At 42.1% G+C, this 144,179-nt stretch overlaps 1 non-coding gene across 1 annotated transcript; it reads right to left on the bottom strand.

The window, feature by feature from the left end:
- Nucleotides 1–88,522: 88,522 nt before the first annotated feature.
- TRNAV-UAC (transfer RNA valine (anticodon UAC)) lies at nucleotides 88,523–88,591 on the bottom strand. Its single transcript has one exon. It is a non-coding gene; the product is annotated as a tRNA-Val (tRNA).
- Nucleotides 88,592–144,179: the final 55,588 nt, after the last annotated feature.

Here is a 144,179-nt window from a genome sequence, read left to right as displayed (position 1 = left end):
TGGCCAACACCAAGTGGAAGATATTACTCATTCCTTGCTAATCTGCCTTCTCAAAAGAGACCCGAGAAAGAGATTCTTGAAACCCTTGCTAACTTACTGATGTAGGAATGCCCTTGCAGAAATAGTTCATTTTCTTCTGAGTGACACCAATGGCTATGTGGCATATAAAGTGGTTCTCCTTGCCTTGGCAGCAAAAAAGGTTAGGAAGAGAGAATTAGACATAATTGCCACAAACTGTCTTGAAGATTCAGAGTTTTCAGTTGAAGTAAGTTTGCCTATGGTAATTTACCTGTATTACTCTGCAATGTTTGAATTATTACTTTCTGTATCTGTGTACATTTTGGTGTATTTGTCATGCCCTTTGGCTGGTACAATAAATTTATTATTAAAAAAATATATAAGTAAAGAATCCAAGCTTTATTCTAGCAGACTGTGTAGACCTAGCAACAGGAGAACGGAAATTAGGCCAGATGCCCTTAGGTGAAAGTGATAAGACAAGGTTCAAACCAACTCAGGAGTGGAGCTCCCTAAACACAGTTCAGGGTCAAGGCCAGGGGTCAGGATTCCAAGATATGCAGCTGAAATCTGAGACTGTACAGGATCCTAGGGTTGCCAAGCTCAGGGCCTGACAATGATTCTGTATCTTTAAGAGAAGAGAAAATTCAGCCAAGTGCAGATTTTCTTGCAACACTGTAACAACTTTTAAAGATACAGAAGACCTCTTGGTTGTGGGGGAAGGGAGAATTTCACCTTGTGGTTTTTCCCATTACAGTGCTGCAAGAAAACCTGTACTTGGCTGAATTTTCTCTTGTCTTAAAGATACAGAATCATTCTCAGGCCCTGAGCCTGGTAAGCCTATTCCTCCTCTAGGTAGACCCTTGTCTGTTGTGAGGTGGGTGGCTGGCTCTGGGGGGGATAGGGTTAGGGGTTAAGCAACCCACTCATAGAAGAGTCTCCCCAGGGAGGCTTGCTTGGCACCTAACCTGTGTCTTTTTGACACCAGGTAAAGACATTATTTTTGGAGGTCTTTTCATTTTTTCTGAGAAAGTTCTAATGTTTATACCTACTGTTTTGTTTGGTGCTGTTGTGTTGGTTTTTTATAATATGCTGATATAATTAAAATATGGTAATAATTACTATATGCTAATAGCCACCTCAATTCTTTGACTGCCAGTCTTAAATAGATAGGGATGGAATTTTCTGGAAATCTCAATGTTGAGATTATCTATTCAGTGTTTTTCTAATTCCCATCTTGCTCCTTGATCATGACAGAAAACAAGCTGTGTGTTTTTTCTGGTTCCACTAAAATGTAAACAATTATTGCATATTATATGCATTATGGTATTTATTTATTAAATGTATGTCCCACCCTTCCTCCCAGAAGGAGCCCAGGGTGGCAAACAAAACACTAAAAACACTCTAAAACATCTTAAAAACAGACTTTAAAATATATTTAAAAAACATCCTTAAAAACATATTAAAACAAAATTTCTTTAAAAACATTTTTTTAAAAAGCTTTAAAAACATCTTTAAAAGCATTTCTAGCACAGACACGGACTGCAATAAGGCCTCAACTTAAAAGGCTTGTTGAAAGAGAAAGGTCTTCAGTAGGTCACCGAAAACTAACAGAGATGGTGCCTGTCTAATATTTAAGTGGAGGGAATTCCAAAGGTAGATGCCACAACACTAAAGGTCCGCTTCCTATGTTGTGTGGAAATGACCTCCTGATAAGGTGGTATCTGCAGGAGGCCCTCATCTGCAAAGCGCAGTGATCAACTGGTTATATAAGGGGTATCCTGGACCCAAGCTGTATAGTTGTACACTAAAACCAGAACCTTGAACTTGGCCTGGTAGCTAATGGCCAGCAGGTGCAATCTTCTCAGCAGCAGGGTGATGTGTTGGTGATACCCTACTGCAATGAGCAGTCATGCCACATTTTGCACCAGCTGCAGCTTCCAGACCAACCTCAAGAGCAGCCCCACATAGTGACAAAGATGGATGCAGGAGCTCCCCAGGCTATGAACCTGCTCTTTCAGAGGCAGTACAACCCCATACAAAGCAGACAACTGACCAATTATCCAAATTCAAGAACCACCAATCCACAACACCTCCATCTTGCTAGGATTCAAACTCAGTTTATTGGCCCTCATCCAACCCACTACTGAGTCCATCCAGCAGTCCAGGGCTTGCATGATTCAGATGTTACAGAGAAATAGAGCTGTGTATCATCAGTGTACTGTTGACACCTTGCCCCAAATCACCTGATGACTGGTCCCAAGGCTTGATATAGATGTTAAACAGCATGGGGGACAAGATGGTACCCTGTGGCATCCCAGAGCACAACTGCCAGGGGGCTGAAAGACAATCGCCCAATGCTATTCTCTGAAAACAACCCTGGAGACGGGATCAGAACACTGTAAAACAGTGCCTCCCCTACCCATCTCACCAAGTCGGCTCAGAAGGATACTATGGTCAATAGCATCAAAAGCTGCCAAGAGATCAAGTAAGAATAACAGGGTTGCACTCCCCCTGTCCTTCTCCTGATAAAGATTATCCATCAGGGTGACCAAGGCCAATTCAGTCCCATAACCAGGCCGGATCCCAGATTGGAATGGGTCAAGATAATGTTTCATCCAAGAGTATTTGCAATTGCTGCACCACAATGCTCTCAATCACTTTCCCTAAAAAGTGGGTATTTGTGACCAGGCGGTAGTTTTTTGCAAACCAGAGTGGGCTTTTTCAGAAGCATTTAAATATCACCTCTTTCAGGGCAGCTGGGATCACTCCCTGCTGCAACAATACGTTGACCATACCGTGAATCCACTCACTCATACCTCATCAGCAAGCTTGAATAAGCCAATATATGAGCATGTTATATGCATATACACTCCAGGGTCATGTCCACACCATACTTTTAAAACTCATACCCTGGTTCAGCTTTCATGGGAGGGTGAGGGGCCAGGGTCCTATGATGTGGTTCAAGGTGGGCATCCTGCACCTCAGGCAAGTTCAGTCTCTGTCATTCTGGCTGAACAGTCCTTGAGCCCAAAGGAGAGGCATTGCTTCCGATGGCAGATGGAGACCTGGCCCATCCACAGGAATGCCAAATACAGACCTGGACTCCTTGGGAGTGAAGGACTCCTCAAGAGTAAAGGTTGTTTAGAGACTACTTGGCTTCTCAGCCTGGATGTGCTCTCACCCTGGTTCCTGCCTGACCCCCTTAGTTTTGAGATAGACTCTGGACTCTGACTTTGGACTGACCCCGGATACTGCCCTTGTGCTGCCCTCGCTTGTGCTGCTGTGGGGAAGTCTGTTGCCTTCCCAGGAAGCCCAGTGAGGACAGGTCTCTGGGGTTGGTGAGTGTTGGAGCCCAACAACAGCTGGAGGGCCTCAGGGTCCCCATCCATTTCTTAAGCGAACAGGGATAAAGGGTCTATGGGCCAATTATATGGCATAGGCATTCCATGACCGGAACTCCTGATGCCTTTCTGTTTTACAAAAAGCTACAGGTCCTAGCATGATTTTGTACTGATCTGTATTTAAAAGAGCAGAGATCTGACTTAATACTGCATCCTTCTTTCTTTAGAAGTTTTCTTGGCTTACTCTTGTGCAGGATGCTTTGCTATCTGGCCAACTTGCAATTGTGCTGGGATATTGTCCATACTGCATTAGCGTCCTCACTATGTCACGGGGATCACAATATTTGTAATAACAACTCATTGCATGGGGAGGGGGTAATGCCCCAAAGATGTCCGTTTTGGAAGCCTGTGGCTATGTCCAGAACATTTACTTGCACCTACAACAATGCTATTTTTTGCTAATCACAGATGTTTGCTGAATTCCTAGTGTGAGCCAGTGTAATATATAGACTGCTGCATGATATAAAGTCAAGGGCAAATCTCACTCCCAGATCTCTTTCCAGCACAGAATATGCTTACACTCAAGACTGAAGGATCTCCATAAACAGGGAAGAAATCCGATAGCAATGGATCCCCTGCTGCGTAGATAACATGCAAGTGCTATTGCCATGATCTATATAGTAGGATGACTGGAACTCTAAGGGGAAAGACAAGTTCCGGGAGGGACCCGCTTGGCAGTGCAGCTAGGAAGCTGAGGAAGGAAGTCAAGGCTGAACTTCTTGGTTACTTCCTAACATGCAACAGAGAGTTCATTGTCTGAATGATAAAGGTCTCTTTCCCACACCCCTGCTTTCCTGCTGTTCCATTTCTATCTAATGAAACAACTCCACTCCCATTCAGAGAGTAGGATCCTTTTCACTGACCCTAATGAAGTTTGTACTCAGTCTCCATAAAGGGATTCTTCATCGCCTAAATCAGCTCAGGCTAACACCCATCCACTCACAAACTTTTTTATAAGTAACTGTACATGAAAAAGTATGAGAGGTATTTGAATTATTATTTATTAAATCACTTTAATAAAAACAAACTGGTTTGTAAAGATAGGCACAAACCTGCTAGAATTAAGCACCTTGAACTCCCATTTGTCTCAATGGAAGATTTAAGCAAATTCCTATTGTAGTGAAATGTGTCTTCAGGTTAGATGCACAGATCCACCTAGCTGCCGACACTGCTAAATTGACTACATTCATCACTCCATTTGGGAGATACTTCTTCAATAGATTGCCATTTGGAATTTCAAGTGCACCTGAGCTGTTTCAGTGAGAAATGTCGGAGCTGTTACAACACCTGGAAGGCGTTTCTGTGTTCATAGATGATGTGTTGGTTTATGGTGCCACAATGGCAGAACATGATGAAAGACTGGCCAAAGTCTTAGCAACAGTAAAGGCAGCAGGGTTAAGATTCAACAACAGCAAATGCATCTTATGCCAGAAAGACTTTACATATCTTGGACACTGCATAAATAAGCATAGTGTGAATCCAGATCATAAGAAAGTAGAAGCCATTTCCTCAATCAAACCTCCAGACTTCCTCACAGGACTGAAAAGGTTTTTGGGCATGGTACATTATTTAGGACGCTTCTTGCCAAATTTGGCAGAGAAACTACAACCATTAAATACACATTTAAAAGCAGACAGCACATGGTGGTAGGGTCCAAGCCAAGAAAAGGCCTTCTCAACAGTGAAAAAACAAAGGGTCCAGTACTTGCTTACTATGAAGTTAACCAGCAGACTGTAGTGAGTGCTGATGCCAGCAGTTATGGCCTGGGAGGAGTACTATTCCAAAATCATGATGGAGAGTTGAAGCCAGTGGCCTATTGCTCAAGAACTCTAACAGAAGCTGAGACCCAATACACTTAGATAGAAAAGGAATGTCTAGCTGCTGTTTGGGCTTATGAAAAATTATCAAAATATCTCTATGGGCTAGAATCATTTCATTCATCATCATAGGCGATCACTCGTGGCTGAGCAAGATTGTCTTCCAGGGTAAGGTCTTTAACAGTGGGTCCGTAAGTGACTGTAGAGGCCAATTCTGGATTCACACAGCCTCCCACAGTGAGGACATAGGTTTCCAGATGGAAGATGGTGACAATGAGGATTTGCTTGACATGCCTTCCGCTTAGCTCTTTTGTCCATTTCACCCTGCACCTTTGATAATGGCTGACCTCCAATTGGGATGCTCATGGGCCAAGGCTTCCCAGTTTTGTACAGACCATAAACCCTTGGTACCGCTGATAAATTGCAAAGACCTGGATCGAGTACCAATACAATGTTAGTGACTCCTTTTATGCATGATGAGGTACAGTCCCACCAACTAAAACAGCTAGGCTGGTGGGGACTAGAGAGAGGGCCTTCTCAGTGGTGGTCCCCACTCTCTGGAACTCCCTCCCATATGATCTTCGACATGCCCCTTCCCTGAATGTATTCCGCCAGGCCTTGAAGACCTGGCTTTTCAGACAGGCCTTCGGGACTCCCGGGGAGGGTTAATCTTTTTGACTAATTGCCTGCTACTCTGAACTGTCACTGTTTTACTGTTTTATTGTTGTACTGTATTTATTATGATGTATTTTAATTGAGTTGTACATCGCCTAGAGTGGCCATTGGCCAGATAGGCGACTTATAAATTAAAATTATTATTATTATTATTATTACAATCCTCAAGTGGAATACAGACAAGGCAAGACTCTTGTTGTAGCAGACACACTGTCAAGAAATCCACTGGAAACTACAGACCCTGAAACAACCCAGTTAGTTGAGGAAATCAAAGTCTATGTAAATCTTCTACAAGCTTCTAAACCAATATCTACCACACTCCTTCAACACATTCAAGCAGCTACCAGCACTGACCCAGACCTTTCAACGGTGCTGAAATTTGTCAGAACTGGTTGGCCATTGTACTCATCTGAAGTGACAACTAACCTTAAACCTTTCTTTGCAGAAAAAAAGAAGCCTTACAGAGTTGGAAGTAACAGTCCTATTTGGTGATAGAATTGTCATTCCTGCTACAATGTGACAGGAAATATTAGGAAAACTCCATGAAGGTCATCAAGGAATCACTAAGTGCAGAGAACGTGCAAGAATGACTGTTTGGTGGCCATGAATAGGGCAAGACCTCAAGGCAATAATAGAAAACTGTGAATTTTGCCAGACAAATAAACCTTCACAATGGAAGGAACCACTCATTACCACTCCATTGCCAGATAGACCATAGAAGAGAGTGGGAACAGATATCTATGAGTTACAAGGACAAAAGTACTTAGTCACAATAGACTATTTCTCCAGATACATAGAGATTGCATACATGCCTGATTCAACAAGCTCTACTGTTATCAGTTGTCTGAAGAATATCTTTGCCAGATGGGGATGCCCAAATGAACTAGTAACAGATAATGGACCGCAATTTGCAAGGAAAGAGTTTACTTTATTCACAAAAAAATATGACTTTTGTCACATTACAGCCAATCCCCATTACCCACAAGCCAATGGGGAAGCAGAGAGAGCAGTACAAACAGCAAAGCAAATCTTATGTCAGGAAGGTCCCTTCCTAGCACTACTAAACTACAGAGTAACACCTATCAATGCAATGAAGTGCAGTCCTGCACAACTAATAATGGGAAGACAAGTAAGAACACCAATTCCAACCTTAGAAGCAAATTTGTATCCTAAGTGGCCTGATTTGGGAAACGTCTGTGTCACAGACAACATGGCTAAAAGAAACTACAAATATTACTATGACAGATGTTATGGAGTGAAGACACTTCCAAAATTACAACCTAGTTCACAAGTAAGACTGAAACTGGATGATCAGAAAGGATGGTTTGAACCAGTAACAGTCCAGAGCCAAAGTCAAACTCCAAGATCTTTTGTTGTCACTACCAACGATGGAACATTCCAAAGGAACAGGAGACATCTACAGTTGGCTCCCAAACCACAACCAATTTCACAACAAAGTGAGAATTCAGAGGCAGAAATACCAGAAGAGCAAAATTTATTGTCGGAACAATCTCCAAAGACCTTGTCGTTTTATATTAATAGCTGAAGGAAACTTCTGTCTTCTATATCTTTGATTCCTGAGCTTCCATATTGACGGGGATGACTGATTTGCTGTCATGCAGTCAGCAGGATATTGTTTCAATATGTTGGCAATGGAGAGTTTGTTTTCTTTTACAAAGACAGAGAGAAATCCAGGTCAAAATGCAAGGTCCAAGTGCCCCATCTTCAGATGCCAGAGGAACACAAAGGTTCAGGAAAAGGTGCTTCCTATTGCTGAAAAAAAAAATCCATTTTCCCCCAAAGGATTCAAAGATTACTGCTTTTAAAAGGATGGGAAGTCAGAAGCAATAGCAATTAATTTATCTGTCTGAGGAGCCGAAGGGAGCTATAGAGCTAAGGGGAAGTGGTAGAGCATTTGCTCTGCATGCAGACGTTCCCAAGTTCAATTCCTGGCATCTCCAGTTAGGGTTGGGAATGTCCCTTGTCTGAATCCCTGGTGAAGTGTTGCCAGTCAGTGTACGAAATATTGATTTTGATGGAGTATTCACTAATAGGCAAAAAACCTTGCGGTTTAAGAATTTACCTATAGCCCACAGATATTTCTATCAAACTTTAAAAAGCAGGGAAATTAGGCAGCTATAGTGAATGCACCAAGGGAGCAGGAGACCTGACCTCCTCTCTAAGATATTGTACTGACCTACAAATTTGGCAAAATGCAAACACAATTTGGGTTGGTCTTTCAAAGTCCAATCCACTTCCTGTGTAGCTTGGAAGAATTTGGTAACATGTGCCTCTGAGCATATGGTGAGTGGTGGCAACACCTGCAATCAGCCTAAATAATAGAAAGAAGACATGTGCTGTGATTATCTTCTTTTAGCAGGAAGGATGCAACATTATTAAGGAGAGGAGAGGGGAAGGAGCAGATTGGAGGGGTGCAAAGGAAGGGGGAGGGGAGGGCAGGTTTGATCATTTGCATGCTTATAGAGTTCAATGGTATTTACTCCGGTGCAATCATGCTTAAGATAGGTAAAACTGACCATGGGGAGGAGGAAGGGGAGGGGGGAGGGGGAAAGGGAAGGAGGTGATTGGAAGGGGATGGGGATGGGTAGGAAGGGGCAAAGGAAGGGGGAGGTAAGGGGCAAGAGGGAGGGGATAAGAGGGAGGGGATAGGAGGGAGGAGAAGAGAGGATGGGTTTGATCATTTGCATATTTTTTGAGTTCAATGGGATTTATTTCTGTGCAATCATGTTTGAAAATGGAAATGGACTGCCTTCAAGTCGATTCCAACTTATGGTAAATGGTATTCAGAGGTGGTTTTACCATTGCCTTCCTCTGAGTGTGAGAGGCAGTGACTTGCCCAAGGCCACCCAGTGAGCTTCATGGCTGTGTGAGGATTAAAACCCTGGTCACCCAGGTTATAGTCCAACACTGACCAGGGGGAGGGGCAGGGAGTGTAGGAGGAGGGGGAGGGGAGGAGTTTGGGTGGGTGGGCACTGGGAAGAGGGGAAGCCCCTTTCCTTTCCAAAAGGAAAACACTGTGAACAGTATCATTGGTTTTCAGCGTTTACCCAACCTTTTTATTCTACAGCAGGAACATGTAGCCTCCCACCCAAATTTAAAACAAAGCTGTCCCTGGCCACATCCGCACCAGGCCTTTATTTCACTTTGGACAGTCATGGCTTCTCTCAAAGAATCCTGGGAAGTGTAGTTAGTGAAGGGTGCTGAGAGTTGCATCCCTCTCACAGACCTTTGATCAAAGAGGCTGACTGTTAAACCCCTCTGTCTACTGAAGCTCTGCCAGGGGAATAGGAGTCTCCTCTCAGCACCCTTCACAAACTACACTTCCCAGGATTCCTTGAGGAAACCATGACTGTCTCAAGTGAAATCAAAGTCTGGTGTGGCAGCTGGGAGTCTAGCTTTTAGAACACTGACAGTTGGTTCTTACTGAGCATGCCTGACACTGTCATTCAATTCAATGCAAAATTTCTTAAATTAATTAAAAATCAGCCAGGCATTTTTTAAACTTTTAAACTGCAGAAGATGAAGGTCAGAGTATGGGGCAAGTTCAGTAATAGGATTACAGGTACTCTGTGAACATGGCTGATTTTTAATGAATTTCAACAGATTATGAGAACTCTGACAGAAAAAAGTCCAGAAGACTTTGAACTCTCTATTCTCTCTGTCTGTTTTGCGCATCACCATGAAAATTTAGAGAGTTGTTAAGCAAGCATATTTGAGTTCAGGACTATATGTTTTGTAAGGTTTTGTTTTGAAATGAGCTTATGGGAAGCATCAGAATGGCATGGGGGTATTTTCAATTTAACATTGCGGAATGTGAAAAATCCAAGTGTGGCTATAGTATACAGCCACTATTGTGGCTGTATAATACACCGCTGCCTATGGTCTGACTCAGTATATGGCAGCTATCTATGTTTCACTGACCTGTCAATGAGAACAAGGAAACTTTCTCTTCTTTTGTCCTGCTGCTGTAGACACTGACAATATCCAATTAAATCCACAAATTTTGATGAAGGTTTTTCCCCATTGGGGTGCTGCCAAAAGGGACAGAGTAATCTGCATATTTAAAAAAAATCCTAATGAAAATTAATATAATGCAATTTTGTTTCTTGTTTTCACTCATATATTTATTTTTATGCACACTTTTCCCCTAATACATGCATTTTTTGTAAACATTGTTTGTTTGGAGAACTGCATCACAATATTTGGATAAGTGGATACGTGAAAAATTCTACACCTAGGAAAAAGAAACAAAAGGCACAGTTATAAGATGGGGGATACTTAGGCTGCATTAACAGAAGTATAGTTTCCAAATTGCATGAAGTATTAGTTCCCCTCTATTTGGCACTGGTTAGGCCTTGTCTTACGTACTGGGTCCAGTTCTGGACACCACACTTTAAGAAGGATGCAAACAAACTGGAACAGATCCAGAGGAGGGCAACAAGGATGATCAGGGGACTAGAAACAAAGCCCTATGAAGACAGACTGAAATAAATGGGCAAGTTTAGCCTTCAGAAGAGAAGACTGAGGGGAGATATGATTGCTCTCTTCAAGAACTTGAAAGGTTGCCACACAGAGGAGGGCCAGGATCTCTTCTCAATTGTCCCAGAGTGCAGGACATGGAATAATGGGCTCAAGTTGCAGGAAGCCAAATTTCAACTGAACATTTGGAAAAACTTCCTAACTGTTACAGCAGTATGACAATGGAACTAATGACCTAGGGAGCTGGTGGGCTCTCCAACACTGGAAGCATTCAAGCAGCAGATGGACAGCTACTTGTTGGGTATGCTTCAACTTGGATTCCTGCATTGAGCAGGGAGTTGGACTTCCAGCTCTTCTATTCTATGATTCTATGATTCAGCAGAGTTCTTCTTACTTCTTAAACAGATCTTGCAAAACTGGGACGAGCCTCTAGTGTTCCCTCTCTTTCCTAAGAAGGAAGCAGATCCTATAGGTGCAGCCTCTAGAATCTCTTACCTCTTGGGACATTGGAGAGCTGTATCAGGGAAACATGATGTGTGTGCTAGAATTCTGCCCAGTTCAGAGTTGGTACTGAATCTCCATTAACTTGCGTAAAAAGCCAAATGTGAACTGAACTGGGTGTACTTTATGAAAATCCTGTAGGTGATCACTGCTCAGTTCTAAGCCATTGTAGACTGGATTTTTATGTAGCGATATTTTGCAGCTATTTTCGAAAACACAGCTTTTTTTTAAAAAAAAGCCTCAAGTATTGATATTAAGAATAACTTTATTGACATTTCCTTTCATTTATCAACATTTCCTTTCAAAATGTTGGTATTTCCTTTCAAAATGTTGGTATTTCCTTTCAAAATATTGATATTAATATCAGTAATTTTTGCAAGGGGAAAAAAACCAGACTGGTAGAAGCAGCAGATTGCGGATTAAGAATGAGCTTGAACTGATACCAGCCAGCTAGAACAACAGAATGCTTTTGAACTGGCGCTAGCCAGTGGATCCCATCCCTAGTGTGTATGTACATGCAGTTGAAATACAGGATTTCATTCAATTACCTCTGTGTTGACTTAAGGGCACTTGGGTGTTTCTGCATAGGATGTCTTTCCATTTTCTAATAAGCAGGCTACATATTTTATTTTGCAGCACAGGACCATTTTAATTCTATCTATAATCAGTGAAATGCAGTTCTTTTGGAGGTCAATAATCATGAGGTTTATAAATTGCTCTCCTGAGCCTTGTACTGCAATTAATTACATGCAAGAGGGTTTACTCTCTCTGCTTTTGAAACTCAAGATATATTATTCACCATTGACACTCTATCTGTCCATCTGGCTTTAAGAAAAAATACAGAGGTTTATTAAGTTGGTTGTGTTTTCAAAAGCAATATTGTATGGCTGATAGGTGAATCTGTACATTTGGATTCTCTCAGTTTCAAATCTTCATATTTCCAGATCAGCTTGAGAAGTTTTTTTTATTTAAAAAAGTCCTCATGAAAATTCATCAGCATTTTATTGATAATTTCTCCAAATATACACGTTTGTATGCAATTTTGCCTAATATACACATTTTTGCCATGACTTTTCCTAATGCATATTGTTTTCTGTTTTCAGTAATATATGCATATTTATGCACACTTTACTCCAGGATATGCATTTTGTATACATTATTTGCCTGGAGAGCTGCAGTGCAACATTTGGAGAATTGTGACTTTTGATGGCTGTGTTTTGCTTCTCAAACTGTGCGCATCAGGTAGGTTCACTTTTAAATGCAAACCATTGAATTTCTCCCCCACCCCAATGATTGTTTAAAAAGCCAAATGTGAACTGAACTAGGTGTACTTTATGGAAATCCTGTAGGTGATCACTGCTCAGTTCTAAGCCAGCTACTCCTAAACACTGTGCCATGAGATAACTAGTAAACCTGTCAGGCAGGGATCCCTGAAAGATACTTGCAAAACATGGCAGAAGAGCAAGCCAGTTGCAGAAGTTGGGGAAATTCCTCTCCCAACATTGGAGTCACATCTTAGGGACCAGTTAGGACCAGGCTCATGTCCTACTCAGACATGAAGCCCAAGGAGGCACTTTGAGCCAGTTGATAACCCTCAGTGCAACCTACCTCACAGGGTTATTTTAAAGATACAATGGGGGAAAGTACCATGCATTATTTATTATTATTTATTTCATTTATGAATCGCGTCCTACAGAGCACCTCAAAGTGATTTCACTGTACAATAAAAATATATCTGAAACAATTGCATACATAATTTTTTTTTACAGATACTGACTGGGATAAACATCTCCACTTAGAAGGCTGTTGAAAGAGGAAACCGCTACTGTATGATGTATTCCATACAGTGTTCAATGGCTGTGTATCAAATGTGGAGAAGGACCACAGCTCAGTGGTAGCGCATCTGCTTTGCACGAAGAAGATCCCAGGTTCAGTCAATCCCTGGCATCTCCAGAGAGAACCCTATCTGAACCCCTGGAAAGCCACTGTTTGTTGAAAGAGGAAAGTCTTCAACGGGTGCCAAACAGACAATTGAGATCATCCTGAGCTCCTCGGAGTGAGGAAAGATGGGCTAAAAATGTCATAAATAAATAAGAAAAGAGGGAAATTAATAAAATGGACAAAAGCTATCATGGGTGGGGAAAATTAACAGCAGTGACAATTGTTCTCACTCAGATCCCTAGCTTTCCACCCTTGAACTACAAAGTATTGTCGAAGAAACTTAATTCAACCCAACCCTGTATAAACTATTTCATCTGGAACAAAAAAGTTCCAAGTTTAAAAAGTAATGTAACACGGCAAAAAATGAAGGAAGGAGGTTTAGCACTTCCAACCATCGCAAAATATTACCACATTGCAATATTATGTTGGGAGGGGAAAACAGTAATCTTTGTTGGCATATATAACACTATGATAGTCTTACTCCTCTGAGGGAACAAGTTCTGGCAGATAAAAAAGATAGAATGATGTCAAGGAAGTCTGTTGTAATTCATGATCTGGGCTGCTGCCTGATAAATAGATAAGTTGACCAGATTTGATGGCTTGCATAGAGGTGAATGTTTCAGGACGCAATTAAATACATAATAACACACAAGGTCTTCCCCCACCCTATCAACTGAGTTCAGTACCTGCAGATAAAGAATTTAATGACCAATAGTGCAATCCTAACCATGTCAGAAGTAGAGATGGAAGGATCTGTCAATTTTAGTGCAAATTTTGCCTATTAAACACATTTATACATGCATATTTATTTATTTATTAAATGTATATCCTGCCCCTTATCCCAGAAGGAGCCTGGGTGGCAAATAAAAAGACTAAAAGCACTCTAAATCATCTTAAAAACAAAAGACTTTAAAACATATTAAAACAAAACATCTTAAAAACATTTTTTTAAAAAAAAAAGCTTTAAAAATAAAAAGCAATTCCAACACAGATGCAGACTGGGATAAAGTCTCTACTTAAAAGGCTTGTTGAAAGAGGAAGGTCTTCACCAAGTGCCGAAAAGATAACAGAGATGGAGACTGACTAATATTTAAGGGGAGGGAATTCCAAAGGGTAGGTGCCACTACACTAAAGATCCGCTTCCTATGTTGGGCAGCATGAACACCCTGATAAGATGGTATCTGCAGGAGGCCCTCATCTGCAGAGTACAGAGATCAACGGTACAGAAGGGATAAGATGATCTATCAGTATTATGACTAATGTACACATTTTTGCAAGCAATTTCTCATAATGTAATGCATTTTATGTTATTTTCACTAACATATTCATTTTTATCCACACTTCCCCCTAATATATACATTTTTGTAAACATTGGTTGGTTGGAGAACTACATCACAAAATTCACATAACTGCAAATTTCAAAGGATGGCTATGTTTCAGTTCTCATATTGTTTTGGAAAGTGTGAATTTGATATACTAGGCTTTAAATGAGACATGAATTGATTTTTCCCTTGTTCCTACTCAGAAGTAAATCCTACTGAATTCAATAGAGCTTACTCTCAGGGAGGTGGGGTTACCATACATTTCAAGTACTCTTATACCACTTTGGTAGTCATGGCTTCCCCCAAAGAATCCTTGGAATAGTAATTTGCTGAGGATGTTGACTTCACAGACCTACAATTCTCAGCACTCTTATCAAACTACAGTTCCCAGCATTCTTACATTACTATTAAAATAATATAAGAGCACTTTAAACATATGGGGTGGATGTGACTTAAGGTTCATTGACTTCAGAGGGACTTCCTTTTGAGTAAAAATGTATGGACTTGCACCGTAAGGTACAAAGGGACTTTAATATGATTGGTGTTGCAAAATTTGTGAAGCCCTTCTGTTTCAAAAGCGGCTTGCTATATTTTCTGTGGGTGGGAGGGTGTTACTGTCTGAGAAACATAAGAACACTGCACATGATCATACATGGGTACATTCAACATGTGTGCAGCAGCACATTTTAGGCTGCATTCACATTGTAAATTTATTCCACTATTATTCCTCTTGAAACAGTCATGGCTTCCCCCAATGAATCCTGGAAAGGGTAGTTTGTGAAGAGTACTGAGAGGAGACCCTTGTTCCCCTCATAGAGCTACAATTCTCAGAGTTCCTAGGGGAGTGGGTTTGTTTATTAAATTACTCAGGGGACTGTAGGGTCTCCTAACAACTCTCAACACCTTTCATAAACAACTCTTCCCAGGATTCTTTGGGTGAAGCCATGATTGTTTCAAGTGGAATAATAGTGGAATAAATGTATGGTGTGAATGTGGCCATAGTCTCTACAGTCTTATACATCTTAGAGGAGTGCAGTTCATGTGTGGACTTTTACATTCACCACCTGTACAGTCATTTGCACAAAAATCTGTATGTGTGTGTGGACTCCTTGCACATGTGTACAGCATAATGTGTGAATAGCCCTATAACAACCCCATGGGTGTACAAAACTAGTTGTTCAGTTCAGAACTGCTTGTTTCCTGGCCTTTGTCTTGATGACTGTGAAATGCTATGACAACGTATTGCAAGCGACAGGAGAAAGAATTACAGAGCGATATCCAGCTTCATTGAACATCCATGAGTTCTAGGTTATATTCAGACAGCACTTTATTCCCTTTTCCTGACATTTCCTTACCAGTTCATTTTCACATTTTATGTGGTATTTCTCATGATGTAAAAGCCACTTCTGCAAATCTAATGAAATCAAGGGGAAGTTTAGTGTTCTCTCTCTCTCTCTCTCTCTGATTGCAACCCTGTTAACCTGGAAAATTGCAGGAGTTCGGTGTTTTATTTCTTTTGCAGTTTTCTTGGGATCCGCAGCTCACATATCAAAATTTGGGGCAGTATTCCAGCATACAAAAGTGTCCATGTGTATAAAGGGTGAAGGAGAATGACATGTCCATGATGTCTGCTGCTGTTGTGTCACACCACGCCCAGTGGTGTGAATGAACTTTAGGGTGACATGGTGGTATATGGATGAAAAAAAACCACAGTTCCATAACACAACAGATACTGCAGTGTGAAATGAACATGAGAAATCTGGACAGAAGAGCTAACATTATAATCAGGGGAAAAAATAACATAATAAACCTCACATCTGAGTGCAGCCCTAGTATGATTAAACTCTGAATGATTGCTTGGGGTCCTACTGGGAGAAAGGGTGGGATATAAATCTAATAAATAATAATGATGGTGATGATTAGAGAGGGAGAAAAACTTTTTCTCTATCTGCTCTCTCCAAGCCATGCAAACTTATAAATTTCACATCCGATACAGATGCACACAGGGGTAAAGATTCCCACTTAAAAAGGAGTGTTGCAAAAGGAAGATCTTCAATAGGTGCCAGAAAGACAATAGAGATGGCACCTGTCTGGTGTGTAACAGAGGGAGTTCCAAATGGTAGGTGCCACCACACTAATGGCTCGATGCCTGCATGTTATGGAAAACACCTCCCGATGAAATGGTATCTGCAGGAGGCATTGTCTCTGCCAATTCTATTTCTATTTAAAAGATTTAAAATGTAAGGGAAAGAGTATATTCTTAAATAAAAATATACAGTAACTTTCATGCAGTCTTATTGGACTTTTCTGAAGCCCTTGTTGACATCTGTAAGCAAACATTGTTCTTTTCCTGTGTATATCTATTGCAGCAACTGAACAATGACCTAATCGTCACAGCATATCCCCTCAATAGCTGCCTGTGCATGACATTTCCAAATGCTTGGACATAATTCTCCCACTGGAGAATGCAGCTTGATTATGACAAACTCAGTCACTTTTATTAGGAGCACAGATGTTATGGATATATGGGGGATTTAGCCATAATTCTTGTAGTTGCGTGTGTGGCGGAGTTCCAGAAACACTCGTTCCCTTCCCTGCTCTGAGTCTGATGTTATTTTGGCATAGATGTTTCATCAAATGGTACCTCATGACCACAAATGTTTGGGAGTATTCTTTGATCAAGGACAGTTTGTGTGGGTGTGATCCATCCCATCCTGGGGATGGGGAGCCACAACTGAAAATACTCTCTCCTTTGTCATCATCCTCCAAAGCTCCCTCAGAGGGGGGACCTGGAGAAGGGCCTCAGAAGAAGATCTAAGGTAGGTTCATATTGGGAGAGATGTTCCAGAAGATATTGAGGTCCTGAGCTGTAAAGAGGTGAGGAACCCCTTGTTGGTTTAAAATAACCAACCAGATCTTTGAATGAAGGCCTCTAATAAACCCTGAACTCATAATCTGAGAGAAAAGGTGTATTCACGTATTACATTCAATGAGTGTACTATCTGTGTATCTGGGCAGAGAAATAGTTGAACAGTACAAATCAATAAGTCTTCGATACAAACACTTGTACATGTATAAAGCCAGCTTGTTCCTGTGTTCATTGTAATGTGTGCGAAGAAGCCTAATGTAAATGTAAAAGGATACCTCTTTGTAAAATGTGAGCTAAAATTTAAATGGGATTTTGATGTGTTGCTGTGTAAACCCAATATATTCAATCACTGGGTTTGCTCAGAAGGTTCATTATTCCTCCCCCAGCTTGCTACCAGTTATTGCCCACTGCTGTCTTTCTAAGGAAACAATGAAACATCCTCATTGCTATCTACAGAAAAATAGAGTTGGCTATAGTTGCAGGATGATATTTACCATGATGCAAAGGGTTGGCGAAATCAACCTCCACCATAACCCCTAAAGAAAATCACTTCCATTCACATGAATAACATCTGTCTGTGGGAAACAGTCAGAATCTGAATGTCCTTTTATCCCATTAGCTGTATTTTTGTTTAATAGTCTTTACCCAGTTCCTGTTATAATACATCTAACCTAAATGAACAACCCCCTCAGTGTTCATTCCCCGACATTCTCCAAATATCCACATTCTCTAAATACCATCTTCTTCCTTATTTTCTCAATTCTTCATTTGTTTACTCTCAAAGGCATCTTTGTGGCCGCCCACATTGAGTTGGGTAATATATATATATATATATATATATATATATATCATTTCTTTCTTTCTTTCTTTCTTTCTTAACACTTTAATGTGTTCTTTTTCAGCTACTAGAAAAATTGTGCTTGAGGAGAAATCTATACACCCAAAAAAATTGTGTTGCCAAAATGTTCCCTAAAGAACATAATATTTGTCAAATGAATTGGGTTTCGAGGGGCATTTTCTCCATCACAAATGTGTTGATATTAGAAATACAGAACTGCCATTTGCATTCCGGTACATTAACAAATTTAAATCCTTGAGTATTTAGAGAAGAAAAATGTCCATACGTATTTAAAATACGGCATACTGCATTAAGCCAGGCTCCACGTTTATGGTGGCCTATTACATGTAATTTTCTCCCAGATTTGAAAAGATAAAATGTGTCACAGAACTAATGGTTAAAGAAGCACATTCCTATCACTAATTAAATGACAGTAGCCTCTGTATCTTCACTGAAATGCATCAATAAAACCCTGCATTAGAGGTTTTGCTATGCTTTATAAGAACAGACCTCTGCTCTTGGGACCATTCAAGAAACAGAAGTACAGCAAAAACAAAGCAACATTCCCTGCCTTTTGATAAATGAAATATTTCCACTTTATCCCCTATGATGAATAGAACCATTTCAATGCAATATAGATGCATGAATTTATTGCATTCAGCAGCAGTGTGTGAGTGGGGGCAGAGTGGCAGAAGCGATCTCTCAGCATCACTTGTCGGACAGGGAGAGGGAAGGATGAGGTGGTGGAAGCTCCAGGGTGGCAGTGAGAGAGCATGTACACTCACTTGCAGGGCTGCTACTGCCAACCCAGAACACCCCAACCTAGCTGTCACCTTACCTTGCCCCTTTCTCATGCTGGCAAGTGGCCATGACACTGAGAGGACACCACTGCCATTCCACCACCACCCCTCCCATGCCACAACTGATACCTATTTTATATTAAATTTCCACTAAGGAGCTCAAGGAAGGACACACACTTCCCATCCAGGCCCCGACCATAACCAGACTTGCTCAGCATCAGCAGGTATTCTGCCTCATATGCTTTCAGACCATACTCTGTTATTAGGGACGGAAGGATCTGTCAGTTTCAGTTCTCCCCATTTCTCATTTTTCCAGTCTTCAATTCAGTTCTCCACAATTCTGCAGCAATTCGCTATTTTTTTTAAAAAAAATTCTCATGAAAATTCTCCAGCATTTTTGGTGCTCTTTTCTTCTAATACACATAGTTTTGAAGCCAGTTCTAATACAGACATTTTTGCAAACAGTTTCTCTTAATATAATTTATTTGTGCATGTTATTTTCACTAATATGTTGATTTTTATTCACGGTTTTACATTTTTGTAAACATTGATTGGAGAAATGCATTGCAGAATTCAGGCAAAGATGCTGTATGTTGGTTCTCATTTTCTCCCCAAAAAGTGTTAATTTGAAAGTTCTACCTCTAAATGTGAACTGAATCAAATTCTTCCCCATACCTTACCTGTTATATAACTAGTTCAATTATGCATCATTAGGAAGAAATGGCTTGAAGCCAGATTATGTAAAGCATATGTCAGAACCTGTCCAGACCTTCAAATTAGCCTTAGAGACCCTGCTTGTGGGCCCACCTTTAGGATAATTTAGACTGATAGGTTCTAGAGGCAGGGCCCTTTTTGTGGCCCCATATAAGTGGAACTCTCACCCAAAGGACTTACAGTTGGACCCATCAGTGCTTTTTTTAAAAAAAAAAAAATCGGACTTTGAAAGCCCATTTATTCTGAGCTGCTTTTAATTAAAATGCAGTGCTGGGTGTTTTAAATGACTCTTATTGATGCTGTTTTTAAATTTTATTTATTTATTTATTATTTAATTTATATCCTGCCCTTCCTACCAGCAGGATCCCAGGGCAGCAACCAAAAGCATTAAAAACACTTTAAAACATCATAAAAACAGATTTTAAAATACATGAAAACAAAACATCTTTAAAACCATTTTTAAAAGCTATGAAGACATCTTAAAAAAGAAAAAAGTTAAAAACATTTTAAAAAACAACAACGCAGACTGGGATAAGGCGTTGGTGTTACATTGCTCTTTTCAGTTTGTGTTAATGTTATAGGAGCATGGTGCTGGCCTTTGGAATGTTTCAACTACAAGTGTTTTTGTTTGTTTGCTTTTTTAAATTATGTGTAAGTAGACAACATCTACAATATAAAGAACACTTTCAACAATATATCTTCCAAATAAACAAAATTATAAACTCTTTGAAGCAAAGATATACTTTTGTAATCTAGATCACAAAACATTCAGAGCAAAGACAACTATCGGCATAAAATAACCACTGGGGAATAAAAGAACCCAATATATCCAAAAAGGCTGATGTAATCAACATCCTCAGATCACACCTCTCCAAAATGGCCTATGGGGTGAAGGAGGTCTGGGATAATTGGGACTGGCGTTAATATATGAAAGAAACAGAAACCATTCATCGTACAAATTGTCTTTTTTACTTTCCCCTCTAGCCTCTTGACATTGCTGAGTGAGTTTTTCTGTAAGAGGCACTTGCCATGTTCTGTCAAACCACCTTGGAATGGTGGGTGAACGATCACTCTTCCATAAAAATGCTACCTCCATTTTGGCTGCAGTAAGAAAATGCATCGTTAGTGGTTTGTACAAAATACCCTTGTTTGTTTTAGTTTTAATATGATTCTGTCTTTTTTTTTGTTTTTGTTTTGTTTTTAAAGGGCAGGAATCATAGGTTAAACAATTGGGTGTCAGAAATCCTTGATCTATGACAGGGGTTCCCAAGCTGTGATCAGTGGACCACCACTGATCCACAAACTTCAATTAGGTGGCCCACAACATGTCTGTGAAGAATGCCAGAAGGAGCAGATGTGAACAATTCTTAGGAGCTGGCCATCCAGTTCACTCAGAACAGGGACAGATAGGAAGTGATGGAGGGGGTCAGCATTTGAAAGAAGTGGAGAAAGTTAACAGTGCAAAAGTCACAGTGAAGGGGACAAGAGGAGATGACTTGAAAGGAGTGGAAATGATTCTATAAAGGGATGGAAGGATCTGCCCATGTTGGCATTCTTCATTTCTCATTTTTTCCAATATTAAATTCAGTTCCCCACATTTCTGCAGCAATTCACAAAATTGTTTTTCTTTTTTTAAAAAAACAATCCTCAAGAAAATTCTTCAGCATTTTAGTGTGAATTTCTCCTAATAAATACATTTTATACACTTTGGTTAGTGTACACATTTTTGCAAGCAATTTCTCCTAATATAATGCATTTTTATGTTATTCTCGTTAATATTCCCAGTTTCATGCACATTTACCCCTAACATATACATTTTTGTAAACCTGGTTTGGTTGAAGAACTGCATCACAAAATTTGGATAAGTGTGAATTTTAAAGGATGGCTGTGTTTCAGTTCCCATGTTGTTTTGGAAAGGATTAATTTGATAGATTTCACTTTAAATGTGAACTGAATCAAATTTCTCCCTCATACCTAAGTCAGTGGAATTCAAACTGTAATACAATAAAATACAATGTTAAAAGAAATGAAAGGAACATTAAAAACATCATTACAAAACATACAGCATCTAGCACAGCACATTATAATTGCTAGAACAGGAAGAAAAAGCACTGTGGTCTGCAATTTTCAAGTAATTTGTTGAAAAAACGTTTTGGTAATTACTGGTCTACAGCAAATTACCCAGACATGTACTAGTAGATCCAGATCTACTTTATGTCCACCACCGATCTAAACTAGTGGCCATCATTGCATCTTGTGGCAGCAAGTTCCATGAACTAAAATGCAAGCATGTGCATGTGTACTTTCAATTTGTGTGTGTGCTTGCATGTGCAACCCCGTGTTGTTACCAGGGCAATTTCCCCAGGTACAGAAGCAGAGCTTGGAAAAGTTACTTTTTTTGAACTACAACTCCCATCAGCCCAATCCAGTGGCCATGCTGGCTGGGGCTGATGGGAGTTGTAGTTCAAAAAAGTAACTTTTCCAAGCTCTGGAATTCTGTATCCAACCATCAGAAACCATCTCAGAGAGGACTTCCCGGAAGATTGCTCCGCCTGTGGCTGCCTCTGAGAGGGCTCTGTCTCAGAGGAAGCTTTTTTCAGTTTAAAATCAGTCAAAAGGGAACTTTGACTGGTGTAAATGTTCTCCCAGGCAAGGGTGAACCGAATAGATTATCCACAGAAACTTCGTTGGGCTGTCGGTGGCTGGAATTGATCAGGAATTCCCTGGGAAAGGAAGGCATACCTAGCAGCCGAGGATGGAGTTAGGACTTCCAGCAAGCTGGGCTGAAAAAAAGCGAGACATTTTTTCTTTTAAACGATCCACAACGGGCGAGCTTTCTTCTATCTAATCTTATCATTTGGCTTAAATTACTACAGTAAAAGGGATTTGTTTAAGAATCAGCAATTAAGATACCTGGGTGAGTTACACTTCTCTCTTTTATACAAGGAATTAAGGAGGAGGAAAGAAAATTTAAAAAGCTTATCATATTTTCTATGGCAAAAAGCAGGCCTGAATTTGGAAACTATAAAGATTAAAACGGATGAGGGGCAATTTATCCGAAGAGAAAATCTGATTTAGATGATTATTTGATTGATATATGTCTGGGACTACTTTTTCTTGGACTACTTTCTTTAGACGAATCTGCTGTTCATGTATGTTACTAATTGTTCGGCGCTGTGAACCAAATTTGTTTTGCATTCTTGGACGTGCGAGAGATAAGAACTGTGCTGGCCAGATGTCAACAGGCCTGGAATATTAACTCCCTTATTGCTGGAAAAAGAAGCAAATTACTCTTTGCTTGGGAATTGTGGCTATATTGGAAATTTGAAGGGTTTTTTTTCCTGCTTTAAGAATGACAATCAAAGAAGTGGCAGAGACCCTGGATGTACCCCTGGAAGGGTTTTCTCCTCTGGATATGTTTCAGAAGATAATGGATGAGATTAAGATAACGAAACAAGAACTGGGACAGAGTAGACAAGAGATGGCAACTGAATTTGGTAAAGTGAAACAGGAGTTGAAAGAAATAAAGGATTATATGAGAAAAGAAGCAGATGGACAAGCAATAGAATATGAAAAAGAAAATAAAGGGAAGGAGCAAATTCTGGAGATTAGATCAGATATATCAAATGTGGAATTGGAAAAAGATTTGGACTTTATGGCAAAAATTGAAGGGAGGATGCAAGTCCTGGAGATTGGAACAGATTTATCAAGTGTGGAACTGGAAAAATATTTGGAGTTTGTGGATCCTGGAGATAAAGATTACTGTTTGGAATTCGGCGTTGTCCCTGGAGAAATTGATGAAGATATCAGAGATAAAGCTATCAATGTTTCAATGGAATTTCTGGACTGGAATGATTTGATGGAACTTGAAATAGAGAAAATTTATAGAATTAATTCCAGATATGTGACAATGGAAAAACTCTCAAGAGATGTGCTAGTGCATTTCATAAAAAAGAGGAACAGAGATATGACTTTACAACAATATTTCAGCAACACATTCAGAATTGGCAAGGAAATATTTGTGATGAAGGAAATTCCCATCAGACTCTTACTATATGACTATGACAGCAAGATTATTATGGGTGCAAGGATGGAAGTTGGAAGATGGAATTAACACTGATAATGGAAAAATGGCTATTGAAATTATTGGTCCTAGTAGACTTGATGAGATGGATTAATTGACATGTTTATTTGAAGAAAAATCGAGGGATATATTTCTCAAGGAGTGGAAACCTCTCTTTGACTTTTTGCGGAAATAATAAAGTGATGTTAATGAGATTTGATGATTAATTAAGATAACTACTGGAGGAAAGTGATTTTGTAATATATTAAGAGACAGGTTTGTTATATATCATAGACCTATAACTGATCTGCGACAAATCGGAAGTCAACATTTTATTTTATTGTTTAATTTGTTTTGTTTTGTTTTGTTTTGTTTTGTTGGAAAATTTGAATAAAATTAATGATAGAAGAAACCATCTCAGAGAAACAATATGCAATGCATTATTATGACTTTCCTGCAGCCTTAGAGAGATGGGTGAGGCAATGCTGGGAATGTGGAAGGCATAGGCTGAGGCCTAGCTGAACGGGGAACATGGAAAATTATAGGCTCTTTGTGTATCTTCTTTTTGGTTTGGTATGGAGGTCCTACAATAAAGTTGTATAATGATAGAGTAAGCTTCTGCTCCTACAAGAATCAGACCACTAACAGCAGAGATGGCACTCGGATAAAGAGGAATGAGATCTGCAGCCAAACTGGTTAGAACATTTGACTGAATTGCTTGATTACACCACCAAGACCCCAAAAACGTATTTCTGTGTTTCTCAAACCTTTTGAACTCCCTCCCCCTTCTAAACTTACTTCCAAGCTCTCCAAGTCCCAGTAGTGAGAATCCTCACACAGCTTCAAAAGGACAAAACTGTCTATTTGAGTTCTTTCAGACCCCATCTGCACTATACTTTTAAAGCACTATTATACCACTTTAAACAGTCATGCTTTCTCTCAAAGAATCCTGGGAAGTGTAATTTGTTGAGGGTGCTGAGTGGTGTTAGGAGCCTCCAGTTCCCCTCACAGAGCTATATCTCTCTTCTGAGGGAACTCTGGGAATTCCAGCTCTGTGAGGGAGGTTTCTAACAACTCTCAGCACCCTTCACAAACTACAGATCCAGGATGCTTTGGGAGCAGCCATGACTGTTTCAAGTGACATGATACGGCTTTAAATGCATAGTGCAGATAGGTCCTCAGATTCTCATTTTTCTGAGTCTCCTTCACATTTTCACTTCACATTATGATTTAATGAAAAAAAAATCCCCACAAAAAAAATCCCCACAAGAATTCATTAGCATCTTAGTGGACATGTTTGTCTATTCCATTGTGTTTTGGATTTTTCCTTGGAGGAAACAGAACTCCTACCATTTTGAAATAGAAGATTTCAGTTCAGTTTGTCCTTGAGTTTTTAAAATTCCAATATAGTTCCACGCCTGCACCAAAGCATGCTTTTGCAAATAATAAAAAGGGAAGGGAGGGAACAAAAGAAACTGTTCTTTCAAAATACTTTTCATTTAAAATTCTATGAAAAACCAGTCCCACCAAACAAAATATCTCCCAACCCCAAAAATAGTATGACAAAAGTCCAAATGATGAAGAGGCAGACAGCTACATAGGGTGACATCCAGTGCTAGTCCTACTCAGGACTGAAGTTAATGTACACGATGGGGAGAGCAATCCAATTCATGGGAGGCCGGCAGAAGCGAAGCCGGCAGGAAAGTCCGTGGCATCCAATTGTCATTCTGCAGCCTCCAGCCTGGCTGAACATGGGCTCAGCCAGAAACTGTACAGAGGGACCAGAAAGTAATAGCCAGTTCTCACGAATAAGTCTACCGGGAAATAAGTGCTCCCTATTGAGTTCCATTATAATAATTTTCTTAGACGGACCTTTCTCTTGGCATAACTTTGGCCTGGATTGGGACCTGCAGGAGCACTCCAAACGCAAGTAGGATGTTTCTTAAGTCTTCCCCCGGCTCCTCCTCCAACACCCCCCCAGAACCCCCCTTTTGGGGGCCTTAATGCAGGCTTCCACCAGCTCCCCTTCAGCTGGGCTGGGCTTCCCCAGTGGACCCCTGGTTGAGCCAGGACCCTGGCAGCTCAGACAGGTGTGCACCATATCTAATTTCACTCAACCTGGTGTAAATTGCAGTTGAATTGGGCCCTATACAGTAGGGCCCCACTTTGCGGCACTCTGCTTTGCACCGTTCCACCAACACGGCGGTTGCCAATTGCAGAAAGGCCCCTCTCCTACGGCGCTTGTTCCTCTTTTATGGCATTTTTCAAGCATTGAGTGCCATTTTAGACATTAGTCAATGCGTTCCGCTTTATGGCGGATTTCGCTTGGCGGCAGCGGTCCGCAATGGAACCTGTTGTATGAGCGGGGCCCTGCTGTATTAGGTTCATTAATTTCAGTGGGTTTACTGTGAATAGGACTTAGTTGAATACCACCCATAATTTCACCACTGTACAACTAGGTAACATTTTTAACAAAAAAAAATATCAAAATTTTATATAGATGATGCAAAATTCCCAAAGCTACATTCTGGATCAGACTTTTCAGCTGGAATTAAACAAGAATTGAACTAAGTGGGTTTCAGGATCTTGGGACAATTTCAGAACTGAACTGCTCTATACTCAGGGGCTGTAGCTCAGCAACAGAAGAACTGCTCTGCATGCAAAAGGTCCCAGGTTCAATCCACTGGCATCTCCAGGTAAGGACAGAGAACGTCCCTTGTATGAAACCCAGGAAGGCCACTGCCAGAAAGGCCACTGTCAGTCAGTGTGGACAATACTAAGTTAGATAGACCAATGGCCTGACTTTGTGGAAGGCAGCTTCCTCTGTTCTGCTTATCCCTAGCTGTGATTCAATATAGGGCCTTTTCTGTTATGGCACCCTGCCATAGGAACTCTCTTTCCTAAGAAGTTCACTTGGCACTGTTCTCTTTTCAAAGAAAGTGAAGACTTTTTTTTTTAATCTACTGAGGATTTCCAAGACAGGCTGCTGCAATCTTTTTCTGTTAGGTGGTTTAAATGTTTATTTAAGTAGTGTATCATTTAAATTTTATTTTATACCCTCTCCTGGCCCCATGCAACAATTTGTAAATTTCTTTCGAGAGACTGTATACCCCAAAAGCTGTATATAAATGTTTAAAATGCATAAAATAAATATGTGACACAAATGGAAAACAATGAAAATGTGCTGTACTACAAAAAGCTTTCCCAAAAGATTGCCTTCCTCTTACAAAACAACAACCTTCCAGTCATAAATCAGACACTGTCAGGATTATAAAGGAAATCTGTTATTTCCATATGGTTCCCAATCCCATTTATCGCAGATGTGCACTCATTAACACTGCAGGATTTTTTTTATGGGGCCAAGAACAGAATAGAAAGGGTTAAAAAGGCAAGGAGTCTTTAAACACTGTCCTTCTATGTTATTCTATAGAAAGAACATAGCTTTTTTTCCCCTCTTAAAAAAAGTGATGTATTTTGTACACACCATAATGCAATTCTGATCCTGAAAAGTAATGTTCAAACAATCAAGATGTTGCTTGTGATAGCTTATGGTTTAATGATGATGTTATTGGACATGTAAATTAGATCCATGTCAGATGTGGACTTGAAGAAGGTACCTGGAGCATGAAATGGTTTTCAAAGGCTTTTTTTCCTTGCTAAAAATGGCCAAGTTCTCATGTGTTTCTCTTTAGAAGTATCTTAAAAACACATTAAGTGTTCCCACTTTCTGTTCTGGGCCTGAGAAATGCTGTTTATCTCTTTTTAAGAGCTCTGCAACAGAAAAAAAAGGGGGGACATAAATTAATGTGTGTGCACTAGGGAGAGTTAGATTTAGGCTTATACTATACTTAAACTGTTAAATGCATTTATAAGAGAGATAACATTGCAATGTGTTTGCAAGGACTGGCTTATTTAACAAAGCTCCTATTTGCTTAACATCTTAATCTTGAAATAATATTTGGCATTATCATTTTCTAAATGTCAGTCATAGATCCCTTTTAAAGAGTAAAAGGATAAATAAGCTTTGCTTGTAAGAACCATCAGTCCAGACAATGGGCTCTATCCAATGTTGATGGACCTAAGTTAATCATGTCCATTCATTTCAATGGATCTACTGTGAGTAGAACTAGCTTTGGGACCAACATTAGGACAAAGGTAGATGCTTTCCTTTGGATTCTATTGGGAAGCTCTGTTCAAGTGTCATTGAAATTAATGGGTTGTATCCACTTGAGGGTCCGCTGCCCACTTTTTAAAATTTATTTACTGGAAGGGGGAACTTGTATAGGAATTTCCCCAGCTAATTCCCATCTTAAATATTAGACAGGCACCATCTCTGTTATCTTTTCGGCGCCTATTGAAGACCTTCCTCTTTCAACAAGACTTTTAAGTTGAGACCTATCCCAGTCTGCATCTGTGTTGGAATTGCTTTTTTAATATGTTCTTAAACCTTATTTTTAAAAAATGTTTTTAATCTTAGATGATGTTTTGAAAGCTTTTTTTTAAGAAACGTTTTAAAGATGTTTTGCTTTAATGTGTTTTAAAGTTTGTTTTTATGATGTTTTAAATTTTTTAGTGCTTTTGTTTGCTGCCCTGGGCTCCTGAGGAAGGACGGGATATAAATCAAATAATAAATAAATAAAAATAAATAATTCTGCCCCAATGAAACTTCCTGGGTGGTGTTCAATCTTAGTCCTACTCAGAGTAGACCCATTGGAGTTAATAAACATGACAAATTTATGTTAAGTAATTTCAGTGGGTCAGCTCTGAGTAGGCCTTAGTTAAATTACAACCTCATGCTAGGCCAGACCATCTAACTCACCATCTTCTACAGGTGGTTGCCATTCAAGCCAGTATAGCAAAATGGCAATATCCATCTCCAGTAGGGATGGATTAATCTGTTAATTCCAGTTACTTTCAGTGTCTTCCTTTCCCCCCTATTTTCACCACATTTCTGTATCAGTCTGTGAGCATTTGACAGCATTTTAGTGCGTAATTTTCCTATTATGCAAAATTTTGTAGGTAATTGTGCATAATATACACATTTTAGCAAGCAATTTTCCCTAGTATAATGCATTTTTCTATGTTATTTTCACCAATATCTGCATTTTTATACACATTTTCTTCCAAATATACACATTTTTGTACATATTTCATGGTTAGGGAGCTACATCATAACATTTGGAGAAGTGTGAACATTGAAGGACAGCTGTATTTCAGTTTGTATATTGTTTCAGGATGTGTGATTTAGGCAGGTTTGTTTTAAAACAGAAACCTAACCAAATTTCTCCATCATCTCTAAACACCGCTTATTGATATACAGCATTTCTAAGTCCTATTCAGAGATCTGTTGAAATTAATGAAGTTAGTCGTGTTCATCAACTTCAGTGGATCATCTCTGAGTAGGACTAGCATTGAATACCACACAAAAAACCTATAAATGCTAATAATGTTCAGTAATGATGAAGCATGGTTTCTTCATAAACTTTATTGCAGCCAAACCATCTTGCCTTCCTATTTTTATAAGCCAGTTTCCAATGTAAACAGATTTTTAAAAATGAAACAAATCCTGAAGTCACTAAAGGTTATTTCTTGTGGTCGTGACAACTTTGGCAGGATTACAGGTTGTTGGTGGTGAGGAACATTTCACTAAATCGGTTTTTTTAAAAAAATGATTAAGTGCTCTCAGAAGGCCAAGAGCATATCTTCCTATTTAGAATTTCATGTCACTTAATAAAAAACAGTAGAATTTCCCAAGAAGTCAGCCAAAGGAGGGCATCAGACTAGGGTTCTTATCCATGTATCCTGTCATGCATTTCCTCCTTCTCACTTTCAAAAACACAATGTAAAAGAGGACATAGGAACTACTTTAGACCAAGATAAAAAGAAACATGCAGTTTGGAAAATAAATTATTTCAATCTGTCACCTGGCCTTCTCCAAAGATCTCAGGACAGGTTACAACAATTTAATATATAATATTAAAAACAGTTTGAAACAAATTACAGTACATATATAGGACCCATCCTATTCTTGTGACTGTAATTTTATAGATGCCGGATGCACCTCTGTGGGGAAGCAATTCCATAGCTTAGGGACTACCATGGAGAAAGCCCTCTCCTGGGCTGCCACCTTGACCTTCTGAGGGCCCTGGAACTACCAAGAGTGCTTCCTCTGCTGATCTTAAAACCCAAGAGGGTCTGTAGTGAAGGATATTTGTATAATATTTGTAAGATATTTGGGGCCTAGGTCGTTTAGGGCATTACACTAATGTGAGCCAACAAATCCCATCGCTAGCACGCATACACACATTCACACACATTCCCATGACTATTTTGGTGCCTTGTGAGTGGTGTCCCCTGAAAATAATAGCTAAAAATGGTGACTGCTTGCCACAGAGGTAAAAAATGTTGATGAGCCACGCCCCTCCCTCCAGGCCACCCCTTCCGGGCTCTGCTCTGTGCCCTCAGTACTTTTGCCTAGCTAGAATATGTCCTTGCATTATGGTAATGCCTCTTGCTTGCCTGAATGGAGATATATGTGCATAAAACACTGGGTTTTACAGGGCAGGAAGGCAGCCTACTGTATAAAGCTCATAGTCATAATGTGTTGCCTCACCTAATTTTGACTTTGACCACACCCACCATTGGCATGCAGCCCCTGGAAGGTTGTCCATGTGAAAATGCACCCTCCGTCTTTGGTGGATAACTTCCGGGGATAGTCTCGAGACCTTTTTTTGGATAATGCAGCTGTAAATAGGTACACTTAAAGGAAGTCTAAGAGGCACACCAGCAGTTATGGGATAGATGGCAAACCAATTGATGAGCTTGCCACATCCATCACACTACTGGAGTAACAGAGTGCTGTTGTCAGAAGAGAAAACAAACAGAACTGGCATAACACAAAGACACATAAAAGCCCCCAGAGCAACATTAAATCACCTCAAGACATCTCCATTAAACAGAATTACTGTTCCCATTAAGAAGCAGTCATTGCCATTTACTGTCACTGACTATTTAGTTGGTTGCCTGGGAGACATCTAGGTTAAGCAGATGTCACACTTGAGTTTCTCCTCAAGAAAGGCCTTGTTCAGGAAAATCTTTGTTCCAAGGATTGGTTTTTATTGAACCAATGGGTTCAAGCTGATCCAAGTACCAGGTCAAGTTCAAGGTTCTAGTTTTGGTATACAAAGCCCTACACATCTTGGGGCCAGGATACCTGAAGACTGTCTTACCACTTATATGCCCAGTCGATCACTGTGCTCTGCAGGTGAGGGCCTCTTGTAAATACCATCTTATCAAGAGGTCTGCTCCACACAATATAGGAAGGGGACCTTTACTGTTGTAGCACCAACACTTTGGAATTCCCGCCCCTTAAATATTAGACAGGAGCCATCTCTGTTATCTTTTCAGCACCTACTGAAGACCTTCCTCTTTCAACAAGCCTTTTAAGTAGAGACCTCATCCCATTCTGCGTCTGTGTTGGAATTACTTTTTAAGATGATTTTAAAGCTTGTTTAAAAATATGTTTTTTTAATTGTTTTGTTTTAATATGTTTTTAAAGATGTTTTGTTTTAATATATTTTAAAGCCTGTTTTTAATATCTTTTAGAGTGTTTTGTTTTTGTTTGCCACCCTGAGCTCCTACTGGGAGGAACTGTAGGATATAAATTTAATTAATTGTTGTTGTTGTTTACTGAAGGCTTCAAGACAGCAAAATCCAAAGTGGTCTACAAGGTAAGATGAAAAACTCTCCAACTAGATGAGAACAGAACAGTAGCTGAAACTTAGTAAATACAGTCAGTGGAGGCTAGTCTATTAGGACAAGTGGGATAGTGCCCCACCAAACTCAGTCTACTCCCAGCCAGCCCCCACCTGCCTTCTTACTTACATCTTACTTACAGTCTGACAGCTTCCTCCTCCTTCATTTCAATATTACCCTTGTTCAGCAAGGAGGAGGAGAAGAAAACTAGAATTACTGTAGCTGGCTCTGCCTCTTATTGCTTCTGGCTCTGTCCATCATTGGCTCTGGCACCACTTAATGTTGGGCTCCCTGCTTTCTGCCCTACCTGTTCCAATGGGCTCCAGCCACACAGGATAATGTTAGTCCTGTTCACACAACAGCCCCATGTACACAATCATGGGAAAGGGGAGTAGACTGCAAATGTTCCTACGTCTGATTTCTGTGCATTCAAGCTGAAGGTCTGAAAAGAGTCTACTGTCAGAGCTGGGGCATAAGGAGCTCTCTAAGGTGGGGATGGGGATCTGGATCAGCTGATAGGTAGTGTTTGCAAAACCCACTTCAGCAGGGAGCCATATCATTCTATGCCCCACATCTGCCATCAAATGACCTCACGGGCCCAATAGGCAGGCTTAATTAGGCCCACAAGCCAGAGGTTCCCCACTGCTGTTCTAAGGTGAGCCAGGAGTTGGGAATCAGGAGTTGGGGGATGAGCCAGTAGTGAAGACCAAAGAATAAGTCAGAACCAAAGGACATGAGGAACACATTAAGGGGAGCGAGGAATTAGGAACCAGGGACACATTGGTAGTGAACACCGAAGATAAATTCAGAACCAAATGACAAACCAGGGGTTGAAATGCAAGCCAAAGGACAATCAAAAGATATAGGGACAGACCATCACTTAGGAAGACAAAGTTGCTTGAGAAAGGCTCATGTCAAGGATCCTGTGAAGGACTCCTAGTGGAGGGATCAGGAGGAGGAGAAATGGGACCCTGGGGAGGGACCCAGTGGAATGCTCAGCAGTTTAGACAGTGACAGTTCCAGTTCCCCTTAGTTCCAGTTACAACTGAAGAAGCGCTGTTTGACAATGAGCTGGTCCTTGTCCCACCTCTCGAGCCACCACTTGCACCTCCTCCCAAGGAGGCTCCTCCCAACCAGAGACAGTGTCAGAGGAGGGTCTGGATGAAGTGCCACTACCACTCTCTTCCAGGATGCACCAGCAGATGAGGAGGCACTCACATTTATCTCCAACCTTTTCAACCTCTTTGTAGGAGTGCTTGTTTGCTCATGCAAGTCATGTTCAGAGAAACCTTCCCCATGCAAGTAGAAAGCCTGCCCCAAGCCTACTTAAAGGTTATCACGGGGTATGTCCAATTGTCACACTGACTTAGCTTGAGCAGTCTTACCTAGTTATGCTGTGTAGAGACACAGAAACCTGTATAAACTGTAAATTGATCTATGAAATGCTCTAAGCTGAGTTTTCACATTAAACACAACAGAGAAAAACACAAATGGATCTGAATCCAACTGGGTCCTTTTCTGGTCCTTCCTGTTCAGGAAGATCCATCAGTCATCCTGAGTGGATGGAGTTGTTAAGGGTTTGTATAGCAGGGATTAAAGATCTGTGCAACAGTGCTTTTGGAAACAGCTCTGGTATTCAAGCTATTACAAAGGTACTTTTGCAGAGGCTTTAAGACAGCTCCTGTGCTCCTGTTTTCTGAAATGGAAGAGTGGGGGCTGTCTTAAAGCCTTTTACAAGTCTCCCCAAGTTTTCATTTTCATTTTCCTAGATTGGGAGATTTAAAGGGGGAGGGGGAGACTTGAAATAGGCTTTTCCAAGTCTTCCCCTCCCCCTTTAAGTCCCCGATTGTGGAGACTTAAGAGAAGCACAAGGGATTTTTGGCAGATAGGCACCCCTGCCCACCTGCCAATCCTGTGAACTCATAATGATGTCATGTTTTTGACAGGTGGGAAACCCTATCTACCTATCAAATTTGGTCCATGAGGCAGATCCTGATAAGAATCTGACCCAATGAGGCAAAAAGGTCCCTCACCCCTGCTGTCTAGATATGAGAGGTACCCACTATCTGTATCTTCCAAAATCAATTGAAGACATTTTTGTTTTGACAAAGGTTTTTCCAGATGGATGGAAAGGTCTCTGCCTTAGGTTGAAACCTATCTTTAGGTATGTTTTTGGTACCATTTACAAAACTATTTTTTAGCTATTTTTATGGCATGTTGGTAAATATTACAAATATAAGAAGTGATTCATATAAGTAAATAAATAAAAAAGCCATTTTTCACAAGATAACTAACCCTTAAAAAGTGGCCCCTAGAGCTTCTGACCACATAAGAAAGGGGTGAGATAAAGATATAAAAAGGCAGATTGGGTGACACTTTGTCTGATCTCTCCATATATATGGTGGGAACCAAGTGTGAGGTGGCTGCCTCACTCTGCCTAATGGTAGGGCCTGCTCTAGATTTTATCTGGGAAGTCAGCCATGTGAGAAATGGGCACCTAGGCAACACATCTTTCTTACCTCTGATGCCTCACAATGGGGCCTACCTTAGCACCATGCAATGTACATAGGGCTCAGATCAGATGATTGCTTCCTACATGGCCGGCCCAAGTCATTTTCCTGCCTGAGGAAAAGGGCAAGATGGTGCCTCCCTCTTTCCATATACAAATGTCAACCAGACTGGCAGCTGAATCTTACTTCAGTACTCCTGATGGGACAGATCACCGCACCTGAGGACAGAAGGCTAGCTGAGGGGGTGCAGAACACACTCTGTTACTCACGCAGCTCTGTCCATTCTCTGCCCTTCTCCAGCTGCCATGTGAGGTGGCTGGCTCACTCTGCCTAATGGTAGGGCCAGCCCTAGATTTTATCCGGGAAGTCAGCCATGTGAAAGGTGGGCCTCTGCATGCAGGAAAGTCCATGTATATTTCCCATTTCAATGTTATTCCCCTCTGTGGCCAGCAAATGGTTCCAGATGTGGAGCAGACATGCTGCCTGAGGGCAGAGGATAGACACACTCCCTCACACACTCCACTCCTCACCATGCCTAGGAAAGTGATGGGACAAAGTATTGCTTTGGTCCAATATTTTTCTTTGGAATCAAGCCCATTTCTCAGACTCTTTTGCTGTCATCTAGAGACCAGTCCGTTTCAGTATCTTTTGGTTTTCCCAGTCTTGGACTCTTGTCCACATTTTCAGTTTGTGACTTTTTTAAAAAAAAAAGGAGCTCATGAAAATTCATCAGTGTTTTAGTACGGATTTATCCCAATATGCTCATTTTTATGCAGTTTGTCTAATGTATTTCCATAATATTTTCACAAATATATGCATTTTTATGCTCACGTTGCCCCAGTATATGTATTTTTGTGCACTTACTTGGCTGGAGAATTGTTTTGCAAAATTCAGAGAATTGCAAATGTAAAGAATGGCTGTTTTGGGGTTCATGTATTGTTTGTGAATGTGCAACTTAAGTAGGTTCGCCTGTAAATGATAATGGAATTGAATTTCTCCCCCATTCCTGCAGTCATCTGAATCCTCTGATAAGGAAGACATTGATTTTGTATTTTATTTTTTTTAGCTTTGTCTATCTTAGTTTTATTTATGGTGTTTTCAGCTTTAGTGTATTGTTATTTTGTGACATTTATGGCATTTTAATGATTACTTTATGCTTTCATTAGCTGCATAGAATGTCTCCATTTGAAGAGGAAAATGCTGGTTATCAAATGTATTATAATACAAATAAATGAATGCTATACCTCTTTTAGAATGGCAAGTTACGTGCTCCATAGAAAAATGGGGGAATCATGCTGTTCCCTGGTTTTAAATATTTGCTACCTCTTCAACCACAAAAGGCTTGTATCGGTGTGTTTTCCTTATGTTTTAATAGCTTACCTTACCTTTATTGTTGATATAAATGAGTGGGATGCATTCAATCCGCAGCACTTTGCTCTTTTCCCCCTATGAAGGTTCTCAAGAAATTACTGGCCAGGATAAACTAATTGTCCATTCTAGATTTTTTTTTCTTTTAAAATGTGTGTGTGTGTGTGTGTGTGTGTGTGTGTGTGTGTGTGTGTGTGAGAGAGAGAGAGAGAGAGAGAGAGAGAGAGAGAGAGAGAGAGAGAGAGATCATTGGATTAGGAAATAAATCTGTATCCATGACTTGCTTCTTGGGACACTAAGAGCCTTATCCATTTCAGTTTCTTTCCAAGTCTCTTGCTAATGATAAAAACTGCATATCCTTTGGATTTAGAGAACGTCAGCCTGAAGCTAGAATCTGCTCTTCACATTTCCAGGTCTGGGCGTCATAACTTTTAGATATATGTCATTCTTTATATCTGAAACACCAATATTTAGTAGGCTGAGAACACATTGCTCTGTCTATGGGCTCAACCCAGCTCGTATTTATGCTCAGATTGGGGAAGCTGGATATGGTGGACCCCTAGTTGAGCTGGCAGGGTCCTGGCTCTGCCTGGCTCTACCAGCAGAAGCCTCTCTGATGCAGTGGAGCTGGGACCCTGCCGACTCAGCTGGGGAAGCTCAGTCCAGCGGAAGGGGAGCCAGTGTAAGCAGGTGTAAGGCCCCAAAAGGGGGTGTTCCAGGGGTGTGTCAGAGAAGGGGCCAAGGGGGGGTTATGCCACATCAGACTCCCATTTGGAGTGCTCTTATGGGTCCGATCCAGGCCAAGGTTACACCAGGAAAATGATCAGTCTAAGAAAATAATTTTAATGGAAGTCAGTGGGGAGTGCTTACTTGCCAGTAGGGGTATTTGTGAGAGCCGGCTTTTTCTTTTTCATTCGTGCACACAGCTCTTGGCGGAGATGATGTCCCACTGCTCTGGCAGCTCCCAAATGGGAAATGGATGCCCCAGAGCTTCCTACCTCCACCAGTGCCCCTTCCGATGGCTTTCCATGAGTTGGATTGCTCTGTCAGTTTGATTTTCACCCTGCCCTCTGATTTTTTTCAGCACACCCGTGCTTCAATTGATGCAGGCAGCATGACTGAAAATATATCCTAGGTGGAGAAGACAGTAGATGGAAGGATAGGAGAGCTATATTTATTTGTAAATAAATGTATTTATTTAAGATACTGCTTTTCACTTTATGATGAATTATCAGAGATGTTTACATATAAAACACAATACAATGGGTTGTATTCAACTTAATCCTATTCAGAGTTGACCCACTGAAATTAAACAAACTAATTTAGGCTGAAATCCAATACACACTTACCTGGGAATTGAGCCCAATGGAGCTTACTTCTGAGTAGACATGCATTGGATTGCAGTCATGTCTGTTAACTTCAATGGGTCTACTCTGAGTAGGACTAACATTGAATACCACCCAATCAGTAAAATCAATCAAGTCCAATTATTAAGACACTCAAACCCTAAAATACCAAAAGCAGGGGCGGGGGATGGTCACAAATACTAAACAGGAAAATGCGTGCATGAACAACTCCATTTTTATGTTCTGGCAGAAGCCATCCAACATCAGCCTACCTGCTCTCTGCCAGAAGATCAATCCACATATACTGCCTTTGGGGTGAATCTCACAAAGCCATTTTTATATAGTTATTAAAACTAGGGCTGTGCCAAGCCATGCCTGCTAATTTTGGGCAGCTCTTGGTTGCATGTGCATGAAGCAGTAATTCTTCTGCCTATTTTGTCAGAGTTCTTTTTAAAAAAGAATTTCTTCAAAGCTTTGGGAGTTAGTGCTTAATTTGATAATGTGATGAGGTGGCCAAAGGGTGTTGTTGTTCTTTCTTGAAACTTAAAAAGCAAAAACAAAAATACCTTCTCACAAGAGGACCTGAAGGCAACACTATCTATGGAATGCCTGAGATATGGGTGATCCTTCCCCCAAATTAAAATGGCATCCTTTAGGGGGGAAATGTGCACCTCTTAGGCACCCTGTAGGCCACGGCTCGCCAACCATTGTGGGGCCAGTGACCACTTTTGTAATTTTGAGATAGTGTCATGGGTACCAGGCACGACATGGTTATCATAGTATGTGTGACATAATAAAAAATGGCTGCTGTGGAGGGCATGGCATAATGACACAAAATGACTACCACATTCAAGTGAACAGAACAAGAGGTGGGACCCTAAAATGGAGTGGACGTATGTCCACATCAGCTGTCCCATCAATGGGGAAAGGGCCTTCCTCTGTGCTGTTCTCTGTTCAGAATGGATGGGAGGATGGGTGTCCAATCCTGACATCCAATGACCAGAGGACATGGTCAATGCAGGAAAGGCGGAGATGGTACAGACAGGGGCTGAGAAGTCTATTGCTTCTGCTGGAAGCTGTGTGCAGAATGGCTAGAAAGATTAATGTATGCCATGATGCATTTGGCTCAGGGCTGGATTTATTAGCAGGTGCCCAAGGGAATTGCTTAGGGCACCATGTGTGTGCGTGTGCATCGGAGGGGGAAACTGGCATGATCTGTTTGATGTCTCACAGTGCATTCTGAGTCTAGCAATTTGTTTTCAGTTCCAGAACTGACCTAAGCTCACCTTTCACTTAAAGTCTGTTCCTGGTTAGCTTTTTTCAATTCGGCAGCCTGATTTAGGTGAAAAAGTCAGAAACCCTTGCCAGTGTACTGCAGATCACCCAGTAAAAATCACTATCTGTCTTCTGACCTCCCCTGCTGTTCATCTGTGCAGCCTTCTTGCCATAGGACAGGGCTGGACAAAGTCAGCCAGGTGGCCAGGGAGCAGGACTGGATAAAGGCATGCTGGTCTAGGACAAACAACAGGAACTCCATACCAGGAACCTTCATCCTCTCCAGCCTGGCTTGCCCTCCCTCTGACTTGAAACCCAGATGGGTTCTCATTTAAAAGGTGATGCTCTATAACTTTTTTTAATTTTTTTTTTCCCCTTATGCAGTAATTGTATCTGTGCAGGGAAACAACGGAAATCTAAAAACGAGGGCTGAACTGAAATGTTGGCTAGTTTTTTTGAGTTTTACACAGATCGTTGCCTTTTCAGTGAGGTAGAACAGCATGGGTAGCCAGCATGGCACCCGTCAGATTTCCTTGGACTGCAAATATTTGTTTATTTATTTATTTAGTTAGTTAGTAGCTTTATATCCCATCCTTCCTCCCAGTAGGAGCTCAGTGTGGCAACTACCATTACCTTTGACTGTTGACCATGCTGGTCAGTAGTATACAACCTCTGGAGAGCACCACATTGGCTACCCCTGACTATTCACTAAAAAAAGTAAGCAACCTTGATATTTTAAGGTTGTTTTGTGGGAAGCATCAACTTGATGAAAATGGATGATATGGATAGGTGTGAGGTACTCCAGGCAGATGGGAACGCCTCACGTCGGGAGGACACAGAGAGCACCAAGGAGCTGTTAAAAGGTTTGTGTGTGGGAAGGCCGAAGCCAGGTCTTGGTGGAGAGAAGGAGGAAGAGGAGTCTGAAGTGACAAAGGAGAAACACAGACGAGGCAGATAAACCAGGATGGAGGGCGAGGGGAATAGGAGGTAGAGGGGAAAGAGGTGAGCTACAAACAGATTTTTTTTCCTGCCTCACTGAGGACAGCAAGGAGGGGAAAGAGGAAGCGTAATAGACTGGAAGGATCCTGGGCTATCATGCCTAGTGGCAAGCAGGAAAGAGGGAGAAAGGCGACAAGGCAGGCAGAAGAAAAAATTGTATAAGGGAAGACTGAGGAGGAAATATATACAAGAAAAGACACTACAAAAAGAGAGGAGAAAAGCCAGCTCAGACAGAATACCAAAACGTTTTGGCTTCCGCCTTCATCAGCTGCTAACATACAAATGCTGTTACCAAGGCGGCAGTTATAGCGCTTTGAGGATGGAAAGATCAGAGGGGCTTCATTTGCAGAAGCTAAGTGATGCTGGTACTGTCCTCCAGGTTATCGTATAGATATGTGTATATATATGTAGTGTGTGGGTGAAAATACAACCCTTACAAAACCTAACTTGTCCATTCTCTATAATGTAAGATGGGTCTCTGCAATCACCATGTTATCTAAATCCCTTTTTTAAAGCCTAGAGGGCTTTGTGGCATGGAGTGCAACCCCATCCACTCGTTGGCTTTTCATGAGAAATTGTAGGAACTTAAACTACAAATGAATCTGCATATGGGATTGGTGTGTTGACTATCCCATTGCATCCCACGTCCGCCTCTCCCATCCCCTTCCTTGAAGAAGTATATGCTATCATTAGCTGCTATCTGGCATTGACAGTAGAGTAATTTGAACTTTGCCTCCCAGGGGCCTTCTCCTTTAGTTCCTGCTCTAGGAATAAGGTGTGTATTGATTAGATATCAGGCTGTAATTGGGCTCCGGTCTCTCGGGCTCAAGATCTATGATGGAGATGACAGGAAACAGATACCCTGTTGCTTCTTGTAAATAGTCTGGTTGAACAAAATGGTTTGTAACCTCTTCAGCGCCGTCGTCTTTTCTCTTATTGCCAAATGATGATTGCTTTTGCTGGCTTTCTTGGGGGCAAAAAGAGGAAAGGGGGAAATCATCTCTAAGGAGATGAAATATTTTTAAAATGAATCCCAACTGCTCTACTGAGGACCAGGAATAATTATCAAACGGTCCACAGCTTGGAGTAATTTCATCACCAAGCATGTCAAAGACATAACATTACAAAGTTTGCCAGCTACAAATCAATGCCTGGGGAAGGACCACAGCTCAGTGGCAGAGCATCTACTTTACGTGTAGAAGATCCCAAGTTCAAAAACCCCAGCATCTCTAGGTAAGGCTGGGAATGCCATCTGCCTGAAGCGCTCTCCAGGTTGTTGCCACTCACTGTAGACAATACGAAGCTAGGTGGAGCAAAGGTCTGACTCAGTAGAAGGCAGATGTTGCTATGTCCATTGACAAAGAGGTCCTCTGGAGTTGTTGGAAATAAAGGCTTCCCTGGATCGGGGGGGGGCAGGAATTCATACTGGGGGTATTTATATGAAGAGATTGTTGAAGAGAAAAATAAGGAGATTCAGTGCTAGCCTCTTTCTCCCCCTCCAGAATTCAAAATTACTACCTTTGACAGCCGGTCATGACTTTGTCTAATCCTCTTTTAAAGCCATGCAAGCTGGTGGCCATCATTACTTCTCATGGCAGTAAACCCCATAGTTTATCTGGGCAGAGAGTGGCAATGGCAGCCTGACAGTGAGGTAACCTACCTGTATCTCCCTCCTCGTACGGCAGCCTTTCCCAACTAGTGTCCCTCCAGATGTTGTTGGACCACAACTCCCATCTTTCCTGACCATTGGCTATGCTGGCTGAGGCTGATGGGAGTTGTGGTCCAACAACATCTGGAGGCACACTGGTTGGGAAAGGCTGTCGTATGGTGACCAGAGCTTGGAAAAGTTACTTTTTTGAACTACAACTCTCATCAGCCCAATCCAGTGGCCATGCTGACTGGGGCTGTTGGGAGTTGTAGTTTAAAAAAGTAACATTTCCAAGCTCCGATGGTGACCTCCCTCCCCCAAATCCCCCCCCCCCAGGGCTACAGGGAAAAGAGAGAAACTGAACTGAAAATGTAGCATGACACAATTAGGCTTCTTTTTAACTTTTTAATTTTTTGCTGTACTGATACAATTAAGCACAACTCAAATCATACATTGCTGAGAGTGAGGGGGGGACATCATATATAAAACAGATTTTTCTGCACTTAAATATACAAATAAATAATCTGTTGTTATTATTTGGTCAGCTTTACAAAATCCATTGGTTTTTGAAAGCTTTGAGAACCTTGTTTTTATTGTCTGCTGCATTGATGTATGGTGGATGATGCTCCACCACTCTGCAACAAATGTCTTTTTGCATTTTTGTCATTTTGCAATCTTCAACTTCTGCATCAATTTCTCTATTAATGCTAGTTGCCAAACTTTACTATACCACAACAAAACAGCAATATCTTTCATTTAGGCTTCTGAAAAGCTCCTACCCCAATTCCCAGTTGCTTGTCGTTTCTGTTATTGATTCTTGTTTTATTTAAGGGTGTATCAATAATTCTGCTGATTTTGCTTTTCTGCCATTGTGGGGAGGGAAAAAAAGAAATCACCCTGAAAAGAGGAGTGTAAGGGAGTGGGGAGTTGATAAATGTTCGGCTTGGATGTGAGGTGGTGGTGCTTATGTTAATGCAGGGGTGCCTGGTGGCTCCATGTCAGTAGGGCAGTGGAATCCGCTCCAGGTTTTAGTCAGAATTTTGCAAGTTCAGACTAAAATCTGCAGTGGATTCCACTGACATGGAGCCACCAGCCATCAGTGCCTTAATTCAGTTATGAGGCAGCTGGCAAGTGCTGGAGTTCTTACTTGAACTTTGAAAAATACTATCTTGCTGGCTTCCCATAGGCATCTGGTTGGCCACTGTGACAGCAGGATGCAGGATTAGATGGGACACTGGCCTGATCCAGTAGTGCTCTTCTTATGTTCTTATCTTTGCACAGCATTCTGCAGCTTTGCACACTTTCTGAGAATGCCCATTGGAGTATGGAACATCTTTGGGCTTTCTAGGAAGCATGCCAACTAGCAAAAGTGGCCTGTACACACTGGTCATCAGAGTGGTGCCTGCAGGCACCAGTGTGCTCACCAGCCCTTCCTGTGATACCCATGAAAGCCCTCAATAAATATCTCCTCAAAAATCCTGAATGCCCAAGAGACTTTGGACTTCCTGCATCAATCTTTCTGGCTGTTCTCATTACAACTTCGAGCAGAAGCAGTAGATAGGTGAGGCAGCTTGGAAGGAAATGGGGTGGTCGACAGAGAACCATGAAGCTCTTCGTGCCAGAGGTAGGAGAGCAATTATGCCTACTTTAAATAAATCAACACTCCCCCCCCCAAAAAAAGATAGGCAATCAAGCTATATGATTTATCTGATAATTGTGTCGATTGATCAACCCAGAATTTCCAAAGATATCCTTCAATGGGCATTCTGCACCCAGCTGTGTTTATGGCAGATCATATCAAGGATGTAAATACATTCAGATGCTTCCTGGATTATTTTAAAACCATCACTCTAACGCTAATCGTTTGACAGACACAAGCCCTTCCTTTTTAAGAAGTATAACTGAGAATATAGTGTGTAAAGTTATGCTTCCAGGGTACCATGTGAAGAGAGATTAGAGCTGGCACCAGGGGTCAACATTGTTGGGCACCTGCTGAGGCCCATCCCCAAGCAAGGGGCCCTCTGCCAATTCTTGGAGCCCTCTGGACCTCTTGCTGCCCTTCCTCCATGTTCACCTCTCTCCCTTAAGTAGGCAAGCAGTGGCAGGAGCAAGGAAAAGGAGCAGCAGGCCCCCAAATGCTTTGTCCTCTCCCTCTGGGCAGTGGTGTGGATTGGATCTTTGCACAGAAGGCAAGATAATGGGCAGCAGTGACAGTGGTGAGGAGGGAAGTCACACACAGAGAGGGTTACAGGGGTGAAGTCGTCCAGGGACTTGGGGGAGTCTTAGACCCCTTACTTTTTTAGAAGCAGGTTCCTAGCAGGGTCTCTAAGACTCCAGCATCCTATGAGCCAATCAACATGAAAAAGCAGTGTTCACCACTGAGAAGAGTCTTCTAACATGCTTCCTTGTCCTTTCCTGCTGACTGGAGCCAATCAGAGTGAAAGGAGGTAAGTCAGCCACTGAGAAGACTCTTCTCAGTAGCTAACATGCTTCTCTTTCAGGCTTATTGGCTCCTAGGAACATCTGTTGTGGTGGGCGAAGGCATTAACAAGGATCTCATTCTCAACCCAGCAGCGAAAAAAGGAGAGAGGGGGAGGGGGTGTGCCTGTAACTATCATGAATGGACCCTGCACTTCTGAACTGGCCACTACACTACTGGAGAGGGAGCACTGCAAGCTTCTTGCCCAAGCCCCTGCCCCCCAAACCCAGAGCTGCTCCTTGCTGTGCTAAGGCTGTAGCTCAGCGACAGAGCACTTGCCTTGCATGCAGAAGGTTCCCAGGTTCAGTCCACAGCATTTCCAGGTACATCCCTTGCCTGAAATCCTGGAGAGCTGCTGCCAGTCAGTATCAACAGTCACGCCTGATGACAGGCATGCCAGGACCCTTGGGAACCAGCCTGCCCTGGACCCTGGGGCATGCATGCACACATGCCCCACCCACCTCTCCCTGAAGGGTCCCTCCTTAGGATGGGTGGGTAGCGCTCCCTTCCATGTTCTGTGGTGCGGATCGTGGAAGGGAGCACTACCCAGCCACCCTAAGGAGGGGCCCTTCAGGGGGCCCTCATGACGCAGGGGCCCTCAGCCAGGGCCCAACCTGGCTGCCCTCTGGTGCCGGCCCTGTCGACAGTACTGAGCTAGATGGACCAACAGTCTGGCTCAGTATAAGGCAGCATCCTATGTTCCCTGTTTGGGAGCTGTTCCCACTTCTGAATTTTGTTAACGGATGTTACCCAAACCACTGAGAAGTGCTCCCCTTAGGCATATATGCTGACCACCTTTAAACTGGTCCTTGGTGCAGCAAATAAATTGGATAGCTGCACAAGTCAACACATGAGTGTTCCACTACCTGGGTGTAGTTTGTGTGCCTTGCATCAGAAAGTGATTGCACATCCCTCAATTAAACCCACTAAAGGGCCTTTGAGGCTGTATCATTTGAGCAAGACTGTCAGCGAGGGATTGTGGAGTGTAAGCTTCCAAGGAGAGGGATTCAGTTCTTCATAGGCTGGCCCATCTGGAGTAGCTCATGAAGCCACCATAATCAGCAGATATAAGAAGCCACGTATGAGGTCGTGCATTTCTCTTCCTGGTGCCCTCCACTATATCCTTTGGCCACTCACATAGGCTTGCCTGTGGGGAAGAAATGTTTCTTTCAGAGCTTCCTCCCTCCTTTTATTTATTTATTTAATTTATTATTTAATCTATATCCTGCCCTTCCTCCCAGCAGGAGCTCCTTCTGCCTAGCATTTAGGACAGGAGTGGGGATCCTCTGGGCCATGGCCCACGAAGCCACTTTTTGAAAGCATGTCCACCTGCCAACCCACTGATGCCACCTGATGGGGAGCTGGTGTCAAGCAATAGGCAAGGGGCAAGGTTCAGTTCTGCTCAGTTTGGCTGCATGTGCCAGTTCCCTGTGGGGAACTGGCATGCACAGTCTATTCCTGCAGGAAGATTTTGCCACCACCCCTCCACCCATGAGCCAATGAGCAAGAGGGGGCATTAAATCCTGCTCTGTAACCATCTCCCCCTGGCCCTGAGGGCCAGCTTTGGCAGGTGGATGGAACTACATACCTGTCAATCCCTGGATGTCCTTATGACATCAGATGATGACGGGTGGGTAGTTCCACCCACTTGCCAAAATTGGTCTGCAGGGTGGGGGAAAAGTAGAGATCTGGGGTGGTACTCAGTGCTAGTTCTACTCAGAGTAGACCCTTTGAAGTCAACAAACATGACTAACTTAAGTTCATTAATTTCAATGGGTCTACTCCAAGTAGGACTGAGCTGAATGCAACCCCTAGTCTCTCAGGCCAAAAAGGTTACCCATCCCTGATCTAGGACTTCATTTCCTGGGGTTGGGCCCTGCTGTCCCCCCTCTCCCCTTCCTCCCTTTCATCTTGGAATGGGAGGCTTTTAAAGGAGTTCCTGGCATGAGCCAGGATGGGTAAGCCTTGGCATTGACAATAATACCTTAATTCTAGCTGAGTCATGTCAACATCCAGGCATACGTTTCTTTCTGTTGGAGTATACTGATCAAAGCTGGAGCCATGTGTGTGGGACCTCTTGGAAAATTGCCCTGCAGTGCCCCTGATACTGGTTCCCCCACCCAGCCACTTACCACCACTAGCAAGTGGCACTGGTGAATAGCAGAAGCACCAAGATCGGTGGTGAGCACACACCATGTCCTGACATAGCAGCACTCTAGGGCACTGTGGGAACATCAGAATGGCTGCTGCTTCCCTACTGCTCGATACAGCTGCCGGAGAGAGGGACAGGCAGGAGAGCTCAATCCAGGGCAGGTATCAGTACCGATGGGTGCTCAATGTGCAAGCCATGGGCCATTGTCTCCATTCCACCCCACCCCAAAGCTCCTACTTCTCAGGCATGGGGCTCCACATTATATACACACAGTTTGCCCACATTGACTTCCTCCATTCTCTCCACTAAGTGCATTTTGATGGCGACGTAGAGGGCCATACATAGCTCAGAGGTAGAGCATCCACTTTGTCTGCAGAAGGTCCCAAGCCCAATCGCTGGCATCTCCAGGTAGGGTTGGGAAAGACTCTGAACCTGAAACCTGAAACCAATCAGTTGGCAGTCAGCATAACCAATACTGAGCTAGCATGATCTGGCTCAATATAAGGCAGCTTACCACGTTCCTTCTTCAAATTCTGCTTCAAAAAGAAGGCTCAAATCCGTCATGTTGCACACTTTGACCAGCACAAAGCCTTTCTTGGACAGACTGCAGAACATTGCTTATTCCTGAGATGTCATTTCTTGTACCTTACATAAGAGAACATTGCACATGCCTTAATTAAGCTCACCAAACACTCTTGGAAGCTGCACCATTTAAAAAGGGATGTACACTGTAATTTCCAAGGATGACTTAATGTCTTACTTCAGTCCTCCCTGTGGCTCAGGGAGCCAAACTGTTAAAAATGGCTGAGGTGAGATTCAAGGCATCATCTATGTTCTAAACACTGTTTTCCTCCTGAAGGCTGGCAAAAACAGATAGCAATTTTCACATTAAACTTTCCAGCTAAGCATTTCATTTGGGATGAAACCGGCACTTTTGCACCAAACAACAGGGTGTAACTTTCCAAGGACTGAGATGGATTTAGCTGGTCCCGTGTGGTCATGTTGCTTCAGGATAAATATGGATTTGAGACCCAGAATGTCTGTTTGCAGATACAAATTGAAAGAAAAAGAGCCAGTGTCGACAGATCTCTGGAGCTCTGGGTTCAAATCCTACCTTTGCCAGGGACACATTTAAGTCTTTGGTTTTAGCCCTGAAGGCATTCACATCCTCAAAACTAGGGTTGAGTTTCCAGGCTTCGTTTTCATGATGATAAAACCCTTAATCAGGTAGGTGGGTGATAAGATGCCTTATACCACCTCAGAATATTTGCCTTCTAGCCCAATATTGTACATTCAGATTGGAAGTGGCTCTCCAGGATCTCAAGTGGAGACCTTTCCCATCACTTGCCTACCTGATCCTTCTAGCTAAAGATGCCAGGGATTAAACCTGAGACCTTATGCATGTAAAGCATGAATTCTACTACTAAACTAGGGTTCTTCCGTTTTCTTTCTTTTTTTCAGTGGAGCAATAAAATCCACATTATTCCATACTCCTTCTCTGAATCTTTCAGCTTTCATTAAAAGAAAAAGAAAAAGGAAGAAAAGGAAATCTCTGGTCCAGAGATGGGAACTTTTGGCCCTCCAGATGTTATTGAACTACAACTCCCATCATTCCTGGCCATGCTTGCTAGGGCTGATGGGCTTTTGGTTCAGCAACATCCCTGCTCTAGCTATTCACTTGGAAGTACAGAAATGGAACATAGAAGAAGTCCTAACGTATGGCATTGACTTTGGGTGGCTGGGGGGGAACCCCAGGGAATTCAGATCTCCAAAATCCAGAGGGATAACCAGTTAAGGAGAAATTGGAAGAATCTCTAGTTTCAAGTATGTATACACAGTATGGCAACTACTGTTAGTTCATGGCAGCTTTTCTCAAACTGGGGCCATCCAGACGTCTTGGACAATAACTCCCCTCTCTCTTGATCGTTGACCATGCAAACTGGGACTGATGGAGAACCCCAGGTGGGGTGTTCTTCTTCCAAAATGACAACCAAGCTATTGGTGTGGGGTACCTCCTGGACCTTCCTTATTCCTTTTTAAGGGGAGGAAAGGGCTGTAGCTCAGTAGAAGATCATTTGCAGAAGCATGCAGAAGGTCCCAGATTCAATCCCTAGAAGCTCCCTATAGGGCGGGAAAAGTCTCTTTTCTTGCTGCCAGTCAATGTAGGTGATACCAATCTTTTTGAGCCAATGGTCTGATGGGGGTAAAAGGCAGCTTCAAAAGTGAAAGGAGAAGGCTTTTGAGATCTGGTACATTCTTTCTTTTGGGTCAAATAAATCTAACACATGCTCTGCATGTGAGATGTGGTGACTGAGTTGCAATCTCATGTTGATGACATTCCATTGAGTTAAGACCAGAATTTCCCAGGCAGGGAGTGACATGCAGAAATACATGGGGGAGATTAGCCACACCAGCCCATGTCAATATTTATGTCTCTCTGGAAAAAAAATCTTCTCTTTACCATCGTGGGATTTTAATTTCCAAAGTGCGTGGGAAGGCTGAAGGTGGTGTTTTAAGGGCTTTAAAGGAATCCCCTCAGGTTGTTTTCTTATTGAACTATAAACCTGAAATATTACATCACTCCTCCACTGAAGGTAAGTCTCAACACCATTCCTTCTTCTTACTCATCAGCCAGCCTGTCTCTCCATTCACTGAATACTTGAGTCTGACACCAGCACATATTTTCAGTTTTCATTTAAATCAAATGTGATTGTATTAGATTGATCATTTTTCAGTGGGTTCACCCAGGCTATAAACTGATAATAAGTCTATGGTAATAACAATTTTAATAGAGTTCAAAGGTAATTGTTCCCACTGAAGTGAGAACTCACTGAAATGCATATTAAATCTGATTGATATGGAGCCTTGAGATGATCAAGCTTTTCAGACTGAGTTTACCTTGGATTTCTAGCTTGTTCTTCCACTGGGGATTGTTCCAGGACAGTGGTTTATAATGGCTGATGTAGACATGCATGCATTAGTACATCAAATATTACATGAACCCCATTTGCAGGATAGTGGCATACATCCAGGATACCCATTTTGGATTTGTTTGTTTTTTGTAGACCCTTCTGGAAACCACCACAGTTAGGTTATGGTAGGTGGGTGACAGAGTGGCAAGCTTTAAGTGTTGCAGCACTTAAGCCCACCATGCTAATAGCCTAGCCTCATCCAGATCCCAAAAATGCATAGTCCTACAACCGTCTTCTCTGTTTAAGAGTGCAATTCAGTCTGAGAAATTTGGTTTGGTGGTAGGCTTAATTGTTGGGGTCTGGCATCTGAACATAAACAAATATTACTCCTGGATCAGACCACTGGTCCATCTTAGCCCAATACTGTCTACACTGACTGGTAGTAGCTCTCCATGGTTTCAGAGAGGGCTTTTCCCCAGCATTACCTGAGGTGGCAGGGATTGCAACTTGGACCTTTTGCATGGAAAGAATATGCTGTGCCACTGAGCTATAACCTTCCTCCTAAGTTAACTGATAAACAGGGTCGGAGTCTCAAGGTCAAGAGGCCAAGCCTTCAGCTGGGTGTGCAATCATAGGCACACAGTAGAGTAGAAGGAAAGCCAGAGAATTAGGTTCCAAAGGCAACATGGTCCAGAGCTGAGCAAGACAGCAGGTTCCAAATGTAGAGAGTGACAGGAAAAGATGGAGAGGAGAGACTCAGTTTGGCAGGATCTTTTCACTAGCAGGCAAGCTGCTTAGTCTGCAGATCAGGCTCTGGTATTAGAGGACCAGGGTAGGGATGGACAAATCTGTCAATTTCAGTTCTGTAAATTTCTCATTTTTGTAGTCTTAAATTCAGTTCTCCACACCTCTGCAGCAATTTGCAATTAAAAACAAAATCCTCATGAAAATGTGTCAGTATTTTGGTGTGAATTTATCCTAATAAACACATTTTTGTCTCCAGCTTTGACCAACATACACCTTTTCGCAAATACTTTCCCCCAATATAATGCTTTTTTGCATGTTCTTTCCACTAATAGATACATTTCAATGTGCATTTTCCTCTAATATATGCATTTTGGATGTAGTGTTTTGTTGGAGAGCTGCATATGTCAATTTCGAAGTGTGGGTGTGTTTTGGTTCTCATATTGCTTCGGAAAGTGAGCATTTGATAGATTTGGCTTGAAATGAAAACGGAATCAAATTTCTTCTCCATCTCTAATTAGAATCAATTCCCATATTTGTCAAACCACCCCTAAATAAAAGGGTAGAGGACCCCTGCCCCTCCCTCCAAGTTCCCTCAGCCCCAGCCCCAGAGGTGTGAATTTCCAAGGATAGCTGTGTTTTGGCTCATATATTAATTAGAGAAGTGTGAGTTAGGTAGTTTTTCATCAAAAAGCAAACCAAATGAAATATTTCCTCTGTTGCTGTACCAGGAAGGTCTGGACTGACTTCCTGAATTCTCTGACTGGCTGCAAAGTCAGCTTGTGAGTCTTGTAATTCTTCCTAGATGACAGTTCATCCTGAAACTCCTTTGGAAGGCATACTACTTTGCTGGTCCAGTGTCTACAGTTCTGGATTCTAGCTGCTTGGATTCCTGGTTGGGGATGCATGCTCTACAGTGATTAATTTTTTAGCTGTTTGCTCTTCTCTCTATTGAGGCCTACCAAAATGTTGCAACACCCAGGGCTAGATTTAGGGGCAAGGTGGCCCAAGACCAAAGTGTGGCACATCCAGCTCAGAAAGGGGCATCTGCCAGGGACTATGCACTCAACAGCTGAAATAAATAGTCCAAACACTTTCATCTTCACAAGAAAAGCTGGCAATGATTAATCCTGTAAATTGCTTCAGGATGTTCTGTTGTGGGAAGTGATTTATAAATTCCATAAATTAACTAACATTGGCTCATATGACCAGCTTTACGTTAACATTCTTCTATTAGAATTTGCACTGTACACAGGGACAAACTGTCTGTAACCACAAATACGTTTGTGGGACAGAAGGGACACTTGTTGGTTTGTACAGCTCAAGGTATTCTGCGTACAGGTATGTGTACATAGGTGCACAGACTATACTCTTGTTGAATGTAACATGTGAGCACCCTTAAAAATCAGCCAGTGGTATATGTGCACCTGAGTGACTGTAATGAGATCTGGGGGTACAAATTGACAGCTTTATTTGAGAAATCACCCATGCAAAGTCATGAAATGAGTAGGGGTGGGTGAGAATTTCGATTCAGTTTGCATTTCAAGCCGAATCTATCAAATTCGCACTGAAGCAATATGAGAACTGAAACACAGCCATCCTTTCAAATTTGCACTTATTCAAATTTTGCAATACAGTTCGCCAACCGAACAATATTTACAGAAATGCATATATATGCATATATTAGGGGAAAGTGTGCACAAAAATGAATATATGAGTGAAGATAGCATGCAAAACTGCATGACACGGTGAGAAATGGCTTGCAAAATGTGCACATTAATCAAAACTGCCTTCAAAATGTGTTTATTAGGAGAAATTCACACTCAAATGCTGGAGAACTTTCATGAGGATTTTTTTTTTAAATCACTAATTGCTGCAGAATTGTAGAGAGCTGAATTTAAGACTGGAAATGAGAAATTGACAGATCTTTCCATCCATCGCTACAAGCAACAGAAAAAGGGTTGCATCCAGTGTAGCCTTAATTTAATATCACTGAGCAGTATACTTTTTCCACTGGTGAAAGGTTTTGCACCAACAGAATATTGTTGTGCAAGAGAATGGATAAGCAGGTTGCTGGTAACTGTTGCACAACCCATTTCCAGTAGTGCAAACATTGCAAAATTTGCTAGTCCTTGTGCTGGTGAACAAAGGATATTAGGTACAGCTCAACATATTCAAAAACTGCTCAAATGGTGGGCCAAACACTCTCCTTGCCTGGCAGGGCACCATTTTGTCCAGTTGCCTGCCATGAACTCTTTCCCCTTTCAGAGTATATCAAGGTATGTGCTGTCATGAGCCCTGGTGCCTTCCTCCCATGGGGCCAATTGTCCAGTCACCTCCGGATATATGTCTTTTCCCTAACTATCTAGTACATTACGGCTTTATTTAGGAAACCTCCTGCCTCTCTTTGTATATAATTTAAGAACAAGGTAGAAATAAAAGCAGTATTTAAAATGAATGCAAGATTTAATTATTTGCCTTTTTGATCAGGTAGTGAGTTTGAAGGAGAGTTCTTAAAGGTGGGAGCCAAAATTCTAGATCCCTCTGTTTTGGATTTGCGACTGATAAAGATAAGCTCTACACATACATTACAGTATTGGTGGCTTGGGTTTTCTTGCATTAGAGTCTGGACAACAGGGACATTGTTAGGAGGTGGCCTTGGGGCCCTGGGTCTTTTGTATTGGATCCTGGATCCCCTGCCCCTCCCACCTTTTAAAACTTTTTTCTTTTCAACTTTACTCCGGGGCAGTTGAGCATGCTGCAAAATGCAATGCTGGAGGCTGGCATCTGAACATAAAAACATAGGAAACTGCTTTATCACTCCTAAGTCAGTCCATCCTGTTCAGCTTAGCCTGGTATTGTTTACACTGTCCGGTAGTAGCTGCCCAGTGTTTCAGAGGGAACTCTTTTTCAGCAATTCCTGAAGTGGCCGAGATTGAAACTGGGACCTTTTGCATGTAAAGTATATGCCCTACCACTGAGTTATGGCCTTTCTCCTAAGAGATAAAGAGGTGTGGCAAAGTCTTCAGCTGGGTCTGCAGCCAGAGTCAAGTAGGACACACCCTCCATCTTAATTTACAGGGGGCTCAATTGACACACATCAGTGGCGGCTGGTGGCTCTGATTTCAGTGGGGCAGTGGACAGTTTGAACTAAAACCTGGAGCAGATTCCACTGCCCAGCTGTCATGGAGCCACCATCTGCTACCTACACACACTGTGCTCACCTCTGAAAACTCTGTTGTCACCCCATCTCTCAGCATAGGCCCTGACAGCAACAGCTAGCGTCTGGTTTCCCACTGATGCCCTAATTTTTCATCAACACATATAAATTAGCAGATGCAGATTTTATGCACATTTGTGTCATGGATCTGTATCCCAACATGGGACCATAATAACTGTGTCAGACCGAGTCAGACCATTGATCCATTGAGCTCAGTATTGTCTACACTGACTGGCAGTGGTCTCTAGGGTTTCAGATAGGAGATATTGGAACCAAATCGGCTCCTTGGTTTACTGGAGAACTGGTGATGATGAAACGCGAAAGATGGAGACTAGAGCGACATTGGCGGAAAACTCTGAACGAATCTGATCGAACACGGGCTAGAACCTACTTAAAAACCTATTCCATAGCAGTGAGGACCCAGAAGAAACTCTTCTTCTCCACCTCTATTGCATCCGCTGAATCTCGCCCGGCGGAATTGTTTCGAGTTGTCAAGGGTCTTTTAAATTCTGACCCTCATGAATATGTTGACCACTCTATAACCCGTTGTCATGAGTTTGCATGTTATTTTGCAAAAAAATCGCTCAGATTCGTTCTGACTTAGACGCCAAGATTAATACAGTCTCTATGGATGTAACTTCGGCTCCTGCTTGCTTAATTAGAATGGATTCTTTTCAGCTTGTTCAACCCGAGGATGTGGACAGAATCCTTGGAGAAGTACGTCCCACCACGTGCATGTTAGATCCTTGCCCTTCCTGGCTTATAAAAACTGCCAGAGAGGGACTGGTTAAGTGGGTCATGGAAGTGATTAATGCCTCTCTGGGACAGGGCAGCATACCGTCCTGTCTAAAGGAGGCAGTAATAAGACCTTTACTGAAAAAACCTTCCTTGGACCCCCTATTATTAGGTAATTACCGCCCAGTATCTAATATTCCTTTTCTTGGCAAGATAATAGAGCGGGTGGTGACTGCTCAGCTCCAGGGATTTTTGGATGAGACAGACTATCTAGATCCAGCTCAGTCTGGTTTCAGGCCAGGTTGTGGAACTGAGACGGCCTTGGTCGCCTTGGTGGATGACCTTCACAGAGAGCTGGACAGGGGGAGTGTGTCCCTGTTGGTTTTACTGGATCTCTCAGCTGCTTTTGATACCATCGAGCATGGTATCCTTCTGGGCTGCCTCGCTGGGATGGGACTTGGAGGCACGGTAATACGGTGGCTCCAGACCTTCCTGGAGGAACAAACCCAGAAGGTGGTTATGGGGGACTCCTGTTCGACCACCTGGCCATTGACCTATGGGGTCCCACAGGGTTCAGTTTTGTCCCCCATGTTATTTAATATCTACATGAAACCGCTGGGAGAGGTTATCCGGAGTTTTGGGGTTCGGTGCCACCAATATGCAGATGACACCCAACTCTATCTCTCCTTTCCACCTGATGAAACCGAGGAAGCCGTCCAGGTTCTCAACCGATGCCTGGTATCAGTGATGGACTGGATGGGAGCGAACAAGCTGAAATTAAATCCTGACAAGACAGAGGTGCTCCTCGTCAGTCGGAAGGCGGAGCAGGGAATAGGGATTCAACTTGTGCTGGATGGGGTTACACTCCCCCTGAAATCACAGGTTCGCAGTTTGGGAGTGCTCCTGGACTCGGCTCTGACTCTGGAGGCACAGGTCTCGGCTGTGGCTAGGAGTGCTTTCGCTCAATTAAGATTGGTGCGCCAACTGCGCCCGTTCCTTGACCAGTCAGACTTGACCATGGTGACACATGCCTTAGTTACATCCCGATTAGACTACTGTAACACGCTCTACATGGGGCTGCCCCTGAAGACTGCTCGGAAACTGAAATTGGTACAAAGAGCTGCAGCCAGGATGTTAACTGGGGCAGGATATAGAGAACATACAACCCCGCTGTTGTATCAGCTCCACTGGTTGCCCATTTGTTTCCGGGCACAATTCAAGGTGCTGGTTTTGACCTATAAAGCCTTATACGGCTTAGGTCCAGGCTATCTGTCAGAGCGCCTCTCCCTCTATGAACCTGCTCGGACTTTAAGTTCCTCCAGCGAGACTCTACTTATTACCCCTTCCTTCCTGCAAGTTCATCTTGCAGAGACACAGAATAGGGCTTTTTTGGTGGCCGCCCCTAGACTGTGGAGCTCTCTCCCTATTGAGGTCCGGTTGGCTTCCTCATTACCAAATTTTCGTGCACAGGTGAAGTCTGTTCTATTTAGACGGGCTTTTAACCAATGTAGTTAGTTTTAACCTATGTTTATTTAATTCCATTTTAAATTGGTTAAACTGAATATCATGTTTATTAATTATTGCTGTTTTAATGTTTTAATGTAAGCCGCCCTGAGTTCCTCAGAAAAAGGGCGGGGTATAAATATTTTAAATAAATAAATAAATATTCTGAGCCTTCCCTGGCGATGCTGGACATTGAACCTGGAACCTTCTGCATGCAAAGCAGATGCTCTACCATTGAGCTATGACTCTTCCCATACCTGGGTTGCATTCCATCTATATTTACTCAGAGTAGGGATTTTGAAGAATTCCAATGAAACCAGAAATGGGGACAGAAATTGCAAATTTCCACTTATTTGCTCCATGTCCAGAATGGAAATCAAACCAAAGAATATGTTTGTTGTTGCTTTCAGTCCGCAAATGATACATAACTGACAATGTTTCCCCACCCATTTGCACTGCATTCCCTTTGCATTGAAATGAATGGGGAGGAATAATGTAATGGTAAATGTAACTTGCATAGTCTGTGTAACTTGCTTTATTAATTACATAAATTACTTAAGTTACATAATTTTGCCACACTGGACAGTGAGGTGAATGGCGTTGTTTTTGGAGGAAGATAAAGTGTAGCACAATGGAAACAGTGCTGCATGTGACAAATACAGGATGGAATGGAAAACAATGCCATCTTACATCCCTAACTCAGAGCAGACCCACTGAAATTAATGAAGGTAATTGAGTCATGTCCATTCATTTTAATGGGTCTACTCTAAGTAGAACTTAGTTGAATACAACCCTCTGTTTTGAAGCAAAGTCCCTTTTTGACAAACAAGAGTCCCAGTCTGCTAGGAGGAAGGGCAGGATATAAATGTAATAAAGAAATAAATAACTAAATCCTCCACAATATCAAACTGCAGCTTTCTGGAAACACAGGACAGACTTCCTTAACAGTGGCATAATGGAGACTTATACACAGCACTGCAGTCACAGACCAATCCTTCCTGGGGACATTTTTGGCTAGGGCAGAAGGATACCCCAGTTGTGCAACCTAATTCAAATTAGCCTTTCATGTCTTTTGTTACACAAGCCCACAACATCTGGATGAATTGGAGAGGTAGATGGCACCAAGTTCATTGGAAAGCAATTCATTTTAAGGTTAAGATGACCTAGGTAGGCTGGCAGACACAAAGCGGAAGCCGTGAAGCAATATGATCCTCTCCTTCTAATGACAAGCTTGTGACCGTCTCTTGCATCCAGGGTTTTCTGGTTTGGGGACGAAGAGAAACTGCCGGTTTCATTTATCCAAGGAGCCAGTTTAAACATCTGATTGCAAAAGTGCCTAAAGCTTGGGAGAGAACAAGCAAACAAAAAAGGCTGAAAATAAAATAATAATTAGCTGAGAGTCTCTTAAGAACATCAGAGCTAGAAGCAACTAGGAAGGTGGAAGATGCTCATTTATTTAAGCATCCAACAACCAATTAGGTTTGTGCCAAGTTTAAGGCTTTAATTTTGGAGCCTTTCTTTCTTTCTTTCTTTCTTTCTTTCTTTCTTTCTTTCTTTCTTTCTTTCTTTCTTTCTTTCTTTCAGTTGGCACAAAGGGACCTGCAACAAAATGTTGCAGTGCATTCTACATCTCCTAGCAGAAATGCTCCTGTTTGGGGTTCTAGCCAGCCAGTCTTGCCAAGTCTTTCTCTTCAAGGTCCTAGTCAGCCAGACATGCTGGCTGAGGCTGGTGGGATTTGGAGTCCAACAACAACTGGAGGTGACCATGTTGACTACTCCTGCTATAAGCTGCAAGGACTTCAAACAAAGGTCCACCCCTCCACCTTCCCTAAAGCCAGTGTGGTGTAGTGATTAAAGTGCCAGACCTGGACCTCGGAGATCAGGGTTCAAATCCTCGCTTGGCCATGAAGAGCACTGGATGACCTTGAGCCAGTCACTCTCTCTCAGCCTGACCTAACCTCACAGGGTTGTTGTGAGGATAAAATTGGGAGGGGGAGAACCGTGCTTGTATGCCCCCTTGAGCTCCTTGGAGTAAAGTGGAGATAGAAATGTAATGAATAAAGAAATAGTTTTCTGGTTTCCTTTAACAGTTGACACGTAATAGTTTGGGGTTATGCACATGTTCAGTCCTCGTTTGACTGTTTTGGTGTGTGTTTGTTTTACCCCCTCTTTTTAAAAAATGTAGTTCCCAAAATCGCATGGTTCCACCAAATATGTTGATATCTCTCTTTTCTTTTGAGTGGTCCTGCCCCACGTCAGGCCTGTCCAGATAAGCGGTAGCCACATCAATATTGGGGGGCAGCTCCACAACTCTGTCCTACCACACCAGCTTACCTTGGCTGCAGATCTGCACAAATTTGCATATGAGGAAAACAAAAGGGAATAAAACCAGGCTTTCTTCATTTTTAGATGATGCATATTGGAATCACAGCAGGTGATTCTCTCCATCTCTCTCTTTCTCTCTCTCCACCCACACCCACACCCACACATGGAGGATGAACTAGTTATGGGAGTTTGCCTACAGGAGAAACACATACCAGATAATACTGCCTCACTTCTCGACTCTTTACCTAATGTACCACCCAAAGTTAATCTTCACCTTCGCTAATAAAAAAATATATGCTTCTCTTCTCTGCCAGAGAAGGGGCTCGTGTGATCTGTTTAGCATTTGGGTCAGATATGAATAACTGTTGGCTTTTATATTTTCAAAGGGGGAGCAGCCTCTTACCTCCCCCCCATAGCCCACAGAGGAGGGGGCACACGTTTGCACGCAGAAGGTTCCAGGTTCAATCCCCAGTCTCTGCAGCTGGAATTGGGAAAGACTACTGTCTGAAATCCTGCAGAGCTTCTTCCAGGTTTTTAAACTGTTTTGAGAATGTTTTTAATTGTTTTTGGAATGCGGGTTGAAATAATTAATATTATTAATTTTCGTTGTCTTCATCATTACCATTGCTGTTGTTATTGTTATCATTATTATTGCTGCTCTGGACTCCTTCGGGAGGAAGGATGGGATATAAACAGAAATCATCATCATCGACAGTTCTGAGCTTGATGAATCAAGTGCTCTCAGTTGGTACAAGGCAGCTTCTCAAGCAGAATTTTGTTTTGTCTTTTTTACCCAGAATGGTCTAACCTGAGAATAACTCTGCCAGTCCACCTTACAAAGTACAGACTTTAGCTTTCTCATCATGCAAAGGAATATATTTTCTTTCTCCCTCTCCCTTTTTGATTAATATCCAGCCTGAAGATGTGTTCTAAGGAACTAAAAAGCTTGCAATGACTTTGTGACATTTTATTGGGTACTAATAAAGGCATTGTCCCACTGTTACCTATATTATATTAGCAAAACTTTATACATTTCTAATGCACTTGCTTACAACAGTGAAAACCCATGATCCTAATCAAGGGCATTGCATATAAAAGGAATAAAACCTATACCAGATTGCATAAAAAGTTAAACTATATTATATGACAACTTTCTCCCAAATAATATACTGAAGCCAGAACACTGAATCTGTCCCTGCTTGATTTTGTTTTGGGTGTGTGTGTGTTATTGTTGAGTAATTCCATTGACTTATATGGATTTCCAACAGTGTAAGTGATGAATGGATCACACCGGTAGGTTTAACATTAGTTAATTCCCATTTGTTTTCCTTGGCCATTTTACTATTAACCACCTTTGTGTGAGCATCTATTTGTCCAATGCAATCTAAGAAACAATCACCTAAATTGATCTAGTGTTAACCTCTGAAAGCATAAAGCCTAGACTAGGTTTATCTATTGCTCAGCCCCTGCTGCAGCATTAATTCCCTATAGTGCTCACATCCATGTCTCTGTCACCCCCCCAACATTTTTACTTTCCCCCTTCCCAACACAAAGTGCTTCCATAAATAAATGCCACTATAAACAAATCTAGAAGGCCCAAAGATGTTGGAGAGGCCCCATTTGAATCAGCTTTGTTTTTGTCTCACATATGCATTGCATATATATATAAATATAACATACATAAAATGATAAATTTGATACAGGTGTCACATTTTTTAGAGCTGGGTAAGGATTGATGGGATAGAATAGGATGATCCATCATCGGCGGCAGGGTGGTATGGTATTGGAATTTCAGAAATCTGTTCCCAATCACATCCACTGCTGGATGACTTGGTAACGGCCCTATTTGTGATGCGTTACTGAAAATCAATATGCCGCATTCAAGGTCAATGTACTGTTAGAAAACTCTTTAAGCACTGATGGATGGATTGTGCTCATTCAGAGTAAATGTGAGAAGAAATTGACAGCTGAGCATCCTGAGCTTTTCTGCCAAAACTTTCAGAGACAGCCTTCCCCCTTGATAGAGAAATACGATTCCCGCGGGGATTGCATCATTCAGCTTCCTTTGTTGTTTGGCTTTTGGAGAATTTAGGTAATTGTTGAATGCTTCTGTCTTCACACAATTAACAAGCTTCAAAGGCTAGAGTCACATGTTAATGATTCCCTGGACTTCACAAACTGAATAATATTAATCATTGCCAAATCATTTGAAAGAAGGCTCTTGAAAGTTTGCAAGGATGAGGTACATTTTAACTGATTTACAAAAAAACTGCATGCTCTAAAGATTTTTTCTTGTTAAAAAATTCTTTGCTTATACTTTTTATAGATAGATGTGTGTGTGTGTGCATGCGTGCGTGCCTGCGTACATGTGTACAATCTAGGGATATTATTTATTGAATTTATATTCTGCCCCTCTTTCCAAAGGAGCCCAAGGCAACAAGAAACCATCGCTTTCCATTTTGCCCTGCATTCATCACATGCAGCACTGTTCCCATTCTGTTGCAGTTTGTCTTCTTGCCAGAAACTATGTTATTCATTTTGTGGTCCTCTGTGGTGAAATGACATAACTTACAAAAATAATTACGTAAATTATGTTGTCATTACATTATCCCACCCCATTAATTTCAGTACAAAGAAAACATAATGCAAATGGAGGGAAATGTTATCAATTACGTACAATCTGCAGACTGAAATCAACAACAACAGCAAATACTGACCATATTCTCTGAAGTAATTTCCATTCTGGACATAGGACAAATAAGCGGAAATCTGCAACTTCCATTCCTGTTTCTGGTTTCATTGCAATTCTGACATCCCTAATGCAGACATACATCATCATTGGGTTGGATCCATCTCTTGCATATGGAGTGGCTATTTCATACCTTGTGCTACAGCATTGTGTAAGGACAGTGAAATTTAAGATGTTTTTTGGCTTGTGTAAACATTAAATTAAGGGTGAACAATGCCAACTTTTTTAAAAATCTATTTCACATTCATGTGTGTTCACCCATAATTCCTTTCTATCTCATTTCTGCATTAATCTACACTTTTCAAAAATCTTCATGAATCTTTGCATTTCCATACCTATCAGAAGACGTATTTTTAAACTATTTCCTCTAAAAAGACACATTCTGAAAAGTATATATTCTCAACCAAAAACTACGTCATATCATATGTGAAAACTGGCGAAAACTAAGTTCTGATCCAGGCAATCCAGGTATTGCAGAACAGGTCAGTTTGCATCAGAATTTGCAAAGATAAAATTCCTACATGATACAAATGTATCGGTTCACACAGCATGGATTCTTTTGGATTTTCAAACATGCTAGTGGCTGCTGTGCTTTCATATTTCTTTGGATCCAGCAGATTATTTATCATAAGGACGTAAGGAAAGCCCTGCTAGATCAGGTCAAAGGTCCTTCTAATCTAGCATCCTGTTAAACTAGAGCAAAATACTGGCTCAGGCAGACGGAGAACTGGCCTGCTGAATAGGAGTCAGCATGGGGCTGCTCTCCAAGCCTTTGCACTGCCAAATACCAATAGAGCCCCTCACAATAAGTCCATACAAGCTCTGCTGCTTTCTCCACACGAGGTTGCTGAATGTGCTGTTGGCTGGGAAGGAGAGAAGGGCTTGGAATATGATGGGGAAACGCCCCTGGAATGCCTATCAAGGTAAACTCCGTGACATTGTGTTGAAGTTCCATGAGGCAACGCAATTGATTTCCGCTTTAGGAAGTCATATCGGCTTTTCCCAGAAATTGCTAATGCGGATTTGTGAGAGCAAAAATTTGCAACAGCTTGCAATGTCATATGGACTACGGTGAATTAATCACTACACTAAGCAATTATACAGTCGTTTGGACGAGCCCCCAGTTTCTCATTTTTCCAATCTTAAATTCAGTGCTCTGTATTTCTGCAGCAATTTGTGATATTTTTTTAAAAAAGAAAATCATTAAAATTCTCCAGCATTTTAATGTGGATTTCTCCTATTTTTGTGGGCAGTTTTGACTAATGTACATATTTTCAAAAGCAATTTCTCATCATAAAATGCATATTTGTATGTTATTTTCACTCATATATTTATTTTTATGCACACTTTCCCCTAACATATGCGTTCTCGTAAACGTTGCTTGGTTGGCAAACTATACTGCAAAATTCAAATAAGGGTGAATTTGGAAGGATGGCTGTGTTTCAGTGCTCATATTGTTTTGGAATGCGAACTGAATCAAACTTCTCACTCATCCCTAGTTGCAACTCTCTCTCTTTATCAATTAGCTTTGACTACAACAGCAGTCTTTTTTTTTTGCCACAGGGGTGAGGGGCATGGCAAAACTTCATTGGGGGGGAGGTCTAACTCCCATCTTCTGGGGTCCTTACTTGCAATACAAAGATGACTCCTCCTACACTTTTATACATTGCTGAATGCTCTCATCCACATGTTGCACGCTGTGTTTGGTTGCTTTGCAGTTGCCTGTCGTATAAATATTAAATTAGTTCAAAATGGGTTGCTAAGAATTAAATAGCTATCTGTGCACTACACAGTAGCTTAATTATCATGAGCTTGTAGATGTACTTTAGCAGGATTTGTGGCCTTCCAGAAGTCTTGCCACCCTGGGCTCCTTTGGGATATACATGCAAATAACAATAACAATAATGTTGGGCTCCAGTTCCCATCAGCCCACCATAATGTCCAATGGTCAGGGATAATGGGAGTGACTTATGGATACCCAACAAGTTCTTCATCCCTGCACTAAAACCAAGAATTCTCTGCCACTATTTAACATTAGAGCTGGGAAGGGATGAAATGGAAGAATGTCATTTCTGTATGTGTGCACCCAGTAACAATGGAGTGGGACTTTCCCAGCTCTGCTCTCCAGGTTTTGTGGCATTCCAGCAGCCCAGATCCAGGGGATGGAGAGGTGGGGTCACAATCAGAGCTTGGAAGATTACTTTTAAAAAGTAATAAATTACAGTTACAATTACTTGGCCCAAAAACTAGTAATTACCGTTACAATTACAATTGCTCTGAAAGTAACTGATTACTTTACTTTTTCTCAAAAGTAATCACTACAATTACATTTCAGTTACTTTTTTTAAAAAACTCCTACAAAGTGCTGGCCTTGGCTGCTGCACATCTAAGAGGCCTAAAACAATATTAAAAAGAAACACACACACACAGGGGGTAGTAGAATAAAAAATTTTATCCTTAAGATTAACATAATGGCATAACAGAATCTCACATCCCCCCAAGCAATGAAGATACCCCAACTCTTGAAATCAAATTTTACACTTGAAATGCTTTTATAATATGTTTCTGTTATGTCTCAAAAGAACAAGATGCTCAAAGAGCATGTCAGACAAGGAATGTCTTTTTACAGTCATTACGTTGCCACCAGTACTGAACAGGCGTTCTACTGCGGCGCTTGAAGGCATGCCTGTGTCATGCTGCAAAAAACACCGCAGCACACGTGGAAAGCCATGGAGTGATGACACGTCCCTGCTGGGAGACCTCAGGTACCTCACCAGTTCCTCCTCAGCAGTGTCCACTGCTGACTTCTTGCCCTGGGGCAGAAAGTTAAAGAAGTCATCTTCAAAGTCATCTCCTTCCTGGTCTTTATCTGAAGACTGATCACTGTCCTCATTAAGTACACCCATCTTTATTTCAGCTTTCAACAAGGCTTCCATTGTGTATCTAAGAAAGAGAGAGGATATGTTAACACATATATGTTAGGAAACCATCATCTGCTCTTCATTTCCTGATGCTTGTCATGTCCCCTGGTTCAGGGTCCAGCCTGAGCCTGTGGATGATGACATGGAAGGTAGGAAGGTGCCCAAGTCACCACACTCATGGGGCAGCACAGCAGACCCTTAAGGATTACCTGCAGCAACCCAAGGTTGTGATGAGGAGCCCCAGGAAGAAAAGGCCCAGCCCCTGCCTACCACCTTAAGCCCTCTGATGCCTCCCTTGAGACAACATTTCCCTTGGAGTAATCCACCCAAAGGGCTTCCCTAATGTTCTTACTTGTTGGTATGGGTGGTGGCCTGACACGATTCCAGTCGATCTAGTTTGAAGCGAGGGTGTACGCAGGCTGCCAGAAGAAGCAGATCCCTGCCAGATCCCCACCTCTCAAGTGTTGTCTGCTGCTGCTTCAGCATTTTGGAAGGAGGGGTGTCATGCATTGGTTCAGGAAGGCCACGTCTCCTTGCCTTTATTGCTTCTTCAATTGCTCTCAGCTTCTCAGGGTGTGCCCTCTGAGGAAGAAGAACAAAGCATGAATCCAAGAAAAAATGGAAGAGGAACTTCACAATTTAAACATAAATAGACAATGGACACTCTTTGAGGACCAGCATGACAAAGGCTTACCTCAAAATGTTTCTTCACATTGGATGAGGAGGAAACAGCTGATCTCAGATTTTTGATCCTTGGAAGGCAGTAATTGCATCGTACAACAACATTTTCCCCACTCTGGCTCACAAATGTACAAGCTTTCTCAAAGCCAAACCATGGTACTTGCTGTTCTGCAGATGTGGCTGTGGGCAACTGGCACTGCTTCATGCCCTCCTCCTCCTCGTGCACAGGGCCTCCTTTCTGAACCTCACTTTCTAGTTTTGCCTCCTCAGGATCAACAAGCTGTGACTCAAGTGGCCGCACTAACTGACTGCTGCTCTCAGCAGCAAAACCTGCAACAGGCGTCTCTGTAATAAACAAGAGATAATGCTTCTATATGGGTGAACTTCAGCTGTGATGTGCCCCCATCTCTTCCCCATGCTGCAAGATCCCCCAGTCAGAGTGGAAGTAAGCAGGTCGATAGCACAATTAAAAGAGATCCTATTTGCATCATTTTTGCTCACTGAATAACCCTGCCTGGGCCAGTCTAACCTACTATCTCACAGGGTTGTTGTGAGAACAAAATGAGACTAGGGTTCAAATCCCCACATAGCCATGAAGCTCACTGAGTGACCTTGGGCCAGTCACTGCCTCTCAGCCTCATGAAAACCCTATTCATAGGGTCACCATAAGTTGGAATCAACTTGAAGGCGGTACATATATTTTTTATTTTGAATATGATGATTATGATAATAAATATGCAGCATTTCAAATTAATTCTGTATGAGAAGCATTCCATGCTAAGCTTGGAAAACCAAGGATGAGGTATAAAATGTAGACAAAAATACTTTTGACAAAATGCCGTTTATCTTTTATATATATGAGCCTGGGTAGGGAACATTTAATCTAGCCTACTTGCTTTCAGCAAGAAGGGTTAAGTGCCTTCAGGCTAGGGCAGTCACCAGAAGGCCACAGCAGAGACAAAGGAGCCTAGTGTTGTGGAGATGTTAGATGGGAGCTTTGGGGAGTAAAGATGGAGGCTCCTGAAGGCTGCAATTCTAAACACACTTACTAAGGGATTAAGCCCCATAGAACTCAACAGGACTGACTTCTAAGTAGATATAGTTTGGACTGTGCTGTTGGTAAACCTTGACTAGGGTTCTTCTGCAAAGACATCCATATCCAAGCAGGGTTGGCAACCCCCTGCCTGGAATACCCTGCCCTTATCTTTTAATGTGGCTGCTCCAAATGTTTTTACAGATTTGACCCTTTACTTCAGAAAGAGATCTGAAAAATGAGTAAGAGTAAGAAGTATCTTTTAAAATTGTTCTTTTCAATTCACTCTTGAATGAACATCATACCTAGGGCAGATCCACACCATTCCTTTAAAGCACATTCAACACCCATTTGAAGTACATGAATCCCACCACAGAATCATGGGAACTGCAGTTTGTTAAGAGTGGTGAGAACTATAACTGTGAGGGGGAAATGACACTTCCCAGAATTCTTTAGGGGAAGTCATGCACTTTAAATGCGAGTTGGATGTGCTTTACACATATTGTGTGAATCCGCTTAATAAATTTTGCCTGCATGTAAATTGTTTTAATTAATTTTTCAAAATGAAAATAAGCTATAAAGTGTAGTGGGTGACCATGGGCTACTCACCATTTCTCAGCCTATCTGCCCCTCAGGATGAAAACAATGGAGAACCATGACTACCCCAAGGCATACTTAAAATGTAAAGGAAGTATTGTACAACCATAGTATGCAATTGGATACTTATAGGGACACAGCATGACAAAACTGGGTGGAAGTAAAAGTTCTACACTTAGGAAAAAGAAACCAAATGCACAGTTATAAGATGGGGGATACTTGGCTCAGCAGTACGACATGCAAGAAGGATCTTGGAATTGTTGTTGATCACAAGCTGAATATGAGCCAACAGTGTGATGTGGCTGCAAAAAAGGCAAATGCTATATCAGGCTGCATTAACAGAAGTATAGTTTCCAAATCATGTGAAGTATTAGTTCCCCTCTATTCAGCACTGGTTAGGCCTCATCTTGAGTGCTGTGTCCAGTTCTGGTCTCTGCACTTCAAGAAGGATGCAGACAAACTGGAACAGGTTCAAAAGAGGGCAACAAGGATGATCAGGGGACTGGAAACAACGCCCTATGAGGAGAGACTGAAGGAACTGGGCATATTTAACCTGGAGAAGAGAAGACTGAGGGGAGATATGATAGCACTCTTCAAGTACTTGAAAGGTTGCCACACAGAGGAGGGCCGGGATCTCTTCTCAATGATCCCAGAGTGCAGGACACAGAATAATGGGCTCAAGTTGCAAGAAGCCAGATTTCGACTGGACATCAGGAAAAGCTTCCTAACTGTTAGAGCCATACAACAATGGAACTAATTACTAGAGAGGTAGTGGGATCTCTGACACTGGAGGCATTCAAGAGGCAGCTGGACAGCCATCTGTCGGGAATGCTTTGATTTGGATTCCTGCATTGAGTAGGGGGTTGGACTTGATGGCCTTATAGGCCCCTTCCAACTCTACTATTCTATGATTCTATGACAATATTTATATAAGCATGACTATCAAATATGTTTATTTATATAACCTGTAAAGATATTTATAGTGCAATCCTATGTTTGTTTACTCAGAAGCAAGTCCCAATGTATTCAATGGGGCTTACTCAACCAGGGAAAACTGCAGCCTCAAGTGATAAAGAACTTGTTCTTTTAACAAGTCCTTTAAGTTGAGAGCTTATCCCAGTCTGCGTCTGTGTTGAAATTGCTTTTTAATATGTTTTTAAACTTTTTCTTAAAAAAAATGTTTTTAAAGCTTTTAAAAATGTTTTTAAAGATGTTTTGTTTTAATATATTTTAAAGTCTGTTTTTATGATTTTTAAAGTGGTTTTAGTGCTTTTGTTTGCTGCCCTGGGCTCCTACTGGGAGGAAGGGTGGGATATAAATAAAATAATAAAAATAAATAAATAAACTTCATTCATTTTTTAAAAAAATGAGTATTAGTTTCCGACATAATAAAAACTGTGATAAACCCTGTCTAATTTCTTTAAAAATAGGGTTGGAGGGAGAGAGATTTACAACACAAACACAAGTCTGCACTTTACTCACAATCATGAAAGGGCGGGGTTGCAGCCAGAGCTTTGAAAAGTTACTTTAAACTACAACTCCCATCAGCCCCAGCCAGCATGGCCACTGGATTGGGCTGATGGGAGTTGTAGCTAGAGCATGAATCTGTTTTTAAAAAAGTTGTGCAGGGGGGGGTTACGTTTTGGTGTATATCTCGGGAATTAGACCACCTAGAAACTTAATTTTTTTTAAAAATTGAAGCGGAGAGTCCAGAGAGTAAGGGGTGGTAGCCAGAGAGCTGGAGCCCCCCCCCAAAAAACCAGAGACTCTAGCCGAAAACACACACACCGGGGCACACACACACACACACACAAATCATCGTCACTCACCTCCACAGCTCTTCGCCATTCTGCTGCAGCCTTCTCCTCCGTTGTTGTCCGTGCCCTGGCTTTTTCCTCCGGCGTCCATTTTTTCCTCTCAGAGTCAGATGCTAGCAGGCTCCCCCTGCCTATTCAACCTCTTCCCTCGTGCCTCCTAACACAGATCACGAGGGAAGAGACAGTCTGCGCAGAGGTCCAATCAGTGTGAGGCACATGTCTTGTGTTAACCAATCACAGCCAGGATCTGACTTCCCCTTGTTCCCGCCCCCAAGTAACGTCCAACCTAACGTGGAAACGTTAAAGTTGAAGCTGAAAAGTAGGGAAATTACTATTCGTTCCGTTACTTGCCAAATGTAATGGAATTACCCACTCGTTAATTAAAATTGTAACGAATTAAAAGTAACTCGTTAAAAATAACGAGTTACTTCCAAACTCTGGTCACAATTGTCTGTAGGGAATCTATCTCCCCTGTCAGGTATTCTGTCCCTAACTCCTCTGGCTTTGAGTGTGTGTGCCTGGTGTTGGCTCAGGGTAACAGATTTTGGATTCTGTTGGTGTACCCTCCCTGAGCTGGTGAAGCTGGTCTCAGCGTTGGTGTTGTGGTTTCCCAGGCTGATGGTCCTGAGCAGAGCTTGGAAAAGTTACTTTTTTAAACTACAACTCCCATCAGCCCCATGCAGCATGGCCAATGGATTGGGCTGGTGGGAGCTGTAGTTCAAAAAAGTAACTTTCCAAGCTCTGGTCCTGAGTGATTTCAACATACATGCCTAGGTTAGTTTCATAGTTCCAGCTCAGGACTTCATGGCTGCCATGACAACCATGGGGCTGTCCTTAATATCTTCTGGACCAACTCATGTGGCAGGACACATGCTCAGTCTTGTGTTTTGTTTGGGACAGGAAGCTGGTGATCTGAAGGTGGAGGGGTTCTTGGTGACTCTGTTGTCATGGCCAGATCACTACCTGATTAGGTTTAGACTTTGTGCCCCGATAACCTCTGCAGGGGTGATGAGCCGATTAAGATGGTCCACCCCTGGAGACTTATGGGTCCTGATGGTTTCCTGAATACTCTGGGGGATGTTTCCAACATGGCTGGCACTACTGCCGAAGCCCTGGTCAACCTCTGGAATACTGAGGTGACCCGGGCGGTGGACACTATTGTTCCAAAGTGCCCTCTCCCACCAGGGAAGGCCCATAATACACCTTGGTTTACTCAAACCTTAGGCCCGATGAAACGGCAGGGATGATGGCTAGAGTGATGATGGAGAAAAACTCAATCTGTCTTTGATTGAACACTGGTTAGAGCTCATTTTCGAGCCTCCCATGTGGCGGTGATGGCGGCAAAAAAGCTTTCTTCTCTGCCACCATTGAGTCTGCCCAGTGCCGTTAGGCAATGTTTTTTTGGGTGGTCCGGGGTCTTTTGGGCTCTGGCCTGACAGCAGACTCTGAACCATCAGTTGCTCACTGTGACATGTTTGCGAGGGACTTCGCAGATAAAATTGCTTACATTTGGATTGATTTGGACTCCTCGTTAATTACAGTTGTGCCAGATGTCCCCTTTGCTCCCTCTGGTCATTTCTCTATGGATACTTTTCAGCTTGTAAAGCCTGAGGATGTGGACAGGATTCTGGGAGAAATGAGGGCCACTACCTGCTCGCTTGATCCTTGCCCATCCTGGCTAATTAAATCCACCAGATTGGGAGTGGCTGGTTGGTTGACATATCTGATTAACACCTCCCTAAGGGAAGATTCTAAGCCAACATAAGGAGGCTATGTTAGACTTTTGTTTAAAAAGCCTTCATTAGATCCTATGGATCTTAATAACTTCTGGCCAGCCTCTAATCTTTCCTTTCTTGGCACGGTGATTGAGAGGGTGGTGGTGGCTCAGCTCCACGTTTTCCTGGATGAATCAGATTATTTAGACCCTTTTCAATAAGGCTTCAGGACTGGCCATGGACAGACACTGCCCTGGTTGTCCTGCTTGATGACCTATGTCAGACATCAGACAGGGGGAGTGCATCCCTGTTGGTGCTGCTGAACCTCTTGGTGGCCTTTGATACCATCAGTCATGGTATCCTTCTGAGCTGTCTTGCTGGGATGGGTCTAGGAGGCACTGTTTTTCTGGATCCTGCCCTGCTGCTGGAATATCAGGTGGCTGCGGTAGCCAGGAGTGCTTTTGGCTATCTCAAAATGGTCTACTAGCTGCATCCCTTCCTGGAAGTAGCTGACTTGGCCATGGTGACACATGCATTGGTGACATCAAGGCTTGATTACTGCACTCTACGTGGGGCTGCCTTTGAACACGATTCGGAAACTACAGTTGGTCCAAAATGCAGCAGCCAGAATGTTAACTGGAGCACAGCATAGGGAGCATATCACCCCTGTGCGTTATCGACTCCACTGGCTCCCAATTTGTTTCCAAGCCCAATTCAAAGTGCTGGTTTTGACCTTTAAAGCCCTAAACGGCCTTGGACCAGTGTACTTAAGGGACCACTTACACCCATATGTTCCTACCCTGGATTTAAGATCATCTGCCTCTGGTCTCCTCTGCATGCCTGTAATGAAAGAAGTTAGACTGACAGGCACAAGGGAGAGAGCCTTTTCAGTTGTGGCTCCCAGACTTTGGAATTCCCTGCCCCAAGAAGCCCACTTTGCTCCCTCCCTGATGGTCTTCCGGAAACTTGTAAAAACTATTTTGTTCCAGAGAGCCTTTGGTTGGGACTGATGGGTCAGCCTGACACTGTTTTAAGTTTTTTATCTTTTATTTTTATCTTTTAAGTTCTTTATTCTCACTGTCTTATATGTGTATGCATATATATACATATATGTACGTTTGTATGTGTGTGTATGTGTATGCATAATGCATTTTATATATTTTAATTGTATTTTATGTATTTTAATTTACTGTAATGTTTGTGTTTTTATTGTGTATTTTATTACATATGTGTGCAATTTTATTGTTGCCATCTTGAGTGCCCTATTATAGGGTGGAAGGGAGGGATAGAAAGATTTTAAATAAATAAACATATATATATATATATATATAAATCTCCCACCATCCACCCACCAAAGGTGGAGTACAGACAGTGGTTTTGATCCAGATTAACAGAATTCTACCATGAGCATGAATAAGTTTGAGTTCAACCTAGTGATCTACCCACAAGAGATAACAGACAATCGGGACTGTATGTGATTGTAATAACTCATTGATTAAGAAAAGGGATTTTGCCTAAGCTCAAAGGTACACTATATACTTCAAAGGTTCCAGGACCCATTTCAATTTATTTATTTATTTCCTGTCCCTTCTCCTGATAGGAGGCCAGTATATAGCTTGGAAAGTGCTATAGAAATTTCTGAGGAGTCTCGGGAAAATAGTTTGACTTTCTTACACGTAAAGGGAGCTGATTTACTGGGAGATACTTGTAAATTATTGGCTTTCAGAGAGGTGAAAATGCAACCAAAGAAAAGAAGAAAGGGGAGGTTGGGAGTAGAAAGTACCATGTGGATCACCAAGAGCTTAATCTGTCTGGTTGACACAATAGATGATGTCAGAATTCTTCACCTACTGTGTCAACAAAATGGATGTTGTCAAAAACAGTAAGACATCTTATTGACATACTCTCAAGTCATTACACTCTTCAAAGTGGTTTTGTCTTCTCCCTAAAATTATTGAACAAGCAGCATTGATTCTTGGTGTACACTGATGCCTCAGCAAAAGGCTTGTGAGGGAATTCGGAAAATGACTAAAACCATTAGCTAGATGGGCTGCCTGATCCACAAGATAGGTACTCTGGGAAATTAAAATTTAAGCCAACTATGTCCCACTGAAGTTGATAGGACTCAATGGGACTTGATACTCTGAAACCTAAACAATATGGCTTGGCTTCTTTTGTCAGTGTGTATTCCACTGCATGAGATGCTCTCGAGAAATACTTTCAACTTTATTGGAATTCTTTTGACCTCTCTCAGAATTCCTACAGATGTTTTCTTTTTGCTGGGACCATCAAAGACACCTCAGATGCCACATTAGCAGAAATCGGTGGCAATTGTATTCAAATGTTTTGGAGCATCTCCAACAAGTCTTTAACATTCCATTTCTGGGCAAGATACTTAAGCACATGGAGGCTTCTCCGCTCGTTGTTTTTCTCCTGGAGGATAAGGATTTTCTAGAGCAGGAGTGGGAAAGCATTTTCAGACCAAGGGCTACATTCCATTCTGGGCAACTTTCCAAGGTTGTACACAGACACACACAAACACTGTGTCCTCCATCCAGAAAAGCAAGAGGCACTATCAGAGTTCAATGACAAATTCCAGTCAGGCAAAGTCTCTCAGGGTGCAAAGCAGGCCAGTGAGGGGTGTGGCCTGGAGAGGGTTCTGAGGACCAGATGGGCAGGTGTGGGCTTAATTTCCCCACCCCTGATTTGCATCCATTTCAGCCTGACTTTAGGCCCAGTTTAGCCAAGCAGAACCCCTAACAGCCACAGATGGATTCCTGTAATGGTCAGCACATAGCACCTCCATGGTCTTGGTCTATGCTGAGGCTCTCGGAGAAGAGTTTCCAAGCCTCTTTTATATCTTGCAAACATAGGCAATCTTAGGGACTATGTGACTAGACACCAGTACTCCTTTAAACAGGCAGCTAACCTTGAAGCATTGCCAAGAGTGATAGATATGCAGTAGGCCAACTTTATCAGCAGGTGCCTGGACAAAACATAAGAATGCGGCTGGCTAATTAAAGGGTCCAGACCCAAAATAAGGACTAGACATGAGAAGGGCCATTGCTGTACACTATTAATTCCTCATGATAACAAAGCTCTTCTGCAGTACCCAGTACAATGGGGTAGCACTCTCCTTGAAAATATTGGTTTGTAGTTTGGGGGTTCTTCTGGATCCAGCCTTGACCCTGGATGCCCAGGTTCAGCTGTGACCAGGAATGCCATAGATGCAACTTCTTGGGAACTGTTTCAGTTGATGCAGCCTGATGATGTAGAGAAGGTGCTTGCATTGATGTGGCCAGCAACGTGTCCTGTCGACCCTTGCCCTTCATGGCTTATTAAAGCTTGCCGAGGGGGTTTGACCAAGTGGATCTAGGGTGTGGTCAACACATCATTGCGGAAGGGAGTGGATTCAGCAGCCTTGAAAGAGGTGGTGATCCAACCACTCCTGAAAAAACCCACCCTGGACCCATTGGTTTGTAACAACTATTGACCAGTTGCAAATACCCCCTTTTTAGGGAAGATGATTGAGAGGGTTGTGACACAGCAGTTGCAAGTACTCTTGGATGAAACAGATTATCTTGACCCATCACAGTCTGGGTTCAGGCCTGGTTATGGGACTGAATCAGCCTTGGTCGCTCTGATGGATGAACTTTATTGGGAGAAGGACATGGGGAATGCAATCCTGTTGTTCTTTCTTGATCTCTCAGCGGCTTTTGATACCATTGACCATGGTATCCTTCCGGGCCAACTTGGTGAGATGGGTATTGGAGGCACTGTTTTACAGTGGTTCTGATCCTATCTCCAAGATTGTTTTCAGAGAATAGCATTGGGTTAATGTCTTTTGGCCCCCTGGCAGTTGTGCTGTGGGGTTCCACAGGGTACCATCTTGTTCCCCATGCTGTTTAACATCTATATGAAGCCCCTGTGTTGGTCATCAGGAGATTTGGGGCGAGGTGTCAGCAGTATGCTGATGATACCCAACTCTATTTCTCCATAACATCTGAATCAGGAGAGGCCGTGCAAGCCCTTGACTCGGTGGACTCGGTGGTGGGCTGGATGAGGGCCAATAAATTGAGTCTGAATCCTAGCAAGATGGAGGCGCTGTGGGTTGGTGGTTCCCAAGTTCAGATAATTGGTTGGTTGTCTGCTTTGTATGGGATTGTATTCTCTCTAAAAGAGCAGGTTCGTAGTCTGGGGTGCTCCTGGATCCATCTTTGTCACTAGAGGCCCAGGGGACCTCAGTGGCTAGGAGTGCCTTTTACCAGCTTCAGCTGGTAAGACAGCTGTGGCTTTTTCTGGACCGGGATAGCCTGACCACTGTTGTCCACGCACTGGTAACCTCCAGGCTGGATAACTGTAATGCGCTCTATGTGGAGCTGCCCTTGAGGTTGGTCCAGAAGTTGCAGGTGGAGCAAAATGCGGCAGCGAGACTGCTCACTGGGGCAGGGTATCACCAACATGTCACCCTGTTGCTGAAAGAATTGCACTGGCTGCCCATTTCCTACTGGGCTAAGTTCAAGCTTCTGGTTTTGGTGTACAAAGCCCTATACAGCTTTGGACCAGGATACCTGAAAGATCATCTTATGTCTTATATACCCAATTGATCACTGCACTCTACAGTTGAGGGCCTTCTGCAGATACCATCTTATCAGGAGGTCTGTTCTGCACAACATAGGAAATGGACCTTTAGTGTGGTGGCACCTACCCTGTGGAATTCCCTCCTCTTGAATATTAGACAGGTGCCATCTCTGTTATCTTTTCGGCACCTATTGAAGACTTTCCTCTTTCAACAAGCCTTTTAAGTTGAGACCTATTCCAGTCTGCATCTGTGTTGGTATTGCTTTTCAATATGTTTTTAAACTTAGAAGAAGTTTTGATAGGGTTTTTTTAAGTAACGTTTTTGAAGATGTTTTGTTTTAATGTGTTTTAAAGTTTGTTTTTATGATGTTTTAATGTTTTTAGTACTTCTGTTTGCTGCCCTGGGCTCCTACTGGGAGGAAGGGCGGGATATAAATCAAACAATAACAATAACAACAACAACAACAATAATAATAGGGAGCTTTCTGTCTTCCTATCATCAGGGCTCTCTGATGCTGTGTTTTATCTCTTCCTTTCAGAAACCATCGTTTGCACACATCGCTTAATGCTACATTGGCAGGAGAAATGCAAACTCCTTTCCAGACACACCGTAACACACTGTCCAATACGTTCAGAAGCAGTTTGGCAGCTGTGAGTTTTCCATCTATTACACAGCTGTGATTAAGCCTTCTAATTAATAGAGTATATAAAACATTTATCCCAACCAAATGTATAGAGCTGCATAAAATATGGATTGGATTCACCCATAATCCATAGTAAAAATACACAATACAAACAAAGCTGAAGAATCTAGTGTCGGAAATATGGGCAGTGACGCAGCAGTATATAAACATAATTAATATAGTCTTAGAGTGGAAATCTTTAACATACTGCAGTCAGCTCTCTCAGTCCCCTTAAAGTTCAGGGTCTCTCATGATATACATTTTAAAAGTGAAATTGCAGACACACAAAGCAACAAGCTAAGTGATGCCTCATCGCTTTGCCTGCTCCTTCATAAGATATCACTGCCCTGAAGGATGTCCTTTCTGGGTTAGCTGACATGGAGTAGCAGAAGTGGTTACTGTGGGATTGGAAGGAAAGGTGAGTGGTGGCTGACAGGTTTACTTTAGGGATGGTAAGGACCAGCTGAAGTTTCCGAGTTGTCTTCAAGGGCAGCCCCACGCAGAGTACATTGGAATCACCCAATCTGGAAGTTACCTGAACATGAAGTCATTTCTATCCAAATGACTGAGCCAAGTCTATCTGAGCCAAGTCATTTCTGTCCAAAAGGGGCTGTAGCTTTAACCTGGATTCCTGTATTGAGCAGGGGGTTGGACTCGATGGCCTTATAGGCCCCTGCCAATTCCGTTATTCTATTCTCCTATGATTCTGTTTTTTCAGCTTTCAACCTCAGTTTATTGGCCCACATCCAGCCAATCACCGCCTCCAAGATTACTATGTGGGGCTGCCCTTGAGGTTGGTCTGGAAGTTGCAGCTGGTGCAAAATGTGGCGTGACTGCTCACTGGGGCAGGGTATCGCCAACATGTCATCCTGCTGCTGAAAGAATTGCACTGGCTGCCCATTTGCACTTTGCTACCCGGCCAAGTTCAAGGTTCTAGTTTTGGTATACAAAGCCCTACACATCTTGGGACCAGGATACCTGAAGACTGTCTTACCGCTTATATGCCCAGTCGATCACTGTGCTCAGCAGGTGAGGGCCTCCTGTAGATACCATCTTATCAAGAGGTCTGCTCCACACAATATAGGAAGGGGACCTTTAGTGTTGTAGCACCAACACTTTGGAATTCCCTCCTCTTAAATATTAGACAGGTGCCATCTCTGTTATCTTTTTGGTGCCTATTGAAGACTGTCCTCTTTCAACAAGCCTTCTAAATAAAGGCCTTATCCCAGTCTGGACCTGTGCTGGAATTGCTTTTTAAGATGTTCTTAAAGTTTTTTTTTGAAGATGTTTTTAAGATGTTTTGTTTTAATATGTTTTAAAGTCTTTTCTTTTTAAAGATGTTTTAAAGTGTTTTTAATGTTTTTGTTTGCTGTCCTGGACTCCTGCAAGAAAGGGTGGGATATTAAATAAATAAATAAATAAATAAGCACTGGTGCTAACACTTCAACTGCCTCTCCTGATTGGTTAATTTCACCATATAAACCATGTTCCAGACATTTAAAATCCACTCTTTTCATGTCAGGATTCTTATTCCCCTCCCTCCAGGTTGCACAAATAGTCATCTGTGTTGCTGTCAAGAGGCATATTATCATTTCTTCAGATAGAATTCGGTCTTCTGCGTAGCCAAATAATAAAACGGATGGATCTAGTGGTAGTTTAAATCTCATTATTATTTCCTTTAGTATACTTGTCCAAACAGTTCTTATTTTAGGGCAAGACCAAAAAATATGGCCAACTTCCATATCTGATGCTTTGCATTTTGGGCATGTATTGCTGGCCGCAGTGTAAATACGATTAACAGGGCAATCCTACTCAGAGGAGGCTGGCAGAAGGGAAGGCAGCAGAAGGGAAAGCAGCGTAAAGTTCCGCCACATCCCCCCCTCCTATCAGGGGCTTCTGAGAGGGAGGAGACATTGTCTGCACCAGAAGAACTCAGTGAAAGGAAAAGAAATGCATGTTTCCTTCCCTTACTTTTTCCACGAGTGTATCATCTACTAGGATTGGGGGCTGCAGGACAGAGCCGAATGTGCTCAGGATACAGTGTAAGTCCCCCTGCTGTCAGTTCTACCCCTGACATCCCCTCGGAATACCCCCTTTTTGGCTCTTCCACTGGCTCTACTTGCGCTGGTCTCGGATGAGTCAGCTAGGCCTCAGTTGTGCCCAGGTGGTGGTTGATTTTCTTAGCTGTGCCATAGCTGCACCACAGCTGTGTCCAGGTAGGGGACTTCTGTTGGTGCAGCCTGGCTGTGCTGACACCGTCCCTCCCTCCCTGCTCCATCAGGGATACGCCACATCCTGTATCTCCTCGGCCCAGCGTAATAGTTCGGAATCGACTTGAAGGCAGTACATTTACATTTTTAATAATAATGTAGTAGTAATAATAATGTATCTAATTGAATCCTACTCAGAGTAGACCCATTTAAATTAATGCACCGAAGTTATTCATGTTTATCGAATTCAGTGGGTCTACTCTGAGTAGGCCTAGTGTTTAATACAACCAACAGTTTTTTTCCTTTGACAAACCCTAAATCCTTCAGATATGTTTTAGAAAAATATGATTTTTTAAAAAACTCACATCATATACCACACTCTGTTTTCATCTTTATATGCAGAAAATATATGATTCTATGTAAGTTCTTTATCACATAAATGTTTTGTAAGCAGGGCATTAATATACTGAGGAAATGCCTAGTGTGTCTGGATCAGCAGGCAAAAAACATCATTTTGATGCCTTTTCATTTTTCCCCATTGCAACCAAAGAGAGAGTGTCTAAATCAATGGTGCAGATAGTCTTTCAAGTACAGTAGGTGTTCCTAAATTTAAGGACACCTGATGCTTGACACTTACACTGACAGTTTGGTGTTTCTTACAGTATCCGCATATGAGAAGTCACTTTATAGCACTCTTAGCTCCAGAAAGGGGGGGGGACCTTTTATGTGTGCATTTTAAAGTCCAAAGTCCTAATCCAAGATGTGGTATATTTAGCCAAGTCCTCCATTATTAATGTTGATCTATTGATTTGATACTTGAAACTCTTAACACATGCACGCACACACGCACACACACGGTGCAAACTAATTATGGCCGGCTTCCGAATTTTCAGGACTGCTCTCGCTCATCATCTAAGCCTTCCAATTTGCAATCAATAGTTCCCCATGTTCATTAAGAGATGTAGAGAGATTTAAAAATGAACTGTTTGTCCATGATGAGGACCTACATTGTGAAGTGCAGCTCCATACTTCTACAAACTGACTTACAAAGGTAGTTTTACACCTTTTTAATAAGTGATCTCTTGTCCCATTGGCTCGAGCAGAGGTGGGCAACCTACTTCAGCCCAAGGGCTGCATTGCCTTCTTGGCAACACAAGCCAATGGTTGGTGTGGAGCAAAATATAAATGTTACCTTTTGTATTATTATTATGGACTGCCTTCAAGTCGATCCCGACTTATGGCAACCCTACGAACAGGGTTTTCATGGTAAGCGGTATCCAAGGGTGGTTTACCACTGCCTCCCTCTGAGGCTGAGAGGCAGTGAGTGGCCCAAGGTCACCCAGTGAGCTTCATGTCTGTGTGGAGATTCAAACCCTGGTCTCCCAGGTCGTAGTCCAACATCTTAACCACTACACCACACTGGCTCTCAGACTAATTTCTACACACATTCACACACACTGCTCTGTCCTCCATCCATCCATCCATCCATCCATCCATCCATCCATCCATCCATCCATCCATCCATCCATCCATCCATCCATCCATCCATCCATCCAACCATCCATCCATCCATCCATCCATCCATCCATCCATCCATCCATCCATCCATCCATCCATCCATCCATCCAAGCATCCAAGCAAGCAAGCAAGCAAGCAGCATTCTCAGAGTTCAAGGACACATTTCAAGGGCACATTGGGGGATGGTGGCCAAAGCAGGACCAGTGAGGGGTGTGGCCTGTGGAGAACCTGAGCGCCAGATAGAGGGGCCTGGAGGGCTGCATTTGGTCCCTGGGACTGAGGTTCCTCACCCCTGGGTTAGAAACGAAAGTCATTATGTTTTGCAAGGGAAAGAATGATCTAATAATGAGGTGCTAGTCGAAGTGTCAGACTTCCGGCAGCCAATTCCATGTGTATATTTTACGTGTGTCCTTGACATTTTAGCTGAAAGTCATGTTTCCATATAGAAACTGGCTTAACCATGGTTTATACAAGGCCTGCTATCAAATTTCTGCCCTAGGTTCCCCTCTTATTTGGAAATCCATGTGGTATGAGCCATATTTACTATTTGTTTTCAACATTTACATGCCACTTTTTCACACAAAGCAGAATCAAAGCAGTTTGCAATGCAGTCTGTAAAACCACTCAGTTAAAATAATATAACATTTAAATGAGTCAAGCCGATAAAATATCATCAAACCAAGACAACAATTGCAATGCAATTTCAGTATTACAGCATAATGCCATCCCATGATCTAGAGTCAGCTTAATGACATTCACCATAAGCCTGGGTGAGGAGATGAGTGATTGACTAGGCAATAGAAGCTCATTGGGGATGCAGCCATCCATGCCTCCAGGGAATTCCATAGGCAGGGTGCAACTGTCCAGAAGGCCTCAAGGTTCTGGACAGAATGGCCAGAGTAGAGCTGCTCTGACAGCCTGTTGAAGAAATTTGTCAGATCAGACCTGGGAGATGGAGGCCAAGAGTCACGTCATAGTTCGGAATCTGGAAACAAAACCAAGAGTCAGAACAGACAGAATCAAGAAACTACCTTTGCCTGGGTATAGTCTGAATAACTGATTGCAGCTGGATTGTTTCAGTTTCTGGTTTCAAATTGCCATTCTAGATTATTTCAGTAATATTAGTTTTATTGTTATTTTTTATGTATTCACTATTTTTTTTATTCTTGCATTGATTATGCAAGAATTATCATTTTTATATATAGAAAAACGGGACACAATGTTTAGGAAACTTTGGGAATGGAGAAATATGGGGCTTTTAAAAAGTGTGTCTATTATTATTATTATTATTATTATTATTATTATTATTATTATTATTATTATTATTATTATTATTATTATTATTATTATTATTATTATTATTATTATTAGCATTCCAAAGTATAAATTTCATGAGACATCCCAAAGCAATTTACAATATAAGAAAAGCATACATAAAACAGTTACATATATAACCCCCCCAAAAGACAAATATATCTATCTATATATCTAGTCTAGATACAGTTTGAAACTGTTGGAAGTACAACTGCAGGGATCATTCAGTTAGTGCACTGGGGTTAATTCTGTTGGAGTGGAAGTGTTGCCTATGAGGCAGTCAGAACTGCATGATCCTTGCTGATGTAACTTATGTTCTGATTGGCTTTACCCCTGTATTAGTTGTTAAAGATCTTCCTGCTATGTACCAGGCCTGATCTCAGAAAGACAAAATGCTCTATTTATTTCTCCTTAAGTTATACCCTAGTCCTGTTCAGTTTTCTCAGTAAAATATCATCACAATTTCTTTTCTGTCTGGACTCCATCTATTTTATTGAACTCATTCTGATAACACAAACAACAGCACATACATAAAATCAATATGAAATATTATTACAAGAGAAGGGCTGGGTATTCATAAAAAAAATCTATTAAAAGGCAGATAGATTCAGATCTACATTATCATTACATTTCACATTCAAAAAACAAGTATCTTGAAACTTTCTTTTCACATCATTGCATCTCAAAAAGCATCATGCGCTGCATTCCCTCCCTGTCATTTAGATATTCATATCATAGTCCTGGCCATTAAATATGTGGCAGGTGCAGCAACTAGGTATGGGTTTGGTCAACGTCTGGATGGAAGACCATCTGAGAACCCCATGTGCACCTTCAGGAAGGTGGGATGTATAGGTAATCAATCAGCTAACCAACTAACCAACCAAATAATCAATAATAAACAAACCTGATTTGCTTCCACAGTTCTTAGGAAAACAACATCCCCATCTTAAAGTGGGGGTGAGTTTCCCCTCACCCCTCCCGTTTGGCAAAGAGGACGTGGGAGTTCTACTATGTAGGGGAGAGAGGGGGACATGTGGTGTCCCATAACCAATGGTATGGGGCTGAATAGAGTTATAAGCCTGCTCTGCCCCCTCAAACCTCCTCCTTGTGATTTGTTTGTGCTCACCCTCCCTTCCTATATGCAGTATGGGCAATGCCAGTCATCAATTTAGGGGCCAAGTAGGATTTTTTTTGTGGGGCCCCACTTTTGGGGATCCTTCCCATTTTGCCTACTTCTTATTGTTGGGTTTAATTCATTTGGCCTCAGGCTGTTTGCCGTTTATGGCATTGTGTTCGGGAAGGTGACCTAGAATTAGGAGTGAGCAGTGAAGTGGCCAAGTTTGCTGATGACACTAAATTGTTCAGGGTTGTTAAAACAAAAAGGGATTGCGAAGAGCTCCAAAAAGATCTCTCCAAACTGAGTGAATGGGCAGAAAAATGGCAAATGCAATTCAATATAAACAAGTGTAAAATTATGCATATTGGAGCAAAAAATCTGAATTTCACATATACGCTCATGGGGTCTGAACTGGTGGTGACCGACCAGGAGAGAGACCTCAGGGTTGTAGTGGATACCACGATGAAAATGTTGACCCAGTGTGTGGCAGCTGTGAAAAAGGCAAATTCCATGCTAGCAATAATTAGGAAAGGTATTGAAAATAAAACAGCCGATGTGTACTGTGTACAGTTCTGGTCGCCTCATCTCAAAAAGGATATTATAGAGTTGGAAAAGGTTCAGAAGAGGGCAACCAGAATGATCAAGGGGATGGAGCGACTCCCTTACGAGGAAAGGTTGCAGCATTTGGGGCTTTTTAGTTTAGAGAAAAGGCGGGTCAGAGGAGACATGATAGAAGTGTATAAAATGATGCATGGCATTGAGAAAGTGGATAGAGAAAAGTTCTTCTCCCTCTCTCATAATACTAGAACTCGTGGACATTCAAAGAAGCTGAATGTTGGAAGATTCAGGACAGACAAAAGAAAGTACTTCTTTACTCAGCGCATAGTTAAACTATGGAATTTGCTCCCACAAGATGCAGTAATGGCCACCAGCTTGGATGGCTTTAAAAGAAGATTAGACAAATTCATGGAGGACAGGGCTATCAATGGCTACTAGCCGTGATGGCTGTGCTGTGCCACCCTAGTCAGAGGCAGCATGCTTCTGAAAACCAGTTGCCGGAAGCCACAGGAGGGGAGAGTATTCTTGCACTCGGGTCCTGCTTGCGGGCTTCCCCCAGGCACCTGGTTGGCCACTGTGAGAACAGGATGCTGAACTAGATGGGCCACTGGCCTGATCCAGCAGGCTCTTCTTATGTTCTTAAGGTGAGGAACTTGGGAAAAATAATTTAGGTATACTGAGGCAGTATTGGGTAAGGACACCCTCCAGGAATCCATCAAACCTTTGGGTATGGGAGGAACTGGGGGTGCCCCTTGTGGCCTTCATGTGCATCGGGGTGAATGTGAGTAGAGCAGAGCCAAGGTGTGCATGAAAGATACACACCTAAGGCTTACTTAGCAAGGAGGGAGAGTTATTCCATATCCTTGGCTGGAGAGCCACAGCTATTGGCTGCATACTTGCCCAGGGGTCTGGATGGTTGCTTGCCTACCAGAATTTGTTTAATTCCTCACCTGACAGTATTTTATAATTTGGGTAATTGGAGATGCTTTCTTTCAGATTCGAAACATGTTATATTTTAATAAATTTAACTTCCAAACCCAATACTATGTCTTCTTTGTGGGTGTGGGGGCAATCACGAACTGATCACCACCCTTCCTTGCTCATTTACCTTTGTTTTAGAGACCTGCCCCATCCACATAATTTGAAAGTTTGTTGTTGTTATGTGCCTCCAAGTCGACTGCGACTTATGCCGACCCTATGAATCAGTGACCTCCAAGAGCATCTGTCATGAACCACCCTGTTCAGAACTTGTAAGTTCTTCAGCAATTTGTACTTTTTAAAAAACCTCATTAAAACCATTAGCATTTTAGTGTGAATTTATCCTAATAAATACATGTTTGTATGTAGTTTTGACTGTTGTTGTTCAAGTCTATTACGACTTATGGCGACCCTTTGAATCAGTGACCTCCAAGAGCATCTGTCATGAACCACCCTGTTCAGATCTTGTAAGTTCAGGTCTGTGGCTTCCTTTAGGGAATCAATCCATCTCTTGTTTGGCCTTCCTCTTTTTCTACTTCCTTCTGTTTTTCCCAGCATTATTACCTTTTCTAATGAATCATGTCTTTTCATTATGTGTCCAAAGTATGATAACCTCAGTTTCATCATTGTAGCTTCTATTGAGAGTTCTGGTTTAATTTGTTCTAACACCCAATGATTTGTCTTTTTTGAAGTCCATGGTATCCACAAAGCTCTTCTCCAACACCATATTTCAAATGCGTTGATTTTTCTCTTATCAGCTTTTTTCACTGTCCAACTTTCACATCCATACATAGAGATCGGAAATACCATGGTCTGAATGATCCTGACTTTAGTGTTCACTGTTACATCTTTACATTTGAGGACCTTTTCTAGTTCTCTCACAGCTGCCCTCCCCAGTCCTAGCCTTCTGATTTCTTGACTATTGTCTCCATTTTGGTTAATGATTGTGCCAAGATATTGATAATCCTTGACAAGTTCAATGTCCTCATTGTCAACTGTAAAGTTGCATAAATCTTCTGTTGTCATTACTTTAGTCTTTTTGACGTTCAGCTGTAGTCCTGCTTTTGTGCTTTCCTCTTTAACTTTCATCAGCATTCATTTCAAATCATTACTGGTTTCTGCTAGTAGTATGGTATCGTCTGCATATCTTAAATTATTGATATTTCTCCCTCCAATTTTCACACCTCCTTCTTCTTGGCCCAATCCTGCTTTCCATATGATATGTTCTGCGTATAGATTAAATAAATAGGGTGATAAAATACACCCCTGTCTCACACCCTTTCCGATCGGGAACCAATCGGTTTCTCCATATTCTGTCCTTACAGTAGCCTCTTGTGCAGAGTATAGGTTGCGCATCAGGACAATCAGATGCTGTGGCACCCCCATTTCTTTTAAAGCATTCCATAGTTTTTCATGATCTACACAGTCAAAGGCTTTGCTGTAATCTATAAAGCACAGGGTGATTTTCTTCTGAAACTCCTTGCTCCGTTCCGTTATCCAACGTATGTTTGTGATATGATTTCTGGTACCTCTTCCCTTTCTAAATCCAGCTTGGACGTCTGGCATTTCTCGCTCCATATATGGTAAGAGCCTTTGTTGTAGAATCTTGAGCATTACTTTACTTGCATGGGATATTAAGGCAATAGTTATATAATTACTGCATTCCCTGGGATCCCCTTTCTTTGGAATTGGGATGTATATGGAACGCTTCCAGTCTGTGCGCCATTGTTTAGTTTTCCATATTTCTTGACAGATTTTAGTCAACATTTGGACAGATTCAGTCTCAGTAGCTTGTAGCAACTCTATTGGTATGCCATCTATTCCTGGTGATTTGTTTCTTCCAAGTATTTTAAGAGCAGCTGCCACCTCACATTCTAAAATTTCTGGTTCTTCATCATATGGTTCCTCCATGAATGAATCTGTCATCCTGGCATCTCTTTTATAGAGTTCTTCAGTGTATTGCTTCCATCTTCCTTTTATTTCATCTCGGTCATTCAGTGTGTTTTCCTGTTAATTATTCAACATCCCTACTCTTGAAATTTCCCTTTCATTTCTCTATTCTTTTGGAATAGGGCTCTTGTTCTACCCTTTTTGTTGTCTTCTTCTATTTCTATACAGTAACTATTGTAATAGTTGTCTTTGTCCATACGTACTAGTCGTCGTATTGTTGCATTTAGGGTTCTGACTGTGTTTCTATCTCCTTTTGCTTTTGCTTTCCTTCTCTCTTTAACCATTTTAAGAGTTTCTTCAGTCATCCATTGTGGTCTTTCTCTCTTTTTAACTAGAGATTATCTCTGATAATGTCTCTGACTTCATTCCATAGTTCTTCTGGTTCTCTGTCAACTAAGTTTAAAGCCTCAAACCTGTTCCTTATTTGATCTTTATATGCTTCTGGGATGTTATTTAAATTGTATTTTGGTGTTATGATTGCTTTGTTGGTCTTCTTTAGCTTTACTCTGATTTTCGATACAACCAGTTCATGATCTGTACCACAGTCTGCTCCTGGTCTTGTTTTTGCAGAAAGTATGGAACTTCTCCACCTTCTGCTACCAATTATATAATCAATTTGATTCCTATATTGACCATTTGGTGATGTCCACGTGTATAGTCGTCTTTTCGGTTGTTCAAAAAATGTGTTCGCAAGAAGCAAATTATTGGCTTCACAGAATTCAATAAGTGTTTCTCCTGCTTCATTTCTGTCTCCTAGGCACCATTTCCCCACAATTCCTAGTTCGTCTCTGTCCTCTGCTTTTGCATTCCAGTCCCCCATGATTATCATCACATCTTGTTTTGGGGTGTGATCAATTTCCTCCTGTACTTCCGCATAAAATCTCTCCAATTCCTCTTCTGCATTTGCCGTCAGAGCATAGACTTGGATGATGGTTATGTTGATAGGTTTCCCATTTAATCTCATTGATATCACTCGCTCAGACCTTGCGTTGTAGCTCCTAATTGCTCTTGCTTACACCACTTCTCATTATTAAAGCAACCCCATTTCTTCTTAATTTCTCATTTCCTGCATAAAATATTTTATAATTGCCTGATTGGAAATGTCCCATTCCTGTCCATTTTAGTTCGCTCACACCAAGTATTGTAATGTGGATGCATTCCATTTCTTGCTTGACAATTTCTAGCTTTTCCTGGTTCATGCTTCTCACATTCCATGTTCCCATTGTGTGTGTCATACAACTCCGGACTCTCCTTTCGCATTTGTGCGCATCAGCCTCTGGGCTTCCTTTCGGCTTTGACCCAGCTGCGTCATTATTGAATTATATTGTAATTGTTTTTAGATCTCCCATTCTCTGTACTTTGTGGTTTGTTTTATTGGATTTTATTGTATTTTGTATTAATCTGTTGTTCACCACCCAGAGAGCTATGCTAGTCGGGCGGTATATAAATTTAATAAATAAATAATAATAAATAAATTAGTCACAGTGCTACTCGTACTTGTCCTTTGTTCTTCCCCAGTAGCTTGGTGAGTGCCTTCTGACCTGGGGGTCTCATCTTCCAGCACTATCTCGTGTTGCATTTTGGATACTTTGTTCATAGGGTTTTCGTGGTAAGGGGTATTCAGAGGTAGTTTATCATTGCCTTCCTCTCAGTTTGGATGCATCTTAGTCTGGTGTTTCAGCTTTGACCATTCCGCCTTGGGTGCCCCTGCTAGGAGTCTAGCCTCTTGGTCTAGACTCCTGATGGCATTGCTCTCAGCTTCTTCAACACACAAACCCCCTCACCACATTAAGGTGCGCATCCGAAGAGGAGCACAATACATTTGGAATTGCTTGTTGCACCAGAATGTTCTAAGGAACAGTGATTCCTTGAGGGACATTAAATGAATTCATTACACGTACCTTACACATACAGTGAACATTCTCCTCTTGAGCACATGGAAAGTGAGAGTGGCTACCTTCTTCTCCCTTGAGAAGTACATAAAGATGAAAGAGGAAGCTGGAAGAGTGATGCTTTTCCCTACTTCTTCTTTCAGTTCTATGCGCTTATCGAGGCTCAGAGTAAATTCTACTGGATCTGATTTTCACCCAGACTGCTTGGTAAGTGTGCGTATACACTTTCTTTCTGCGTCTTTTCTGCGGGGGGGGGAAGCTGATGTAGGAGTGGAGGGACAGAAGTGACCAGCTGGGATGTCACCTGTAATACTAAGTAAAAATTGCAAATGTACCCATGGGACTAAAATGGTTGGTAAACCCCTGAAGTAGCAACAAATAGGGATGGAAGGATCTGTCAATTTTGGTTCTTTGAGGCTACTTTCATGCTGCACTTAATTCTGTTATTCCAACAATTTCTTACCTATAATTTGCTCATTTTATTTGATCTTTCACACAATGTAAAAACTAGTTCCAGAAATCTAGTGGAATATAGTGGAAGTTTAGGATTCCAGAAATAATCCATTTGTAAGGTTGGGAACCTGGAAAATCAAGGGAGCTTTGTGCTAGCTGCAGCCACTCAAGTGACAGGCATCCTGGGATGCAATGCATTCTCACACTTTAGGTGAGGGTCATTTTTTTTTGCCTGATGAAAATTGTACCAGTATTCTGGTGCAGGCATAGGTAGCAGCTTCCCCTTCCTCTTTTTGCTATGAACACCCTTGTGTCCAGACACCCTACAAAAAGAATGTCAGATTATAGAGAGGGATTGCATGGCAACAGGATGAGATTTTAGTTCTCCTATACAGCGGATAATTACAGTGTGCATGTGTATAACAGGTGAGGGATGAAAACAAGACATTGTTTGTTGCAGCACTGTGAAAAACATTTGTGTGAAATGCTGGTATATCAGCTGAAAAAAACACGGTTTCTTAATGCAACAGGTATTGCAGTATGAAAAGAATGTTAGAAATCGGGACAAATGCACTACCATTTTAATCCACAAAACTGATGCAATAAGCCCCATGTGAGCAAGTGGCCTTAATTTCTCATTTTTCCAGTCTTCAGTTCTCCGCATTTCTCCAGCAATTCGTGATTTGTAATTTGCCTAGTGGCAAAGCGGCAAAAGAAAATAGCAGATGACACCTTCCCTCAGCCTGATCTTACAGGAGGGAATTTCTGACAGTTTGTAAGAAACACATTTTGTGCCCTGATGGAGTTAATGCATTAGAGCTAGGAGAAAACTGGCAGCAAAATAACAGAGCAAAAAGGCAGTTGTGCCAACAAGGTACTTAGCTCTGAACGTGAGCCACTGTCAGCCAAAAAATTCATGGGATACCCCAAACTGCCAAGGCAGTAAAGCATGAGCGGAGGGAATGAATTAGCAATAAGTGAGAACCAGAGGTAGCATTTCAAGTTTCAGCGTGTGAGAAGAGAGTGGGATGGAAGGATCCGTGGCCAGTGGTGGTGATGGGGATGAGATTTCAGAAAAGGTTCAAGGCTTGCTTGTGTGTCCATGCAAGTTTTACTTTGCAAAAAAACAGAACAAAACCGACATGTGCCTCATAGGAGCATTTGTTGTGGATACGTTTTAATGCCTGATAATCAGCCTAAACATAAACTTTCAGAGTAAGAACATAAGAAGAGCCTGCTGGACAGTAATGTAGTGACAAAGTCAGTGCAGGGCCCCTTCGTGAGAGTCGCAGCCACACAGCCTCCCCCTTTTTCTCTTTTGCTGCTGCTGGGTTGAGAATGAGATCCTGGTTAATGCCTTCCCCCACAATAGGCATCCTTAGGAACCAATCATCATGAAAGGGGAGAGTGTTAGCTAATGAGAAGAGTCTTCTCAGTGGCTGACTCAGCTTCTTACACTCTGATTGGCTCCAATCAGCTGGAAAACACAAGAAAGCAAGTTAGAAAACTTTTATCAGGGGCTAACACACTCCCTTTTCATGCTGATTGGCTCATAGGACACTGGAGACATAGGGACCCTGCTCCCCAAAAAGTAAAGGGTCTAAGACCCCACCCCAAGACCCTGGACAGCTACAACCCTGCTGCTGGATCGAGCCAGGGGCCCATCTAGTCCAGCATCTTGTTCAGACATTGGCCAACCAGATGCCCCTGGGAAGCTCACAAGCAGGGCCTGAGCATAAGAGCACTCTCCTATTCTGTGTTTTCCAGCACCTGGTATTCAGAGGCATCCTGCCTCCAGCAGTGGAGGTAGCAAAAACGGAACAAATAAGAGTGTGTGGTCTGAAAAGTGGGAAGCAACCAAATGGGGTTTGAGGATGGGGGGAAGAGGAAGGAAACAAAGCAGATCTAAATTTGGAGGAATAAACTCCCTTATATTGGTGTCCTTGTGTAACTATTGGAATTTCTATTCCCTACTGAAAGTATTTTTCAGCCACTGTTGGGCTGAAAGCCAAATTGGATGAAGCAAGGCAGGTGTGTCCCAACTAGGGATGGGAAGATCTGTCCATTTCTGTTCTCTCAGTTTCTCATGTTTCCAATGTTAAATTAAGTTCTCTACATTTCTACAGTGACCTGCAATATTTTTTTAAAATCCTCAAGAAAAGTCTCCACCATTTTAATGCAAATTTCTCCAAATAAACACATCTTTATAGGCAGTTTTGACAGGTTCACATTTTTGCAAGCCATTTCTCATCATCTCATGCTTTTTTGCATGCTCTTTTCACTCATGTATTCCTTGTTATGCACACTTTCCCCTAATATATGCATCTTTGTTTTTGTAAATGTTGTCTAGTTGGCGAACTGCATCCCAATATTCCAATAAATGTGAATTTTGAAGGGTGGCTGTGTTTCGGTTCTCATATTGTTTCGGAAAGTGCGAATTTGATAAATTCTGCTTGAAAGGCAAACTGAATCAAAATTCTCACCCATCCCTAGTCCCAACCAACCAGCCAATGACACACATCTGACCCATTCGCATCCAAAGCAGGGTTTTGCTCAGGAATACTCCGTAGTTCAGTGGCAGAGCATTGGCTTTGCATGCAGAAGGTCCCAGGCTCAGTCCGCAGCATCTCCAGGTAGAGCTGGGAGAGAGCCATGTCTGAAATCCTGGAGAGCTGCTGCCAGTCAGTGTAGACCATACTGAACTAGCAACGGCCTGACACAGTATACGGCACCTTCAGAGGAACATAGGAAGCTGCCCTATACCAAGTCAGACCATTGTTCCACCTAGCTTAGTACTGTCTATTGATCAGCAGCGACTCTCCAGGGTTTCAGGCAGGATTCTAGCCCATCTCTACCTGGAGATGCTGGGGATTGAACCAGGGACCTTCTGCATGCAAAATACCACTCAGCTAGGGCACTTGCTATGTTCCTGTTTTTTTAAAAACATGAAAAGCAGCATGTGGGTAAGAGGAGTGGCACAATCCTCCCTCCACCATCTCTCTGTTTCCTGCTCCAGCATCTGGAGACAGCTGGTCTCACTAGGTGCTGCTAGGTCAGGAACGGAGAACCTGTGGCCCTCCAGATGTTGCTGGACCACAACAGGGATGGAGAACCTTGTGCCCGAGGGTTGAAGGCAGCCCTCCAGGCCTCTCTGTCTGGCACTTGAGACTTTCCCCGTGTTGCATCCTTTAACTGCCCTAATTTACACCCTGCTTGACTGCACAGGATCATAGTCAGACTGTTAGTTCATCTAGCTCAGTATTGCCTACCCTCACTGGTAGTGGCTCTCCAGGGTTTTAGGGAGGGGTCTCCCCCAAGCCCTACCTGGAGATGCCAGGGATAGAACCCGGGACCTTCTGCATGTAAGGCAGATGCTCTTCCACTGAGCTACAGCCCTTCCCTGGCCCTTTTTGCCTGGCTAAAATGTGTCATTGAACTCTGATATAAATTCTGTACAACTAAGTTCTACCCAGAGAAGAGCCATGGAAATGAATGGACCGAAGCTGTTTATGTTCATTTCTTTTGATGGGTCTACATTGAGTGTGACTGAACATTGGCTATAACCCAGTGCTTCTTGTTTGCCTGGAGATGGAGGAGAGAGTGAGGGCTGTGTGAGTGTGTGGAGAAACTAGCACAAAGATAATGTTAACATTTGTTGCTCTGGCCACTTTTTTGCCTCTGACCCCATCCACCATTGGCATGTGTCCCCTGGAAGATTGCCAGTGCTTCCAGGGAAGGGAATGCAGCCCTCAGGCTGAAAATGGTTTTCCATTCCCCGGGCTACAACTTCCATCATCCCTGGCCATTGGCTGTGGTTATTTTAAACCAGTCTGTTGTTGTTGCTGAAGTTATAAAATAACAGGAAATCTGAAAAATGACAGTTTGCTCAATTGACAAAAATAATTACTACCACTCGGGATGGAAAGATCTGTCATTTGCGGTTCTCTCAGCTTCTCATTTTTCCAGTCTTAAATTCAGTTCTCCATATTTCTGCAGGAATTTATTTTTTAAAAAAACTCCTTATGAAAATTCTCCAGCATTTCAGTGTGAATTTCTCCTCTAAACACGTTTTTGTAGGCAGTTTTAACTAATGTACACATTTTTTCAAGCAATTTCTCCTTAAGTTATTTTCACTCATATATTCATTTTTATGCACACATTCCCAGGGCTTGGAAGTAATTAGTTAGGAAAAACAAATTACTTGTAATTTATTACTTTTCTGAGGAATGAGTGGGTAATTTCTTTACATTCTGATTGCAATAGAATGAGAAATAATTTTATTACTTTTGCGGTGTAATTGTAATGTTACCAGCATTAACTTTGGTGTTGCCATGGGGGGGAAGCGGGGGAAGTCTTCTGCTCCTCTGATTTGTGGATGAAAATCATGTGCTTCAAACTGGGATTCTGCGCAGCATCGCTCTTCCCTTGTGCTCTGTGAGTGTTTAGGAGGCGACAAGGGAGATGGAGAGCGAGACAGGGGTGGAGTGGAGAGAAAAAAGTATTTTAAAAATGGACAGTGGTGGTGAACAATGGAGTGGACAAAGAAAGGAGCTGGAGGGCAAGGACATGAATGGAGGAGGAGGAGGCAGTAGCAGAATGGAGATGAAGAACTGTGGAGGTGATGTTTGTGTTTGTGTGAATACTGTTTTTGCACATGGAGCACGAAGCGGCCTCTGCCACCTTCCCTACCTACTTTGCTGCATTTACAGTGTTTTAACTTTTTTGCACCCCAGGGGGAAATATTTGCTTGGGTGGATGTGCCTTAGTTGGTGGCAGGACAGTGTCTGCGAGGTGGCTAAGTGAGAGAGACAACACTTGCTGGCTGAGAATGTGTATGTGAGTTCTTTTGCACTTGGTTTGGCATGTGAAGCTCTGAGCGGTGGACTCTGCCTCCCTCCCCTCCTCCCTTACCAGTGGAGAGACCACCATTGCTAGCTAGCTAGCTAGCCTGCCTCCTACACCCTGTTAATGTTTGCCTGGGCAGGCATGCCCTGCACATGCCTTAGTTGCTGGCAGGGGATGTTTGTTGCATGTAGTTCCTTCCTTCCAAAGTTCCAAAGCAAACCCATTTCAATCCATCCATGCCCTGCACAACTAGAGACAATTTTGTAATAGAGCATAGAGGCCTGTACAGAATTAATTAATTACCATTGTTATTAATAATATTTTTTGGCTATATTTTATACCTCCTCCTTAGACTTCCAAGCTTGGCATGGAATGCTTCTCATACAGAATTAATTTGAAATGTTGCATACTTATTATCATAGTAATCATCTTCAAATCCTACCTTAATTCATTGTACGTGGCTCCCCCTCCATTTTATTCTCACAACAACCCTGTGAGGTAGTAGATTAGGCTGAATGACTGGCCGAGGCAGGGTTATTCAGTGAGCAAAAATTATGCAAAGAGGATCTCTTTTAATTGTGCTATCGGTCTGCTTTCTTTCATTCTAACTGGGGGTATTTTGCAGGATGGGGAAGAGATGGAGGGACACTTCACATGGCATCACAGTTGAAGTTCACCCATGTAGGAGCTTTATCTAGAAAGGCATTCCTTATCTGACGTGCTCTTTGTGCATCTTGTTCTCTTGAGACATAACAGAAATGTATTGTAAAAGCATTTCAGGTGTAAAATCTCATTTCAAGTGAAAAAATTCATTGCTGGTGGGTGGTGGATTTGAGATTCTGTTATGCCATTTTGTTAATCTTATGGATTTTAAAAAAATATATTATACTACCCTCTGTGTGTGTGTGTTTATTTTTAATGCTGTTTTAGGCCAAGGCCAAGGCCAAGGCCAGCATCTTGTAGGCACTCTAGTTTTTTTAAAAAAAAGTAACTCAAGTGTAATTGTAGTGATTACTTTTGCGTACCATTAAGTAACCAATTCCTTTCAGAACAATTGTAATTGTAATGGTAATTTACTCCCTTGTTGGGGCCATGTACCAGTAATTGTAATGTATTCCTTTTTAAAAGTAATCTTCCAAGCTCTGCACATTCCCCTCACATATGCATGTTTGTAAACATTGTTTGGCTGGCAAACTGTATCACAAAATTTGAATAAGTACGACTTTGGAAGAATGGCTGTGTTTTGGTTCTCAAATTGTTTCCCAAAGCGTGAATTTGATAGGATTTGGCTTGAAATGCAAACTGAATCGAATTTTGCATCCCAGACTACCACATCCTCTCTCTTTCTCTACATTCATGCACTCCTGTAAAATGCCCTTGTGTGTCTACCTGTGCCAGCAGTTGTTCTGTGTTGATTCTACTGGAAGACTTGAGAGTTGACCTATGCTGGACTTAGCAACCTGGGACAGATGAGATCCTTTCATTCTGCTGCTTTCATTCTTGGGTGTTCAACAACATCTGGAGGACCACAGGTCTCCATCCCTGCACTAGACTCTGCCCTTACTAGTGATGGGGGAGTAATGATTTTGATTTGGTTACTGGTGCATGAGGGATGATCGCACAGTATTGGAAGGTCTTTAAAGGTGTAGATATGAATAATACCCGAGAGTATGGCAAGTAGTGGTAATGGAAAAATTAACGAATGAAGTTAGGCTTATGAGAGGACAAATGAAACAAGAATGATTTTCTAATATCCTTTTCCTGTATTAGGACTGGCAGATGCAGTACCAGCAGGACAGCTCAGTGGTATCATGTTTTGATGTCAACATATTAATGTAAGAACTAGTAGACATTGTCTAATTGTTAGGAATTTATTAGGAAAGTGTTAGGAAAGGGTGATGTTATTGTATTTTCATTAGAGTTGTAATTGTTGCTTTTTAATAATGTTATTACCTTGTTATTTAATTTTTGTAAATTGTATTGTTTTAATTGATATGTATTTCTATATTTGTGTTTATTTTTTGTTAGCCATCTTGACGGCCTTTTGGCGAAAAGGCGGGATAGAAATAAACTATAATAATAATAAAATATGGAAAAAGTTTATTTATAATGTTGGAGATCCAGAGATGAGGAAGCAGGTTCCTTCAAGTTATATTTCAGTTTGGGACAACTAGAGTGTGTAAAAGAAAAAGAGAACAAATATGTTAATATATTGAAAAAGATTTAACAACTTCCTATTGAACCATTGAAATTGGATATACTTATAGTTACTTGTTTTCGTTAATATTATGAGAGTAGTATTAATGTATTGAGAAGTAAATGAATTGTAAGTATCAGCTGAATAATGGAAAATCAATACAGCTATTTATTAAAAAAAGAAAATATTGATTTTGATTCACATTTTAATGCAATGCTACCTAATTTGCACTTCCCGACCCACTATAGAAACTGACACACAACTTAAGAATTCATACTTCTCCTAATTTTGTGATGCAGTTCTCCAACAACAACAACAAACAGTGTACAAAGATGCATATATTATCCAATGTTAGTGCATACAAAAATGCATATACTATTGAAAAGAATATGTATTTAGAGAAATGAGCACGAAAATGGGTATGCATTTTTGTCTCAAACTGATGCAGAAATGAGGAACATCAAACTTAATACTGGAAAAGCAAGAAACTGAAAATGACAGATTCCTTCAACTCTCATCCCTATGTTCCACCCATTCATTAGCCAGGTACTACTCTTTAACTTAGGCTCCATTCCTAAGACCTGAGCTGCAGCAGTCCTGGGATCCTTAAGAGAAGCAGGCCTCCACATTGTCATACACTTATGTTTTTAGAACTCACTCTTCATTGAATAGTGCAATTCCAGAGATAGGAACAGTGAAATAAAAATATTTCCAATTTGACCAAATACCTAGGCAGAGAAAACAGGACATCCAACCAACTGAAACAACCAAATGGACTTTATCAACAGTTCTAACACTATCCCTCACCAGGGGTAGCCCACTCAACTCTCCCTCCCTATGTGTCTCACACAAAGCCCCCCCCACACACACCATGTACCAATATACTCTCGCTTTGTGGTTTTTGAGCAACTGAACATCTTTCGCCCCCACCGTCCAGGACATGCAGGTTCTTACTTCAAGTGGCACCAGTCATTGCCCAGAAGCATCCACAGCAAAAACCTCCCACCCCATTTTCCACAATAACACTAGAACAAAAAGACTAGCACAAAAGAGAAAGGGGATGGCTCCCTTAAGCTCAGGGAGACATAGGAACATAGGAAGCTCCCTCATGTTGGTCAATTTACCTCAGTATTGACTACAGAGACTCAGAGTGGCTCTCCAGGGTTTCAGACAGGGAGTGGCCCACATGCCCTCTCTGGATTTGCTGGGGACTGAACTTGGGACCTTCTGCATACAAGGCAGATGTCCTACCACTGACCTACATCCCTTCAGACACAGAAGTAGTGACCCAAAGGGCACGGTTAGGCCTCTGCTTAAAGTAAATTGCCTGGCAACAATTGAGCACCTCCTAGCTCCTATGAGAAGCCTGCTCTTCACATTTTCATATATGGGGGAGAGACTGTGCCCTGTACGTTTTCCTGGCTCAGAGACTCCCCACCCTCTTCAGTTCTCTGTTTCCACAAAGCAATGAGTGCATGCTGCAATTCAACTCAGTAAACTTAGTATTAAACGCTATAAGATTCCTGTGGAATACTTTTGAAGTGGCAATTTGCCTTCCTGGGGCCTCCTTTCATGAAACATGTCAAGTTCTCTCACATTGATCATTTTATGGGGATTTAATTGCATCCCACTTAAAAGGTATCAACTAACATCTCTTCATGAAGTCATCCGAAACGTCTACCACAGGCACATAGTTCAGTAATTAAAAAAAGAAATACCAAATTTTAACAACTAAATATGAGATATCTTAGGTATATGCTCATTTTCCCCAAAACCCTCTGTTACAGTTTCTTTTCGTTTTTACTTTTGTGATTGCCTGTGTCATAGCATGTTCTCATTGTATGACGTGGTACTATATCTTGATATATTTCCTCTCCACATATGAAGAGCATTACAACTGGCATGCAGAGTCATACCAATGAACTCTGCAGATCAAACTTCTCTCACTAGAAATGGTGCAAAACTTTGTATGGGGGCAATTTGAATTGTAAATTTCTTCTTGTAAAGTCTCGCGGCTCCACATCCCTTCAAGATGGGTCTGATTTGAATTGGGTTCGCAGCCTGTCCCTAGTGCTCTTCACCTTCTCTTTGAATTCTCTCCTCATTATGACCTTGGCACCTAATTTCTTTTTGTAGAGTGATGCCATAGATTTGAAGGAAGAATCAGAAGATAAGATGGAATTGCTCATAGAGCCAGTCATAATGGTAACTTATGCCTGGAAAACATTCTGCTAAGAACTCTCTGGCCTGAAGCAGTAGCATTGCTGCCCTCTGACTCCAAGGACTCTAGTCCAGACGCTCCAAGAGATCCGCCATCTTCTCCACACTGTAGGATTCTACAACTGTTTAAACAACAACAACAACATTTTATTGTGGTGAACCAACCATTAAAAAGTACACAACTGTACATGATTTTATGATTATTAAATACATAATCATAAAATCAAAAGAACAAAGGTGAGGATTTAAGCAGCTGTTTAAACAGGAAGACCCCTTTATCAAGACAAGCTCCTTCTTCTGGGAGGTGGAGCTAACCACCCAAACTGAGTTTCAGTTCTACTTAAGGCTCAATCTGTTACTGAAGCAATATTCTAAACTTGCTAGACCTCTATAGAACTGGCCACCTTGACAATTTTGACTTGCTTGCTCTCCCTGTAAGTGAGCTATCACTTGGACCAGAACATCTCTTCCCAAAGACAGACAGACAAACAAACCTCCCTAACTGGAAATGATGTTCTGTTTCCAGCAAAGAACAGGTCCCACAAGGGCCTTCTCTGTGTGGGAACAGTGAGCCTTCCTCATGTATGCTATCTTTTTAGTTCTGCTTCCAGAAGTGGCTCAGAGATGGAATAAAGTGGCTGTTCGCAAGAAGGTGCTTCCATCAAGCATAATCTTGTTTCTTTGTTTCTTTGGTTGTTATGCATTTGGACACCTCTTAAGATATTGTAACCACATTTTACATGGTGGTTCCTGAGATCAAGGACCTGGTTTTTGTCTGTGTTTGGATAGCAGATGGAACCTTTCAAAACTGCCCTGATTTTAACTGCTAATTTCAAAACTGAACTGATTTTCTGGTTTCTTAGAATTCTTGAGCAATGCCGGGTATAAGGCTGCCAGTTTTCCATATGAGAATGTTAATATTTGTTTCAGAACTTGGAAAAGTTACTTTTTTGAGCTACAACTCCCATCAGCCCAATCCAGTGGCCATGTTGGCTAGGGCGGATGGGAGTTGTAGTTCAAAAAAGTAACTTTCCCAAGCTCTGATTTGTTTTCAATATAGTTGTTAATATAGATCAGGGATGGTAAGAGATGTGAAGGCCTGGAAAAATGGGTTTTAAAAAAAGCTGTTTTCCCCATTTTTTTCTGAAGCCTTTTTTGTTTTTTTTTTCTGAAAAATTGGAAAAAATAAAAAATGAAGAAAAATGGATTATGGAATGTTTTATTTTAGCATGGTGAATAAAATGTTTCATTGAATTTTGTTCCCCCCTCTTTTTCTCAGTTCTTTTTATGGGAATGGATGCTTTATGTCTGCTTGACACTGCAGAGGACTAGCAAAGACATAATTTTCTTTGTTATTAATGTTGATGGTTTCTTCTGTTTTTTAAAACAATATTTTTGCCTGCTCCTCATCAGCTGGCAAAACGAAAGAGGTTCCTTACAGTTCAGGTGTTCCAGTTCAGGACCTTATAGGTCCATTTGTTACAAAAAAAGTAAAAAGTAAATTCAATTTGTAATCATTGTTTGAATAAAATGTACTTTTAATATACTGAATGTGATACTTTTATGCCAAACCAACTTGTATGTAATTACATTTGATGTTCCTGAAGTAACAAAGTGACTTCCAATCTGTAAAAAGTGCTAATATTGCATTTTTCAATTTTTCTGAAAATTTCTGTTTTTTTCTGAAAAAGAAACAGAAAAAAATATTTTTTCCCCATGGCTTCAAAATTTCCAGAAATTTTACCTCTTTAGGGATACTGAACCTGAGGTCAGGGAGCTGACTATGGTATTGAGGCTTCTCTGTCCAGCCTTTGGGACCCTCCTCAGGCCATGCCCCTTACTGGCCTTGCTTCGCACCTACCTTGACTTCTTTTGCCTGGATGGGATGCATCTTTGAACTGTGATAATTCCTATTATTTGCATGGGTGGTGGTGGTGGTGTGTGTAGAAACCTCTGCCTTTTTGTTTGTGACTAAAATGCAGAACATAACAAGAGCCCTGCTAGATCAACATGGACTGAAAAGGGTATATATCACATCAAATATATACTAACAGCAAACTTGATCCTCCATGTGACAGTTGTTATATAGCCAAATGGCACCATCTATACTGTCCTGTTCAGAGCAGGATTCATGAGGCTGAGACAAGAGTGCAATCAATTCTTGTTTTATTAAAGTAATCGATACATCAAAGGAAACCCTATGCTAACTCACTACAATTTCCTAACTACACTCTAGACATGCTCTGCAACGTGTGGAAGGAGTTGATTCAGCGCCCAATTCTGAACGCGGCAGACTTAAACAGGGAAGGTCTTCGAGTGTAACCCCTCACTCCTGCGCACACACGCCCTCTGCCCCATCAGCTTCTCCAGACGTCGTGTGCGGGGTGAAGGGGGGCGAACATCCAAAGCCTCGTCGGACAGAACAGGTTCCTTATCGGCAGGTTGGGGAGCAGCGGACGGGAAAGCATCGGGCGTCTCTAGGACCCTGCTTGTTGAAGGAGGAGTTACTGCTTTCTCAGGAGCATCCCTTAATGGTCCCAGGGGTGTGCTTGGAGGCTGAGGGCTGTCTCCTCGGATGGCAGGGCTATCTGTGGGAACTGACGGGGTGGCAAGCTCCCTCTCCTCCTCAAGGTCGGGACTAGCCTCAACAACAACTGGAATGTCCAGGCTTTCTAACTGCTGTGGCACCTGAAACTCATGCCTTCCCCCTCCCCGCTCCTCATGAGAGGGCCTGGCCTCAACACATACAGAAGAGGGATGTATCAGCGGGTTCACTAGAAGTCCAAGGATTTCAATAATACAAAACATATTAAGAAATAAACAGTAAGGGACAACAACATAAGCAGAGCCTTCTGGATCAGGGCAGCAGCCCATCTAGCCCAGCATTCTATTCTCACAGTAGCCAACCAGATGCCTGTGGGAAGCCTGCAAGCAGGACCTGAGCACAAAAGCAATCTCCTCCCAGCCCTGCAGTTTCCAGCAACAGGGATTCAGAAACATACTGCCTCTGACAGTGAAAGTAGGACATAGCCATCATGGTTAGTAGACACTGATAGCCTTATCTTCCATGAATCTGTCTATGAGACCAAAACAATATAATGAGGACTGAGCATGCTCATTTGGCACAGAATGCTCACTGACTTCTTGAAAGGGAGGGTAGAACACAGTGTCCCAAACAGGAGCACACCATATTGCAAGCATTTGTTGCAGGTTCCACCGGTTGTGTATTGGTGGAATCACTTTGAGGATTGGTCCTGTTTGTTACCTACCTTTAGCATGCAAATGAGGAGTATATAAATCTAACAAATATGGAGACATAAATGAAGATCTTCTCCATCTCTTGTTGTTTCACCTTTCATTATTACAAAGCCCACACATTTTGCTGTATCTGGAAACAGCTATCTCTTTGTGATGATCTCTCACCTGCCATTTATCCAATCAATCCAGGACAGGGTGAGGGGAAGTGTCAGAAATTATTCTGTTCTCCACTTTCACTGCTTCTGTTTTCTTTGAACAATCAGCTTGGAACAATCAGATGATCATATTTCCCTACTAATATTTTTTTTTAAAAAAGGCCTGGAATTTCTACCAACAGTAACTTTTAGATATGGCATGTTTCTTTTGAATTTTGTAACGGATTTTAGTCTATGGTTTCTTTGACACAGAGAGAAATGCCACCTTTAGCCTGACTGACTCTATATTTGTTCATCGATCATATACTCAGGGATAACCATGTCCCATTGATTTTTAGTGCTCCACCAGGTTTCTGATATGCCTCCTGTAACTATGTCTTTTTCAAACACAGGGCATTCTACTTAATTCATTTTAATATGAGACCCTAGAATTGATAAATAAAGATCTGGATATTTTCTCACCTGCAATTCGTGTGTGTGTGTGTGTGTGTGTGTGTGTGTGTGTGATGGGTTGAAGATTAACACATTACAAACTTTAATTGAATTAATTGTTCCTCAGTATTTTTATTAGGACTGTCATCTGGTTTAAAAGAATCTTCAACTAATTGTTTGATTTTTAGGCAGTTCATTGATTAAATCTGCATGTGAGAAAAATAATTTTAACACCCCCCCCCCAAAAAAGAGCATGCTTTCTTGGCTTTTGGATTATACACATACATATCATACCTGACAAATTCTTGTAATAGGCATTCTCCACTCTGTTTCATGCAGAAAGACATAAGTCGTGTAAGGCACCCCTCTGGTACAGGGGTAACCAATGTGATGACATCCAGAGGTTTTGGACTACAACTCCCATCAGCCCCAGCCAGCATGGCCAATGGTTAGGAATGATGCAGAGCTTGGAAAAGTTACTTTTTTGAACTACAACTCCCATCAGCCCCAGCCAGCATGGCCACTGGATTGGGCTGATGGGAGTTGTAGTTCAAAAAAGTAACTTTTCCAAGCTCTGGGATGGGTGGAGGCTGTCACAGTCACAGTGTGTGACCTGTGAAGGCACATTATGCAGCCATCTTCCTGAAACTAAGCAGGTCAGGATCTGGACTCCACTTAGATGGGTGATCATCTAGGAACACCATGTACACTCATTTGAGTTCCATGATTAGAAGTGACTTGTTGGGTGGTGGAAAGCCAAAATGGTAGCTTCACAGCAAATGGGTCATAGTTGATTGCAGGGAAAGAAATGGCAGGGAGTTTGGCATGGTGCAAATTTATTAGCAGGAACACCAGATTAGCTCTGCTGGTGTGTTTGCACTGTGCCAACCTCCCCACCAGCCCTGTAGCCAGAGTGGAGCAAATGGTTGTATCACCACACCCAAGAGCTATGTTTCATGCTCCTTAGGATTTTTTTGGAACTTATCTCTTTAATTTGTGACATGACGCACAATGGCAACCTCCATTTAAAGAACAGCAGCTTGTTTTAAGAACAGGAGCAATTTAACATAGGACCCTCTGAAAAAATTAGTGAATAATGCAGGGGGCTGCACAACAAAAGCCTAATCTGGAAGAGCTCCCAAAAGTCTGCTCGCTCAAAGCTTTGCCTGACCGAGGGAGCATTTTTCAAGATCACAATCATCCTGTAATTACTTAAGTGATTCCTGGAAAACAAAATAGCCTGTAAAGTAACATGACCCTTGAAGAGTTAACTATTAGATCTGTGTATTATAGGCTAGAGTTAGACTCTACCTCTTGGACTTTCCCTTGCTCTGCTTTTCAGTTTCACTTTTACTTGTGTTCTTTATCCAGCCAGCAATAAAGGAGCTTGTTTGTTTGCCTGCAGCAAGAAGAAATAGTTTGTTTATTCTGTAGTTGTTATGAAGTGTAGAGCAGGATTTGGTGCTTACAGTTAAAGGGTTAAATAAAGAGATAACAAAGTGATCTGAAAAAATATCTGTCCTAAGTTAGGGATGGGTGAGAATTTCGGTTCAGTTCGCATTTCAAGCAGAATTTATGAAATTCGCAATTTCCGAAACGATATGAGAATCGAAACATAGCCATCCTTTGAAATTCTCATTTATTAGAAATGCATATATTAGGGGAAAGTGTACATAAAAATGAATACATGAGTGAAAATAACATGCAGGAAGGCATGAAATGATGAGAAGTGGCTTGCAAAAATGTGTACCTTTGTCAAGATTGCATACAAAAATGTGTTTCTTTGGAGAAATTCACACTAAAATGGTGGAGAATTTTCATGAAGATTTTTTTAAAAAAAATATTGCAGATTGCTGCAGAAATGTAGAGGACTGAATTTACCACTGGAAAAATGAGAAATTGAAAGAACCGGAACAGACAGATCTTTCCAACCCTACCCTAAGTTACCCTTTACTTTTTTTAAGTGCTCACTATCCTCTAGGGATAGAAAGATCTGTCAATTTCAGTTCTCATGTTTTTTCATTTTTCTAATCTTACATAAAGTTCTCTATATTTCTTCAGCAATTTGTACTTTTAAAAAAACCTCATTAAACCATTAGCATTTTAGTGTGAATTTATCCTAATAAATGCATGTTTGTATGTAGTTTTGACTGTTGTTGTTCAAGTCTATTACGACTTATGGTGATCCTTTGAATCAGTGACTTCCAAGAGCATCTGTCATGAACCACCCTGTTCAGATCTTGTAAGTTCAGGTCTGTGGCTTCCTTTATAGAATCAATCCATCTCTTGTTTGGCCTTCCTCTTTTTCTACTCCCTTCTGTTTTTCCCAGCATTATGGTCTTCTGTAGCGACTCATATCTTCTCATGATTTGTCCAAAGTATGATAACCTCAGTTTTATCATTTTAGCTTCTAGTGACAGTTCTGGTTTAATTTGTTCTAACACCCAATTATTTGTCTTTTTCACAGTCCATGGTATGTGCAAAGCTTCCTCCAACACCACATTTCAAATGCATTGATTTTTCTCTTATCAGCTTTTTTCACTGTCCAACTTTCACATCCATACATAGAGATCGGAAACACCATGGTCTAAATGATCTTGACTTTAGTGTTCAGTGTTACATCTTTGCATTTGAGGACGTTTTCTAGTTCTCCCATAGCTGCCCTCCCTAGTCCTAGCCTTCTGGTTTCTTGATTATTGTCTCCCTTTTGGTTAATAACTGTGCAGAGGTATTGATAATCCTTTTGCAAGCAATTTATCCTAATGTAATGACATTTTGTATGTTATTTTCACCAAAATACTGATTTTAGTGCACACTTTCCCCTAATATATGCATTTTTTCTAACAGTGCTTGGTTGGAGAACTGCATTGCAAAATTCAGAGAAGTGTGACTTTCAAAGGATGGCTGTGTTTCGGTTCTCCTATTGTTTTGGAAAGTGCACATTTAATGCATTTGGCTTTAATGCCTGCAGTAAGAAGACTGGTTTCCCCCCTGCATTTATTAGGATGAGTAGAGCAGGATTGGGTGCTTATTGCTAAAGGGTGAAATAAAGAGATAACTTAAAGTGATCTGGAAAAAAAATCTACTCAAAGTTGCCCTGTCCTTTTTTAAAACACTCATTATACTCACAATCATAGTGGCTGTTTTTCTTCCTTTTATTTGAGAAAACAAGCTCCACACAAAATTTTAACTTATAGCATAAACTATTTTGTTTGTTTTATGCCTTTTGGTATCCTCTTGTTCACTTTATCCTTAACATCCTTTTTTATATGAAACAACAACAAAACAAATCCACAAGCCAGTCATTTAGTTCCTAGCGTTCACACTACATTTTCTGTGAACTTGACCTTTACAAAGGCTATTATGTAAGTTAACACATTCTCTCCATGGAAGAGGAATGAGGGGGAAGATCACCGCCTTTCCCTTCCCCTGGCCCTCACATCCTCTCCACCAATAGGGGGGAGGAGATTGGCTGATGCTATGCAACTCACCCTCAATGCCCCACCTGGAAATATGGCTGCCCCACCTAACAAGGAAGGCTGGCTACAGGGCTGTGCCCTTCCAACCTCACCCCTCTCTCCTAGTAAGCAATAGCAACCATTTGTGGAGGAGTTAGCAAAGTGGCTTTGCCCCATTTGGCAGGCTGCTTCTGTTGATGATGGAAGAAAGGTGGGATATAAATATATATGATAATGCTTTCTATATGCACATTTTTATAAATATGTCTGTTAAAAATATTTTTTGTTTTAAAAAAATCTGCTGTGCAGCTGATTGGTTGAGTCAATCAACATGTTTGTCATTGATTACATTAAAATGATGAGTCAAACAGCTGAATCCTATGGATGTGTACTCAGAGGAAAGTCCCACTGAGGTCTGTGAGACTTTCAGAAGCTATCAAGGCAGAACACAACATATAAAAATCAAATCAGTAAAAACAACCATAAGAGCATAATTAAAAACTATTGATTGAACGTTAATAAATACACATTGTTTAAAAAGAGAAAATACTCCCAGGTAAGTGTGTGTAGAGGCCTATATGTTACAAGCCAGCCCTAGTTTTTTCATGTTCATGTTGTCAGCTTCTGCTGTATCCTTGTTTTAAGGAAGCAGAGTGTTCAAAATATCAAGTAGGATCCAAACTAAGTAAGTTGAACTTCATCCCCATTGAAACAAATGAGACTACACTGAGTCATAGCTAACTTGGCTCATTTAATTCAATGAGACCAAAGTTCAACTTACTTAGTCTGAAGCCAACCCATCACCTGCAAAAACTAAACCTGACATTCTGCAGTGCCAATTGGTTCTAGCTCAAATGTTAACTTTAAAACTGTTATACTTCCATATTTGTTCATTATATCCTGCTCTTCCTTAGGAAAGTCCAGGGTGAATGGTAGTGGTTCCCCACCCCAACATAGAAAGAGCATGCTCATTCTTGCTTAGTTTCAACAATGCTCCATCATCAGGAACTTTGTCATCAAGTAGTGTCCTACTTGCATAAAAGTGTTTGGGTCTTATTTTGATAAAGATGTATCCCCACTCTTTGAAAACAAGCTTCCCTGAATCCAAAATGTTCCTAGTGCCCAGTAAATGTAAACTCTTGGTTTTTAAACCATTGCATCAACCATTCATAGAGGCCCTGCATCTTTATTTGGTTAGCTGACTCCTCTATGGCAGCCTTTCCCAATCTTTGGGTCCCCAGATGTTGCTGGACTATAGTTCCCATTATTCCTGACCATTGGCCATGCTGTCTGGAGCTGATGGGAGCTGTAGTCCAACAGTATCTGGGGACCCAAAGGTTGGGAAATGCTACTCTATGGAATACAAGCATAAAATGCTCTAGTTAATTGGACACACTAGGACTTCTCACCTATTTTTCCAGATGACATCTATACCCATATTTACTAAAATTACCAGCTTCTCCCCATCACTTTCTGAAATCTATAATTATTGTATACGTAACATAACATTAAGGGTGTGGAGAGTTGTTAGGAGAGGCCTATTCCCTTCACAAAATATCCAGAGTGCTTTACCAATCAATCCCTTTTCCTAGGAAACTCTGGGAATTGGAGCTCTGTGAGAGAAATGGCAATCTCCTAACAATACTCAGCACCCTTAACAAACTACATTTCCCAAGATTCTTTAGGAGAAGCCATGAATGTTTAAAGTGGTATGATGCTGCTTTAAATGTATAGTGAAGATGAGGTCAAAGATAGCTTATGATTAAATATAAATATGACACCAAACAGGGTGTTTTTTTGGGGGGGATATTTTCTATCCCAAAGAGATTTGGTGGGCTGATATCTTAACCCCAGATAACATTTGCGTCTTTGGTGTCAGAAGAAGTGAGCTTGACAATATCCAAATGTCCAGAGCCAGAAAACACTCTTATTCTGAGAAGGTAGAATAATGTTTCTGGGAATCTGATTCCAGTGCTTTTTGTTCCATGAAAAAATGACAGGGTGTTTTTACTACCCCAATTCCCTAACATTGGCTGGGGTAGTAAATACACCCCAATGCATTTCTGGGACATTGCATGCCCCAGGTGGTGTTTTTTGTTTGTTTGTTTCCAGAAGGAAAACAGTAAGTGGTAACTGGCTGAAATTTGAAGACATTGTATGGGTGACAATTTGTGACAATGTCCTAGGACAGCCTTTCCGAACTAGTGGGCCACCAGATATTGTTGGACCACAACTCCCATCAGCCTCAGCCAGCATTGCCAATGGTCAGGAAAGATGGGAATTGTGGTCCAACAACATCTGGTGGCCCAGTAGTTCAGAAAGGCTGTCCTAGGAAGACTTCCATGTGAGTCTACTTATGTGTAAATTGCACAATGAAAACTACACTGGGGTAGGTTTTTGCCCCACAAAATTGAATGAAGCCTAAATCAGCATCATTCAAGCAAGTAAATATTGGCTGTCTAGTTGCCTCTTGCACTGGCACAGGTCAATGCCACCAGCAAGGGTGACTAACTAGTTAGCCACTGTATGTTCCATGGGCTAACTTAGCTTTGCCCTGCCTGTACATTGGAAAGGTTACAGGAAAAAGGTGAGATTCCCTCTCCTTTCCTTACTCCACAGTAGGGATGGGCAAGAAATTCTATTCAGTTCATATTTAAAGCCTGATCTATCAAATTTTCACTTTCCAAAACAATATAAGAACCAAAACTCAGCCATCCTTTGAAATTCACACTTATTCAAATTTTGCAATATATTTCACCAACCAATATTTACAAAAATGCAAATGTTAGGGGAAAGCATGAATAAAAATGAATATATGAGTAAAAATTAGATACAAAAATGCATTGTATTAGGAGAAAATGCAAAAATGTGTACATCATTCAAAACTGCCTACAAAACTGTGTAGAATTTTCATGAGGATTTTTTGTAAAAAAATACAAATTGCTGTAGAAATGTGGAGAACTGAACGTAAGACTGGAAAAATAAACTGCGAGAACTGAAACTGACAGATCATTCCATCCCTACCCCACAGCAGCAGATAACAGTTCCTATGAGCAGTAGACTGCATGCCATGTAAAGCAATATAGACCATTATTCCATTATGTGCAGTGGTGCAGAGATATGAGGGTCATTTTCAGGATTTAGGTTAATCATGTGCAAAGTGGCATTAGGACCGCTGGTCACAATGCTTTGTTGCCAAGGTGCCTGACTGTCTAGGATGGTTGTGAAAACACAAGACATCCTGTGCTAGGAGTTTACTGGCAGTAGACACCTTAATACAGGTAAGTGGTGTTGGCTTGGGGCAATGCTAATAGAGAGCCAGGAAACGTAGGGATGGAAGCCAGCTCAACTCGATTGGTCTGTGGTGCCTCAGGAGGAACTTAGAAATTCCACCTCTTCTCAAAATACCTGGAGGATGTTGGTGGCAAAATCACTTCCTCCCATATCCCAAGGCAATCTCCTTTCCGGAGGAATCCTCCTTCCTGCTATTCAGCCTGGTATGTATAATTTACAAGGGGCAGGGAGTAAAAACAAGAAAATCAAGGAGCACAATGGGGTAAGATAAAGGAGACATCCTCATCTATCTCTTTCTGGTTCTTCTGATACTCCACCCACTCAAAATGAAGTTCCACCATTTCTGAAATTCCCAACAGAATATACAGTATCATGGCGGTGCTTTTTCCATGTGCTGGAGTCCTTCCAATGGCTGTGTGTGCCAATTATGTTCTGACCAGAGCTTGGAAAAAGTTACTTTTTTGAACTACAACTCCCATCAGCCCAATCCAGTGGCCATGCTGGCTGGGGCTGATGGGAGTTGTAGTTCAAAAAAGTAACTTTTCCAAGCGCTGGTTTTGACCCTTCTTCTGTGACATTCGTAGGAAGCAACATGTAGCAGGCCTGGGTATTTAAGGGGCTGCCTTCTTCTTCCTGAACCGGAGCTCTCATTAACAACAGCAACAGCAACAGCAACAACAACAACAACAACAATATAGATTTAATAGTTGCTTGTTATCTTAAGTTCTCCCAGCGACTTATAACACTAACAAAAGCAAAACAAATGTCATACTATAAAAAACCAGTAAAATGGCAAAACAATAAAACAACACCCCCAAACAACCACTAGTTAAGACCTTCCCCATACACTCCCCCCAATCTTCAAGTTCAAGTGGATGGTTACCTCAAGGAAGCCTTTGTCTGTTTAGAGAAAGGGCTGCAGCTCAAAGGCTGAGCACTTGTTTTGCTTCTAGGAAACCCAGGTACATTCCCTGGCATCTCCAGATCAGGGTAGAAAAGTCTCCTGCCCGAACCCTAGACAGCTGCTGTTAAGTCAGTGTAGGCCAGAGTTCTTCAACCTTAGATCCTGAAGTGCTGCTGGACTACAGCTCCCATTGTACTCAGACAGCTCAGCAACATCTGGGCACCAAAGGTTGATGAACACTGCTGTAGACAATACTAAGCTAGATGGACCAGTGGTCTCCCTCAGTATAAGGCAGTTTCCTTTGTGATGGCACAGAAACAAGAACACTCACTCCTTGGGTATATTCACCTGGCACCAGCACTACTATCTTTTAGGAGCTGGGCATAGTCCAGCCTGTTATCTCATGTTTTCAACATTACTTTAAAATCTTTTTAATGGACTTTACCCACTAGTTTTGCTGTCATTATCCTTGCAGTTTTAGCATTGTTTATTATTTGTTTTTGTACCACATTTTATTCTTTTATCTTGCCTGTTATTGAGGGCATTTGCCTTGAAAGTCAGAGCATGTGTTATATTCAACAAAGGACTGGTTTTAATGCTCTCTGCCTGAGACATTAGCTCATGCTTAATGGGTATAAGGCCCAATGTTTAAATGCTGACTTTTTTTTAATTTGCAGTAGTCTAAAGCACCCATCTTCACCCTTTGGTCCCAAGATGGACTTCAAACCCCAATATAATACTGTATTTTACATTTTTGTATCCCACCCTAACACCAACTGGTAGAGGCCAGGTATTGCTGTTGTTGTTCCATAGCCAGCTTAGCCAATGCTCAGGGATGACAGGAATTGTAGTCCAAAAATATCTGGGGACCCAAGTCTGGAGAACACTGGTCTAAAATAGAAGATGACTGGTCTAAAGTAGCAACACTATTTTACATTTGCCAGTGAGAGCATATAGTAACTGAAGATATAAACACATGCAGAGACACTGCTAAAAGTCCTTCCCTGGTGGCATCTAGCTGAGAAACCATAGATTTCCATGCTAACTTACACAGTTAGTATGCACTTGGAAAGGCTTTTCTATTATTTTAACCTCCCAAACACCTTTTCCCTCTCCACCTTGATGTTGCTTATCTTGTTTTTACACATCCCCTATCTGCCTTCTGAAATCTTTCGTGTCTTTTGATTTAAAGATGTTTTTATTTGCTGCCCTTGTATAAGCACGATGCATAACCTCTAGGTATGTGCACTAATCAAGGATCTTAATCTGCAGCTACCTCTTCGAACCTCAAAGCTTCGACTGATAACATTTCTGAGAAAATTAACCTTCAGGTCTTGTTCTCTCCTGGTGTTCAGCCCCAGTTTCTAAGACCTCCAGCACGTTTCTTCCAATGATATTTGGTTCCAACATGTATAAACGTCTGGGCCCCTTCCCAAAAACTTGTTTAACTAAGCCCTCTGTCCTGACACATGGGGAGGAAGAAGAAGAAAAAATCTCCTGTTTGATTCAGTCTTGCAAAAGCTAGATAGCAGCGGTTAATGTGACTGGAGAATATAAAAAGAAATAACATTTCTATTGAAGTACTTTTAAAAATGAAAAGTTGAGTTTTCTTCCTTTATGATGTTTGCACAAGTCTGTCGACAGCAATAGTCACATTCATACCGTTGAGAGTCTCGTTGGTTTCCTTTCAACACAGGTGTTTCCTGGCAGTACCTATTGTCAGAATTGGTTGGCTGCTTCTTACACTCTGACACCTCCTCTCTGCTTCTTGGTTGGGACATAAAACCATTTCAATACATGCTTTCCTCATCCTAATGGACCTCTCTCACCTGGCCAATGTCAACTTTCCTTTCCTTTCTCACCATCCTTGCCAGATAATGACAGGCTCATCCTCCTGCCATTCAACAGTGATGGCTCTTTTCAACAGCAGACCAGAGAACAGTCCTTTGCCAACTCCAAAGGCATGGAGAGAAATATGTTCGGACACAAATAGGACCATTATTCCAGGCCCCAGCTTCCTTTTTCCTTTTCGTAGTGTGATCTCTGCTTAGCTCATCAAATCAGAGTTCAGAGCACGGTCCAAAAAAAATGAATGCCAGCTTCCTTCCATTGCACTTTAATAGATTATCCTTTCTGCAATCTGCAGTAGATTAAGTTCCAAAGAATATATGTCCACTGCTCAGAGCATTAACCACTTGAGGGCAATGAGGATGTGCAAAGTAGAGCTTTGCTAAGTGGGACACAGATGGTTCCAATCTATTCATAGTGATGGTAATAATGACCCCTGTCACTTAACTGGTAATTCTGGACTGGCCTTTTTAATGGTGGCAAGGGATGTCCAATAGCCAGAAAATAGGTAGAGAGTGAGTCTCATGGATATGATAATAAAACAGTTTATGAGTTCTCCCATGTTTTATTTCCTTGGTAGTCCAATTCATGTCTCTTAATCATATTACTAGTGTAAAGAATAAATACTATTATCTTCCAGCCATGATGAGCCTAAGGGGTCCTGGGCAAGATCTGAGGAAAGTGACCAAGAATGGAAGGTAATTGGTGGTAGCGTTCAATGCATTCTCTGGCTTCTCTAGTGAGAAGTTCAAGGAGACTGAACAGCTTTATGTGGATGGTGGGTTCCAAAAATCCTCCCCTTTCGTGGTACCTTTATCAGAGATGGTGAGGGCCATAAATCCCTCTGGGCAGATGACCAGAAAGCTCAACACAAAAGAAGGTTGGATCACAATTGATGCAGCACTAATGGTTAGCATTAGAAGACATAGGCTGCAGTTCTCTGCACATGAAATGAACATCCAGTCCCCCATTCGTTATATTTACACCCATAATTCATGTGGACATAAAACAAGTTAACTGGCCTTTAAGTTTAGCTGAAAATCTATCCCCGTATATTCAATACAACCTGAGGCATTAGTTTCCCAAGTCACCCATAAAGCAGATAGATGTCAAATCAATAAAGACAGATAAATTCTTATCAGGAGGAATAGACACAGCCTCTGTGTGATGGTATCACTTCATTAGGTAATTTACCAACAGCTCAACCCATATATGATATCCTTTTGCTACGCAGGAAAAAGCCGGGGAGATACTCTTTGCACCTTAATGTGCTCAATGCAACAGTTCATTACACAGAACATTAAATTCCCCAGCTTAAAAATAAACAAACTGTGTAGCTCATAGAAAAGCTGTGTAGATTTATTGGAGTGAAGAACATACTCAAATAATTCTAAATTAATATTCATCATCATCTTTATTCAAGTGTGTTAACCATCACTAAGCACCTCCAATTTCATAATGTGCGTGTGTTGGGTGTGGGCAGGAGGGCAGGGGGAGAGAAAACATTCAGTCTCACAATGTTCAAATTTCAAACAGGAGTTGCTTACACCCATGGGCCATGTTCCAAGTGTGTGTTGGATGCTTCACAACACAAATGGACAGAACATGCTATTTGTGAAATGGAAAGCAGCACCCCTGATTACTGAGACAGCTGCACAGGGGCTTTTTGTCATGAGCCCCATAGAGGACTCCTGGCAGAGTGATTGGGAGGAGGAAGAGGAGGAATGGGGTCTTGGAGAGGGGCCCAGGGGACTGTAGCAGGAGGGGGCTGAAACAGGAGAAGGCTTCAACAGTTTAGACACTGACAGCTCTGCCCCCTTAGTTCCAGTTACAACTGAAGAAGTGCTGTTTGACAATGAGCCGGCCCTTGTCCCACCTCTTAGCCCTGCCTTGTCATCCAAGCCACCACTCATGCCTTGTCCCGAGCAGGAGGAATTGGAGGTTCAACCAGAGGTGGTGACAGAGGAGGATCTGGCTGAAGAGCTGCCACCACGGACACACACAGACTGATGTGCAACAGCGAGCAGATAGCGCCAGTTTTTCAACCTAGTTGTAGGAGTTCTTGTTTGCTCATGCAGTTCCATTCAGATAAACTTTCCCCACGCAAATAGAAAGTCCACCCAGAGCCTATTTAAAGGATCTAATTGTTAATTGTTTAATTGCTGTGACAATGTCTTATGTTGTGTAGTCAGGCCTAACTATACTGTGTAGAGACTCAGAGTCCTGTATTATCTGTAAGCTGATTTATGAAACGTTCTAAACGGATGTGTCACATTAAACGTAATGGAGAAAAACATACCAGTGAGTCTGAGTCTGAATCCCATGGGGTTGGCCAGGACACTTCTTAAGCCTGATCACTCATGAGACCTCTTCGGAAGATTGGGATATATGGATTGTAAAGGTGTGCAGGAAAGAGTAGAATCATGTCCACTGTTCTCTCCACCGAGGTCTGATGAGACCACAAGTTAAATGTGCATAGGCTCTCTCTGTACAATTAGGAAAGCTGAAAATCGTAGGATTCCTGATCAGATGCAACTGTGCACACTTTGGCTCTGTTCAGATCTTCAGACCATTGCCTGCATAGGAACATAGGAAGCTGCCTTCTACCACTGTCAGGAGCCCTGTGGAGCACTCCTGGAGTGATCAAGAAGAAGAGATACAATGGGACCCAGGAGAGGGGCCCAGTGGCTTGCAGCTGTAGCAGAGGCTTCAGCACTTCTGACGGTGATAGCCCCTTAGCTCCAGTTACAGCAGCAGCCAGTTCCTTCTCCTCCCCTCTGCTCCCCCTTCGCCCAAGCCACCATCGTTACCTCACACACCTCCTCTAAAGGAGAAGGACCTCAATGAGGTACTCTGCCGCTCTTGCCCTGGACACACAGACAGATGCGCCAGCAGGCTCAGAGGGCGCCCACTTTTCCAACTAGGAGAGCTCACTTGCTCATTTATTCTCATTCTATGACACCTTCCCCATGCAAGCAGAAAAAGCCCAGCCTGGACCTACTTAAGGGTTGTAGGCGGAGTGTCTAATTGCTGCAACAATGTCTTAGCTTTGAGTAGTAATGCCTATTTACGCTATGTAGAGATGCAGAATCCTGTGTAACCTGTAAGATGATCCATGAAATGCTCTGGACTGAAGTTCCACATTAAACATCATCAGGAAAAATACACCAGCGATTCCGAGTCTGAATCCCACAGGGCTGGCCTGGACATCCGCTAGTCCATCTACATCCATACTGTCTACACTCTCTGGTAGTGACTCTCCAGGATTTCCAACAAGGAGTTTCTCCCAGACCTACCTGGAGATGCTGGGGATTGAACCTGGGACCTTCTGCATACAAGAGAAATGCTCTACCACCGAGCTATGGCCCTTCCCGGCAGGTTGCAGTGCAGCAGAATTATCCTGCTTCAGCTCATATATTATAATGAATTCTGGACATCAGGGAAATGATGCTGAACAGGGTTGGCCCGAGACATGTAGTTGCCTGAGACAAAGGACCCCACACATACACACACTGTCCACATGAAGAAGCTAGCTGGGATAGCGGTTGAATCATTCTTCAATGCTGGTGATGAGATAGTGTTTTCTACTGCAACTGAGGCAGCGGGCTTGTTTCAAGGGCTCAGATCAGGCTGCAAAGCACACATAGGTCTGTCCTCCAACAGAGGGGAACGGCCAGGGCGCTTAGGAGAGACAGCTAGGAAGTTGTTGCTGCCTCTTCCACCTAAGGCGGTCGCCTCAGTTTGCCTAATGGTAGGGCCATCCCTGTCGCTGAACTAAAAAAATGTAGACATAGCTGCATTGTTGTTATGATTATTTATTTTTATATTCCACCCTACCAGGGCAGCTGACCACAAGTATAAAAACACAGTCAGCATAAAAGTTGTGAGGAAACTACTGTACAGCCTGCAGGCCTAATTAGGCCCAGCATGAGTCCTAATGAAGCCCATGAGGCTGTTTTTCCCAAACAAGGTCCATATGCCCCATACCTGAAGTTAGATGCCGAGCAGATAAAGGTGTGGTTGGGAACAGCTGCACCAGGGAGTTCCTGATGGGGAATTTCCTAGTGCAGCCAGTGAGGCTGCTCTCGGTGCCAATCAGCTGATGGACAGTGAGAACTGGCCCCTTTGAAGCTGATTGGCACTGACAAAGCACCTTCAAAAGATCCCACTCTCAGTATCAACACCAAGCTACACTGAAGTTATCACCTAATGTCATAATGGCATCAAGTGATTGACAAGTGGAAGGCCTCATCCTCCTGCCAAAGTTGGCCTATATGGGATGAGGGAGGTAAGGATCTGGCCAGTTCCTCACCCCTGGCATAGAACAATAATTTAAAACATCATCAATAAAATACAATGCACAGACAACAGCACTTGTGTAGGCAATGCAATAGCAGGGATCATTCAGTTAGTAACTTAAGAGTTAATGTTAAGAGGGGGACAGGTGGAGATGTTGCTTAGCAAAGAGGCAGAGTGAGATGATCTTCACCAAGGTAGCACTGCTTTGATTGACACTGTAGTTCTGAGGGAGATTTTCCTCTGTATGTTTGATTGAATGTTTTCCTGCTATGTACAAGGACTAACTTAAGAAAGACAAAAACCCTCTGTTCCTTTCTCCTCAAATTTTTCTTCAGGTTACTCAGTCAAGCACTATCAAGACTTTTCTCACTGGTGTCCATCTGTATTATTTAAGTGACTTTGCTAATCATTTGAACTATTAATCTGCACTCCAGCTATATACCAAAGACCTGAACATCCAAAAATGGTTTTAAGTTTCACCTCCAACAGAACATGATTGCTTCACAGGCAATCACATCTGGCACCTAGAAAGTCTGCAAAATACAGTAGCAGGTTTCACAGAAGGCAAACATTTCCCTCCGTTCTGCTCCCTCTTTGGTCACACACAGGTGAGTGTCTATGCCAGCTATGAGTATCTCCATACAGTAGCACCTGCGTAATGACTTTACATCTTCAGGGGGTTGCTGTCAACGTGGGTGTGAAGCCAAAAAAGAGGATTATATATCTCAAGTAAAAACTCAGGAGCTGAAACAGACAAGCCCTATTGCAAAGCAAAGCAACACAAAACGGAAAAGAACAAAGAGCCAACACACCTTTCTAATAAAGCTAACCATTTACTAATAAGTATTAGTTGCTCATAAAACCCAATAACCAGGTCCCACCCCCAGCGGCTCTAATTTATTTCAAAGAGAAGCAATTTGCTGGACATAGAGAGGACTGATTGAGTGGCAGGGAAAAGCCGAGCTGAATGCTCTTCAGAGAACTTTTGGCCTAAAGTTGCAAGTATCTAACATATTTGTTTAAATACTTTTTATCCATTCGTCAGCCAACAATTAAAAATGAGGTCCCAGAGTGCCTTACAGTTCTACAAAAACAAGGTGCCTGCCCTCTAAAAAGACAGTTTGAGTTTTTCTTTTGTTGCTGTGGGTGTTACCAACTGTTCAAAAACCAGATTTCCTTCTGGATCAAAAGTGCAGCCAAAGCCCATGGATGCAAAAGTGGTGGAATATCAACTGAGCAGAACTGGGTGGGTGGGTGAGTGGAAGGTCTGCCAACAGCTAATGAAGCATGGGTGAATCTGTCAATTTCAGTTTCTCTCAGATCCCATCTGCACTGTACATGTAAAGCAGTATCATGCCATTTTAAACAGTCATGGCTTCCTCCAAAGAATCCTGGGAATGGTAGTTTGTGAAGGGTGCTGAGAGCTGTTAGGCGACTCCTATTTCCCTCACAGAGTTACAGTTCCCAGAATTCCCCACAAAGAGGGATTGATTGTTAAACCACTCCGGAAATTGTAGCTCTGTAGCTCTCAGCACCCTTAAAGCTACAGTTCCCAGGATTCTTTGGGGAAACCATGGCTGTTTGAAATGCTATGATACTGCTTTAAATGTATAGTCCAGATGGGGCCTCAGTTTCTCATTTTTCCAGTCTTAAGTTCAGTTTTCCCCATTCCCTAGATTTATTCTTCAACATGAAATATAACGTGTGAACTCCGTTGAAAAGCACAGTAACTGAGGAGAGGGGAGAAGAGCACCTGTCTCAGGTGTGAGGAACCTTTGGCTCCCCAGATGTTGCTGAACTACAATTCCCATCAGCCCCACCATGCACGGCCAATGGCAAGGAATGGTGGGAGTTGTAGATCAGCAACCTCTGGAGACCACATGTTCCTCACATCTGTCCTGTCTACTAGTGTGTTATTTTTGCAGTGACCAATTCCCAGTGAAAGCAATCACTTGCAAAATTCCAAAGGGGCAGGAAAGCAAAAGCAAAATTATTATGCTGGCTTTTCCTGAGTTGGATTGCTCTGCCCCAAGCAACTGGAAACTAATTGTGGAAAGCAATTGGATTTCTTTTTTCTACTGGATTTTTCTGTACAGAAACCTGAAAAGGCCTCATGCTGCACTTACTGGGAAAATCAGAAATAAGGCCTGAGTTACAGCATAGGTGGCCAGCCAGCCAGCTAGCTAACTATAGCATACACAGCAATATTTCAATTCCTCTAGGGCTGTTTTCATCCTTTGTCATCAAGTAATCAGGAAAAAGAACAAAAAATAGTCACTAAGATTCTGAGTATAGTGAGTGCTTTAAAAAAGCAAGGGATAGACAGTTTTTCAGATCACTTTAAGTTTTATCTTTATTTAATCCTTAGCAATAAGCATCCAATCCTGCTCTTTTCATTATGATAACTGCAGAATAAACCAACACTTACTTTTACAGCAGGCAAGCAAACATACTTCTTCATTGCTGGCTGGCCGGAGAAGACAGCTGAAACTGAAAAGCAGATCAAAGGAAAGTCCAAGGAATGGATGTAATAATACACAGTTCTAATATTTAACTCTTCCTCTTCAAGTGTCATGTTACTATGTAGGCTGGGTTCCCCCCCCCCAGGATCACTTAAGTAATTACAGGGTGATTGTGATAATGAAAAACCCACCCTCAGTCTGGGGAAGTCTTGAGTGAGCAGATGTTTGGGGATCTTCCAGATGAGGCTTTTGGTGTGCACTCACCTTGCCTTATTCACTGATTTTTTTTCCAGTGGGTCCTATTCTAAGATTGCTCCCATTCTGAAAACAAGCTAACGTTCTTTAAATGGAGATTGTCATTGTCTGTCATGTCACAAATTAAAAAGACAATTTCTCCAAAACAATCCTGTGTGTGTGAAGCACAGCTCTGGGGTGCCTCAACACCCCCCCACACACTACAGGCCTGCCATAGGTACTAGTTGTGGTGGTTCTGTATTTCCTCTAGTATCAGATGCAGTATTCCTTTGAATACCAGTTGTGTCACAAGTGGGAAGGTGTTACTGTGCTTATGTCCTGCTTGCAGGCTTCCCATAAGGCATCTGGTTGGCAACTGTCAGAACAGAATATTGGACTCAATAGGCCTTTGGTCTGATCCGGCAGGGCTCATCCTCTTTTGTTCTTAGGTTCTTGTGTTGTTGTTGTTGTTTTAAGAAGCAAATATTTGTATGATGACTCCAGATGATGTAAAACAGCACAAATCTGTTTCCAAATGGCAAGGGGGAAGGAGAGCTGCCCTTTAAATGCCCCTAATTGTTAGTCATTATTCTAGGCCTTCTAAAGCCCACTAGAGTGGTTTATTGATGATGCAGCCTTCAAAAAACATTATTCAGGCTGCAGGAAAGGGGGGGAAAAGACTTGTATGTGAGAATAATGGATTACAGCAGGCCACATTGAAAAGTTTGCATATGTTTGCTTTAGGCTAATGGAACAAATAGGAAAAGGAGGGGAATAAAATGGTGAGGGGAAGGAAAAAAGTGGGGTATGGTGCAGGGCTCTTTAACTGCTGAGGCTTGAGTGTAAAATGCACAGCGGGACTCCAGTGTGGCTTTAGAAGAAGGGAGAAATGTAATGAAGGGATGGGGGACTGTTTTGGCCAAGAGGGTCAGATTACTATCTCCCTTATTCTTCAAGGCCCAAAAAGGACATGTAGAAGGCTCTGCCCACCTGTCAGTCACCCGACATCACGATAACATCATAAAACCTTTTTTTTTGCCTGCAGAAAGCCCCTTTCAAATATATCATCTAGTGAGGAAGTTCATTCTGCACAACATAGGAAGCAGACCTTGAGGACACATTCACACCAAACATTTATGCCACTTTGAACAGTCATGGTTTCCCCCCCAAAGAATCATGGGAAGTGTAGTTTGTGAAGGGAGCTGAGTGTTGTTAGGAGATTCCTATTCCTCTGACAAAGCCCCAATGGCCGGCGTGGCTTAACAGTTAGCTCCTCTTCTGGTGATTGTAGCTCTGTGCAGATAGTGCAGTAATGTACATAATAGGCTACGTAAAGCTCAAGCTAACAGAAAAAATTGTATGAACACCAGGAATTAAATGATTGGTATATTTTTTGTTTCATAAGAGAAAAAAAAAGAAAATTAAGGATGCAGTGAACAAGGGGATACCAAAAGGCATAAAACAAAATAGTTAAGCTGTAACTAAGAAATTAAAAACTAGTGTACAGCTTGCTTTCTCAAAAATTCAGTTTGAATCTTGTATCATGTCAACACCAATTTTTAAAAAAACAGATTGAGAAACAGAGTAAGAGCACATTACAATACAACCATAGTCAAGCATTTAAGGATAGTGGTGCTGAGAACAATATGCATAACTTACCTGTTGAAGTCAATGAGATTGAGTCCTTAACATTGTAAAATATTTACTGTATAATAGACCACTTCTGTAAACTCATAAAATGTTTGATAAACATGCAAGAAAGCTTTCTGAATGGTGGGATCACAATACATGTTTTCACAGAGAAAATAAACAATTTATAATGTTAACTCCTCCTTGAGGGTCCCTCCTTCTAGTCTTGTTCCTGACCTTTAGATTTTCCTTTCTGTTGGACAGTCAAGGGAAAACTTTTAAACTGGTTGCTGTATAAAGGACAAACTAAGCTATTGGAAATTAATTGTGGAAAGCAACTGGATTTTTTTAACTGGTTGGTGAATTGATTTTTCTGCCCAGAAACCCTGAAAAGGTCTCATGCTGAGCTACACACATTGGGTAAATCAGAAATAAGGCCTGTGTTAAAGCCTAGGTGGCCAGCCAGCCAGCTAACTGTAGTGTGCACGGCAATATTTCCATTTCTTTAGGGCTGTTTTCATTCTTGCCATCAGGTATGCAAGAAAAAGAAGACAAAATAGCCACTATGATTGCAAGTATAGTAGGGATAGAGGAGAAATTCAATTCAGTTCACATTTAAAGCCAAATTTATTAAATTTACACTTTCCAAAACAATAGGAGAACTGAAAACACAGCCATCCATTGACATTCACACTTATCAAAATTTTGCAGTGCAGTTCTCCAACCAAGCAATGTTTACTAAAATGCATATATTAGGGAGAAATGTGTACAAAAACAATGTTTTGGTGGAAATAACATACAAAATTGCATTACATTAGGATAAATAGTTTGTACAAATGTGTACATTATTCAAAACTACATACAAACATATATTTCTTAGGATAAATTCACACTAAAATGCTGAAGATTTTAATGAGGATTTTTTTTGTTTTAAAAAGTGCAAATTGCTGAGAAATGTGGAGAACCACATTTAAGATTAGAAAAATGAGAAATTGAGAGAACCGAAACTGACAGATCCTTCCATCCCCAGTGAGCACTTTAAAAAAGGAAAAGGTAACTTAGGGTAGCTATTTTTTCAGATCCCTTTGTTATCTCTTTATTTAACCTTATAACTATAAGCTCTTCACGTCATAATAACTACAGAATAAACAAATCCTTCTTACTGTAGGCAAACAAACATGCTTCTTTTACAGAGCTTGGAAAAGTTACTTTTTTGAACTGCAACTCCCATCAGCCCCAGCCAGCATGGCCACTGGATTGGGCTGATGGGAGTTGTAGTTCAAAAAAGTAACTTTTCCAAGCTCTGCTTTTTATTGCTGACTGGGTAGACAGAACAACTGAAACTGAAAAGCAGAGCAAAGGAAAGTCCAAGGGGTGGGATCTAACTCTAGCCCATAATACGCAATTCTAATAGTTAACTCTTTAATAGTCATGTTACTATACAGGCTGTTTTTTCAGGAATCACTTAAGTAATTACCAGTAGACTGTGATCATGAAAAATCCACCCTCAGTCAGGGAAAGTCTTGAATGAGCAGACTTTTGGGGGCTCTTCCAGATGAGGCTTTTGTTGGGCACTTGCCTTGCCTTATTCACTGGGTTTTTCAGATGGTCCTATTTTTAAATTGCTCCTGTTCTTAAAACAGGCTGTTATTCTCTAAATGGAGGCTGTCATTGTCTGTCATGTCACAAATTAAAAACACGTTTTAAAAAAAAAATGGGGGGGGCAAAGCACAGCTTCTGGAGGTTGCACCCATTTGTCCCACCCTGGCTGCAGGGCTGGTGGGCTGGTGGGCTATTACAGTGGGGCAGAGTAGGCAGGTTTCAAGTCTCTGAGGAGAATTTGTTGAGTAACATATAAGTATTTAAAAACTGTATTGAAACCATAAGCTTTGGAAAAAACAAAACACTGCGTGAACTAGTTTATATATTTTAGTGACATCTGTTTACTGAAGAAATTCTGTTTCTTTGCACACACAGCTGTTGCTGGGCTAAACTATAAAAAAAGGTACCAAGCAGTGAAAGGATTAAGTGCAAGTGTCTTTGGTGGCGGTAGAAGCCCAGGAGTGAAAAACAGGTCAGGTTATAGGATATCAGCTCATAGCTCTGTAAAATATCCTCAAGGGCTGAGGGAATGTCCCTATAAACAGCACTGCTATAGTGTGCTGTGAGTAAGAAAGACATCTCGTACCTGTTCAAGGCAGAGTGTGTGCTGGCAAGTCACAACATCCCCTCCCGTCAAATATTAGTTAGGCGCCATCTCTCTTGTCTTTTCGGCACCTACTGACTGCCTTCCTCTTCCAGCAAGCCTTTTAAGTGGAGATCTTTCCCAGTCTGCATTGGAATTGGTTTTTTTAGATATTTTCATTGTTTTATTGTCTGTGTGTTTGCTGTCCAGGGCTCCCCTGGGAGGAAGGGCGGTGATATATAAATAAATAAATTTAAAAGATAATTTTTGTGCACCACTTTGAAAGGGGCCTAATTAGGACCACAAGCTGAGGTTCTCCCCCCCCCAAAAAAAACTTCACAATGCTAGACTGGGGGTGGGAGGTGGGCTCAAAAATTGCAACCCAAGCTATGTGTCTGGACTGTTATGGTGTCTCCCTAAGGTCAGGATAGTGGAATGGCATCTCCTGGCTCCTTTGCTCCCTCTGTTTTACCCAAGGGCAGCAGCAGCACCTGACATAGTCAGGCAGCTGCTGAAGGTTCAGAGTCCCCAGATGTAAAGTCTTAACCAGGGGAGTCCCCATCCAAGGATGACCAGGACACTCAGCCCTGGGTTAGGCTTTATCTGGGGGCGAGGAGCCAGAATCCTGCAAGGAGGCCAAGGCAGGGTCATGCACATCCTGAGTGAGTTGGGCCTCTGATATCTAGGCCGAACAGGTCCCAAGCCCTAGGGGATGTGGTGCCTCAGATGCCAGATGGAAATCCAGCCCATCTGGAGAAGTGTCCAACTACAGGCAAGGACTCCTTAGGAGTAAAGGTCTCCTTAGGAGTAAGACCCTCCTCTTGAGGAAACATCTGCCCGTTGGGAATTGATAGGCATCAGCTGAGGTTGGGGTGTAGTTCCAGCAGCTCCCATTCAAAAACCCCACTGCTAGGCTGACAAAGTTGCTGGACCAATGTACATATGCCAGCACTGTACTTTGCCTGTTAGCTGACCTCCTGTTGACACTAAACCTGTCCTGTCTCTTGACTTTGTCCTAGTCCTGCTTTGCCAGTCAATTGTTTGGACCCTGACCTTGGGCTGCTCTGACTTTGCCTCTTGCCTGGCTCTTCTTTTTTGGACTGGTCCTGGGTTGTTGCCCATACTGGTGTTGCTGCTGGGACGTCTCTTGTTTACTCAGGAGCTCATTGAGAACAGGACACTGGGAGTGCCCTCTGGCACTTGAGGTTGGCCCTTCCCCTTGCTTTCTTGGCTTATATTTAGTAAACGCCAACGAAGGGAGGATAGGAAGCCACCAAGATATGTCTTTCCAACACTCAGGACTTGCCCATTATTGGGGCATTGTGGGGGCCAGTGTGGTGTAGTAATGAAGAGTGTTGGTCCTGGAAGATCAGGGTTCAGATCTGCACTCAGCAATGAAGCATGGTGGGTGACCTTGGGCCAGCCACTGCTTCTCAGCCTAACCTACATCATGGGGTTGTTGTGAGGAAAAATGGGAAGGAGGAGAACCATGTAAGCCACCTTGAGCTCCTTAGAGGAAAAGTGAGGTATGCAGTAAAAATTTTTTATTGAGGATATTGAAGAAAGGTTCATAGCTTTGACTGCAGAAGGTCCTACATCTGAAAATCCCTGTCTGAAATCCTGAACTAGATGGACCCATGGCCTGACTCGGTATAAAAAAGCAGCTTTCTATGTTCCTAAAATGGCAAGCAGATGCCAATCACAGATTGCGGCAATGTGGGCACTGTCTGCCACAGTACTGTTCTCAGTGAGCCCCCTGTGTTCATAGGGACCATGCAATGGTGAGAGGCATGATGGAGAGGATGGCACTTTGCTAGGAAGCCCTCATACCTGGACATCTGGACCTCACCTTGGTCCCACCTGTTAGGAGGTTTGGATGCAGTGGTGATGGGAACAGAAAGCTCTGGACTGATCTGCCTTTCCCAGGTTCCCTAAAGCTAGATGCAGAGCGTTCCTCGGAAAAATAGATACAGATGTTGGACCCTCTGTTTTTTCACGCTGGCAACTCAAAGTAAATAAACCAATGGTTTTCTCCGCTGTGTAAACCTAAATATCTAGAAACTGGAGTTCAGTGTTTCCTCTTTACCCAGTTCTACATCAGTTCATACTTCCTGGATCCAGTTTCCTCCAAAAAGTTTAGAGGAAACCAAAGTATATTTTCATGGCAGGAAAACATAAACCATTCCTCAAGGCAATATTATATAGCTTTCCTCTTGCATGCTTGGATTGCATTCATGATGAAGACTGGATTAGCTTTAAGCCATGGGCAAGGCAGCATTTTTGTTTATTTAAATGCTGATAGCCCACCTCTCCATAAAAGGCTCAAGGTGGCTTGTAACAGCATAATTTAAAATCATATTAACCTCTGGTTAATCACAATTACGTTTATATATATATATATATAAGACAGTTTTGAAAGCAACAAACAGAACTTCACTCAAGCTTGCTCTGGATCCCTATAAGGATACCGTTAATCACCTAAAATATATATAAACTTAACAGCATTTGTATGTTAGCAGCTGATGAAGGCAGAAGCTGAAACATTTTGTTAATATAATAAAAACCTCTGTTTGGTTAATCACAATTACGTTTATATATATATATATATATATACATATATATAAAAGATTACATTTAATATAATCAACAACAGCAGCAAGGTTGAAACCATTTAAAAATACTTTGAGTGAGATCCAAACTTAGCCACTCTTAAATATCAGAGATTTGAGAGTCTGCTGGGGGCAACTGACCTGTGTGGCATATGGTAGTGCAGGGTGGGGGAATCATTTGACCCTTCGGCTGTTGTTGGACTACAGCTCCCATCATCCCTAAGGGGAGCCTCACCACCAGCCTGTGGTTGAAATGGATGAGGAAGAGTGCTGCCTTTGAGGGTGGAGGGAAGAAAGCTACCCACTTTTGCTGCTAGACCGTCTTTCATGTTCTTGAACGGACAGATGGACTTGTGTTCAAGGTGCAGGGCTGGCCAGGGCTACCCAGGCAGGGATCTCCCACAAATTGTTTTTTTAAGTGTTTTTAAATTTGTATATTTGTAATGTTGTTAATGTTTTTAATTGTTGTAAACCATCCAGAGAGCTCCAGCTATGGGGCAGCATACAAATGTAATAGATAACAACAACAACAAACAAACAACAACAACAATAATAATCCCTGTAATAATATGCTGCCTAGGGCTGATTTGGAATCCATCTCTGGTGCAGTATAGTGATGAACTGATTCCAGGGAAACCTGGGTTCAAGTCCTCTGTTGGCCATGAAATTTGCTGCATGGCCTTGGGCAAATACTTATCTCACAGCCTAGCCTACCTAACAGGGTTGATGTGGCTATAAAAACAAGACAACACCATATAAGTTACAAAACATTATTTGGGAGAATGTCAAGCCAACAATGATGTAAATAAATGAATGAATTATTTCCCAATGCAATCCATGGTATTTTGAAATGCCTTGACTTTGATGGGCTTGTGTTGAATACTTGATTTTATTTATTTATTTATTTAATTACGCTTTTAAACCGCCCTATAGCAACGAGCTCTCAGGGCGGTGTACAGCAAAATAAAACCACATTTAAAAAACGAACAAGTGTGGATTAAAACATACAATATAAAACATATTTAAAAACAAAATTAAAATGCGAATAAAATAAAAATACAATTACAGTTAAGTTTAAAATAAAATTAAATTAAAGTTTAAAAGTTTAAAATGCCTGGGCGAAGAGGTAGGTTTTTACCTGGCGCCGAAAAGATAACAAAGAAGGCACCAGGCATATCTCATCTGGGAGGGCATTCCATAATTTGGGGGCCACCACTGAAAAGGCCCTGGATCTAATTGTTGTTCTCCGGGCCTCCCTATGAGTTGGGACCCGGAGAAGGGCCTTAGATGTCGAGCGCAGTGAACAGGTAGGTACATAGCGAGAGAGGCGTTCCATCAGATATTGCGGTCCGATGCCGTTAAGGGCTTTATAGGTAAGAACCAACACTTTGAATCTGGCCCGGAAACATATAGGTAGCCAGTGCAGTTGGGCCAGAATAGGTGTTATATGGTCGAATTTCTTCGTCCCAGTAAAAACTCTGGCCGCAGCATTCTGCACTAGCTGAAGTTTCCGAATCGTCTTCAAAGGTAACCCTACGTAGAGTGCATTACAGTAATCCAATCTAGAGGTTACCAGAGCGTGAATAACTGAGGCGAGGTTCTCCCTGTCCAGATAGGGTCGTAGTTGGGCTACCAGCCGAAGCTGGTAGAATGCATTCCGTGCCACCGAGGCTACCTGAGCCTCAAGTGACAGGAGCGGATCTAATAAGACTCCCAAACTACGGACCTGCTCCTTTAGGGGGAGTGTAACCCCATCCAGAGCAGGTCTGACATCAACCATCTGGGCAGAGTACCCCCTCACCAACAGCATCTCAGTCTTGTCAGGATTGAGTTTCAGTTTATTAGCTCTCATCCAGTCCATTATCGCGGCCAGGCAGCGGTTCAGTACATTGACAGCCTCACCTGAGGAAGATGAAAAGGAGAAGTAGAATGGAAGAATCTGTCAATTTGCATCTCTCCATTTCTCATTTTTCCAATGTTAAATTTGGTTCTCCACATTTCTGCATCAATTTGAATTTTTTTTTAAAAAAACTCATGAATGTTTTTCAGCATTTTAGTGTGAATTTCTCTTAATAAGCACATTTTTGTTTGCAGTTTTAACTAATGCACACATTTCGCAAGCAATCTTTCCTAATATTATGCATTTTGCATGTTATTTTCATTAATATATTCATTGTTATGCACATTTCACCCAATAAATGCCTTTGTGTAAACACTGGTTGGTGAATTGCATCGCAAAATTCAGATAAGTATGAATTTTGAAGGATAGCTATGTTTTAGTTCTCATATTGTTTCAGAAAGTGCAATTTTTATAGATTCAGCTTTAAATGAGAACTGAATCAAATTTCTCCTTCATCTCTACCCACAGCTTAACCTACCAGTCAGGATTGCTGTGGCTATAAAAACAGGACAGCACCATATATGTGGCTATAAACTCTTTGGGGGAAAGCCAAAATAGCAATGCAATAAATAAATGAAATCTCTGTATTGCAATCAGTGAGATTTTAAAGTGTTTTAGCTTTGACAGGCTTGTACTGAATCTTTGACATTTCCAGCACGGTAACTGATGGATCTCTGAGAACGTTTTGCTCTATTTTCATTGTTGCATTGGGTATTTGGTTTCTCACAAATGCATAGGCATTCCTATTGTCACCCAAAGGCACTAACCACTTTAATGTATTCTCTGGATGCTGCACAACTTTTCAACTCTGTAAGTGTTAATTTCAAAGCACTTCTCTGTTGCTTAAAGTGACTCAATAAATGTTTATGTGGTCTAGCAGGATATGCTTGACGAAAGCCAGTTTTACATGAAATGGCTGTAGAAACCTTCCAACCATTCACAGATCAAAATAGGTACGGTATTTTAACTGGCCATCACTGACAGCCAAGCTCCCTTCACCTCAAAATCCACTGACAGTTCCTCCACACTCCTGGTATTTCCCAGGGAACTCTAAATCCACATAACTCCAAAATACCCTTGAAAGTTTTTATATTGCTGAAAAAATATTGGTTGGTTAGTTGGTTGGTTTATATCAGAGTATTTATAAGCTGCACTTTTCCTAAAAGTACATCAAGGCAGCTTACAACATACAAAGACATTATGAAATTAAAAACCACCAAAGTATCATTAAAGCCATCTCTGCTATCTTTTCGGCGCCTTTTGAAGACGTTCCTCTTTCAACAAGCCTTTTAAGTTGAGACCTATCCCAGTCTGCATCTGTGTCAGAATTGTTTAATATGTTTTTTAGTAATGTTTTTAACCCTTTTTAAGGTTGTTTATTAAAATGTTTTTAATACTGTTTTGTTTTAATGTATTTTAAGATCTGTTTTTATGATGTTTTAAAGTGTTTTAGTGCTTTGTTTGCCTCCCTGGGCTCCTGCTGGGAGGAAGGGCGGGATACAAATTAAATAAATAAATAAATAAATAAATAACAATAATAAAATCATCAGCAAATACTGCATCAGCAAATACTGATGGAAGAGGCAAAAATCATGTCTAAAAGGTTCGGTTTTCAAGAGACACCTGAAAGAAAGAAGTAATGGTTTTTGTTGAACCTCTCTTGGTAGGGAGTTCATGCTCGGCTTGCAGGCAATAGTCTAGGGATGGGAACCCCTTTTCAGAGACAGGGCCACATTCCCTTCTGGGCAACCTTTTGGGGGCCACTTGACAGTTGTGGGCAGGGCCAGTAGGCTCTTTCCTACATACCCACCTCTGCATGCTCCCTCCAGAGAAGCTGGAGGCATTGTCAGAGTTGAAGGACACATTCTAGCCAGGCAAAAACACTCTAGGAGAGGGCAAAGCAGGGCTGGTGAGTAGTGTGGCTTGGGAGGGTGTGTAGCCTGAGGAGAGTCCCAAGGGCCAGATGGAGAGGGCTGGAGGGCAACATTTGGCCCCCAGGCCTGCAGTTCCCCACTCTGGCAATAGGCGACAGCCCTTCTCTGCAATTGCCCCTGGCAAGTGGTACTCAGAGGCATGCTACCTCAGCGTGTGCAGGTTGCTTATATCCATTGTGGCATATATCCCGTGGACAGCCTTTTCCTCCATGAATTTGCCTAAATCCTGCTTTAAACCCAACTCTGCTAGTGGGCATCACCATATCTTGTGGCAGTGAATTCCATAGTCTAATTATGTTCAGTGCACATCCTTGTTAGGCTTTAGAAAAGGGCTGGCTTAAAGCATTTTGCTGCCTGAGGAGAAGGAAAAGATGATGCCCCCTCTTCCATGGACAAAACCCAAGTAGACTGGCAGTTAAATCTTTCTTCAACCCTGGTGACAGGACAGGGGCCTCCTTTGCAGCCAAGGGCAGCAGGGTAGCTTAGGAGGCGCAGGGCAGGCATTTCGGCCCACTCAGCCCTGTCCTCCAGCGCCTCCCTACCATCTTCTGCCTGAGGTGGCTGCCTCAGGACACTTTCAGACTGCTGCTGTTTTCAGGTGGGATTCAATCACATGCCAGCAAATTCAGGCTGCACTATTAAAGACGTTTTGATGCTCTTCCACAACAAACCCGCTTCCCCAAAAGAAAGCTATACGGAATGTGATGTGAAAAGCCATTAGAAAGTATGGGATGACACTTGATGCAACATTGTCTGTCCTCCCTGCAAATAAATCAGGATGAATGCTCAATAAATAGCTGGCGTCATCTACCTTCTCTGCAAACAAATCAGAATGAATGCTCAATAAACAGCCTGTCTGGAAGCTACCTCACTCTGCCTAATAGTAGAGCCCAGTGATGCAGTCGTCCAGGGTCTCAGGGGGTCTTAGTCCCCTTCCTTTGTTGGCAGCAGGGTCCCAGCAGGGTCCCTGTGTCTCCAGCATCCTATGAGCCAATCAACATGAAAAGGAAGTGTGAAAGCCACTGAGAAGAGTCTTCTATCATGTTTCCTTGTCCTTTCTGCTGATTGGAGCCAATCAGAGTGAAAGGAGGTGAGTTAGCCACTGAGATTTTTTTTCAGTAGCTAACACTGTCTTCATGTTTATTGGCTCCTAAGGATGTCTGTCCTTGTGGGAGAAGGCATCAACAAAGATCTTGTTCTCAACCAGGAGCAAACAAAGAGAGAGGAATGTGGCTGTGCACTTCTGAATTTGCCACTACACTACTGATAGAGCTGCCCCTTTGGAGAGAGGCAGTGACCCTCCAGATGTTGCTGGACTATAGCTCTTATCTTTTCTGACTGCTGCCCATGCAAGCAGGAACGGATGGGAGTTGGAGTTCAGTAGGGATGGAAGGAGCTATCAGTTTCACTTCTCTCAGTTTCTCATCTTATATTCATTTCTCCACACTGCTGCAGCAATCTGCAGATTTTTTTTAAATCCTCAAGAACATTAATCAGCATTTTAGTGCAAATTTATCCTAATAAGCAAATTTATGTATGCAGTTTTGACTAATCTAAACATTTTTGCAAGCAATTTTGTCTGACATGATGAACATAAGAAGAGCCTGCTGGATCAGACCAAAGACCCATCAAGTCCACAATCCTATTCTCACAGTGGCCAGCCAGGTGCCTATGGGAAGCCCACAAGCAAGATCTGAGGGCAACAGCACTCTCCCCTCCTGCAGTTTCCAGCAACTGGTATTTGGAAGCATGCTCTATTTTCGTAGGTTATTTTTTCACAAATATTCTAATTTATGCACACTTTCCCCTAATATATGCACTTTTGTAAACATTCTTTAGTTGTAGAATTGCACTGCAAAATTCAGATAAGTGTGGGTTTTGAAGGATGGCTTGTGGTTCAGTTCTCATATTGTTTTGGAAAGTGCAAATTTGCTTTAAGTGTGAATTGAATGGAATTTTTCCCCATCCCTAGAGTCTAGCAACATCTGGAGGGCCACAGGTTCACTGTCCCTAGATTAGAGGCTAGACTTAACATAACCTTGCCCAGGAGTGAATCTGCTCCTCTCCACTCCCAACACAGAGAGAGAGTGGGGGGGGAGGGAGAGGGAGGGAGAGAGAGGGGGGGGAGTTGGGGGCTTCTATCAACTTTCTTATTTATTCCTCTCTTTTCTAGGCAGTAGCCCAAACAGAAGCAACTCTGTCAATACGACTGAGGGTTTGTCTGCCTCAAAGTGAGATAAAAACAAAAGGAGCATTAAAACTGGAACGCTGTGGCCATCCCCACACCACACTGGCTTGGATGACTCTCCGTCTATGCGGCTTTTTGTATTAGCGTCCCTATCAATGGCGCATTGTTGTCCTTTATGCCCCCACAGGGTTACATGAGTACTGTGTCAATTCAATAGCTTTCTCTCCCCGCGATTGTCTTTCAGTATAGGTTTATAGTCCTCAAGGAGCTTTGCAGCATTATAAGCAGTCATAATGTCCAGCAGTTACTGAGGGCTTATTGGCAAACCAGTTTATTGCCCTTTGTGAGTCTGACAAAGGCGGCCTTGTCAAGAGCTGGATTACAAAAGGCAAACACAATGTATGAATTTCTCAGTCATACAAAACATGGATAAAACACTGTAGGAAAAGAAGGGCAACAGTGGGGGCCAAAAAGCAGCCCCTTTGACCTTGGAAAAACACGCCCAGCTTTTTCAACTCTCTCTGTGTGACCTAATTTAGAAAGAAATAACTTTTTAGTGGGATGGAGAAGGATGGTGTGGGGGGCAGGAATTGGAGGGACAGACTGTGGAGAACTGGGCATCGTCTGTTCTGCACTGCACTCTAGCTGAAGTGAAGTGGAAGGGATTATGCTTCCTGTCCTGCATGGGAGTTCCTTGTCTTTCCTCAAGTTCAAAACAGATGCTTCAAAACTGACACTTAATACAGACTGATGAGTAGGGATGGGGGGGGGGAATTCAATTCGGTGCATTCTTCCAAATTCACAGATCTCTGAACTATGCAATGAAGTTCTCCAGACATATGGACATAAATGCCTATATTAGGGTGACGTGTGCAAGAAAAGGCATATATTGGTGAGAATAGCATACAAAAGTGTATTATATTTGGAGAAATTGTTTTGCAGAAGTGCGCAGATGAGGCAAAGTTGTGTACAGGAATGAGTGTATTAGGAGAAATTTGCACTAACATGCTGATGAATTTTCATGAGGACTTTTTTTTAAAAAATCTCAAATTGATGTAGAAATGTGGAGAACTGAACTTAAGTTTGGAAAAATGGGAAACTGAGAGAAATGGATAAATTCATCCATCCCTACTGGTATTTTTTTAAAAGGGATGTTGCAACACCCACATCATTCTCTGGTGTGACAAGGGCCATGCCAGGAAAAAGGAAGGGTCTCCCTTTGCAATCAAAATTTTCCTCATTTTCAACAAGACTTATGGCCTGTGGGCTTCAGCTGACCCATTTTTATAAGGAATGTTCTTTGTTTGTTTAGAAATAATCACTACTGCTCTCTAAGCACAGCACATAATAAAACTGTAGATAAACATATCTGAAATCTGCAAAATGATATAGACACACACACACACACACATATAATAAGCACTAAAACACAGGCTGCATTCACACTACAAAAATGTAAATGTACTGCCTTCAAGTCGATTCTGACTTATGGCGACCCTTTCAATAGGGTTTTTATGGTAAGCAGTATTCAGAGGTGGTTTACCATTGCCTTCCTCTGAGGCTGAGAGGCAGTGACTGGCCCAAGGTCACCCAGTGAGTTTCATGGCTGTGTGGGGATTTGAACCCTGGTCTCCCAGGTCATAGTCCAACACTCTAACCACTACGCCACACTGGTGCTCTCATTCACATTGTGCATTCCAATATTATTCCACTTTAAACAGTCATGAGTTCCCCCAAAGTATGCTGGGAACTATAGTTTGTGAAGGGTGCTTAGAGCTGTTTGGAGTCTCCTAATCCCCTCACAGAGCTACAATTCCCAGTTCCCTCTGGGAAGAGGGATTGATTGTTAAACCACTCTGGGGATTGTAGTTCTCTGAGAATAGGAACCTCCTAACAACTCTCAGCCCTCTTCATAAACCACACTTCCCAGGATTCTTTGGGGGAAGCCATGAGTATTTAAAGTGGAATAATAGTGGAATAAATGTCTTGTGTGAAGGTGGCCACAGATAAAAATCCAGCTTGGTTCCTTTTTCCCCTGACCCAGCTCCAACACAGGCAATGCTTCAGGGCCTGCACAACATCTCCTGATTCAGATTTTATGCAGAAATAAAGCTGAGTGTCATCAGCATACTGATGGCACCTTGCCCCCAAATCTGCTAATGATCCCTCCCAACAGCTTCAGGGGATGCCTCCATGAGTGGGATTGTTTGAACCTGATCCAGAAGATTCAAAGACATGGGAGTTCATTTCAGCTGTGGCTTACCAAGGCCCATCCCAGGAACAGCATTTTGATGCCAGGGTGCCAGCCAGGAAATGGGAAAGGAGCATGATAGGAACATAGTAAGCTGCCTCAGTGTTTTGTTCATCTGCTTCGGTGTTCACTGAGTCTACACTGAATGGCAGCAGCAATCCAGGGTTTCAAACAGGGGCCTTCAGTGATGCCAGGAAAGTAGGACTTTGGGGGCGGCGTCCAGGACCCCACACAGCTTAATAACACAACAGAGCTAGTTTGCCACATTTTAAAGGAACTAAAGTAATTACCATCTAAAAAAATCTTTCCTCTTTCAACAAGCCTTCTAGGTAGAGATTTTTGTCCCAGTCGGTATCTGTAGTGGATTTGATTTTGTTTACGGAACTGTTTTAACTGTTTTTATATTTACTTATTTATTTTATTTATTAAATTTGTATCCCACCCTGCTTCCCAGCAGGAGCCCAGGGTGGCAAGCAAAAACACTACATTTAAGCTTTTTTGTTTTTTATATATGCAATGGTTTTTCATTGATTTTATATATGCAATTATTTTCTCTATGTTTGTGTTGTGTTGTGAAATTGCTTTGAGATGCTTCCTAGGAAGAAATGTATAAATAAGATTCAGAATCATCATCATCATCATCATCATGGGGTAAAACAAACATTGAAAATAGAAGACAATAAAATTATCAACATATAGATAAAAATCAAGTTTTAAAAACAAATCTACCAAATAATATGACATGTCTCATGTCTCAGTAGTCTTGCCTACACAAAAAAGCCTTGAAAACAGTACAACAAAGGCTGCTGACTAATTATCAAGGTTTTTTTTTCCAGAGAATAGGTACTACCACACTAAAAGATCAATTTCTCACAAATGTGGGAAGAAAAGACTGAAGCGGCTGAGTGAGAGCATACACTTACACGTGGATTTCCTCATCAAGGAGGAACAACAGTTTGATTCCTGAGAGGGTGATCCAGGGGCCATCAGCTACTGCAGACTTGCCCTCCGTGGGCAGAGGGGAGGTCTGCTAGCAGAGAGACAGACAGGTTCATCCTCAGAGGCCCTGCCTGGATAGCAATAGAAAGCAGGTCTAATGGCAGTAGGGCAAGAATGAGGCATTCCAGGGGTACCCCCTCATTTCCCAGGCATGCCCCAGAACATTGGTGGTGATGGGGCGGAGTGTGTCAGCCCTGTAGCTATGTATTTCTCCTCCCATCAAAACCAATGGAAAATAAGAAAGGATGTCCCTGGCCAACAATAAGTGACTTGTACATTTTTAATCCTCTCCGTGCAGTACAATCCTGGCATGGCTTTGGATATATTTTATTTTTATTGTATTTAAAATATTTTTTGTATTTAAAATATATGGTGGTTCTTCCTTCCACCAGATTGCTCTGTTAAACAATTGTAAGCCTTCTTTCTGATCAATCTTTTTGGCTCCTCCTGTCATGGAGAACTCCTGGCAGGATTGGTCTGAGGATCAGGAGCTCTGGCATCCAGGGAAGGGCCCAGTGGTCTGCCTTTCAACAGCCCCTTCCCTGAGGTGTTGGCTGACGTGGACAAGGTGGTTGAGCTGTCAATCCCTCTGCCGTCAATCCGCTGCTGGACCAAACTCTTAAGGCTGGCCCGCCTCCAGCTCAGGAGGGAAAGTCTGAGGCAAGAATGGGGGAAGTCCTGGCAGGTTCGTCTCCGCCTCTCTTGCCACAGATGTGCCGTCATTTGCCCAGGTGTGAGCAAAGTGAGCCAGTTAATCAGCCTACTCGTAGGCGTGCCCGCTTCCTTGCCTGGTCCCGAGCTGAGAGAAAAGTCCCATGGAAGTACCCATACCCTCCCTATCCTTTCTTTAGGGGATTCAAGGGATGTGTCAAGCATTGCTACAACGTCTTTGCTTGAGTAGCCATGCCACTTAGTGCCGTGTAGTGATTTTAGACTTTGTGAACTGTATCCTGACCTATGTTCCAGTCACATGTAACTTGTGGATTAAAGCCACTGGCAATAACTGAGCCAAGAGTTCCGCATCTGATTCTGTTGGTGGGAGCCAGGGCACCGTCTTTCTGATATATACCTTATGGCACCAACTAGTTTAAATGAAACACATGTCAACAAACTTAGATTTGTTACTTGCTTATCCCACACTTCTTTCAAGTAGCTCATCTATCACAGCTATCCTCCTAATATTATCCTCCCAACAACCCTGCGAGGTAAGATCACTCAGTGAACTTCACGGATGAGCAGAGATTTGAACCCATGTTTTCCCAGTTGTAGACCAAGACTGCAATCCAATGCATGTCTACTCAGAAGTAAGTTCCATTGGGTTCAATGGAACTTACTCCCAGGTGAGTCTGTATTGGTTTGCAGATTAACTCTCTAGCCATTGGTTTTCTTAGTCACACTGCTCCAGAATATCTACCAAGTCTCTTCTTCTACAACCCATGGGAATAAGAACTCAAATCCGTTTTTTTAAGCAGTTGGAATGTATAGTTTGAGGATTTGTGTCTTTTTGTTTTTTGCTCTTTTGGAAGGAGGACTGAAGCTGAGAGCTACCAACTTACTCAAGACCTCACACTAAAGCCAGGCCTAAGGGTGTCTTTCCAGATGCATTTAATGCACTCAGCTGCTTATTTTTACTAAGTATGTCATGGAACAATAAGTTCTGATACACTCCCCCACATGCATCATGGTGTATTATCCGTGCCTGATTTCATGTCACCCCATATCAAGTGATAAATTAGTGCATAGCTCACGGTTTGGCTGGGTGTCTGGGGGATGCATTCATGTGTTCAGCAAATGGAATCCAGTTAATTTTGCCACAGCCTGATGATTATTGGCTTGTGGTAACACAGAGGTGGGCTTTTTCACTGGTGATACCAGTGCTGTGGAACTCCTTCCCTGCTGAAATGCAAGAGGGTCCATCAGAATTGGCATTCCCCGTCTCCTGAAGATACACCTGTTTAGGCAAGCATTCCCCCGCACTTCTGATTTCATTAACTGGTTTAATCATTTGTTTGTTTTAAACTATTTTAACTGTCATGTTTTTAAGTGGTTTGTTTTATTGTATATTTTAATTAAGGATGTTCTGATACTCTGTAATTGGGAATTTTAATTGTGTATGTATTTTATAATTTATTTTATGTTATAAACCACTTAGAAGCCATTTTGGTATATGTAATAAAACTTCTTCTTCTTCTTCTTCTTCCATATGTCTCTCCCTTTATTTTAAAGTTTGCTGGCAACCCCTGGCTCCAGTTACCTCCATTTTCTGATGTTGGGTTATACGAAGTGGAGCCTTCCCATAGGAAGAGCCCTGCTAGATCAGGCCAAAGGCATCCTCTTCTCCAGCATCCTGCTCTTGCAGTGGCCGACCAGATGCCTATGGAAAGCCTGCAACAGAGCTCTCCCCATCTGTGATTCCCAGCAACTGGAATACAGAAGAATACAGCCTCAACAGAACATGGTTAGTAGTCATTGATAGCCTCACCCTCCGTGATTTTTTCTAATATTGCTTTATTGCATTTATACTCAGCCTTTTTGTCTTTATATCACTGCAGAGGGTATACATAAGGTTCTCGGGAAATCTTCTATGCAGGCACTGGCCAGACCTAGACCTGCTGAGCTTCAGCAAAGTTGTTGTACAATGAGCCTCCAGACCAGCCTTTCCCAACCAGTGTGCCTCCAGATGTTGTTGAACCACAACTCCCATCTTCCTGACCATTGGCAATGCTGGCTGAGGCTGATGGGAGTTGTGGTTCAACAACATCTGGAGGCACACTGGTTGGGAAAGGCTGCTCCAGACTATGCCCTGGGATACTATATCACATGGAAACATAGGAAGCAGACTTGAGGGATGGACGGACTTGTCAATTTCTCTCTATTGTTTTTAAAAAGTCATTATCAACATTTCAGTGTGAATCATCCCAATATACATGTTTTGCATGCAATTTTGCCTAATATACACCTTTTTTTGCAAGCAATTTCCCCTAATATAATGCATCTGTGTATTTTCAAATATGTGCATTTTCATACACATTTTACCAACACATTGCTTGACTGGAGAACTGCATTGCAAAATTCCGAGAAGAGCGAATTTTGAAAGATGGCTGAGCTTCAGATTGTGCATTATTTCAGGAAGTGCAAATCAGTTAAGCTTGCCTTGAAATGTAAATGCAACTGAACTTCGCCGCCATCCCTAGCTGCCTCATACTAAATCAGGCCACTGGTGTCTCTAGCTCAGAACCATCTCCACAGACTGGCAGTGGCTGTCTGGGATTTCAGATGGGACATTCCCAGCCCTACCTAGAGATGTGAACCGGTGGTTTTTCTGCATGCAAATAATATGCTGTATCACTGAGATATGGCCACAGATATTGTCTCCATTGTCTGATGTAAAGAATTCAGTCAATATATGAACATTCCCCAAGGCCTGTTGTAGGCTACGTATATTGAACAGGAAATTATTATTATTACTCATTCATTTTATATCCCACCCTTCCTCCCAAAGGAGCCCAGGGCCAAAATCTGCACAATTCCGTCTTTATGTGCATGTTTATTTATTTATTTTATTGTTTATTTATTAAATTTATATCCCACCCTTCCTCCCAGTAGGAGCCCCTGTTCTCTATGAGGCCTGGAAAATGTACACAGTGGCTGGTTATTATTGCACGTTAACCATGCAACTTTCATTTCCCTTAACATATATATGACATTGTGATATGTATGTGTGTGTGTTTCAAATCTAATATGATACAAAAAAATCTCCACTTAAAAGGCTTATTGAATAATGGAGGTCTCCAATAGGCATTTAAAAAGACAGGAGAGACAGTGCCTCCCTGACATGTAATGGGAGGGAGTTCCAAAGGGTAGATGCCTCTATGTTGAAGGCCCAACTCTGATATTTATGGACCTTCTGATGAGATGGTATCACAGGAGGCAGTTGAGTATATAAGGGGTGATGGCTGGATAAGATTAATTTTTTGATATCCTGGTCCCAAGTTGTATCTACTACTACTACTACTACTACTACTATCTTCCTCCTCTCCTTTCTCTGAAAGGAGCCCAGGGCAGCAATCAATCCTCCATTTTTTCACAACAGACATGTCCTTTCTTTTGTGTGCGTAAGTGATGGGGAAAGGAGCTCATGTTATTTTGGGACCTGATAAATTGGGCTTGGCCACTGTCATTCAAAAATGTAACATTCCGCCCTCTGCAGTCTGAAGTCGTTCAGTCTGTTCTGCCACCTCATTCCCATTCCATTCTATTGGATATATAGACCAGGCCATGTACATCACTGCTGGTGTGTGTGTAACAGAGAGAGAGAGAACCCGCAAGTGGTGCTTGCAACAAACGTTTCACAGATCCCATAAAAAAGGAACTTTAATCTGATGCTTCTGAGTATGGACTCACTGGATGATAATTTACTTGTTCTGGATTGTTTAACTGAAAACTGCAAGGGCATGACCATGTGCATGCGGCGATTGGCATCCAGCAGTGAATCTTGCACATGTTTACAAAAAGCCAGAGCAAAACCCGATCTAGAGGATAGCATCACTATCTATTAATTCCCCAGGTTCAGAAAGATGAACAAATGGTAAATAGTGTTTCTCTACAAGCCAAGTACAGCAGCAAGATCCTTTCATCTGAAAACTTCTAACAAATGGCTTGCTTCTTGGGCATTCATCACCCAGATCATGATCAGATGCAGAGGCCTGCATGTTCTCTGGTTGCTGCCCTTCTGTACAATTTGTCTTGGAAGGTGGGTGGGCAGACAGAAGGAACAAAAGCAACATCCTCCAAAGGTGCTATACTGTGGGGAGTTCTGCTGGCTACCCCATTCAGTGGGTTGGAGTTGTACCTGAGTAGTAGGTAGAACATTGCTTTGCATGCAGAAAGCCCCAGGTTCAGTTCAGAAATTCCAAGTTAAAAGGAACAGATAGCAGGAAGTGGGAAAGGCCTTTGCCTAAGATCTTGGAGAGCGGCTCGCAGTGGGGTAGAAGGACCATGGGTTTAGTTCAATCTGCACCAGCTTCCAATGTTCAAGGAGGGGCCAAACGACAGGGGTACCCAAACATTTTGATCCTGTTGGCGTTTTGAGAAAGAGCTGCAAGTACAGTTACAAAATGGGTGCCATGGGGGAGGTGTGCCCATCCACAAATGCCCATGGTGATAGGCAGGGCCAGTCCCAAAACACCCATTTCACAAAAGGCAAAGCGGCGAGGCTGAGAAAAAATGATTTACCAAAAGAAAAGGCAGAGGAGGGGTCTCAGCCCCCAAACCCAAAGCCGCAATGGCCAATAGCAGAAGAGGAGCTCTACATGCTAATGTCCCAGGTTTGTTGGCTGAGTGTAAAATATAGTGTTCCCCAGTTGGACTGAAGTTCTCATCATCCCTGACCATTGGCTCCTCTGGCCAGGCCAGATAGGAGCTGGAGTCCAACAATATTTGTATTTGAAGGGCATCACGTTGGCTAGCCCTACATTGCAAGAGGAGGCACACATGCCTCTTAGAAGAAGCAAACCTTGTTTTCTCATACACCTCACACCCCCTTCTAAGATGCTGCCCATCATGAGCAGTTTGTACTTGACCCACTCCAAAAATCCCCTTCACAGGGCCATTCTTGCCATTTTTAGGGGGCGGGTAAAATTCTTTCATCAGAGGAGGGGGTGTCCTTCCCTAAACATGAAGTAGTCTAGAGTATTTGTTCCTCTTCTTTTACTCTTAAATAAAGCTGAGCACAACTTTAACCCAGGGGTAGCCCACATGGTAACCCCCAGATATTGTGGGATTACAACTCCCATCATCCCCAGCCAGCATGGCCAATGGTCAGGAATTATGGGATCTGTAGTCCAAGACATCTGGAGGACACCATGTTGGCTACCCTTGCTTTAAGCAATGGCTCAGCTAGCTGTACCACCCCTGGAAATGGTGTTGTGTGGTGACACTATATACTCCTGGGAATTACCCTATGTTTCCGTTCCTGGGTTAAAAAGAGATTGCCCCATGGGGTATAGTTTCTCATTTCCTTCCATCCCCCCTTTCTTGATACTGCAGACTGAATCTCCCTTCCCACCCCACCCCACCCCACCCAAATTATGCTAGTTTTGAATTGCTTTTACCTTTTCAACTGTTATTTTGGACGTTGTTCTACGTATAAAAGCTAGTTACAAATGCCTTTTTCATTGTGTTGTTTTTTTCCAGCATGCCTGATATTTTCAAGATGTGAAAAAAAAAATTCATTGCATGCAGGAGGAGCGGAGAGAAGGGGAAATAGAAAACAGGCACGTGTTTGGGTGGAAGCTGAAATTGTAATGTAGTCAAAAGGATGTGCTGAAAGATGGAATAATACTTAGCCTATTTTTCAATTTGTAGTCAGGTCTTGTTGCATAACTTCTGGAAAGCCTGTGGTCTGAATAGGAGCATTTCCCACTCACCTCCTCTGCCTTTGAAATGTTTTTCGAGTTAACTGTAAATTTCACTTTCAGGAAAACGTTTCCAGAAAGGCAGTCAACAGATGACGATATTTCACCAACGATCTTGGATGTTGTTTTATTTGTTTATTTAACCAATGACTGTAGAAAATATTGTGGAGATAGCCCCTAAAATAGTACATTTTGGTATCGTCAGTTGTAGAGCACATGACCGCAATTCAGATGGTCCTATATCACTTCCTGGAATCACCCACTGTTGTTTTTAAAAGGGATTTATTACAATTCAGAGAAGGTATGTCCCCACCATCACTAAACGGTACAACTATTTTATCTAGCTGCAGGAGCTTCATCCAAGATTTATAACTCTATATCAGGGCTCCATGGATGGGCTTCAGGGGGTCCATGAAATGGGCACAAAAAAATCAATTTCCAACACAATAAAATAAATTGTATATATTTATCTATTTATTTTGGGGGGATCATAGCTTTAATCAGATTGTTGAAAGGGTCCACAACCCAAAAGAGGTTAAGAACCACTGCTCTATATTAATCTAATCTCTTACAATATTGTTAAACTCTTGTGTACGTAGTGGCTGGGTTTTTTGCGCTCCTGTGCCAGTTGCAGTCTAAACGCAACAATATTGTTGAAATGCAATTTGTGGGTGTCCTGCCCAGAGTCCGAGACATGAGACGGAGGTGAGGTTTGGTTTAATTCTCTTTTTATTATTGTGATGGTTACTTCCAAAGCAGTGCGCTTCATAAACCTGTCTACTCTGACTCACTACTTTCCCTAACTAGTCTACCTGAACAGTCTCTGCAGCGTGTGGGGAGAGCTGACACAGCACTAGAGCCCGGGTGGGCACCTGCTTAAGTAGGGAAGGTCTTCACACACAAATGATGGCTCCTCCAAAGTTTCACCCTCTGAAAGTCCCTCTTCTTATGCTGTCTCGTGCGGGGTGAGGGGGGGCGAGCCTCTGCTGGCCCATCTGACAGTGGTACTTCACTAGGTGATGGCACATCCTCAGGGAGTGGGAAGCTGGTTGGTGGGGAAATGTTTGAAGTGCAGGGCAGGGATTCCTGCAGGGGTGGGGTTAGCGCTTGTGAAGAGTTGCTTCCCAATGGCTCAGGCAGGGAGCTCACAGATGGGGCAGGACCTGCTTCAGTGGGGGGGCTGGCCAAGGAAGTCTGCGGGCTAGCAGAGTCCCCCTTCCTTCAACGCCCCCAGTGACCTCGTCCTCATCTGACTCCTCTCCCTGATCTACCTCCCCTTGTGCCTGGGGTGCAACAGTGGGTGCTGAACAACTAATCCAAACACACAAGTATCCCGGCCAATCAACAACCATCCCTTTGTACAACCATTGTTTTTGAAGGGGACAATGGATGTTTGACACTTAGCAAGGAACAAGCCCTAAGGCAGCCTTTCCCAACCTTTGGGTCCCCAAATGTTGCCGGACTACAATTCCTGACAATTGCCATGCTGGCTGGGGCTGATGGGAGTTGGTCCAACAACATCTGGGGAAAATTTGGAAAAAGCTACTCTAGGCTGCTGTGTTCCAAGACCCAGGGATGAGGACTGGCAGCCAGTTTGTATGGGCCAGAAGTAGGAGAGTGGTCCAAATTAGAAAGGGGTCAAGTTCCAAGACTACAGTTAAGGCTCAGAGGGCTCAGAGACAGGACCATAGTCAGGACCATTCAGAGGTCCTCTCCGGAGCAACTATGAAGATAGGAAACAGAAGCGTAGGCCAAGTCTTCATTCGAGAGACATGTAGCTTGGACTGTGGAGTGAGCCCCAAGGCTAGGGTTTTTAAGGGTCCACTGAACATGGATTTGCACTTGGAGTGAGCTGACTACATGCTTAGCTAGGACTGGAGAACTCAACTGGAGAACTCTGCACCGAGCCAACACCATTTCTCTAGTTATGTAATAACTGTAATTATAAATGAATACTATAAATAAGTGTATAAACCTTCATGCCCAGTATCATCTTTGGAAGGTTGTTGGGACCCCACTGGTCCAGCAAGGGCCATCAGTGATGCCTGCTCTGTCTGCCCCATCCAGCAATCCAATCAGTGTCAAGGAATGGGTCTTTGAGCCACTAATTGAATTCCCCACAATGATCCAGAGGGATACTACATTTAGGACACTGTGGAAAATTAAACATGGTGGCACATAGGCTCAGATGCCCGGAGATGAGCAGAACACTGCCACCCTCCCTAGTGAGCCCTGACAAGTCTCTGAGACAATATTTTAATTTTCCATAGTAATCCAGACTGATGCTAAACTTAAGGCATTATGAGAAATTAAAAATGGTGGCACATAGGCCCAGTTGCACAGAACTGAGTGAAGTGCTGCCACCCTCACCAGTTAGAGGCTCCACCAGATGCTGCCTCTGGTGGAGCCTCCAATTCCTCCTCGTTGGGAGGAGATGTGAGTAGTGGCTTGGGCAACACAGCAGGGGTGAGAGGCAGTAAAAGGGATGGCTCAGACAGTGCTTCTCCAGTTGTAACTGGAACTATAGGGATGGAGTTGTCCCCATCTAAACTGCCAAGGCCTCTCCCACTGCAGTTCCCTGGACCCCATCCCAGGATCCCATTCCTCCTCCTCCTCCTCCTCCTGATCATTCCACCAGGAGTGGGGTCCATGGGGCCTATGACCTAAATATAGATATTAAAACAGATTCCAGCCACTTACTCCATTCATCACTGGGAACTGGTAATTTATACTTTCCCATCTCATCTTTGTTTTGTGCAGTTGTTGGAAGCTTTCTGAACATGCTGAATCCTATACTAAGCTCAAGTTGTTATTAGTTACCATCCCATTTAACTTGATCAACATGCTGCATCTGGGGCAAAGTCAAACTCCACTTGGGAATTATGGCTTTTCTGGGTGGGCTGTTTTTTTTAAAGGAGCAAAACAAAGTCCTGGATAAGCGAGTGAACGATTGACTCAGAAACCACAGTGATGTGCCTGTCTACTGTCTTCTTGCCTCTCTAAGTAGCTGTACATTTCTCAGTGAGTTCCTCACCCCTCCAGCCAGCGCACAACTTAATAACTACCTCATTGAGTGTGAATCATGAAACCACAGCCACAGCCACCCTCCTACTGGCTTTCTGGGAACATAAACAATAATAACGTAAATATGGCTTACCAAAGAATCAAGTAATGCCCTTAAAGGAAATCTATATTTTTATATAAACAGGGTTTGTTTACTGATGTCATGTGATTGGCTTGACTCTGAATGGCTGGAAACGATTCTGCTGTAGAGAAAAAGCAGATGTACCTCAGTGCTAAAGGCATTGGCCCTGATCCCGTTCTAGCCATGGGCACCTAGTTAGGAGCAACGACCAGAGGAACTGGCAAGGCCGGACCGAGATACTTTGCTGCCTGTTGTGAAGGACATCCTTCCTGATTTGATGTACAGATGCTGAGTGGACTGGCAGATTAACTCCTTCAACTCCTTCTGAATTCTGGTTGAGCCAGGGCCTCATCTGCACAATACATTTAAATCAGTATCATACCGCTTTAAACAGTAATCACTTTCCCCAAAGAATCCTGGGAACTGTAGTTTGTTAAGGGTGCTCAGAGTTGTTAGGAGAGATCTATTCCCCTCAAAGATCCACAATTGTTAATTGTTAAATCACTCTTAATCCCTCTTTTCAGAGAACTCATTCCTAGGCCAGGGGCAATTCTCATGGGGTTTCCCTAAATCTTAAGGGAAAACAAAACAAATTAACTCATGCATGGTGCAATCCTATACATCTACTCAGAAGTACTCAATCTTCAGTGGGCTTTATTCCCAGGTATGTATAATATTAGAGCAGGGATGGGGCACTTGTGCCTCCAGATGTTATTGGACTTCATCTCCAATCAGTCTCTGGAAGCTTGACCAGTGGTTAGGAAAGCTACAGGTTCCCAGGGAATATAGTCTACAGCCATACTACCCTGAACACGCCCAATCTCGTCTGATCTTGGAAGCTAAGCAGGGTCATGCCTGGTTAGCACTTGGACCGGAGATTCCCTGGGAATACCGGATGCCATAGGCTTAGAGGAAGGCAATGGTAACCCACCTCTGAATACCTCTTACCATAAAAACCTAATGAATATATATATAAATATATATATATAAAGATTCTTAGGGTTGTCATAAGTCATAATCCACTTGAAGGCATATAACAACAGCAACATTGTCTGACAAAATGAACTGTTCTTCACAAGAAATGGTGAAAAACAATCACAATGGAGGAGAATATTGGGATTGTGGCCTCTCTCGATGGTGATGAATGGAAAACCATGAATAAGGGAGAATTATGTGAGAAAGAGACACAGGAAAGACAGAACTAAAAAGAGGGGAGAGCAGAGAATGAAAACTGACGCAGAAGAGAAGAGGAGGAATATTTTTTAATTTTTTTAAAGATGTCTTGAAAGCTTTTTTAAAAGATGTTTTAAAAGATGTTTTGTTTTAACGCATTTTAAAGTCTGTTTTTATGACGGTTTTAGGGTGTTTTTAGTGCTTTTGTTTGGCGCCCTGGGCTAATCCCGAGAGGAAAGTTGGGATATAAATCAAATAAGGAATAAATAAATAAGAAATGTGAAGTTTGGGGGAAGGCCCATATCTCGGTAATAAAGCATCTGATTTGCATGCAGAAGGTCCCAGGTTCAATCCCCAGCATCTCCAGGTAGGGCCAGAGCGTGGAAGTAACCAGTTACAAGTAACGAATTACTTGTAATTCATTACTTTTTTGAATAACGAGTGGGTAATTCCTTTACATTTTCATTGTAATAGAACTAGGAGTAATTTTACTACTTTTGTGGAGTAATTGTAACGTTTCCAGAGTTACTTTTGGGCATTACTTGGGGGGGAGCAGGGGAAGTCTTCTGCTGCTCTGATTTGTAGATGAAAATCATGTGCCTCAAACTGGGCTTCTGTGCAGTGTTGCTCTTTCCTCATGCTCTGTGGATGGGTAGGAGGCGACGAGGGAGGAGGCAGAGAGTGAGACGGGGTGGAGTGAAGAAAACAATTATTTAAAAAAACAGATAGTGGTGGTGAAGAATGGAGTGGAGGGGGAAAGGATCTGGAGGTCAAGAACATGGATAAAGGAGGAGAAGGAGGCAGCAGCAGAATGGAGATAAAGAACTGTGGAGGTGAAAGATGACAACATGTGTGTGCGTGTGTGTGAATACTGTGTTTGCTCCTGGCACACAAAGTGGCCTCCACCACCCTCTCTGGCTACTGGGTTGCATTTGCAGTATTTTAACTTTTTTGCATCTCAGGGGAAAATGTTTGCTTGGGTGAGTGTCCCTTAGTTGGTAGCAGAGCAGGGTCTGGGAGGTGGTTAAATGAGAGAGATTATGCTGGCTGGCTGAATGGGGGGGGTTGCACTTGGTTTGACGTGCAAAGATCTGAGTAGTGGCCTCAGCCTCCCTCCCCACCACCCTTACCAGTGGAGAGACCACCATTGCTATCTTATGAATAAAAATAATTATTTTACTACCTCTGTATGTGTTTTTGTTTATTTTTAATGTTGTTTTAGGCAGCGGCCAAGGCCAGCACCTTGTAGGCGTTTTTTTCAAAGTAACTGAAATGTAATTGTAGTGATTACTTTGGAGGAAAAGTAAAGTAATCAGTTACTTTCAGAGCAGTTGTAATTGTAACGGTAACTACTACTTTTTTTGGGCCATGTAACTGTAACGGTAATTTATTACTTTTTAAAAGTAATCTTCTAAGCTCTGGGTAGGGCTGGGAGAGAACCCTAGAATCCTGGAGAGCCGCTGCCAGTCAGTGCAGGCAATACTGAGCTAGATGGACCAATGGTCTGACTTCATGTAAGGCAGCTTCCTATGTTTCTGTGTTTTCAACGCCTCTGAATGCATGGTAACAACTGGGGAAACATTGTAGTCCTCTGCACTCCCAGATCCTCATTTTGTTTGTATGTATCTACTTGAGCCACTAAATTATCTAATTAGTGGCATATCTAGCTGAAGCATGAGCTATCATGAATATTTACTGCATACTTGTTCAAGCATTTATCTAACTAGGTGGCATGCCAGGACTGAGTAATAAGGAATAATGATTCTTTCAAAGACTTGCCGGAAATTATAGAAGAGGGGGCAAAAAAAGTTTTGCATGGTGGGGCTTCGGTGCTGAACAATATATATCAAGTCTTAGAGAGCGAGAGAGCAAGAGAACAATTGCATAGCAATGATACAAAATTTTATGGCAACAAATAAATCAATACTTCTTCGGCTGCCGTCTCAGAGGTTGCTTTTATGGGCCTTCTTGTGTCTATTATATAAAACTGCTCCTGCTAGTGTGTTAAATGACAACTGCTAAAGGGGTGGAGGGGGGAAGCACAGCATTGAGCCTTCATGCAGTGGCCTCTCTTCACTATTAATCACAATGGTGTTGCACAGATTTATATCACAGAAGGAGCGTACCTGAGCGGTTTTCAGTGATGGAGTGCATAGCAAACCGGATGTTTGTTTTACAATGGAGCTGTCATCCATCGCTGGGCAAAGGGGAATTTCAAAAGCGTTAGCAATTAGAAACTTACATGGCAGCAAGGCCAAAAACAATGGAAGGAAGCCACAGCATGCAAGAGTGAGAGGAAGAGGAAAGAGCAGTCTTTAACAGTGCCAAGGGGCATGCCTGGAAAGAATGCACAAATCCCATTCCCTACACAAGGGGATATTTTTGCTAGTCTCATTTAGGGATGGGTGAGAAATTTGTTTCAGTTCTTATTTCAAGCCAAATCTATCTAATTCACACTTTCTGAAACAAGATGAGAACCAAAACAGAGCCATCCTTCAAAATTCACACTTATTCAAATTTTGCAATGCAGTTCTCTAACCAAACAATATTTACAAAAATGCATATGTTCGAGGAAAGTGAGCATAACAACGGATATATGAGTGAAAATAACTTACAAAAAATGCATATATGGCAACAAATGGCTTGTAAAAATGTGTACATCAGTCAAAACTACAGAAAAAAAGATGTGTTTTTTAAAGAGAAATTTGCACTAAAATGCTAGAGAATTTTCATAGGGATTTTTTTTAAAGCAGATTGCTGCAGAAATGTGAAGAGCTGAATTTAAGACTGGAAAAATGAGAAACAGGGAGAATCGAAACTGACAGATCTTTTCATCCCTAGTCTCATTGAAACTTAGTTTTCTTTGAAAATGTGACAGATGAGGGCTGTTCATACATTACAATGGATTGCAGGTTCAAGCTGTCTTTCCACATGTACCAGTGTGGAA

Source organism: Rhineura floridana, chromosome 13, assembly GCF_030035675.1.
Source record: "Rhineura floridana isolate rRhiFlo1 chromosome 13, rRhiFlo1.hap2, whole genome shotgun sequence".
NCBI lineage: Eukaryota > Metazoa > Chordata > Lepidosauria > Squamata > Rhineuridae > Rhineura > Rhineura floridana.
This window is presented reverse-complemented; position numbering and strand designations above follow the sequence as displayed.